The sequence below is a fragment of the Triplophysa rosa genome, linkage group LG2 (genome assembly GCF_024868665.1).
Source record: "Triplophysa rosa linkage group LG2, Trosa_1v2, whole genome shotgun sequence".
NCBI classification, from domain to species: domain Eukaryota; kingdom Metazoa; phylum Chordata; class Actinopteri; order Cypriniformes; family Nemacheilidae; genus Triplophysa; species Triplophysa rosa.
Window position 1 is genome coordinate 22443599 of NC_079891.1, and position 144179 is coordinate 22587777.

Genomic DNA, 144179 nt, shown 5'->3' on the forward strand with positions numbered 1-144179 from the left:
TAAGCGGGTTTCGAAGCAAAATTATTTAAGTAATGTTTGTGGGGGAGCACAACATTGTAATTTCGTTTTTGACGGCGATGGCTTTTAGGGGGTCTTGTATCTGAACTCTAAAATTATTTTTTTTGTTTTATTCTATGAAGTAATGACAACAATCCTCTCAAATAAAAAAATTAAACAGAAAAAACTAGTATAAAACGATGCCATGTTTGTAGATCTTGAATACTTCATAGTAGGGCTGGACCAGAATATTCGATTATTCGAATATTCGTTCGGTGGGTTGGCATTCGATTTTCAATTTTGAGATTCGAATATTCTTTTTTTTCTAACACCTGGCATCCCTCGACCACAACAGCACATCAAGTTTGAAAAATCAGATGAGTTCTGTAAGTAGTAAAAGCCTAAAAAAATGCTAGTTTGGGATTTATTATGTGTTCTTTATTATGTGTTCAAATGTATATGTGCATTGTGCAGATCTGCTTATGTTATCAAAACAACACAAGAGCAATTAATAAAAGATGCTTTGCGCTGTTCGGTCTGTGCAGCGCTGCATGATGTCCGACAAACCTAATATTTGGAGCAGTTTGGGACCCGGTAAGGACACAGGTTGCATGTCACTATGTCGCACGTATCCAAAGTTTTTTTTCTTACGGTGACAGTTGAAGCTGAATGAGGACTTTAAACAGTCTCATGCCCGTCATGCATTTATGGCGCGGTTGGTGTCTATGGCGCGGTTGGCAATTAAACTGCGTTCTGTGCCTGAGCAACATACAAGAAATACTCAAAACATTTTTCTAAACTAACGTAATAAAGAAAGGAAAGGAAATATATCTAATTTACCTTTGAAAACAAAACAAAACTATTTTAATGGCTGCAACAGTTTAAACAGCAGTTGGCAATCAAATTATGCTAGCATCTGAACTACAAACAAAAAATACTCTGTTATTAAAATACTGTAACTATTTTATTGTGAGTTTATTCATTCTGAACATGTTGCGTGTCCATATTTCACCAAAATGCGACACTGCACTCCCTTGGGCACGCAGCAACCATTCATTGGATGAATGGTTCTCGACATAATAAAAATGCAGACAGACAGACACAGAGAATCCTGCCTTTATTAGAGAGAAGAAAATGTTCAGCCCCCTCCCTTCGAAGCTTAGAATATTCGGTGTTGATTACTTGCGGAGCTTCGAAACTCCAAAAATGGTATTTGGACCAGCCCTACTGCAAAGAAAACAAGTTTATATTTATTTGTAAACAACACAATACTAATGTTTTTACTTGTATGTTAGGATCAGTTCAAAAAAAATAAATACATGATGGAATAAAGTCCTGTTCAGACCGCAAGCAATAAAGCAAGGTGGTGTCATTCACGTCAATGGTAGCTTTGCGACATCCAGCGACACGGGCAACAGTGACAGTTGGCGATAGGAAGTGGCCATGTCTAGCGACTCGACAAGTTCAGAGCCGTTGAGAGACAGAGTTGCGTCAACTCCGTTGACTCCAATAGAACAGTCACAACAATGGCGGTTTATGGAGCCTCTTAATAGTTCCTGGAAGTATAACGCATGGAGCTGCGGCTAAACAGACCAATTGAGGTAAACTTTTAAAGGGGTCATATTGGATGGCTAAAACAAACAAAATTGTGTGTATTTGGTGTAATACAGTGTGTTTACGTGGTTTGCGGTTAAAAAAACACATACCGTGCATTACTGTTGCTCCTCTGTACCCCGCTTTTCTGAAACGCCTTGATTTTTAACAAAGCTCATCTTTGTGAAAAGAGCTGTTTGCTCTGATTGGCCTACCCAGTGCGTTGTGATTGGCCGAATACCTCAAGCATGTGGTGGAAATATAACGCCCCTTACCATAATCGGAACATCAGCCTTCAAAGCATATTGTCATGGCTCTGCTTCATTTAGTCATGTTTTTCTTGGTCCTGTAGCAGAGCCATGACAAAGCCTTTGGTTATGTGTGGAGAGAAACATATTATTGTCCTTTTGACAATAATATACGTTCTCTCCAGTGTCTCGTCATTGGCCCCGCTCCTCTCGTTTCCTTGTTATCTTTCCCTGAGTGTTTTATTACCCACACCTGCCCTGTGTCATTATCCCTCTTTTGTCTTTCCTATATATACCCTCTTGTTTCTTTGTCTTGTGTTCGTGGATTGCTTGTATGTATCTGTACGCGTTTCTGCTTGTCATCCTAGTCAGTGAATTGTGAGTCTAGTTAAGTAAGTCTTTGTAGTGTTTAGTTATAGTTTGTCAAGTGTTTCTCAGTTTAGTCCAGTTTTAGTCAGTCTATGTTCTGTTTGAGTTGTTTCCTGTTTTCTTGATTTACCCCATCGTGGGTTTTTGTTTTGTCTATTGTTTAATAAATATATTTTGTTAACCCCTTCATCGCTGTCCTGCAATTGGGTTTTCCACGCCACCAACCGTGACACATATTGACAACTGATATTGTCACCGGGACCGTGTGAGTTCAAGCCCGAATATGATCTAGAAAATGCATTTGACCAAGCGGATTAAGCGTGACTTTGCCAGTAGAGCGGAACAGATAGGGAAGGTTTTATTTTAAAAAACTATTAGGTTTAACAATTAGCTAACTTCTTGAGCAGCCTTTGACGCTGTGTCTCGACGCAACGTGACAAAGTCAATAAAACATTTTATAAACGAGGCATTTGTTGCATCCAGTGGGGACATAGTTATTGAATATAATGACTTATATTGACTTTTTTTGTGTAGCATCACGCTGGTGAACAGCCAGACAGCCAGTAAATATAAAACCATTTCTGCATTTGTGATCGTAGGACCGACAAAAAGCTTACGTTTGAATAGTCAGCTGCAAATTCTTTAATAATGAAAACGTACTTGCAGGCTGTGAGTGAGAAGCGCCAAACTGTCCTTACAAAGTTGGATTTGCCCCACCTTTTAGAAACAGCCTTTGTGCACAACCAAGTGTTAATGTGCTGAACACGGATTTAGGAGTTGTGCTGTTTTGTAACGCCTACTTTCTTTGCGTACACATTTTGGGCGGTGTTCTTCAACGCTTCTCACGAACTGAAGTAGAAATGTGAGGATGAGCCTCCACTTTTAAATAAATCTCTTTTGGTTTGAGTCTTTAGTTTTTGCAATTTTTCGTGTTTAATATATGTGGGGCCAAACAAGGTTCATGGGGGGAAAAAAAAAGTTGGGGGGAAACAGTCTGTGGAGGGCGCGGAGTCCTGGGGGACTTAGGGGAAGTCCTGGGGGGGACAGTCTTTGGCCCTGGGAGTTTCCCAGGGACCGGCTGGAAGGACAGGGCTTGACGCCGGCTGGACAGGGCTTGACGCTGGCTGGAAGGCCGGCAGGGACGCCGGCTAGATCGCCGGCTGGGACACCGGCTGGATCTCCGGCAGGGACGCCGGCTGGATCCCCGGCAGGGACGCCGGCTGGATCCCCGGCAGGGACGCCGGCTGGATCCCGGCAGGGACGCCGGCTGGATCACCGGCAGGGATGCCGGCTGCACAGGACTGGACGCCGGCTGGATCACCGGACTGGACACCGGACTGGACGCCGGATCACCGGACTGGACACCGGCTGGATCACCGGACTGGATACCGGCTGGATCACCGGACTGGATGCCGGCTGCACCGGACTGGATGCCGGCTGGGCGGCACTCACTGGCGGCTGGGCAGGGTTCAGTATCCCCCTCCTCACCTTCTTTTTCTTGGGCAGGCCCACAGGACGTGTGGTCGGCTGGAAAGAAGCAATGGGGAGCCCGGTTAGCTCCGTACCGGAGGAGTCGGACGGGGAGTCCCACGACTCCCTTCGTCTGCGCCGGCCACGGATGCTGATGGGCGGAGGAGGAGCTGCCGGGGGAGAGATGGATGGAGCGGTCGTGCTGATAACCCCGATCTGTATAGCGTGACCCTCCGGGAACACGGGCAGTGGGGAAGAAAGACTGGGCTGGACTGAGACCCTGGGCTCCGGCCGATTCATGGCGTACCTGATCATGTCCGTGAAGCCCAGCGGTCTCAGCATCCCCATTTCTGCCCGTGACAGCGGTTCGTTCAGACCGCCGTTGAACATTGCCATCTGCTCCATCTCATCATGGACCATCTCCCCTGCAGTCTCGAAGAATTGGTCGGCAAACTCCAAGATGTCGGAGTAGCCCTGTCGCAGACCACAGAGGAGATGAGCCTGCCTGGATCGCCTTGCCTCCATTATGCCTGCTGGGTTCAATTCAGGTTCGTGGATTCTGTCACGGTTGGTGGCGTGGAAAACCCAATTGCAGGACAGCGATGAAGGGGTTAACAAAATATATTTATTAAACAATAGACAAAACAAAAACCCACGATGGGGTAAATCAAGAAAACAGGAAACAACTCAAACAGAACATAGACTGACTAAAACTGGACTAAACTGAGAAACACTTGACAAACTATAACTAAACACTACAAAGACTTACTTTACTAGACTCACAATTCACTGACTAGGATGACAAGCAGAAACGCGTACAGATACATACAAGCAATCCACGAACACAAGACAAAGAAACAAGTGGGTATATATAGGAAAGACAAATGAGGGTTAATGACACAGGGCAGGTGTGGGTAATAAAACACTCAGGGAAAGATAACAAGGAAACGTGAGGAGCGGGGCCAATGACGAGACACTGGAGAGAACGTATATTATTGTCAAAAGGACAATAATATGTTTCTCTCCACACATAACCATAGGCTTTGTCATGGCTCTGCTACAGGACCAAGAAAAACATGACTAAATGAAGCAGAGCCATGACAATATGCTTTGAAGGCTGATGTTCCGATTATGGTAAGGGGCGTTATATTTCCACCACATGCTTGAGGTATTCGGCCAATCACAACGCACTGGGTAGGCCAATCAGAGCATACAGCTCTTTTCACAATGATGAGCTTTGTTAAAAATCAAGGCGTTTCAGAAAAGCGGGGTACAGAGGAGCAACAGTAATGCACGGTATGTGTTTTTTTAACCGCAAACCACGTAAACACACTGTATTACACCAAATACACACAATTTTGTTTGTTTTAGCCATCCAATATGACCCCTTTAAAAGTTTACCTCAATTGGTCTGTTTAGCCGCAGCTCCATGCGTTATACTTCCAGGAACTATTAAGAGGCTCCATAAACCGCCATTGTTGTGACTGTTCTATTGGAGTCAACGGAGTTGACGCAACTCTGTCTCTCAACGGCTCTGAACTTGTCGAGTCGCTAGACATGGCCACTTCCTATCGCCAACTGTCACTGTTGCCCGTGTCGCTGGATGTCGCAAAGCTACCATTGACGTGAATGACACCACCTTGCTTTATTGCTTGCGGTCTGAACAGGACTTTATTCCATCATGTATTTATTTTTTTTGAACTGATCCTAACATACAAGTAAAAGCATTAGTATTGTGTTGTTTACAAATAAATATAAACTTGTTTTCTTTGCAGTAGGGCTGGTCCAAATACCATTTTTGGAGTTTCGAAGCTCCGCAAGTAATCAACACCGAATATTCTAAGCTTCGAAGGGAGGGGGCTGAACATTTTCTTCTCTCTAATAAAGGCAGGATTCTCTGTGTCTGTCTGTCTGCATTTTTATTATGTCGAGAACCATTCATCCAATGAATGGTTGCTGCGTGCCCAAGGGAGTGCAGTGTCGCATTTTGGTGAAATATGGACACGCAACATGTTCAGAATGAATAAACTCACAATAAAATAGTTACAGTATTTTAATAACAGAGTATTTTTTGTTTGTAGTTCAGATGCTAGCATAATTTGATTGCCAACTGCTGTTTAAACTGTTGCAGCCATTAAAATAGTTTTGTTTTGTTTTCAAAGGTAAATTAGATATATTTCCTTTCCTTTCTTTATTACGTTAGTTTAGAAAAATGTTTTGAGTATTTCTTGTATGTTGCTCAGGCACAGAACGCAGTTTAATTGCCAACCGCGCCATAGACACCAACCGCGCCATAAATGCATGACGGGCATGAGACTGTTTAAAGTCCTCATTCAGCTTCAACTGTCACCGTAAGAAAAAAAACTTTGGATACGTGCGACATAGTGACATGCAACCTGTGTCCTTACCGGGTCCCAAACTGCTCCAAATATTAGGTTTGTCGGACATCATGCAGCGCTGCACAGACCAAACAGCGCAAAGCATCTTTTATTAATTGCTCTTGTGTTGTTTTGATAACATAAGCAGATCTGCACAATGCACATATACATTTGAACACATAATAAAGAACACATAATAAATCCCAAACTAGCATTTTTTTAGGCTTTTACTACTTACAGAACTCATCTGATTTTTCAAACTTGATGTGCTGTTGTGGTCGAGGGATGCCAGGTGTTTGAAAAAAAAGAATATTCGAATCTCAAAATTGAAAATCGAATGCCAACCCACCGAACGAATATTCGAATAATCGAATATTCTGGTCCAGCCCTACTATGAAGTATTCAAGATCTACAAACATGGCATCGTTTTATACTAGTTTTTTCTGTTTAATTTTTTTATTTGAGAGGATTGTTGTCATTACTTCATAGAATAAAACAAAAAAAATAATTTTAGAGTTCAGATACAAGACCCCCTAAAAGCCATCGCCGTCAAAAACGAAATTACAATGTTGTGCTCCCCCACAGACATTACTTAAATAATTTTGCTTCGAAACCCGCTTAATACCACACTCTGCCCGGTCTGGAATATTTGGTATTGCTGAAAATAAATTTTGGAGCCTGATGAAAAATGCTAATTTAAACTAAAAGTTTTCTGATGGATTTAGAGGGTTTGCATTTGAACTCCATGGAAAGGTAGAGGAATATTCTATAGCCGCTACATTTGACAAATCTGTTACCATACCTTTCATTAAAACCTAAATGCTTTGTGTCACGCATACTGTCACATTTACATCTGTTTCCTTATTTAGTTTTCCCCGTTTTTGACATTGGACTTAATTTTGCCACGATCCATTACCTGTACCTCGTTTGTTTTACTCGCACCTGTTAGTTGTTATCGTCATCACTTGGACACTATTTAGCCACTGCCTTTTTCATTTGTTCTTGGTCTTGTCTAAAGTGTTGTAACTGCCCTTAGGACTAAAAGCCCTATGGACTACCTCCTGCCTTCTTCCCTTTGTCATCCCCTCGTCCACCGCCTGAGATCCCACCTCCCCTCCTCTGTTGTTCTACGGCGCGAGGTCGTGCCTTCCGGGGTGGGGGGGTGTTATGTCACATTTACGTCTGTTTCCTTGTTTAGTTTTTCCCGTTTTTGACATTTCGACTTAATTTTGCCACGATCCCTTACATGTACCTCTTTGTTTTACTTGCACCTGTTAGTTGTTATCGTCATCACTTGGACACTATTTAGTGTATAAAGTGTTGTAACTGCCTTCTTCGAGTTTTGTTCATTTGTTTGAAGTGCTTTCATTAAATATATTATCTCTGTGGATTACCTTCGCCTGCTTCGTCTATCGCCGCCGTTACAGAAGACAAGACCTCCAGAAATGGAAAGAAAAGGCTCTTCATAGGCTGCCCTGCTGGAGCTAAGGCAGGATGGCCAGCAAATGGAGAGCTATGTGGGGGAGTTTGTTGGATTGTGCTATCGGGTGAGTTGGAGCGATTCCTTTCTTAACCGCTTATTTTTGATGGGCCTGGATGACGATCTGCTCATCCTCATTTTGCTTCATTCATTTAGTCCTCCAAGCGATGGGCTCTGCATTCTGCATTGGGAGAGTTGATGAGGACTTGAGCGATCGTCATACAGAGCCAGTCAATAGCGGGAAATCGGCTGCGGCTCACTCCATAGCTATTCTGCACTCCTCCACAACGCCTCATCGCCGTGGGAAACGGCATGGGCGCCCCGAACAAGGGGCCAGCCAGCCACCATCCTCCAGCACGGAGAGCTCACTAGACGTCACCGCGGATGGAGAGCCTAAGCCCACTGCTACACCGAAGACAGGACGTGACCCTGCGACTGAGCCTGAGTTCGCCCTGGAGCATGAGCCTCGAGATGCGTCTGACCAGGTGCGTGAACCAGCTACACCTTGCATCTCCGTGGGAGTTCTGGTGGACTACGAGGGCTGTGAGGNCCCCCCTCCCTTGTTTGTTATTTTTATTATCCCACCCCAACCCTGTGGTCTTGTTGTCCTGTCTGCCCCTTGTCATGTTCACCATGTTTGTCTGGTTTCTGTCACTGTCTCAGTCGGTCTTGTCTCGTCCGTCTACCCCTTGGTGAGCACCTGGAGGTGCTCATTAAAGGGGGGGCTTCTGTCATGGCTCTGCTTCATTTAGTCATGTTTTTCTTGGTCCTGTAGCATAGCCATGACAAAGCCTTTGGTTATGTGTGGAGAGAAACATATTATTGTCCTTTTGACAATAATATACGTTCTCTCCAGTGTCTCGTCATTGGCCCCGCTCCTCACGTTTCCTTGTTATCTTTCCCTGAGTGTTTTATTACCCACACCTGCCCTGTGTCATTATCCCTCATTTGTCTTTCCTATATATACCCTCTTGTTTCTTTGTCTTGTGTTCGTGGATTGCTTGTATGTATCTGTACGCGTTTCTGCTTGTCATCCTAGTCAGTGAATTGTGAGTCTAGTTAAGTAAGTCTTTGTAGTGTTTAGTTATAGTTTGTCAAGTGTTTCTCAGTTTAGTCCAGTTTTAGTCAGTCTATGTTCTGTTTGAGTTGTTTCCTGTTTTCTTGATTTACCCCATCGTGGGTTTTTGTTTTGTCTATTGTTTAATAAATATATTTTGTTAACCCCTTCATCGCTGTCCTGCAATTGGGTTTTCCACGCCACCAACCGTGACACATATTGACAACTGATATTGTCACCGGGACCGTGTGAGTTCAAGCCTGAATATGATCTAGAAAATGCATTTGACCAAGCGGATTAAGCGTGACTTTGCCAGTAGAGCGGAACAGATAGGGAAGGTTTTATTTAAAAAAACTATTAGGTTTAACAATTAGCTAACTATAGCTAACTTCTTGAGCAGCCTTTGACGCTGTGTCTCGACGCAACGTGACAAAGTCAATAAAACATTTTATAAACGAGGCATTTGTTGCATCCAGTGGGGACATAGTTATTGAATATAATGACTTATATTGACTTTTTTTGTGTAGCATCACGCTGGTGAACAGCCAGACAGCCAGTAAATATAAAACCATTTCTGCATTTGTGATCGTAGGACCGACAAAAAGCTTACGTTTGAATAGTCAGCTGCAAATTCTTTAATAATGAAAACGTACTTGCAGGCTGTGAGTGAGAAGCGCCAAACTGTCCTTACAAAGTTGGATTTGCCCCACCTTTTAGAAACAGCCTTTGTGCACAACCAAGTGTTAATGTGCTGAACACGGATTTAGGAGTTGTGCTGTTTTGTAACGCCTACTTTCTTTGCGTACACATTTTGGGCGGTGTTCTTCAACGCTTCTCACGAACTGAAGTAGAAATGTGAGGATGAGCCTCCACTTTTAAATAAATCTCTTTTGGTTTGAGTCTTTAGTTTTTGCAATTTTTCGTGTTTAATATATTCATGAAGAACTTGTAACACACCAAAGATACAGGAAAACACGAAATTGCTTCATAAGACTCCTTTAATATATTTAAAGACGCAAGTCATTTAATGAATACAAAAATTAAGAATTAAAAGAAAAAACATAACTTCTGGAACTATCTGAAGGCTCCATTAATCACGTGACTAGGTATGTGACGGTGATGAAATTTTACCACCGGTTAATAGACGTGTAAAAAAAAACGATAGTACCGGTGAAACCGAGGGTGGAGGTTTGCTCTGGGATGGTCGAAGATGCAGCCGTGGGCACGACGCATTTTACTTTCAGTTTTGAATTAGCGGCATTTCGGGAACGTCAATTGCTTGAATTAATGGTGGGTTCTATATCTTTTTTAATAAAAACACACAAAGCTACAAAAAAATACAATGACATTTGCTTATATTAAACAAAGACCGTACAAAACGAATAATCACTGCACACACCATGCAAAAAATATATAAGAAACGAAAATTAAAAACCTTCACGTTAGATAAGTTACATTTATTAACAAAACAAGTAATCACGGCACACACTGCAAAAATATAAATAAGAAACGAATGAGAGGCATATGAAATGAAAAACGTTTATGTTAAATAAATACTTTTCTTATTTATTCATTTAACGTAAACGTTTTTTTTTTCATATTCCTTTCTCATTTGTTTAGCGAATAAGTTTTAGTTATGTTAACTGGCAAAGCACCAGCTTTTTAAAATTAGACAAAAAGGAAAATTAAAACTTAACTGGCTCTTTGTGACAGTGCTTACATATTCTACTGCATGTTCTTTGACAGCAAATAGCCTCCGCCATCGTCTTGTCAGTCAGCACTTCACTCTCCTCACATCATGAATAAAATCGGACTTCTGCTGCTAATGTTTGCTTCGACACTTGTTCCTCATATGCTTATTACAGCAGCCGCATTCAGGCACACACATTGTAGTCTGGTCTTTAACTAAACTAAGTGATTTTTACTATAAAAATTCTAAATGACGTGGGGGTCGGTGCCATGGTGGACAAGTGATGTAATCGGTAGGCAAGTGCCAGGTGGACACCGTGTATCACTGGTGACACCAACTATCGCAACAAGCCTACACGTGACACTTGAAAAATTTTAACTTCCGTTGTCGCGACTCTCTCTCAATGGCTCTGGACAAGTTGAGATATGCTCAACTTTATGCAAATGCTGAGCGACTACCAATGGGAGTACAGCAGCGGAGCTCACGTCATCTGTCTCTCTTCTGTTACTGCAGGGTTTATAAATGTTTCTAGGACAACCATAGCTAGGAAGGCCTTCTAACGACATCCTAGTGAGAGACTGGCGTCACACAGCGATATAGTCGCTGGCTGTCTGAGCGCAGCTTTAGCCAGATTTTCTTAACAACTTTCATGTGTTTTTGCATTCTCTCTGTCTTTCATCTTGCTGTTGAGTGACTTTGTGACTCCTGAAGTTTGTTTTCATTGGAATTAAACAGACAATATAATCTTATATAATTAAGGCAATATATATAAATTCAAAGATATCAAAACTAGATGCCGCATTCAAGCTCACCAGGCACGTAGACGCGGTCCACTGACGTCACTCACAGTTTGCTAGAATGCCACAACTTTTAATTCCCCTAAAATTGGATACCCTTTCGTTGTTGTCACGTATTATTGTAGGAAATATAATGTTTGAATTTACACAACAACAAATATGTTTTCATAATCATACACAGTCAGCTTGCTCTTGAGTGTTAACAGACCGGCTTGGCAGGGTTGCCAGATCTGTGAAACAATATCCTTCATCACGAGCCTAACCTCCCTAGTCCAAATAACAGAACTTAACATCCATAAATGAAATTATTTTAAGATTGACAGCTATATAACAAAATCCTTTCACTCCTAACCTGTGGATAAAACAAACCGGAGCAACAGTTAAAAAGAAATTCCGCTGGAAAGCAGCAGACTTGGCAACACAGACCTGCTCGCACCATTCCAATATGGCAGTCGACCTACATTTAGCGGCCCATAGAAACAGATGCTAATGTGGCATCTAGTTTTGATATCTAGAGCTTCTGCATAGAAATAAAGAGTTCAACAATAAACAAATCCAGAGCAGGAGGAGGAGCTTACTATCAAAAAATGTGCGACAGTTATGGTGTGGATGTAGTTATGGTTTACATGTAACTAATACTTTTTTCATTTTTTGTGTTCTATTTATGTATTTATTTAGTTAGTGTTTTATATTTTGTATGTTCTGTGCATATAACCAAAAGTTTTTAACTAACTTTAACCAAGTTGACTACTAATCACAAATTGATACTAATTTTCTTGTTAGTGTCCCTGCTTGTATTATTTGCTGCAATGGTTCAGTTTAGAGCTTTGTTTGTGTGTTGCTGTGCATGTGGCCTTTGCCTGGATCAGGCCTGTGTGTGATGCTGTCTTGCTGTTGAACATAGACAGTGAGCAGAGTAATTAGCCTTCTGGCCAGTGTGTGTGTGTGTGTGTGTGCACCAGAGGAAGTGTTACGGAGCACTAAAATATTTTCATTTCACACACACACACTCTCTCTCTGCTTCGGTCTTTCTCTCTTTCCCTGAAGCTGCATGTTTTACATGAGCTGAAGCCCATTTTACATGGTGTCTGCCTCTCATACAGACATGCGAAGGCTTCCACACATCAGGCAGTCATGCGTGTGTGTGTGTGTGCGGAAGCAGAAGTGTGAGTGATTGTGGCAGCAGCAGTCTTATTATCCCTCTGTCCACTATCCTTTCATCCAATACTTGTTCCACTGCCACACACAACCTCTCTCTCTCTCTCTTGTGTGTGTGTTTTCAGATTCAGATAAAGGGGTTCTACACTACAAATAAGGTAATAATAGAAAGAACATGGCAAAAAGACAATTTTTAACCACAAAACCACTCAAAGTACCCATAAAGCCGCCATTTAAAATTCTTCATTTTATTGATGGTATTACTGTTGCTCAGATACCGTGGGGTCCAGGACCATTAGAAATGTGAAATTTTGAATAAGGATGCTGATAAGACAATAGCTGCACATGCCAAAATTGAAATTCATGTTAGTTTAAATTTGTAACAATTTAACTTGTTACACTGATAATATAATTTGTCTTGTGAAATGTGGTAGTAATGTTATTTCAATAGTGTTCTCAAAATATTGGACCTCGCTCACTGTGTGTCTACCTAAACTATATTTCATACACAAAAAAGCCATTCATAATTTCTTATGCAGGTCCACATAAAGGAAGTTACATTGTATTTCCAAAAGGTTTACAGTTCCCAATGTTTAAGTCTTTGTTTGGGGTTGTAGCTGTGAGGATCCTTGTCGTGCACCCCCATCTTTCATTGACCGTCCCTGAATCAATGATTATATGTCTGCTGAATCGATCCAGAAATCCTAGATGGAGGAACCACTGTCAGAACCTCCAGTGTAAGACAATCTTTCTCTCTCTCTCTGGCTTTCTCTCTCGTCCCCCACACCCCTCACCTCATAAATTAGATAGAAAGCATTGGGTTTTTAGCCCCCAACACTCACGCACAACACGCACGCTCACACACACATATTTCTAATCGTCATTACCAGTAGACTCCACTTACTCAGTGCATGGCCATTGGAGACACTGGCTACAAGTGCCAGACAGCCTATCTGAATGTGTTTATATGTTTGTATGTGTTCACATGCATATGTGTATGCGCTCTTGTGCCCCCACCTGCTACCAATTCACTCAGCCAAAGAGTATGAGAGTGAGACAGACACAGAAAAAAAGAGGGTCTGTTCCCCTGCCTGGGTCATAGGGTCCTGTGGAAGGACAGCCGTCCTCTCTCATTCATATTCATTCACCCTGTTCCCTGTCCCCATCAGCTGCCATCTCTCCTGCAACACCCCCAACAACAACCAAGCACCCAACCACCCCCACCCTGAGCATTTCTTTGTGCCCACCGTGAGGCTCTCCTTTCCAGCCATGCTTGCCTTTTGTTCCCTTCTGGTCCTCCCCTCCCCTGGTTCTCTCTCCTTACCGAGCAGCAGACGGCTAGTTGTGTTTGGGACAACTGAACAAACACACCGGGTCCGGGCAGGATGAGGGAGGTGGAGGACACACCTGAAACCTCCATGGCTTCCTTGAAACCTTCTGTCTCCACACTTAACAGCATCCTCTTGTGCCGGGACGTGTCAGTTATTGTTTGAGAACTTGTAATTTTGGGATATATTTGACGTTTTTTTGATTACTATAAATCAAACTGCAGTTGGTTTGTTTTGATTTAAGCCATAATAACTAAAAAATACACCTAACTAACACAATAAAACACTTGATAACTTGATAAAAAACCAATGGGAAAAAAAAGTTGATTTATCTCATTTTGGTACCAAACTCTTCATATATGCTCATGCATTGCTTATAAAAATATAAAACCGCAGTATGTGCCAAAATGTTAAACTTTTGTTTCATCTCTCTATAGAATATTATTCCAGCAGTCTGGTGCGAAATCCTGGTGGGCTTTGTTATCAGACAGCAGTGGTTTCCTTTGCCGTAATGAGCACTGCACTCAGATTCTGTGTATTTCTTATGGTAGAATTATGAACACAGCTGTTATAAAGTAAAAGAGATGTCTGCAGATCATTAGCTGTTACCTTTAGCATTCGTTTGAGGATTTTACTGCCTGCCCTTATACTGATCTTCATAAGACGCCTACTGTTATTGCGAATAGCAACAGTGCAGATTTTTCTCTGCTTGTTAAGTATTCTACCTGATGATGGACAGATGGAGGACCAAGACTTCAAAAACCCTTTTGTTACCTATTCCAGTCTTCTTCAACAGCTCTTTGAGTTTTTCTGAAATCTTTATTGATCAGGTCACGTAGAATTCTGAACTGGCTTTTCACAAGGTCATTATAAATGAGGTTAACATATTTTTCATCAAATTATATTTAGTTTATACTAATTGACTAATTTAATAATAATAATGGCATAAGCAGTCATTGCTCATTGATTGACATATCTAAATCTTGAAGAAGGAGGAACATTAAACACTAACAAGTGTTTCTCTTTACTGAAAAACAAATAACATCTAATTTAAAAAAAAATCGCCTTTAAAGTTGTCCATCAGAGGCGCTGTAGCAGGCCGTTTCTAAGAAGAAACAGGTTTGTTTTAAAACTGTCTATTGGCTTACCTCTGTAATTATGTTGTGGAGAGGAGATGAACCTGAAAGCAGAAATTCTAAGATTTACATAGAGACCAGACTTGAGCGGACAGCAGAGAGTGAAGTTTGTAGGCTTGTTTCCCACCATTTTTGTTCGCGATGTTGCTGCATCCACTCACAAAAATAAAGTTTTGATATATTTACGGTAGGAAATTTACAAAATATCTTCGCGATAATGATCTTTACTTAATATCCTAATGATTTTTTGCATAAAAGAAAAATCTATAATTTTGACCCATATAATGTATACAAACATACCCGTGCTACTTATGACTGGTTTTGTGGTCCAGGGTCACATATTTTATATAAAATAATGTCATTATGTTTAAGCTTCATTATATGCTTCATTATAATTCATCTATCTAAATTCTAAAATACTTAACTCACTGTTTAGGTTAAAAAACAAAAAGTATCCCAATACATTCTTTACAGCCAATGCCATAGATTGTATGTATTAAACTGTCTAGGAGTCACTGCAATTTTATTTACAGTAAAATCCTCAGATAAAAGTGAAATCTTTCACCAAATTAGCGCTGCGAGATATTTGGTGTTGTTTGTCAGTATGAAAAAGACCCTGTTAACTGACCTTTTTGATGTTACAAAAATGCAATCAGCTCATAGTCTACATTTTCACTCTTCTTGTCAAAATGTGGACACACTAGACAATATTTTTTATAATCTTAAAAACATTTTTTATTAAAATTGAAAATGTATTTGTGTAATAACTGTAACCCTAAGGTGCCAATTACAGACATATGCGAAAACTGTGTTCAGAGAACGCATTGTGTTTGAAGTCTGTCATTGTGTACTTCTCACAGAGAATGCACACTTACATCCTAATGTCCTACTGCTCTCAGATCTGGTGCTTTATTTATAACTGACATTGTGTTGTGTCCTGTAGGAGAAGTAATGGTGGTGTACAAGGCCGTTTGGTGTCATTTCTCCCAGTGGTAAAAACCAGCAAGCAAACAGTCTGATTTAAGAGACGATACCTCTTCCTCATAAACTCCAGACCTGTAGAGATTTTAGACAAAAGAGCTCGCACCACAACATGAAATACAACCTTGAGCTGAGTGTCCTCAAAGCAACACAGACCGCTTGAGGAGGGGAGCAGAAGCACAGAGAAGATGAAACATGAAAGCAGAAACGGGGAAAGAGGAAAGCTGATGAGACCATATGGGTGGAAACACAGAACACAACAAACACTTATTTGATTTTCAAGTACAACCAGGACATACAAATACCTCAACCTATGTATGGGTTAGATATGATTAGAGCGTTCTGATTATGAAAGCCATTAAATGAACCTTTTAAATATAAAAGATTCATTTATAAAATCACATGATGCTGCTTGCATATGAAAAGAAACAGAATGCATATTTCAAAACATTGTATTTATAGTACGACATTTTAGTTTTTTTGTTTTTTAATAAATATATACTGTAACTTGGAGTTTTGAAATGCAATGGGCATGTTAAGTACCGATGAGCAAATAAGTGAGAGACTAACATAGAGCCACCTTTGTGTTGTCATTAAAGGGATAGTTCACCCAAAAATGAAGATTCTGTCATCATTTACTCACCCTCGGGTAATTTCAAACCTGTATACATTTCTTTGTTCTGCTAACAACACCACAAAGAAAGATATTTGGAAGAATGTAAGCAACCAAACAGATCTCACCCCCAATTTACTGCCATAGTATAGGGAAAAAATACTATGGGAGTCAATGGGAGATGAGATCTGTTTGGTTACTGACATTCTTCCAAATATCTTTCTTTGTGTTCAGCAGAACAGTGAAATTTTCACAGGTTTGGAACAATCTGAGGATGAGTACATTTTCATTTTTGGGTGAACTATCCCTTTAAGTATTACATGAGTAAGAGAGAATCTATTTGTTGAGAGAGAGAGAGAGAGAGAGAGAGAGAGGTGTCCACCTTAGACAAACAGGAACACCTAGTCGCTGGGCAGTGTGAGTAAACATACGCTCACACATTCAGACTGGAGAAAACAAGTCATGGAGCAAAGTGTCATTCTGACTTCATCATCCTTTACCTTGCTGCTCACAACTGTTCTTCATCTGCAATTACAAATACAGACACACTGGATGGTCAAGAATCTTACATAAACACACATACCCATGTAGCACTCATCATATGCATATTCGCATGACTTAAACTTGATGAGCTCAACCCAAACATCAATAAATCAGCATCTGACACGGGGTGTTTTGTGACATCATTAACACTCGGAGAGGCACAATATGTCTGTCAATGCTTACAAACTCTCTGCTTTAGAATGAATGGGCAATCCTTGGTCTGACCCCACCTCCCTATTGAGGCCTGTCATGCGGCCTTTCATTTACATGTCATGTTTAATATCCGAACAAGCGCCTTAGTCATAATAGATAAGTTCAGCTTAATGAGATTGATGTGTCTTTGATTGAGATCAAGATAAATGTTCAAACATTGAGTCTCATTCATATAACACGAGCAGAACGGATTTTTGTGGAAGTCATTTGTAAATTCATTCATAAATGAATTTAATGTGCTGCTCATGTTTCATGAAAGAGACCCATTGAAAACCTCAACTTGACACTAGGTACAACGGATATGATACACTTTGATGACCCATTACATTTTTAAAGAATTAGTGACATAAATCCTGTTTTATGGGGTAGTGCATGGTAGTATCAACTCCAAGGTTATGGATTTAATTTGTCAGGAAATAACACTGGTCATGTGTAAAATGTAGAATATTGAATACACTCAAAGTCTGTATGCATTTAAGCACACTTTCTTAAAGGAATATTTCACTAAACGGTAAACATTTTCTCATAATTGAATGCCCTCCTCGGTGAATATAACTTCCTTCAGCTCAACACAGAGTTGTATTAAATAATATGTATTTTTTTGCTATGCCAATTTCATTAATATGCAATGTACCGATCGCTAAATAAGTTCAAAATATGAGTTGTTTTCACTCACAAACTTATCTTTTTGCTTCAGAAGACATTTTTTAACCCGCTGCAGTATTACAGATTACTTTAATGGAGTTGCTTTTTTGGAGCTTGAAATGTTTATCTTTATTATAAGTGCTTCTATGAAATAGGTTATAAATAAATAAAAACAAAATTGGCAAGAAATACATTCTCTGAGAATTTATATGAAAATAATTATTATTTTATGAAAATGTCACATCCATAATGTTGAAATTGCCCATTTGTATTTTTTGCATGTATTGTCATTATTTTTTGGGAAAATATAACCAATTTAACAGGCCAACAAATAACAGATACTCAAAGAAGTTTAAGTGTCCCTGAAAATGTGTTTTAATGAAAAGGTGTATTATAAACCACCCTGTTTGGTTTTTAAAACCACATGCCTTAGCTGTTATAATCAATGCAGCCCCCAATAAGACTGAGCATTACATTGTGAGGACCTTACCAGTCAGTGAAGACATCTACCTTGAGTGCTTACCACCGTCCTTGGCCCAGAATTAAGTACCAATCAACAATATACATGAAGTAGAAAGAAGCTCTGTGAAGAAAGGATTCACATAATGGCTTATGATGTAGTTTTAATATAACTACTTCGAGAGCTAGATACTCTTTCTATTGAGCAAGAGACCCTGAAGAGTACGAATGAAGCAACGTTTATAGACGTCAACGTGTTAGCTGAGATGGAGTGGAAGTTGTTGCTTTCTCATTGTCATTGACCTTTGCCCAGTGACTCGTGCGGTGCTCTACAAAAGCCCCTTTTAGCATCAGCGTCATGCCTGTTGACATCCATTGCAATTGGTGTCGGTTGCCTCTTCCTGTCATGGCCAAGAAATGTCATCAGAGTGTGTGTTTGTTAGTGGAATACAAACTCAGCAGGTGGTTCCTTTGGCGCGTCTCAGTAACAGAAGAGAGGTCAAGGTTTCTTCTTGCCCTTGAAGTTGCATGTTCCCTATGTATATTTGGTAAGTGGCCCAAACAGCTGACAGAAACAAAATTTGGTAAAGGGGAGAGGAAAGTTAGACCTCTTCGCCCTGACAGAGTAAGAGACAAGCATTGAATACAAAGTTTTGGAGCTCAGCAACTGTGGAAAACGCTTTTGGTGTCCACTGTTTTGCAATATTGTAAAGCAATTATGCCAATACTTTGGATTTAAATTGAAATTTGAGTGTAAGAGAAAGTGAAAGGGTAGACAAATTTAAGATAGAAGGCTGAATGCAATGTCAAATCAATGAAATGGATGTAAGAAAAAATAAAAGATATGAGACAGGGGAGAAAAGGGAGGGAGGGAAGCCATGAAGGACACAGAGTGAGAGAGAGACGCTGTGGAGTGCAAAGTAACGAGAGAAGACACAAAAAAAAGTAATAGAAATACATACAGAGCAAAAGAGAGTGAGTGGGAGAAACAGGTAAAGTGAGAAAAAGAGTAAAAAAAGAACAACTAATAGAATTAAAGAGAAAGGACAGTGATAACCCTGGCTCCTCTTCCACGGCTGAGGAGGGAGCGGCCTCTGTGGGCTTCTGCTGTAACCATAGCAACGGTTATAAGAGGAAGAGGAAGTGGCAGAAAATAGAATGTGGCTTTGCTGAGCCCTGCAGTCCTGCAGCAGCGCTCTCCTCCCCGCACCAGAGAGAAAAAGAAACCAGGCATGTGGGAGAGGATAAATAATTGGAGTAAAAGTAGTGGAGTGGGAAAAGTCAGAATTTTAATAATATAAGTCATAAGAGGAGAGAAGAGAACGGAATGGAAGAGCGGAGACGGGATGAGATGAGGCGAGGCGATCAGCAGTAGTGTTCTGAGAAAGTGTAGAGACTTGGGGAAAAAATAAGGCAGTTAGTAAATCTTGAATGTTGATAAGAAAATGAGCGAATAAGAAATAGGAGAGAGAGGGAAGGAGAGAGGAGTAATTGCAATGACCCTGGAGAAAGCAGAGGAGAGAAATGGAGAGAAAGTAGAGGAGACAGAGAGAGTGAGGGAGGGTGGAATGTTCCAGAGGAAGGAGGAGAAGAGCGAGTACACAGTGCAACCAAGAGGGAAAGAAAGGAAGAAGATGCAAAAGTATTGAGAAATGGATGTTCAATTTGTTCTGAAACATGACATGGCACAGGCTCACCTTTAACCTGTGACCCAATAATTTGGTGTTATAGACATGTTAAAAATGATAATTGCACTAGTAATAATAATGCACAGTGTTTTTTTCTCTTAGGGTAGCTGTGATGAGGCTACCTCGTGATGATGATATAATAGTATAGAGATTATAAAAGCATGACACCTGTTTCTCTTAGGGTTAAATAAGGCCCAGGTCTTGTCTTGTACAAGGCACAGCATTTCCTCAGATTAACCCACCAGCCTTAGTAACTGATTTACAATGTCTTGAAACTTATGATTACATTACAGCGATAAACAATCAGTTGTTTTAAATGACCATTAAGTGGTATCATACAGAATTGAAAAGCTTTGTGTATTAGATCTTTAGCTATATGACCAGAAGCATACCACTTTATTTTAACATAATAAAGGAATTGAATTGCTCTTGTGTCTATTGGAACAAAACTTGTGTTGTAGTGCCAACAGGCGCCTACGGACCACCCACAATCCATTCACTGACTGTCTGATGCATATTGCATGCAAAAATAGCAATCACTGGCTGAAATCACAAGTTCCAGTTTGATTGGCAGGGTTTACACAAGTTTCAAGAATAAGAGCATGCACTTTTTATCAATCTACTTTTTTCTCAGTTTGACATAGTTGTGTTACAAGGTATCATGTACAATAATATGCCAATGATATTTATTTTAAATGTCCAATGTGTATTTTTTTGGAGAATCTATTGACAGAAATGCAATATAATATACATAACTATGTCTTCAGAGGTGTATAAAGAGCTTACATAAAGTGTTATGTTTTTATTATCTTAAAAAGAGCTATTTCTATCTGCATACACCACGGGTCCCCTTGCATGGAATTCACCATGTTATTTCTACAGAAGCCATAAACTGACAAACTGCTCTTTAGAGCATGTTTCGCAAATGCGTTATCTCCTTCGGCAAAGAAGTGAAAATGTGACGACGTCTTTGTCCTGTGTCAGCCCACCATAGTGCTTTGAAAAGGAGGGGTGGAGTGAGCCATTGGTTGCAATTCGCAACCTCACCGCTAGATGCCCAAATGTTACACACAGCGCTAAATGTTATACACCAGACCTTTAATACATTTTTATGTGGTATAATCTGTTTCAGATTATCCACCACTAAATGGCATGTAAATACAAAAATAATGTTAGCTTTATGTGTTTATGAAATGCTTATTTTAATACTTTGTGCGGCATGATTATAACCAGAAATGTTATGTCCACCTAGTCAGTTTTGTGTATCGTCACCTTTTAACCAGTGGTAAAGCACAGTGTTGGTACACAGGTAACACAGGTACAATGTTAGTGGACAAGGGGAGTGTGTGCGAGTCTGTGAAATCCAATAGGTCCATAGTATGCCATTGAGCTTCATGTATGTGCCTTGGGTGGGTGTTGGCAGACTGATGTCTGGTCAGCTGTCCAGACGCTTGGCCTGTACACAGACTTCAACACTGAGACACGTGGCTGTCAATGACTGCTTTATCTTTCTGAGACAGTGAGGGGTGGTGGCCACACCGGGGGTCTTATTGTGCGTCTGTGTATGCGCGCACGTGTGGGTGATTGAAATGGGGTGGATTAAACAGCTGTGGTCAAAAGATGGATAGAGGGAGGCACCACATTTAACAGAGCAGATGGATGGACTGATGACCGTTATTTCCTTCTACACTTTTACATTTCATTTTTGTTTATTTATTCTGTCTTTCTTTTGAAGTCCAAAACTCAGTTTAGGTTTAAGCATTAGTTTAAACTTATATGTGCATATTGAAGAAAGATGAACTGTTTCTTGTACATTTATTTACCTTTTATATAATATGCTGATCTGCTATTAGGGGTGTTACAATATACCAGTATTGACAAAAATTAAATGATTTTCAATAATTATCGATATCGTTTTAATACCAGACATACAATAATATTGTCAATTATTCAGCACCCATTTTAAATTTTGCCTTAAGAGCCACATTTGTTACACATACTCTCTCTGCCTCCCTACACTCATATTTTGAATGTGATTCATTGGCCAAAAAACAGAACACAAAATGAATAAAGTTAAATAAGAAATTGACTTATATTGTTATTTATTTATTTTAGAATCTAATAGATATCTTGATAATATTATTGTTCTATTGTGAATGCTTTTAGCTCTGATAATCGTGTTGTGCAAATCTAATATATTGTGACCTATAAGGCTCGATTCACATTTCGCGTCTAAAACCGCTCGCAAAACGTGAGACGCGCTGCTTTCTCCTTTTTTACAAAGCGCTCCGGCAGTTGCGCACGCAGAGCGTCTGCCGTTGCTAAGCAACCATGGGCCACGATAGCCGTTGAGACGAGGAGGTATAAACAAAGGATATATGGATTATATGCACTGAAAATACCTTGCAATAACTCTGCTACAAGATTTAGTTATGCTGTGATCATCTGTGTCTCCATCTTCATTGAGCTTGTCTATATTGGCTGGTTGGTTGGCTTGCGCCTTTCTGAAAAGTTGAGATTTTTTCATCTCGAGGCGCGCCGACGCGCCTGAAAAAAAGAACGCGTTGCACCGCATGCGCGTCGCGACCGCGTCGCCCCCTATTTCCGCGCGGCTGCCACACGTCTACATTTAAAATAACGAATATGCATGCGGAAAAGACGCGAAATAGGAATCCGGCCTAAAGTATACTAAAAAACGCATTACCAGTATAATGTAATTATTATAATTGTTCATATGATTGTGCTAATGAACACAGCAACAGCTGCTCAACTCACTTCTGCTGTCAGGGTTCTGGTAGACGGAGAGCACACCACGGAGGTAGATAAGAAAAAGGAGTGTATTTCAAAAACAGGAATATCCAAAAACAGGTAAGTATTTCAAAAACAGGAATATCCAAAAACAGGTAAGTATTTCAAAAACAGGAATATCCAAAAACAGGTAAGTATTTCAAAAACAGGAATATCCAAAAACAGGTAAGTATTTCAAAAACAGGAATATCCAAAAACAGGTAAGTATTTCAAAAACAGGAATATCCAAAAACAGGTAAGTATTTCAAAAACAGGAATATCCAAAAACAGGTAAGTATTTCAAAAACAGGAATATCCAAAAACAGGTAAGTATTTCAAAAACAGGAATATCCAAAAACAGGTAAGTATTTCAAAAACAGGAATATCCAAAAACAGGTAAGTATTTCAAAAACAGGAATATCCAAAAACAGGTAAGTATTTCAAAAACAGGAATATCCAAAAACAGGTAAGTATTTCAAAAACAGGAATATCCAAAAACAGGTAAGTATTTCAAAAACAGGAATATCCAAAAACAGGTAAGTATTTCAAAAACAGGAATATCCAAAAACAGGTAAGTATTTCAAAAACAGGAATATCCAAAAACAGGTAAGTATTTCAAAAACAGGAATATCCAAAAACAGGTAAGTATTTCAAAAACAGGAATATCCAAAAACAGGTAAGTATTTCAAAAACAGGAATATCCAAAAACAGGTAAGTATTTCAAAAACAGGAATATCCAAAAACAGGTAAGTATTTCAAAAACAGGAATATCCAAAAACAGGTAAGTATTTCAAAAACAGGAATATCCAAAAACAGGTAAGTATTTCAAAAACAGGAATATCCAAAAACAGGTAAGTATTTCAAAAACAGGAATATCCAAAAACAGGTAAGTATTTCAAAAACAGGAATATCCAAAAACAGGTAAGTATTTCAAAAACAGGAATATCCAAAAACAGGTAAGTATTTCAAAAACAGGAATATCCAAAAACAGGTAAGTATTTCAAAAACAGGAATATCCAAAAACAGGTAAGTATTTCAAAAACAGGAATATCCAAAAACAGGTAAGTATTTCAAAAACAGGAATATCCAAAAACAGGTAAGTATTTCAAAAACAGGAATATCCAAAAACAGGTAAGTATTTCAAAAACAGGAATATCCAAAAACAGGTAAGTATTTCAAAAACAGGAATATCCAAAAACAGGTAAGTATTTCAAAAACAGGAATATCCAAAAACAGGTAAGTATTTCAAAAACAGGAATATCCAAAAACAGGTAAGTATTTCAAAAACAGGAATATCCAAAAACAGGTAAGTATTTCAAAAACAGGAATATCCAAAAACAGGTAAGTATTTCAAAAACAGGAATATCCAAAAACAGGTAAGTATTTCAAAAACAGGAATATCCAAAAACAGGTAAGTATTTCAAAAACAGGAATATCCAAAAACAGGTAAGTATTTCAAAAACAGGAATATCCAAAAACAGGTAAGTATTTCAAAAACAGGAATATCCAAAAACAGGTAAGTATTTCAAAAACAGGAATATCCAAAAACAGGTAAGTATTTCAAAAACAGGAATATCCAAAAACAGGTAAGTATTTCAAAAACAGGAATATCCAAAAACAGGTAAGTATTTCAAAAACAGGAATATCCAAAAACAGGTAATTATTTCAAAAACAGGAATATCCAAAAACAGGTAAGTATTTCAAAAACAGGAATATCCAAAAACAGGTAAGTATTTCAAAAACAGGAATATCCAAAAACAGGTAAGTATTTCAAAAACAGGAATATCCAAAAACAGGTAAGTATTTCAAAAACAGGAATATCCAAAAACAGGTAAGTATTTCAAAAACAGGAATATCCAAAAACAGGTAAGTATTTCAAAAACAGGAATATCCAAAAACAGGTAAGTATTTCAAAAACAGGAATATCCAAAAACAGGTAAGTATTTCAAAAACAGGAATATCCAAAAACAGGTAAGTATTTCAAAAACAGGAATATCCAAAAACAGGTAAGTATTTCAAAAACAGGAATATCCAAAAACAGGTAAGTATTTCAAAAACAGGAATATCCAAAAACAGGTAAGTATTTCAAAAACAGGAATATCCAAAAACAGGTAAGTATTTCAAAAACAGGAATATCCAAAAACAGGTAAGTATTTCAAAAACAGGAATATCCAAAAACAGGTAAGTATTTCAAAAACAGGAATATCCAAAAACAGGTAAGTATTTCAAAAACAGGAATATCCAAAAACAGGTAAGTATTTCAAAAACAGGTAAGTATACTTATCGGGGTAAAGAATTGCAGTGAAGACAACAAGACTGAACAGGGAAGAACAAAAAGGTGCAAACTTAAATAGAATCCTGATGATGTGATGCAGGTGTGGACTAATCAAAAATGGTGGATGTGCGGTGCATGCTGGGAAACTGAGTTCAGAACTCCGGGGAGAGGGAATGGGTGAAGCGACCTGGCAGTGATGACATGGGGGGCGTGGCCGGTGGTGCTGAAACCGTTACATCTGCGAAAATTCTTTTTGCATCCATCAACCACCTTTACTTCACCTTGATTTCTGTTACAAAAGGGATAGGGATTTTTTCAGCCAAAAATGAAAATTCTGTCATCATTTACTCAACCTGAAGTTGTTCAAAACCTGTACAAATTTTGTTGTTCTGTTTAACACAAAAGAAAATATTTTGAAGAATCTGGGAAACCAAACAGTTCTGAGGCACTATTGACTACCATAGTAGTTTGTTCTGCTATAGTAGTCAATAGTGCCCCAGAACTTTCGTTACAAACATTCTTCCAAATATGTTATTTTGTGTTCAACAGAACATCAAAAATTATACAGGTTTGGAACAATTTGCGTATGAGTAAATGATGACTGAATTTTCATTTTTAGGCGAACCATCCCTTTAACTAGGTTTGGGAAAGTGGAACCTGGGATTCAAGTCAAGTCTTGTGTGGAGTGTAAGCCAAATGTTAAAACGTTATAGCCTTTCAAGACATTTGAATCTAAATATAATAAGTAGGAAAACAAAAACTCAACAGAACAGTGCAAAACGTTTGTAGGTCATCTATTTCCAGACTGTTTGCCTCATTTCTCTGCTGATTGACTACAAAACCAACACCAAAAAAATAATAAGCAGCAACATTTTCTAAAAAAAATTCACTAAGCAGAAATTTGTTATACATTTTGTTCACAAAAAATGTTTGACTTTGGTCCTTTATGATAGTGTTGTACATTAAAGGAAAAGTGAAATTGGCATGATACTTTCAGATTTAACCACAACCTCCTTTAAATTTACCTAATAACATCTGAAATGTCTCGTTCCATCGCAGGGCTCCACCTGTTCCACTCTGTGACCTTCCTGGAGTAAAACCAAATGTCTCCATCTCCGTCTATAGCTGTGGTTTCTTGCGCTGGGCCACAGGAACGAGTTGCTGGGAAACCATGCACACACAGCCAAATTGCTCAGTTTTGCCAGATGTCTTGTGGAGTGAATCATGTAGCCCTGGTGTCTGAACCAGCCCCCAAAACGCTCGAGCACGAACACATACAGAGTGTTATGGCTTGAACTGCATAAGGTTCTAAGGCCCTTTCATTGTCGGCCATTGAGTAGAGCCCCAGCTCTTGCCAGAGGCTGTCGTGGCACAATGAAGGGTCTGTATTAAAGCAGAAGAGCACAGGACACAGAATAAGTTCCCTCTTTTTATATGTACCTATTTCTCTCTTTTTCCCTCAGGAACACACATACTGTACACAATCAATGGTCTTTCCTCAGCTCCCAATAGACCTTCAAAGTGGATCCCCTCAGTCATGGAGGCCTCAAAGCAGGCTGCTTTTCATGTGTGTGACCTTGGCTGGTGTCGAAGAGCAACTGCTCCAACAGGGATACAGACAGAAAAAATGGTAATAGAAAAATTGTGTTATGCATGCTTTTTGAAATTACATATACATATAATATGAGTAGAGTTTTGCACCTTCTTACAAAGTAAAAATAACCCCCCGAAACACATAAAAAAGTAGATGCCAAAATTATATTTCCAAAAAATATAATTACTTTTGGTTACTTCTGGTTAACCTTTGTCTAAGACCTAGATTACCTATTACCTGCAAGCAGAAGGCCGGAGAGGAGAGCTATTGATTTGACCAGGAGGTCAGAGGGGGTGACAGCTACAACAGGATTGAAACACTGCAGATGTATTGGAGGAGGGGAAGCCTTCAGGTGAGCTTTCCCTAAACATTGTAAATGAACAGTTCATTATTCAGAACTCATTGGATATATGAGTAGGTGTGGTTGTAAAAAACACAAAATAGCTAACAAGCTTTGTGATTTTTTGTGATTTAAACAACACTCCAAAAGTCTATTGAAATAGTCTACACTGCAGGGTCTGCATCAAATATTCTACATAGGCAACAAAAAGCCCATTACAGCATAGCACTCTGAGCCATACGAGTGCCAGGTTGCCCAGGTCATGTGGCGAAACGGTGAGTGAGTAATACGTGGAGGGATGTCGTCTCAACCTTCAGCCAGCCCTTTTCTCCTAATTATTTGAATATTAATTCAGGGGAGCTGGAAAGAAGGGTGACGTCATGCGTGGCATCTGCGACGGCTGCCGGCGTCGTTCTGTGTGCTTTGCTGCGGATTCAGCTGTCATGGCTAACAGAACCATTTCTGTGATTAACGGTCTTGCCGACCCCATCAAACACCCAACCGCACTACTTCCTGCACAATATTCTGCCCTCCCCTTCTCTCTCGATCCCTTTTACTGAGTGTCCCAGCTGGCTGGTATGTCATTTTAGATAGGCAGTCTATGTGCAGAGGTGTGTGTGCGTGTCTGTCCGTGTGATTTGTATGGAAGAGAGTAGATGGTTGCGTGTGTGTTCGTCAAGGAGCATGATAGAGAACAAGAAAGGGAGAGAGAGCGTGCGTACGTGTGTTTTCGTGTGCGTATAGTGTGTCTGATTGGTGTTCGAGGAAGGTGCTATTCATTCTCTTGAGGTCTGTATGGAGAATCCTTACATTTCTATGGTTCGGGAAGTTGTCCTTGCCGAAGGCTATACAGTACAATGGCCTGCTTGCTTCCAGCAGTCAAAACTCTTCTGGAGACAATAAGGTGATTCCATATTCTTTTGTGTTTGGGGAAGACAGCAACACCAAGAAACAAATGTTCATTGACTGCTTAATACTTTCAAGATTAAATTAACAACAACACTGTTTGTGTGGGTTGCACTGATAGGACAGCTGCTCAAAATTTAAAGCAGTAAAGCTAATCTTTTAAAAGACTATAGCTACACTGCAAGCATCTAACAGAGATACAGCTACAGTAACAGCAATGCAGCTTTTTAAAGATGCAATGTTATTATTGCAAGTAGTTATCGGACATTGAAGTGAAAGTTCACCCAAAAATAAAAATTCTGTCATCATTTACTCACCTTCGAGCTGTTCCAAATCTGATGAACACAGAGAATTCCAGATATAACCAAACAGTTATTGTACCCATTGACTACCACATGGTAGGAAAATTGCTTTTTAAATATTTTTCTGTTGAACACAAAAAAATATATTTTGAAGAATGTAGGACACAATTGTAAGCAAACAATTCTGGGACACTTTTGACTACAATTGTCATTTTTCCAACTATGGTAGTCAATGGGGTGCAGTAACTGTTTGGTTACAAGCATTCGTCTAAATATCTTTCTCTGTGTTCAACCAAACAAAGAAATTGATATAGGTTTGGAAGACCTAGAGCAGGGCTAGTCAACTGGCTGCTCGCAGGCCATATGTGGCCCGCCAATCATCTTTACCTGGCCCTCCTTAACATTTCAAATAAGTGGGGAGACTTTAAGAACGGTGTGCTTTAAGAAATGCACGTCCTGAGACGCCACATCTTTGAAAGTCCCAAACGCTGCTACATTCATTACGAAAGTATTTCCCGCCATAACGAGTGACGTCTTATAAAGCAATGTGATCTGTCTGTCCAAGAAACAGAATTATTTACAAAATAAATTCCGCGTTCCAAAACGCGTCTTGTGCCCTTAAAAGTAACTGCAGGAAGGGTACACCACGTGAACTGTTGTCTCAGGTATGGGGAAAACTGAGTTGTTTTTATTACTGCATTCATTATGTATGATTTAAACAGCCAAATTTACGAAAAACAGCTGTTCATCTCCCTCCAGAACTCGCACTACAAAGGATCTGCCCTTCTAAGTGCGTGGGGCACATGAATACGATTGGAATTCACCCGAAGATGCGATAATAGTGTTCAGTTTTTGCACAGATCAAACGATTCGCTTTATAATACGCCAGTTTAACGTAAAGGGGCAGGTATTACTTTAGTGCAGGTATTAATGTAGTAGCGTTTTTGACTTTCATTAATTCAACCAAATATCTTCATAAAATATTTCTTCTTGAAAAAACAATGCCACCCATATCTTGGATGGACTGGTGGTGAATAAATTAACAGCAATTTTATTTTTGAGTAAACTAACGCTACAAGGAATATAAAATAAAAGTAAAAAGACAATATCCCTTATAATTAAATATATACATATATAAAGGCACACATGCCGGATGCAATATTTGTGTGCATGTTTTAATATATGACCTATAAGTAACGTATAAAATGAACAAAATGCAATAAATAACAGAAATAACAGAAGCAATGAAGATATGGTAAAAAACTGGCCCGCATCCTATTTATACTTTTGGAATCTGGGCCTCAAAGAAAAGTAGTTGAAGACCGCTGACCTAGAGCGTTGCTGCTTCCCAATTCGCCTACTTATACTACGCACTAAAAGTATGTACTGTTTTTGTTATGGAAAAATATATACATTTTAGTGTGCAGCAAAACAATATGCACACACTGGGACTTTCTAACAGGAAACGGACTTGGCCGTTGTTGCCTAGACAACATTGTGGCCATTAACTGTCACACACATCAAAATACAGCTCTTCTTTCCATTTAAGTATTTATTCATTCATTGTTTCATATGTAATGTTAACTCTGTGCTTATATTTATTAATTTAGTGATGCATCAGTTATTTAATTTTATTAATGCAGTGCAGCGTCACTTAACTCCGCCTACTCGCCATGAGTTGAGGGTAATATTAGCCGTTAGAGTGTGCATCTACCGGAAGTAGTAGACCATCCGGGAATCTTTGGAATACTCTTTAGAACATACTACGATTTGGGACATACTAATTCTGTTTTCGAATACTATTTAGGACGGATAGTATGCGAATTGGGACGCAGCAAGTGAGTGACAGAATTTTCATTTTTGGGGGAACTATTGCTTTATGGATGTCTGTTCTCCATTGGTACAAAAAGCTATTAAGATAGCTGTCGAAAAACTGGACGATTGCCCCCTAAAGGTAGGAGTGTGAACTGCAGAAGCATTTTACTTACTGGAACTTAAATTAGCAGCAACGTCTTAAAGATATAAATGGCAAAGACACTTAAGCAGTCCTAAAACAGAGTATAAAATATACTCTAATACTAACAGAGAAACCGAATACGTTGTCCTATTGAACATGTTGCCGTAAGCAGGGAGAGAGCCACTAACTGAATTTTCTCGAGAAGCATTAGCATAATGCTCATCATAGAAGTGCAAAGCAAACTAAATCGAATGTAAAACTCAGTGACCCAAACTTGACTGAGCTTAGACTGTCAGCATTCATCTGTGCCAGGCTCATTCTGTGTGATGGCTATAACATAGCTGAGGTGTAGATGCAAACAACGGTCTTTATCAACCATAACCATTTAGCATGTATTTTGTCGTTATCATTATTCATCTCTGAGGTGTTACGGTAAACTCATGCGTGGAAGAAAGATACTATTTTCATGAATTGATGACAGAGGAAGATTTTGGGTTGATTTTGCTCTAGAGATCCAACCAGCACTGCTTTGGCTTTAGTACCAACATGTTGTTCTTTAGTAGGGGTTTGGGCGACCATATAGAGGTCAACATTGAAAGGTCCTCAATTTTTTTTCCAGTTGATCTGTTTTCAGGCTATGTAATTCCAGTGCCTCTGCATCTGTCCTCTGTCTCTCTCTCACCCTCTTTTTGCGCTCTCCGTTCGTTATCTAACCAAACCCAACAGATTCTTCTCAGTTCTGCTAAGAGAAAATCAGTTTGATTTTTTCCTTCTCTGCTTTTTCTTGTCTAGGTCCCCACTGCCTCGCTCTACTGCTCACCAGTTCTCCCCCTCCCTCTCCCGTGCTCCCTTTCTCCTCCTCTCTCTGCTTTTGCTGGCTCCGCTTTCATTCTAACCTCCCCCTCCCCTTCCCTCAAGGGAATAAAGGTCATTGCGCAAATGATTACTCAGACCTCGGTAGCCATGGAAACGCGGTCATGTGACAGGGACAGGCATGCATCGAGCACAACAAAGGAGCCGATTAGTAAACCAGCGATGGAAAGCTAGCGCTCGCCTTTGTATGCCTGCGTTCTCTGTATTTCGCTCTATCTCTCCTTTTCTCTCCCTCTGTGTTCGACTTGCTGGAGGAGGGAGGGAAGGAGAGGGCGAAAGAAAGACTAGCGGGCTGCTTCTACCAGCGTTTCGCTTTGTTTAAACTAGCAGTTTGTCTTTGGGTTTTGTTCATTAGAGATTAACACGGACATTTTGGGGTGTTTGCACGTGTTTGACACATTCGTTACAGAAAAGAAGTGTGTCCTGATGTTTAGACATGACTTGAGAAGACGCTTACTTAGCTATAGCTTTAAAGGTATTAATAAACTATGTATTTTAATATTAACAATACAGCACACTAATGGTTAGAGAACTACTTTTAATGCATCTGGAAATTTCAACACAATCAATTTGTTACTATTTCCCAAGGTGGCTTATTCGTCTGAATTTGTACAATCTTATTTGTACGTGTAGTATGATCTGCTTTCGCGACAGTGAAGGTTATGTTTAGGGGTGGTGCTTTGTTTTTCCTAACAATCATATGCGTTTCTACCATTCATATTATACAAGTTAACATGAATTGACTACCTAATAAAATTCTTATGAAATTCCAACCTGATCTAATGGGAATTTGTAACTATTTTACTAAGTAGCTTATTCATATGAATTCGTACGTTGTGAATCGTACACAAACGTACGGTGACAAGAATAACGCAATACTGAAGCCTTATCCTAACTCCGCCCCTAAACCTAATGTCACTGGCACGAAAGCAAATTGTACTGAAATGAATGAATTAGATCGTACAAATTCATATGAGTTAGCCAAAATTAGCAACCTCAGAAAATAATTACTTTTTTGTTGGAATTTCTGTGAGATAGCACAGTAAAAATGACAATTTGTATAACTTATCAAAATAATTTAACTGATTCAACTTCATTTCATTACTTAAAGTAACTTATTACTTACTAAAGTAACTTATAATAAAAGTTATTGAGCACATAATTTTTACATTGTGGGAAATTCAGAGTACACTCTTAAAAAATGCTGGGTTATTTTTTAACCCATGGTTGGTTAAAAAAGGACAAACCCAACTGTTGGGTTAAATTAGTCTATAAAATGTACATATTGATTGAAAATAATCCAGCCATTTTTTCAGCTCTTAACCTAATGTGATTGTTAAAAAAGTACTGTTTGAAGGGATTGTTCACCCAAAAAGAAAAATTCTGTCATCATTTACTCACCTTCAAGTTGTTCCAAATCTGTATAAATTTCTTTGTTCTGATGAACACATAGAAAGATATTTGGAAGAATGCGTATAACCAAACAGTTCTTGGACACCATTGACTACCATAGTAGGAAAAATTACTTTTTTTTGTTCTGTTGAACACAAAATAATATATTTTAAAGAATATAGGACAGTAAACAATTCTGGGCCACTTTTGACTACCATTGTAATTTTTCCTACTATGGTAGTCAATGGTGTCCAAGAACTGTTTGGTTACAAGCATTCATCCAAATATCTTTCTCTGTGTTTAACCAAACAATGAAATTTATACAGGTTTGGAACAACTAGAGAGTGAGTAATTCATGACAGAATTTTCCTTTTTGGGTGAACTATCCCTTTAACTAGCTTCAGCTGATATTCACACAAAACCAAACTATTATCGTAATGACATTCCTCTGAAGTCTGAATGCACGCAATGATAGCAAAATCATTTTGAAGCACCATAAAGCACCTTTAACATTTGGACCAAATATATACTCATTTGACTATATTACTTTTGCTCTGAGGCATTGCTGAAATGTTGATCTATACCTGACTTATTTAAAATGCATTCTGTTAAAAAGGTCACACTGCTTGGAAAAAATATCTAGAGTTAATATGCTACACAGTCTCATTCAGTGCATTTTTTTCCTGATTTAAGGGACTCAATAACCATTTAGATTCACTATTTCATATCATCCTATTTTGTTAAACACACAGCAAGTTAACGTGTCAAAAACAATCTGTTTTACAGAAATACAGCAGGGTGCCTTCCTTCTGAAAGGAACGCCACATTTTCTATATCTTTTCTGGTGGGTTTGTTTGAACGAAACTGTCAATGCTTTGAAAGTCATCGCCTGCTTATCTAATAGGAGCTACTTGCAGGTAATGAACTTGAGCTAACATAAACCAATTAAACACATGTAAAATGAATGGAAGAACTCAGCTTGTAAGTCTATAAAAAGCAACAGTCAGTCGTTCAATGGGTACTTACAATTCACAAATTAATCTTGCCATTGCATGCAATTTTTCTATTAAAGTATTTAAAATAGTGTCATAAAGTATATAGCATAGTACAAAATTGTCATATGTCGACCTATAGTTTTTCTGTCCTATCAAACTATCTGCATATTCCAAAGATTGTCTTTAAATGTTTTCATTAGCAACATGGTCTTTATAGTAACATACGTTTGATTTGAGTCTGTACCTCAAACTAGTACATTATTCTGAGTTATGTAATTATGAAGTGCATTTCATTTTATTAGGGCATTTTACATTTTGGCAAGGTGCAACTGTGTACTGAACATTTTACCATATCACAGTTCGTGGACACTTGAAATATACATATGGGCATGCATGTGCGTGTCTGTCTCAGTGTTTCAGAAGGGATGGCGTATCAGATTGCCTTTGAAGCAACAAAAAACATGAGTTGAGTCTAGGCACACACTCTGTTATGACTGCACAGCTGTTTCCAAAACTCAGCAGCAGACAGAGAGGCCTGCTGGTTAGTCTGGGGGCGGATGTGGGTGGGGGCCGATGGGCACGGCTGCAGCCAACAGGCCCTCACATTTGACCTTCTCAGTTAAGAGCTTCAGCAGAGCTGGGACCACACTGTCCAAGGCTGAAGGGCCGGGTGGACAGTAAATGTGTATTGTGTGGATTTGTTCATTACAAAGTACAATTAAATGCAGGGCTGCAGGTGACTTGATTTAAAGATATTAAAAGTCTAACATGGTTCTCAACTAGAAAGAGACTCTTTGTGTGTGTGAGAGAGAGATTCATTATCAATCACAATCATACGATGTAACAAGGATACTAACTATAAATTGTATGTATAACTACAGTATATGTACTGTATATGTACAACAGTTTGGCTTTTGTTTCATTGTTAGTGATTTTTACTCAAAAGTGGCCTACTTGAGTCAAACACAGTGAAATGAAAAAGCTTTTCTATATGTCTGTTTGTGCCATGAGGCAAACAAAACAGACAGGCAGTGTCTCTTGGCGTCCCAGGTGGGTTCTCTGATTGACTGAGTGCTGTAGTGACCAGTCTGAGGCCGGGTTCTTTAGGGAGACAGGCAGGGGAGGCCCAGCTGGGGTACAATCCATCTAAAAGCCAATTTACAAATGAAGTCACTGTAATGGGGGACAACAGTGAAGGCCAACCGAATTTTGGCTGCGGAGTTCGGACCCCTGTTTTTCGGTCAGGGACTGGTGAGTGAGGTTATTAGAGTAAGGTTTGGCTGGATGATGGGTAATTGATTTTGAGGATGGGGTAAGGCCAGATGAGACTTGCTTTTGTGTCACCTCTGGCTTTATTTCTGGTTGTTGGGATATGTGTAATCACAATCCTTAAAGGTGCAGTGTGTGTATTTTTCAGCATCTATTGACAGAAATGCAATATAATATACCAGGGGTGTGACAAGACACTTATCCCACGAGACAAGACGAGACACAAGACTGGGTTCATGAGAACGAGATGAGATTTTTAGACTTTTTAAAAGAAATCCTCGATGAAATACATAGGGAAAATTTGTCTTTTATTCTCCTTAAAAACACTAAATGCAAAAAATGTATGCATCTGAAAATCAACTTGTACTTTATGAAACAAATTCAACTTCTATTTTAATGAATTACATTATGCAGTAATAAACAATATGTAAACACTGCTAAATGTTTTGTCACAAACTCAACTGACAGGCAGTAATTGCACAAAAAATTGCTTTGTTTTCTTAACAGGTGCAGCTTTTAGTAAAGAGCTGTGGTTGTTTTCTCTATATGATTTTGCATAATGCTGGTGTTAGAGGTGGCGATCAAATCACACTGTCGATCCTCCTTCCTCCACTGACTGAACACTCACAGCCTTCAGAGAAACAGTTAAAACTACATAAACACATCGGGCCCTATTGTACACCCGGCGCAACGTGGCGCAGCGCAAGTGTTTTTGCTAGTTTCTGCCCGACGCAGTTCTCATTTTCCCGTTCTGCGCCACGTTGTATAAATAGCAAATGCATTTGCGCTCATTTGTGCGCCCATGGGCGTGTTGGTCAAAAAAAGAGGTGTGCTCAGGCGCATTGTTGGCGTGTTGCTATTTTGAGGAACTGAAAATAGACTGCGCCATAGACCAACTCAAACCTGGTCTAAAGTCTAAAGTCAATGGCGCAATATTTCTTTTGTTTAAAAAAAGAGTGCATTAGTAGAAAATTCGCCTCTGGGCGGGTTCACATATAACGCTCTTTAACTTTACTTATTACACAGAGGTAAGCGCAGCGGCACGCTAACATGCCAAATATAAAAAATAAACGGATTACAATGTAAAATATTATTATTGTGTACATAAAGATAAAAATCTGGCTTGTCATGTAGATGATCTGCTCCCCTGAATGTTCAAACATGAACTCTGAATCTGTGCCATTTTGCTGTGTTTCTGTGTGTGCTGAGTTCATGTGATGTGTTTGTATGACGGCTACCAAAATGGTCAATCAGTACAGAGGGATTAGTGTGTATGTGTGTGTATGTGCACACGCAGCAGGCCGTTGAGTGTGGGCCTATTTTGTGAGCGGTTCAGAAGGTGATAGGGGCAAAGGGTTCAGATCAGTCGGCGAAAATGTTCCATTATGTTCCAATTACCGTTGCAGCCTGTGTGTGTGGCAGCATCATACCTCGTCCAGGCGATAAAGTGAACGGGAGGAGGTTGGGGGAGATGGGGGGGAAGCATGGAGTATTCATACTCATTTCTCAAGGGAACTCAGTCGATGTTTGGAGAGTAGGACACAGGGGTCGTCGTGTCCCCCAGAATTGCTGCAGTATGTGTGCTCAGCATTGGTCTGTGTTGGGATAGATAAAAAAGAGATGGAATGAGAGTGTGAGAGAGAGGAACAGAGTCAAAGAGGTGGGTTGTGGTAGTCAAAGTCATTTTTTGTTTGAGTCTTATGTCAAGTCGATCGCACCCAGGGAGTGTGAGAGGTTTCATTCAGTCGAAGCTTGTGGGGAATCCTTTTGGAGCGGTGAATCGCTGTCAATAAATTAAAATAACTAAACATAATTTTATTTTTATAATGAATTTCATTATGTATCATTTTAAGGATAAATTGAGTTTCTTGTACTGTAAAAATTAAGTTTAAAGAGTAAAAACAGCAACTCTACATTGTAAAAGAAATTAATTTTACAGAAATTTTGTGTTATTTTTTAATGATTTTCCAAGTATAATGTATACAGGTCATTTTTTCAGATTTTTCATGTATTTTTGAAATACTGTAAAATTACACAAAAAGGCGCCCCTGCTGCCAGAAAATGTTCGTTTTTTACGGGATTTTTTTACAGTGTAGGCCTTGTGACTTTCTATGGTGACCCAATCTCACAGCAAAAACGTAAGTATTTTACGAGGTGACTAATTTTTGCTAATTCGTACGAATTTGTTCGATCTCATTCGTACATTTCAGTACGATTTGCTTTCTCGCCAGTGATGTTAGTTTTAGGGCTGGGGTTAGGGGTGGGGGTTCAGTATAGCTTTTTTCTAACAATTGTATGTTTATGTACGATTCAAGACATAAACATTAATAAGAATTAGCCACTTAGTACAACATTTAAGAATGAGATCAGGTTGAAAAACCAAACTGATGAAAATAGAAATAAAAATTAGTGAATGAAAGTGACAAACACACTACTCGTGTGGGTACACTTATAGTCTGAAAGGACACCAGACGCCTATTTTTGTCTCTGTGCTATTCAATCATCTCATTTGCTTTTTATTATGAAGTAGGCTATTTAGTTTATTATGCAGTTTTAAAATAACGCAGATTCTGTATATTTTCCAAATATGCATGAAAAATACAACTAAATACAAATAAAACTCTGAATTTAAACTAAATTAGTTTGTTAAATGTAACAAAACATTATCTTCATTTTATGTACTCAAGTTTTTTATTGGCAATTTTCTTTTTGTAATGCTTTCAATAAGGTCAACAATAATACTGTACACTGTGAAGAATCCCGTAAAAAACAACTGGGGCGCCAGAAATATTCTGTAAAAATATAATTTTTCTGTAAAAGTACATGATTTTCTAGTCTTTTTCTGTAATTTGACAGATTTGATCTCCAAAATATGTGAAAACATCTGTTAATAAAACAGTCAAATTTAGTTAAATTACAGTTCTTTGGCCATTATATGTGAAATATCAGTAAAAAAATAACAGTAACATTTTGTAAAATTAAGTTTTCTACAGTGTAACGTGTTCAGTTAAATGAGCATATTTCTGGTTTGGTGTTGTCAATGGGGTACTTGAGCTTTACTGATGGGGCTGTGGGGTTGCCCCCCCAAAAAAGGTTAAGCAACAGTTTTAGAGTAAATAAGGGTGTGTTTGTATATTTGAGTGCATTGAGGACAAAAGTGAGAGTTTGTGTGTGTTTGAGAATGGTTAGAAATTATGTGTTTCGCAGTAAGCGAGTGAGGGATTATGGGAAAGAGAGTTTGATGAGGAGTGAAGGAACGCTTGAGTCAGTGGACGACTCTCAGACGATGGCTGTCATTTCTGCCTGTTTGCGTCCCATGACTAGACTGCTCATTAAGACCTGAAATAGATGGATTTAGTCTCGGGGCTATTTTTATCCAAATTTAAATGCTGACGAGCAATGGCAGGCCCTTGTGTCAGACTTTTAGACCTCTCTCGCTCTGCTTCTTTCTCTCTCTCCATACAATTTTCCAAAGACACACTCTAAAAAATCCATAAAAATAGGGCACAATATACTGTATTAATATGAAGGAATTTCCCGTATTCATTTTTACAGTCGTTTTACCTGTATTTTACATTTTCCACTGCATTAAATTGCATTTTAGCATTAACTTAAATGTCCGTAAAATAAAGGAAAGTGTACTGGTAATTTTCTGTCAGTACTTTATCCGTTTTTTACGGGATTTCTTTTTTACAGTGCAGATTTAGACCAGATTAGCTGGGTATAGAAAAATGAAACATTAGTCCAGGTTTAAAACATTTACCCAAGTTGTCTATGTTGTAATTCATTTTAAAAGGTCAATAAAACTAGCCCAAAAAATTTTCGCAAGGGAGGATTTTACAACATTGTCCAGTTAAGGCAGTGGAAACATCAAAGAGTGTACGCAACGGAGGGGAATGGAGTGAAAGAGAAAGATTAAAACAAAAAGAGAAATAGGAAGGGAGTGAAATAGAGGAAAAATATTTGGTTCTGAAAAGTCCACCCACAGCTGCCTCTTTAAAAAAACTTCATTCTGCTTTTCGGCCTATGCTGTGTATGTGTGTGTGTGTGGCTCCGTCGGCTTTGTCCCTCAAAGAGCTTTTTTTTCTTCCTTTGCTTTTTTCCCCACTCTCTTTTTTTTCCTGGAGAGAGAGGCTGGCGCCAGCAGTCTGGAACAGAGCTGACAGGATTTGAATTATAGAAGCTGAACGGGAGGGGTGGGGGACGGGGGAGTTGGTTTGGTGGATTGAAGAGAGAGAATGATCAAGAAATAGGGAGAGAGGGAGAGAAGGCGAGGAGGGGGAGCAGAGAGAGAGAGATTCAGTTTGTGTGTGTATGTGTGTGGGTGATTGAGTGTAGCAGAAAAAGGGTTGTTATTTCAAAAGCGACAGCCACACAGGCGAATCGGGCGGAGGTGTCGGGTGTTTGCTAAGCTAGCTATCTCGCTTTATGGTCGGCAACAAGAATTTATTTAATAAGTAAACAAAGCAGATAATTGTAGTTTTAATCATCACCGAGGCTAACATGATCGCTCTATGTGTAATAGTAATGAGATTTTGGATACCCCGGTCTAATCTCATTTTTATTTGATGCTATGTTGTTTTTTGTGTTATGCGGCTAAATGTCGACCAACACTGTTCTCTTAAAGCTCTATCCTTGAGCAAAATCTTTTTTTCTAACCTTTCAAATGTTTTAAAAAGTAAGAAATGCATACCACAAACAACAACAAGCTTTACCAATTAGATAATTTGTTATATTAGAAATGTTTAATCCACATTCCTTCACCCCCTCACATGTTCTTCTCAGGCCATTCGTTCCCCTCCACCCTAAAATTGTTTCAGGCTGCAGAAGACATTCCAGACCCAAGCATCTGCTTTTCCCCCTGTTCATTTCATCACCCATCATGCACTGATGGAACAAACATGAACACAGTGAACTCTGACTGCATAGGAGAGTCGCATCACTATCAACCCCCAGCTTCTCTCTTATAACTGCACTAGAACTAACATGCAGCTAGTTTAGAGAGTCTTTTGAGCGAGCAACATAAACAGAATATAAACAGAGCTATGTGTGCTTGTACGAATGTGTGTGAGAGAAATGGAGCGAGAGAACAGCCTGTTCTGGAGAAGGAAAAGCACAGAGTGTTTTAGTGTGAAACGCCCCAGAAGTGATTCCAAATGTTGGGCTCAGACTGAATTCTACCAGAAGAAAACAGCAGTGTAGAGACAGTGATTGAGACCAGAGGAGAAGTGGCAGGGTTCCCACGGTTATGGAAAACCTGGCAATGTTTAAGAATATTACATTTTAGATTTTCAGGCTTGGAAAGTTTTGGAATTTTATAACATTTAAAGAAAGCATGAAAACCTCTATTGTGAAAATGAAGTTCGCTAGTTGTGCTCTGCTCTAAAATATTTAAGCAAATATAAAATATTTGGGGGGGGGGGCGCTGAGAGGGGGTTTCGCCCAGGGCGCCTTGGAAGCTAGAACCGCCACTGAGTATGAGGCTACATGCAAGATGGGCCAAAAAACCTTTAAACTCATAAACCCGGATTCACAGACAAGGCTTAGCTTAAGCCAGGGCTATGCCTTAGTTAAATTAGGATATTTAAGTCTCTTATAATAAAATGTCTTAGATAAAAACATTTCTGGTGTGCATCTTGAGACAATGGCATTGACATATTTAAAGATATGGCAGGGCAATTTATTTTCAGTTATGATAGCTCAAACATTAATTTTAGTCTGGGACTTGTCTTAAGCCTTGTCTGTGAAACCGGGCAATAATATCTTACAAGCGCTTTCTTGTCGCTGAATGTGCTCTTATTTGCTTTTTGCACTGCTAAACCTCTGTTTTATTTAGCTTTCTCGTCTTTCACGAAGCGACCTCTAAAAGACATAAACAAACAACCACCTCGGTTACTTTTCTCTGTGTTATGTTTCTTTTATAATGAGGCGATCCTTCTCTCCTTTCTGACTAAACTTTTCTTTTGCTCACATGAGTAGGCGGGTTTGGGTGACTCAGTGTTGGGGAGTAGCTAAAGTAGCGACGCTACTAACTAACTTAACAATATTTTTCATTAGCTTGACGGTAGCTCAGCTACTTTTAAAAAAATTTAGCTTTTCCAGTAGTTAATTACACAAAGTAGCGGTGTAGCGCGACCAAAAGCTACATTCCGTTCTGCCTTCAGAGCAGCGCTGTCACTGTGTAACGTCTTCTTCTTACTGTATCACAAACTGAAATAGATAATTATCGCCATCTACTGCAGTAACTATGTATTATGGCTTTACGCTTCACTGAGAAGAGTCCGTAAAGGATAAACACGAGTGGGTAAAATATTTAAAGTTTGACACCCCCATCCTATTAAGTATAAATTATGAATCTTATGTAATGAAAACAATAAATAAACAATAAAATTATACTGGTATTGTATTACATTTTTTTTAACTTCTTAATTTAAAACATTATGCTGGGTTCACACCAAACGCAAACAATCGCGTTCCACGCTATTTATTACTCGCCGGAAAAGTTAGTTATTTTCGTGTGAGTGACACGATCAGACAAATATTTTCAACCTTCGCGGAAGATGAGATTTTGCGTCTATATGCGTCTTTGCATTGACTTTGTATGTAATTTACTCGCACAAAACTCTTAATTTGCGTTTGGTGTGAACCCAGTGTTAGACATTAGCACATACTCGGGTGCATCACATCACATAATATACTGTCGTATACTTTAGTATGTCCTATAGTAGATTGTAGTATATTACAGCTGTAGAATATTATGGTAACTAACTATCACACTCTATTAACATATATACTACAGTATTATTCTGTAGCATTAGCTATAGTTAATATATACACTTTGTAGTATACGTTAATATTTAATGTGGTAAAGTAAAAAAACGGTACAGGAAATTTACTATACATATAATAAATACTATGCATCTGTATTTTTGTGAGATTGTCATAAAAATTAAAGTAGTTTCAAAGAAGCTTTTTATAGTATGGCAGATGGCAGAACAAAGCCAAACACTGAGAAGACCCCAGAAGGAGAAAATAGAGGCTCTAGATGAGCTGGATAAGGAAATTAAGAAAAAGGCTTGTGACAAATATGATGTACCTATTTGAGATGTATCTGCTTTGATTCTTTCATTCTTCTGAGTAATTCTGAGTAAAAATTGGGACATACGTATGTTAAACGTGTGTTAAAGGCTGTTTGTTCAGCTGTATAAAAATGGTATTATTTTTTCTTTGTTCAGGTCTTAAACAGGACTTAAAAAGTCTTACATTTGATTTTGCAAAGTGTGCAGCAACCCTGCTAACAGTTCTTGGAAACCACTGACTACCTTAGTAGGAAAAATTGCTTTATAAATGTCTTAGTTCTGTTGAACACAAAAGAAGATATTTTGACGAATATAGGAAAGAAAAAACAATCAGATTGTATGGGGACTCCAAATGGACATAGAAAGAGCAATAAAAGCAGTTTGCAGTTCCAATGCAAACACACACACACACACAAATATAGATGTCTTGATCTAATTGAATCCTTTCTTTTATTCTTACATTTACATTTATGCATTTGGCAGACGCTTTTGTCCAATGCGTCTTACATTGCATTATACTACACATTTGTTGCTAAGTATGTGCAATCCCTCGGATCGTACCCATGACCTTGGCGTTGCTAACACCATGCTCTAACCACTGAGCTACAGGAAAGCTAGCTCAGCTTATTCTTACACTTTTGTGCACAGAGATGAAAATTGAAATAAATATCCTGGAATCAGGATGAAAAAGAAAGAATAAAAAGGATATAGAAGAAACTTGGTGTGCCCATATCTGCCAATAGACTTGCTGTGGGTTATATAGAGGCCTGGTGTTGTGTAAGCCACTGTGTCTTGTCATTGTTATATTTCACTGTAATGAGACAATAAGCGGTTACCTGAGAGCCCCCTGTTCAAATCAAGGGCTGATGTCAAATTATCACCATTACCAGTGTGAAACGGGGTTCAGCAGGTCAATGCTGTTTCCTGACACCAGGGTCATACTTAAAAGATGAAGGTAAAAGGTAAATTCAAGGTAAAATACGTATCTCCACCATTTCATTGTACGTGTAGGCCTCAAATGTATTTTTATGCTTAATATGTTTAATAGTTAATAGCATTTTTTTGTATTTGTCAGTTGGGTCAATGTCAAGATTTTATCCCGTGGTTGTTATACAGTGAGGAGAGCACAGTACAGTTACTAAGTTCGTATGATACCGTTCAAGTTCATACTAAGAGCAATTTTTTTTCTTCTAAATTACTCAATCACACTAAAGCTTCACATCAGGACTGAGACTAATGCAGAGATGAATCTCTTATAGTTTTACACCAGACATGGTTGAATGATGGATACGCAGAGATTCGTGATTTTGTGGTGGAAAAAATGTCAATATCCAAGTAAATTAAATACATTTTGTAGTGCATATTCAAAGTATGCATTTTAACATAGAATGTTTAAACATACGTAACACATTCACTGTGATGTTATAAAAAAATGCAATATACAAAAAAGATTTGGCATGAAATTGAATTTCCATTTTATTTACTGGAAGGTTAGAACATTACAAAGTCTGGGGGAGTGTTATATAATTTATGTTATAATTATTGTTTGTTGTCATTTGTCATATTGTGTAATGTCTGAAAAGTGTGTCTACTGCCATTGATCTGCAACATCTTCAGCTGAAAATGTTACCATCATTTCCCCTGTGACAATGTCGCACTGTGGTGCCAGAGAAATTGTTTGATCCTGTTTTGTGCTTGACTGTAATGAGAAGAATGACAAACTTGACTACATTCAAGTCTGAATCTATGGATAAAGACACTATAATGACAGCAGAATTGTCCTTCACCCCTGCTCTGCTCTCTGTGGGGTTAAAAGTCCTGAATCAAGAGACTACCCATAACCCCCTGCTGTAATGGCACAATCGCCCATGTGCACACACAGTTGGAGTTTGCAGATGAAACACAACACAGTCTCACACACAGACATGATTATGCTCTGGAGATCCAAATATTGTCCAATCGTTTAAAAATAACATACTGAACTAAGTGGTGGTGGCCTAGTGTTTAAAGAGCTGTTTTTCAGGCATCTTTGATACATTCAGCACACACTTTATCACACAATTTAAACTTACAGGAGATATTCTTAATATGCAAACAAGATGCATTGCCTGCAGCATTCTTTACAACATCAGAGAAATAAATGTTGGTACAATAAGTGATCAACCTTTTTTTACCACTGGGCCATCATTGATCCTCATTAATGACAGTGAACTGGCTTTTGGGCTCATGTCTTGAATTGCTGTTGAATAGGTTTTGGAGGCAGAAAAGCCAGGTCAGACAAGTTATCCTTGACTGTAGGCAGCAGAAGATCTGGCCAGGAGCAAAGCCACCATCCCATAATGATTGTGTTGAGTGGGTGAGAGAAGAATGAGAAGATGCTTAAAGGAATGCAGAGTCAGTGACACGGCAGACGTTTTAGACGATTAAATGTTCTCTAGAAGGCTTGTGTCCAAAAAATTTCAAGTGGTGCTCGATGTATGTTCAGGTTTTTACATTCTATATACTTAGTAAATAAGTTTGAGTACCAAGGTCCTTTGGATAAGTTGTTTCCTGATAGATCTTTATTTGTTAATAAGTAAGAGGAATCAGAACAATTTTTACTTAGCTTTAAGGATCTGTGGTGAAACCAGAAGCCTAGTTAGATAAGACATGTAGGGGTGAGTGGGGTGAGCTGTGCTGCTTCGTAGTTCTTCTCTAGGCAAGGAGAAATGAGATGAAGGTAAAACTAATACTCATAATTACGGAAATATTATTCATCGCAAAAAGTGGTACAGTGACAAAAACCGGCCCATGTTAGGGGGAAGGTGTGTCATGTCAAGGAGTCTAATCATTCAATTAAATTTTATTTATATAGCGCTTTTCACAATGTGCATTGTTCCAAAGCAGCTTTACAGGAGCAAATAAGAAAAACACAGAAAGGTAAAACACAGCACAGTGCATGGTGTTTATAGACCAAGCAAGATCATTCTAATAAATAATATCTAATAAATAAATGCAGTCTCCCGGTGAGCAAACCAACACTGCACTGCTGTGGCGAGGAACCCAAACTCCAATGATGAATAAATGAAGAAAAAAAAAAATCGGGAGAAACCAGGCTCAGCCGGGAGGGCCAGATCTCCTCTGACGTGTCATAGCTGCACGCAGTGACCCTGACCATAAGCCACCGAGCAAACGTCCACGGAGAACAGGGAGAGCCCACCAGCCGCGACCCAGGAAGCCCCTCCCACCGAAACCGTGCAGGTCCAACCCGGTCCCATTCCGCGATTGACAACAAACAACAACAGAGGAACAACCAGGGAAAAATAGTAATGGCATAATTAACTTTATTCCTCTGTTGTCCGACATCGACCACATTCATTGGGGAATACATTAATGTCACAGTCACAGTACCATTTTAAAGTCTTATTACATGCAATTTCTAAACCAGCTTTATTTAAACCAGGAGATATTTAAAATGTTTGGAAATCATTTTCAATATTTAGAATGTGTATTAGTTTATAATTGTATTTTTTATTTGGAGGCAAAACTAAAAATCACTTCAGTTGGACTGCTGACAAAATTTACACCAGAGCTACCACTTTTGGACAAATGTTATGCAAATAGCATTACGTCAACATATGGAATATTTCTAGTCCTTGATATGTGTTGATTTGACACAAGGTTATTTTAGTTTCCTTAAATTAAAACTTTGAAAAAGTTTCTGTTCATTGAAATCAAATAAAACATTGGCCTATTATTGGAAAAACTTAAACTTCTAAACTTTTATATATTGGTCATTATTTTAGCTAGTGTTCCTGTAGCAAAATTGGTAGAGCATTGAGCGTTACCAGTGCTAAAGTCATTGATGCGATTCCCACCGAACACACACTGATAAAATGTATACCATTAAATGGACTGTAAGTCGATTTGGATAAAAGGGTAACACTTTATAATACTGTTTCATACTTAATAGGAAGTTATGCAGAACAAATGGTTAGTGCTGCATTAACACTGTAGTCATACAGATAACTAATAAGGAAGAAAGATTAACTAACCAGTAGGTAACAGCATACTGATGTTTAAGGTAAGTAACAATTAGTTACTTATTACTTATTTAATACTCACTAATGACAACTAAATGCTGTATGTCTCCCGCAGAACTATACAATAACTAAGACTCATTTAAAATAACTATCTACTAACTACTTATTAACAGCTGCTAAAAATTATGTCAATTAAACTATTTATATATAATCTTGATTACTATTAAAAATACAGTTTTAACATATTTTGTTTACTTTCAGTTAACTTCATTATTTTATATCTCTAAACTATTGTCCAATATTGTCCTCATCAAGATTTTATTTTTCATAAAATATAAATGAAATAAATCGAATGAATCTTTCTCCTTTTTTCTATTTTATTTATTTTAAAAGAAAGAAACTTAAGAAATACACCTCCTAATCACGGCATCATTAGCCAACTTACCTCACAAACATATCTGACATATCTTTCCTTGTTGCTTATTATGAGTCTTGTGGACAATAGCTGAATAGTTGTGTTTTCATTATTAACTATTAAGAAATTCTCTGTAACCCATTAGTAAAATCATAGTGACTTTTTAGTAATTACTCAGGTCTTATCACATCATTTAATAACTATATGATCATAATTACTTATGATCCGGAACCGTATTATAAAGTGAAAAACATGATAACATTTGAATAATTACTCAGGTCTTACCATATTAGTATTAGGTAATTACTTATGATGGATTATAACAATTATAAAGTGAAAATCATGATAACCCGGTAATAAAAAAAGTAGTTCTGGGGTATATTCCAAGTATTACCAATAAATAAAACAGTACTGTTGAAACAAAAGCTAGTGACTCAATTTACCACCCACACATACACACACACCTGAATAGAGCTGACTTTTATGGACACAATAGATACATTTTAATAAATACTAACAAAAACTTTACAGTTACACAATAGTCAATGCAATATATGAAATTGAATATGGTTTTATCGCAGAACTTAACATATCTGACACAAAATATTAACTGTAAATGCAGGTATCGGTTATTAGTTTCCAGTTGTTTCTGTGAATCACAGCGCCTTGTTTGCTTCTCTGTTCTGTAGCTTTAATCTGTTTGCATAAAGACATTAGCGATTGCATGTTGAATATATATCAATAAAGTAAACTGCACAACAGGTCTTTTTCATTTTAGATGCGCTTTAGCGTTTTAGCAGCATTCAATCTGAACACGCTGCTGCTTTGACTTCCGCATACGGTGATGTCATTTTCATGCCCCTCCCCCTTAAAGTAACAGTGCATTATTTGTAGTATTTTAGTACTGTAACGATTGATTGACAAGAAAAACTCAGTTTTACCACATAAACATTAGAGACAATACAGTGATTAAGAGGGGGATTCTTTTTTTTACTATTTTTGGTTGAAAGGCACAATAGATTGATTTGTTTTAAATCAATTAAAATTAAAATATCACAGTATTGAGATTTCTACGAAATTCCCAAAAGAATTTGTTAAAATTAATTTCAACTATTCATATAATTAATTCTAATACCAAATATCTATCTTTAATAGGCTGCTTACTGGCAAAATTATGTTTATCAACTCTTAATGAGTAGTTAATGGATAGTTATTTTAAATGAGTCTTAGTTATTGTATAGTTCTGCGGGAGACATACAACATTTAGTTGTCATTAATGACTATTAAATAAGTAATAAGTAACTAATTGTTACTTACTTTAAACTTCGGTATGCTGTTACCTACTGGTTAGTTAATCTTTCTTCCTTATTAGTTATCTGTATGACTACAGTGTTAATGCAGCACTAACCATTTGTTCTGCATTAGTTCCTGCATAACTACCTATTAAGTATGAAACAGTATTATAAAGTGTTACCGATAAAAGTGTATGGCAACTTTATAAATGCAAATAATGTAAATGGTCTATGTATGTATGTGAGTGTGTGTATATGCATTTTTTCTTTCTTCACTCCTTAATCTTCCAGTGTGTGTGCATGTGTGTTTGAGGGCAGAGGCTCTGTGAAAAGGAGGGAGTCCGAGAACGAGCAGAAGGAGAGAGCATTCTTTCCCGCTGAAGTCACTCTGTCTGTGGTGATGGGAGAGCAATGTTGTCCACACACACACACACACACAACCGTCTTTGCGTGTCAGTGTCTGAGTGTGTGGGAGGGAGTACACCACTGCAGGGGTTTGGGTAGAGATAGAGAGGAATGATAGAGAGAGAGAACCACAACTAAGAGCAAAATGAGAGATAGTGGCAGAGAGAGGCTAAAACAAGTACAGGTGAGAAGACTGGAAATAGAGGTGGACGAGGAAGAGCTGGGGACAGACCACAGAGTGAAAGAGTGAGAATGTGTTTTTGTTTTACAACAAGAAAAAGGTGATAAGACAGTCAACATAAATGAGGGTGATAGTGAGAAAATGAGAAATAACTAGACGTGATATTTAGAAAGTTGAAATAAATTCAGAGATTTCATTTTGTGGCACTAATTTTTCTTTCTGCAGGGATCTGAGTTCTTAAACTAAATATTAGATCCAAAAATCATATTTTAATACTTGGGTGAAAAGTTTAACTTCATACAAATTGTATAGATTTGGTTACAGTACATCGTTTTGGTATTTTATGTGTTTCACTGTTTGGGTTTTTGTAATAGTATAATATGATTTGATATGGCTAGAAATATTAAATGGACAAATTATGCATATTTTAACAACGCATTATATTCCAAAACACCTCCATAAAGATAATTTCACTTCTGAAATAAAAATGTTATCTCTATCTTGCTTTAGGAGTGCATGCACATGAACGTTCAAATCTGAAGTCTCCACTGCATTTTCTTTTGTGTTTGTAATTAAGACCTTATCTTCCTGAAGCCCCATAATGCATTCAAAATCTAACACGTCCCATAATGAGATGCTCATGATTAAATATTTATGTTACTTTTTTCAATCTCACAGCTTCATATTTAGATTCAACCCATCTCTGTACAGCAGGGAATTTCCAGGGTATGAAATTTCTCTTTTAGCTTCTAGCATAAATCTTGGCACAGAGACTAGACACATTGAGCCGGTTCAACAAAACCAGCACTTTTTTTATCCTGGACCCCTTCATTCTTATTTCTCATTGACTCCAAAAGTTTAGCATGTCTTCACCTTCCAAGTACATGATTTAGAGACTAGAAGAACAATGAAAAGCTGTTCTTCCAAGCATACAAGAGAAATGAGAGGTTTGGGTGATAAGGCCTTCCAGGAAACCGCCTCACCTCTCCCTCTCTCTCTTCCTACTGTCCACTGCCAGGACGTCCCTGGGCCTTCAAACGTCAGGCCGCGGCAAGGCGCTCAAGCGCTGTCTATAATTGCTTTGGTCTAGACACTGTCTGGTATGGGAAACAGACACGCACATTGAGCATGGGGGGAGAGTTGGTCGGAGGGGACCAAGATAGAATGCAATGGGATTAAAATGCATTGCAAACGCCTTGATCCCTCTAGTGAAATAAAGGATGTCAGAGCCTGATTGCAGTGGGTGGATGATTTACAGTATGGTAGCTGTATTAGATGGACATGTTTCGGCCTGCTTTGATTCTAATGTGGTCTGGGAAGCAGATGAAATCCATTTTCTGGCTTGTTGACCTTAAACCAGCATTGTTTTCACCCTTATAATATTGGTGTGGGAATTGAGTGGAGAATAATGGCTTTTGATCAGTCTACTGCAGTATTTTTATGGCTTCACAGTGTTTATTTCCACTAGTCATGGTAACTCTTATTAATGACTCTCTGTTCTATTCTCAGATGTACACCAACATTATGGGTTTTGACTTACAAAACTTCTAATTGATGACATTTAACGTAATCAGCAATTGTTTAGATATACCAACTTTTCCCTATGCCACTTTTTGGTCAAATAATATGACCAACCAACAAAACAATCCAAGAACCGACCAATCAATAGCCGTCTTTTAAAATATATTGATCATAAATAGTAAAATACAGTCGTTGACTCGTTGTATAATATACTGTATGTATGTTGTAAGATGTATAAATAATACATTTCTTCAGTTTTTTTTACAAGTACAACATACACACATACGTTCTACCCTAAAAAACCTAGCATCTTTACAAATTTGAAAATATTTAATATAATTTTTGTGTTTGTTTGTCTGTTTTTACAAATGAGGAATGAGTAAGTGGGTTTGTACACGGATTTGTCCGGATTTGCTCACTTTTCGGTACAAATTTGGGTACATATAAAGCTTCAGAAAAAAAAATTGAGATGCACCGATTGCAATTTTCTTTGCCGATTCCGATTTCTGATTTTATTACAAGTGAAACCTGCCGATTCCGATTTTTGCCGATTCCGATTTTCTATCCACAAACTATAATTGACAGTATATAAAACCATATTAACTTTTCTTCAATACACATTTTTTTTATTTTCATTGAATAAATGATTGAACATTACAATTTCCCCAAATTTCCCTATATGCAGTTCTCCAAGCTGCATTAAATTACAGAATCTTTTCTTTCCCAAACAACTCTTAAATTGAATAACTCTGTGACTGAAAAGAAGTACAAATAATAAAATATAACTAAACATGTCACTTAATTTACCTTTTTCATTTTTGTACTCATCTCACAAAAGTCTAAGATAACAATAAAATACTTCAACTTTATTCTCGTCTGTTTCCGTTTATGAAACTAACATTGCTTTATTTCATTTTTTCTGAAATGTAAAATAAATTGTCTTTATCTTGTGTCTGTATAGATTAAAAGAAGTGGGTTGATTTTTGCTGCAACTTTAATAAAAAAGTAACAAAATCTTATGAGTGAATTCTACTCTAAAGATTTATATGTATTTGCAGTTTTTTGTGTTAGTAAAGAACTCAATCAGATATATATCACATATATTGGTTGATTTATTCGTTTTTTTATATTTTGGATTTTTAAAAACAAGTAGAAGTCGTGTTGAATGTCATTTTACCTAGGTGTAATGATCACAGTTTTAATGTAAGACAAGGAATCAGGTTGAATGGAATTTACGTTTGTTTTACACAGAGTGAACGACTTCAATATGAGTTTAGCATGTGTCAGAGTTTAGCATGATGCTAATAGCATCACTGTTAGCATACATACCCCATGTAGACGGAGCAGCGAGAGATGAACTACAGTCTGTACAGTACATGATGCGTGTGCACGCGCGTGCAGTCAGCGGATATGAGAGATGCGCGTCAGACAGCAGAGACTCGCGGTCCGGTGGACCCACATGCGAGTATAAACGAGCCGTGAAAGACAGGCTGTGCGCGCGCACGTTTACATGTTTACTTGCGGCTAAAGTGTACTGACGGCTGTGACGTTCTTGCCCGTATCACGGGAAACAGAAGATCGGCTTGGAATCGGCGAGACGTGAGACTGACCGGCCGGTCACCGGTCGGGCCGATCATACGCAAAACCGGCCGATTCCGATCTCTTGCCGGTCAATCGTTGCACCTCTACTATATAGAAACAAATATTTTTATTAGAAAATTGAAATGGGACAAACAGGAATGTTTGCAGATTTTGAATAAAATATCATTTTACACAATACATGCATTTTACACAAATTTAAGGATCACTTCAAAAATGAAAATATGATGGAATAAGCTTGATTTGGGGGGGGGGTGTTGGGGGATTTTTGCTTCTTCTCTTTTCGTAGTGTATTCCCCTTTCTCTCTTTTTCTAGAAAGGAAGAAAGTCAGAATCGAGCATTGTTCAAGAAGCCCATCTATTCCATATTAAGTTCAAAATGTTTACACTGTCACTGCATTTCCCCATGAGTGCACACTGTTTATTTTTGGTTGTGCAAGTCCTTTGAAATTTGCGAGTCCCACCAGAATGTAACAGCGTTCTTGAACTACTGAGTGGGCAGGAGTGGGAAGGGTGTGGTGAAGTCATAGTGCATAGTGTGTGTTGTGCAGTTTAGAACTGAATTAAGAATGCCTTTTAAGTTTCTAATTCAGTTAAGAATTAGAATTAAAGTAGCGATAAACTGTAGAATGAACACTACTTTGCAGAATGCCATTATCTGTTGCATTTCACTGAATTATAATTCAGTATGGTCTACATAATGTCATTCAAATTACAGTTTATTTTCTTACCGAGTGCGACTGATTCTTAAATTCTGGTGTGACGTGTGGTATTAAAGATTGTGTTCTGGTGTGAAGTGTACCTGTATTTATAAATGTCATTACCAAGACCAACTGAACCAAATGGTCAGTTTATTTATTTGTGGTGGTCTATTATTTGCACAGATGTTGATTATGTAATGGAAGGATGTGAGAATGTCAGAGCATAAATAAGTCTGGTCCACATTGCAACTTATTCTGGCCAAGAACCACCCACTTACACCACCGTACCATTTAGGGATGGGAAAATATCACAGTGTATCAATTATAGCAAAATAATAGACCAGTTCTGAAAATTTAATTCAAAATATGCAGTCTCTACAAGAAGAACCATTACAACTTGACATTTGACCAAAAATAAGTATTATTTTACATTTGGGAAATTTGACAAAGGCATTATCCAAAGCAACATAAAGTGCTATTACATACATTTTATAAACACGTGCACTCTCTGGAAATCAAACCCATGACCTTGCCATTGCAGGTTCTATTCTTCACCAGTAAAACTAGAGGAAAGGTAGTTAAGGCCTTAGTAAAAACCTAAAAACTATTATTTGGTCAAGGCATGCGGGTCTGTTTATATGGCATTTCATACACAAAAGTAATTCAAAGTCCAAATAAAAAAGAATGCAAAATGAAAAAAATCTGTATTAAATTAATTCATGAAAATAATTGGCTTTTCAGAACAGTTTGGGGTTTTTTGTAATAAAAACCTGAGCACTCCTGTAAGTTATGTTTCAACGAGACAATCCGATTGGAGCTTGCCATTTTTACAAGCTCCTATTAGTTTTATTTGTAATACTGTGTGCATCAGACGCTCAGTAAATAGATTGTGGGCAGATCATCTGAGACTGAGACTAGGTGTGTGGTTAATAAAATATAATTTATTCACCACTGAATCATCAATCACAAATAACCAATGAAATATGTCTAACCGCGGTGTATGTAGAGTTTCGTGTGTGCCTAACTTAGTCTTTTGACATAATAACTGGCTTTGCAGACACTACTTTCTTTATTCTTATTTCGATCTTTCTTTTTCTCCCTTCTTTCCCGTTGCCATAATCATAATGCCATAATTGTTTCTCTACAATCGACTACACACGTGAACCGAAACAACCGCACTCCTCCATGCCCAAAACCAGCCAGGCAACTTCTGTTGCTCGCACCTCACCAAATGGACTCATGCTGAAGATGCACGTACACACCTATACGCGGCGACTTTAAATAGGCCAGATTCAAACAAGCTCCCGTGGCCCTCAGCTAGCCTCCCAGAACGCTTTTTATTTCATAGACGCAGGGATGGGAGAAAAAGGAGGGAAAAATGAAGCTGGCAAGGAGGAGGGGGCCGTTGCGGGGGAGGGACAGAGGGGGCGTGGGGAGGATGGGGTGTTAGGCAGCATTGTAATGATGGAGAGCAACTCGATACTCTTGCATGCTGAATATTCCCCTGGAGGGCTTTTTCCATTACCCGAGCACAGCAGAATGGTGGTGTCGTTTAGTTTAGCCCAAGCTGCCTAACGCTCTCTCAAGCTCCCCCCTCCCGTTCTCTCACCCTATCTGTTCCCCTGCCGCCCCTCCTCTCTCTGCTTGCTCCCTCTCTCGCGCTCTCTCGCCGCTCTGTGTTTTTCCATAGGCACATTGTGCAAATGTAACCTTTCAGTAAGCCCCTCCCCTCCAGGAAGTTGGCTGGCCCCTTTGCTGCCAGGAAATATGAAAACCTGGCAGGATGCCCATTTAATCTCCACACAGAGAGAGAGACGGCAAAACAGAGTTGAGAGGGAAATGTTACTGTTTGACTCACCACAATGGAGAAGGGAGGGGGAGAGAGGACAATTTCACTTTCGGAGATTCACATTAACTAGATAACTTAAATGAGAACGCTAAATCAGTATAAACAGATTTAGGAAACATTATCAGGAACCATTTCCGACACAAACACGCTGGCCTTGCTACACCCTTAAGAGTCAATCAACAGAATTAGCGTGTCTCACCCTGCACGGAAGGTGATCTGGTTTGCCGGTGTAGCCTAGTTGACTTATGACAAGTAGATCGCTCCATACCACTTTTTGTGAAAGGTAGAATGAATCTTATGTAATGGCCTACGTCATTCTGTTTCTGGTAAACAAGAGCTGCGCTGCTGTAGAGCTAAAGATGTTTTCACAGCACACGATAATGCGAACTCTAACAGAAACTGTTTTGCCTACAGTACACAACCGTCTGGTTGTTCCTTATGACTTTGTTGCCTTTAGGAGTTCATCTTCGAAAACAGAGAAACATGGAGTGAGGGTTGAGCTGACATTCTATTTTAAGGCTTGTGCTCATAAAGTTCCTCGGTTTAATGGAGGAGAAAATACTTGTGACCCCTGTTTTTGAACCAAACAGTGTCCTTGAGTAGGTCAAAAACTCTTTACATTTATACAGAATTAATCAAAGTTTAATGGAACTAGCTGTACCCCTACCCAAACGGTGGAGCGTTTCAGCTGGTTAATTGGAAAAGTTCAAGGTTGTCCACAACGTGGTGAGACAATGAATGCGATAGCGATCTACTCTGTGATAAAAGCGTGAGTAGGCTCCAGAGTCCTGCTGAGGCAGATGAGCTTGACTCACCTCCGCTCTCTGCCCTATCTCCTCTGCGATTTCCAGTCAGTGAACTCAGCCCCATGTACTTTTTATGGGCCAAATAATCCACTTCATCTCTTCCTGTGCTAGCAGCATTGAGGACCTTGCTAGGGCTGGGTCAAGCATACTGGGAAGTGCCCTAACTAACAGTGCCACCTGATGGGTGATGGTTGCTACTGCGACGATCACATGTCAGTCTGTTGGAACTGGAGCACCACCAGAGGCTAATTGCCACAAGAACACAATTGAGATTTCACTAGACTTAACCTTTATACTTCACAGTAGGCAACTACATGTCATCAAATGTATTCAACTTTTTTGTCTTTTTGACGTTTGGTTTTTTATAATTTTTTAGAATAGCAGCAGTATTTTGTGATTCACAGACTGTGGAGATTTTTGTATTCTAAAACGGATCAGCCAAATAGATGGCAAGCCAATTTTAAGGAAACAAGAGCCCGTTTACTCATTTTCTGACACAAATAGACAAAGGCAATTGTTAGATATATATTCTTTACTGTATTTATCTTATTTTCTGCATTTGGTCAACTTCCTGGAAGTATTTCCTTAGTTATGACGCACTTTCCTCTTTATTGCTGTCGAATAGGGGGAAATGGTGGGTGGAGGAGAGAACTCATGGAAGGAGATGACTGTTTTCCTGGCTCACATTTCCAGATTCCATGACTATTATGTGGCGGGAGAGAAGGTTAGTCTCAGAACAATAGGTGACATGAACGTATGCTTGCAAAATAAAGCAGCTATGTCCTTATCACTAAACCTTCTGTCGACTTAGTAAATCTCTGCATTAAGATCAGACATAGAAAGCTACACATGGCTATATTATTATATTTAGAATGCTTTCATATATTTCTGTACCAGTTATGATGGTTAATTTTGGTCTCTATTTAGTCTTCTTGAGAGATCATTGTTTTTGTGCTAAAGAGCTCAGGCACATTTTCAAATGATTATACCTTATGCAATACAGAATCAAACAGCAAGACTAGCAAAGTGAATTTGCTATTGATATAATATTGCCGTGAATGGTTATTTCCTGTAGTGTAGAAAAAGATGCTTTCATTGAATTCTTGAGGTCATTTCTTTCGTGGAATAGAGTGAAGACCTCCTTTTTCCTATATATCTCCAGTCATCTCATTTGTAGAATACGATAAATACCATGTCTCTCGTAAAACAAGGTGATTTCTTCTGCAGCCTTATGTGCCTGTAAGACATTTGTTTTATAGAGGTAGATGTCAGAAGTTGTTAATCTTTATTCTTAGTTAGCCATGAGATCAACTCCCCTCCTTGGAATTTGGTTATTGGATTACCATATTGGAATTTAAGGGTCTAATGGACACACAGGATTTCACTACATTGGTGAGGACATTTCGTAAATTTCCAAGCAAAACAAAAATGTTGTTTTCAAACTAGTTGGTTTTAGTTGTTGGTTTTTTACTAGGTCTTAAAGGGACAGTTCACCCAAAAATAAAAATGGTTTCCAAGAAGTGTTTGGTTACAGGCATTCATCCAAATATCTTTCTATGTGTTCATCAGAACAAAGACATTTATACAGATTTGTAACAACTTAAGGGTGAGTAAATGATGACACAATTGTCAATTTTGGGTGATAGTAATAGTGTAGTATGTTCATTTGTAGTTAAGGGACAGTTCAAATGTCCTTGTAGGATGTTGGGTTTCCGTGTTTTCAGGGACTTTGTATAGACATAATGCTTTTATATCGTATCCTCTAACCCTACCTTACCCTCACACAACCCTTTATGCATTTTTACATTTTCAAATAAACGCCATTTATTTAGAGTTAAATGTTTTTTCTCATGGGGACAAAACATTTCTCCACAAGGTCAAAAATGACTTGTATCCCTTTTTTTGAGATATTTTGTTCCCACTTTGGAGGGTATACCAGGACCACACGCACACACACACACACACACACACACGCACACGCGCACACGCGCACACGCACACACGCACACACGCACACATGCACACACACACACACACACACACACAGATGGCTAAAACAAACCCAGGTGCTATGAGGTAGGTTCCAGTAAGTTTTTTTTTCTCCATTTGGGAGAGCAAGCGGGGATCCCCTTTTGCGAGTGGTATAGTGTAAACATCCCCTTCACCTCACCATGTCGCTCTTGTCATCATGACCCTAAAACACCCTCATACCACATCCCACAGCCACACATGCCTGGTGAAGACCCTTATCTTACCACACCCCCACTAAAGCAAGGATATATAGCAACCCCCGCAGTGCCCTGACAGCCACCTTAAAAGGCGGAGGCTGGGAGGCCCTGTGGCTGGTGCGAAGGAGGTTCCGAGGGGAGAGAGAGAGAAAGAGAAAGAGGGGGGTTGAGAGTTTCCATTTAAATTCCTGCTTTGTTCCCGTGCTCCCACCAACCCCCTTTACTAGTCCTGCTCCTTCTGTTTCTCTTTCTGAAACTGCTTTTCCCAGCCGGGTGAGATTTGGACAGAAACTGGCAAGTTGGGAAGTAAGAGTGTGTGAAGAGGTGCGAAGGCTTCGGCTTCATTGAGGTTACTGCTTCCTGTTTGACTCCAAAATATAACCACTGTTTCTGTGTTTTTTCTCTGTGGGTTTTCCCTTAAATAGTGATGCTGCCCAGGGGCCACAGTTGGACAGGACCACCTATTTAAAAAGTATGGGACAGCCTCGTGCCCTCAAACCATTATGAGCCAATTATATTATTGTTAAATTTGGTTATCTACAGCGTTTGCTGAATAAAAGCTGCATTAAATGGCAAATACATCAATTGTTTACAGAGACCTTTAATTCCCCACATTGGGAAATATATTGTGCTGAGATGTTGATTATTTTGTGTATGTTAATTGACATAACAGAGCTCCAGTGTAAAGATGTATAGGATCCTTTGGCCAAGTGTTTACAACTTGGTTAAAATATCAGCTTACTTTTCATTAGTTGGCTGTAGTCCCAAATTTGCACTTTTTAATTGATAGAAATCTGGAAGAACATAAAATATTTAAGCACAAAGAGGAAAGTTAAGTTTTAATCTTCTGTTTCCATTAACAATATCATATACAGTACACTGAATTAACACACACTTATGTATGACATTCATTTTTAACGCTATATATATTTTATGCTCTATAATTTCCACATACAATATAAGACTATATTTTAACATTAAATTATTAAATAATGGAATCTCTACAGTTTCATTACAAAGAAACACTGATAAACATGCAGTTATAATTGGAGAGCAAGGTACTTTGCTGATTTAGTTTAGATTTGTGGGTCTTCTACTGATTTCAATCCAGTGTAAAAAAATGAAAAACAATTGGTAACTTTATAATAAGGTTCCATCTGTAAACATCAGTTAATTATATTAATTATCAATTGACAGTACTTCTACAGTTTGTTAATAATGTTAGAATTAATTAGATTTACCATAGTGTGTATTAGCATGCTAGCCTGTTAGCAAGCCTTTCAAATAGTCACTTCTCTTCGAGTTAGCAACATTCAAGCCTCTGAGGGTACCTCAACCACATGCAGCTCCTCAGTGTTTCTCATGGGCATTTTAAAATCTTTGAGTGTCACTTCATTGTTTACCACCTCAGAGACTGTTATACATTGAAGATCACTGTGAGGAGTCATGACGTGAACAGAAACAAGCAATCAAATCCAACAGATTAAAATGTTCAACTATGTAGTTTGTCGAAATTCATGAGTGTTTTTAACTCTCAGAGACAGATGTCATGTCACATGAATTGTGACACATGTCTATTGGATCTCTTCAAAAACAGTGATGGAGGAATTTATTTCTTAGCATTAGATGTAGCATTAGAAGAGGCTGTCTGTTTCTGAAATGTACACATACAATAGACTGTATAAAATATGACGTCACCCGTAGGTGATGAGCTGTTTTGAAGCTTAAAGTGGGCGGAGCCAGCCATCGCCATCTTAGCAGTGCGTCACTCCCGGATAATCGGAAATGGGCAAAGAAGCGGGACGTGGTTGGAGCTAAGGCGCCTGGTTGCTGAAACCACTTGTCACTCAAGTGACCACGCACCCAATTTGCAGAATTTACATAAGTTACTTAATATAAGTTGGGCATTTTAACATGGGGCTCATGAGATTCTGCTCTGTTTTGGAGCCAGCGGCCAGTCGATTAATTGCAGTTTAAGTCACTTCCGTGTTGGCTTCACGAGAGAGATCGGAAGGTTGCCGCTTGACACATACACAGCTGAGTTGTGCAATCCAACTTTTCCTCTTCCATTTGCTCGACTTCATTTTGAACCCTGACAAGCTTGAACAGACTGTTGTTTTCCCAGAGCATTATGGGTTTGGTAGCCAAATGGCAGTAGGAGGATAAATGAGCCAACTTGCACTACATCAATGCCATTCTCTTACTGAATCACCTCAATGTTCATTTTTTGTCATTTAATTGCAATTTAACCATTAGTCAATGACAATTCAATTAATGACCCAATCAGAGTCCAAGTTCTTTCAAACTTATTTGTGGTGTGGAGATCTGAAAGCAGTCTGGGAACGTGAATCAGAAACTTTGCCCTGACCTAAAGTTTCGCGGATGTGGTCTTTGGAATGGTCGCTGGTTCGATGGTGACGTTCATGTGACTAAAAGAAAATTCATGTGGGTGCTTTTCCCTGTCCTACGAAGGGAAATAAAAGTTAACAATGGCACATTACTAAAAAAACTTTTGTCATTTGTATGTGAGGTAAACTTTGTTTTGTTTTAAATGAAAAATCTGTCATCATTAACTCATCCTCTTGTCATTTCAAACTGTATGACTTTCTTTCTTTCATCCTCAGAACACAAAAGAAGATACTTTGAAGAATGTTGTTAACCGGCACCCCTTCACTTACATTGGTTTTGTGACCACAATAAAAGTGAAAGGGTGTCGGCGCTGTTCAGTTTCCAACTTTCTTCGAAATATCTTTGTGTTCTGTGGTAAGTTTGAAATGACAAGAGGGTGAGTAAATGACAGAATTTTCATTCTTGGGTGAACTATCCCTTTAACATGTGCTACTCAAAATAAGATTTACTTTCACATTAATATGGTTAAACTAAAAGCCGTAAAACTGATTTTTACAATGACTTTCAACCCACTTGTACTATAAGAAACAGATGATAAATCTTACCATAACTCAGGAAACACAATGAAATTATGTTGGTCTTCCTTACTTGCATCTATTTATCTCTTCATAATGTCTTCACACTGCAAAGTCGAGTGTCGTTTTACATGTTGATGCTCTTACACAGCCAAAATAAAACATAACACATGTGTCTACACTATTAGAAATGCGACTGAGACAGCATTTCATTTTTACAGAACCGAAGGGCAAACCCTACAGTTGTAACGGCGGCAATAGATGAATGAGGCGAAGGTAATCCACAGTGAATAGATATTTAATGAAAGCTCTTCATACAAATAAACAGAACACGATAAGGGCAGTAACAACACTTTAGACAAGACAAAGAACAAATGAAAAAGGCAGTGGCTAAATAGTGTACAAGTGATGACGATAACAACTAACAGGTGCGAGTAACACAAACGAGGTACAGGTAAGGGATTGTGGTAAAATTAAGTCCAATGGCAAAAATGGGGAAAACTAAATAGGGAAACAGACGTAAATATGACATAACACCACCCCCCCGGAAGGTGCGAACAACAGAGGAGGGGGGTGGGATCTCAGGCGGTGGACGAGGGGATAACAAAGGCAAGAAAGCAGGAGGTAGTCCATAGGACTGGTGAGGTGTCCAGAGCGGAGTTAGCAGGAGGATGATCCAGATGCCAGCCAGGAGGAGGTCCCAGGGTGGCGTCGAGGGTGGGAGGAGTCATGGTGGACAACAGACTGACGAAACCCTGGTGACGAGCGTCAGAGACGACACCGGAGGAGTCCAGGGTGTAGCCAAGCAGAGGGAGAGCCCAGGTGACACCGAAGGTCAGATAGGTCTGAAGGCGAAGCCGATAGCTAAGGCAACCAAGGCGAAGGCATGGCCAAGGCAGACCATGGCGGAGCCAGTGCGACTGAGGACTGAGGAGGAGCCGAGGGGAAGGAGGAGCCTGACAACGCAGAAGGGGCGGAGAGATGAGGCGTAGCCAGAGGATCGGAGCCCCGAGGCGGCGAATGGTCGACGACTGACCAAGGCGGAGCCAGAGGGACGAGGGAGCCTGGTGAAGCCAGAGAGATGCCGGGACACAGTGGAGACGAGGGAGCTATGAGCAGAGGTGTAGCCGCTGTGTCGAAAAACCGAGGTGGAGTTTGGGTCTCGGAGGCTGAGGGCAGAGACATGGAGGAGTCCAGTTCAGGCGTTAACAGGACCAGGGTTGACTCACATGCTGACAAAGGCAGAGGAGGCAGAAGAGGCAAAAGAGGCAAAGGGAGGCAAAGGGAGGGCGGGAGCTTGGAGACTGGCACAGGAGAGTCGGCTGCTGAGGAAGAACTGGGCGGGACCAGCGGGGCTTGGAACGGCTGGGAAGAACCAGCGGGGAAGGGAGCAGCCAACAGTCAAAGTCATTAGCCCAGTCCAAAAGTTCAGAGGCACCTTGCCGCTCACCCTCAGCAGCGGGAGCATGGACGGGGCTTCCCTCGCAGCCCTCGTAGTCCACCAGAACACCCACGGCGATGCACGGTGTAGCCGGCTCACCCACCTGGTCAGACGCGTCTCGGGGCTAATGCTCCAGGGCGAACTCAGGCTCAGTCGCGTGCTGGCTTTGGTGTCGCGGTGGGCTTAGGCTCTCCGTCCGCAGTGACGTCTGGTGAGGTCTTCCCACAGCGATGAGGCGTTGTGGAGAAGTGCGGAATGGCTATGGGGTGATCCGGAGCCGATTCCCCGCTATTGACTGGCTCTGTATGACGATCGCTCAAGTCCTCATCCGCTCTCCCGACACAGAATGCAGAGCCCATCGCTTGAAGGACCAAATTAATGAAGTCCTCCGGTGGAAACTCATCCACGTCGAGAAGCAAAAGGAGGACGAGCAGATCGTCATCCAGGCCCGTCAAAAATAAGCGGTTCAGAAAGGAATCGCTCCAACTCACCCGATAGCACAATCCAACAAACTTTTCCACATAGCTCTCTATTGGCTGGCCATCCTGCCTTAGCTCCAGCAGGGCAGCCTCTGAAGAGGCTTTTCTTTCCATTTCTGGAGGTCTTGTCTTCTGTAACGGAGGCGATAGATGAATGAGGCAAAGGTAATCCACAGTGAACAGATATTTAATGAAAGCACTTCAAACAAATGAACAGAACTCGATAAGGGCAGTTACAACACTTTAGACAAGACAAAGAACAAATGAAAAAGGCAGTGGCTAAATAGTGTACAAGTGATGACGATAACAACTAACAGGTGCGAGTAAAATAAACGAGGTACAGGTAAGGGATCGTGGCAAAATTAAGTCCAATGGCAAAAACGGGGAAAACTAAATAGGGAAACAGACGTAAATGTGATAACAGTTATCTTAAAATAAACAAGATTAGTAGTGCAATGTAAACTGGTGTTTTCCAAATATCTAATTTTGGCTTAATCTTGGCCTTGTATTTGTTTACATGGTCTGACACAGAACTGTCACACTGGCATCATGCGCTGGCTGCAAATCCAAATTTTCCTGTTGTGTATTGGTAACAGAATGCAGATTTCTTTGTGTGAAATGTGTTTATTTTCAGTTTCAGAATAATGCTGTGACCATTACGGCACATTCTGGCATTCTTTTTCACCTCACTGCGCCAATTACATCTGCATTTATTCATCTTTCTCTCTCTCGCTCGCTCGATCTTTCCTTTAAATTATAACCAGTGTGTGCGGCTGACTGCAGAATTGATGCATCTGCGCAAATGGAGACTAGGTTGAGGAATAAAAGAGAAAGAGTCACTCGCAGATGAGAAAATAACAACCAGAGAGGTAAAAATAGGGCGAGGGTGGAAGGACGGCATGGTCAAGACATTTTTTTCTTTTTTAAGTGATGGGTAAGCAAAGGAAGAGCAGACGTTTAGATATAAGAAGAGAAAGAAAGACAGAGAGAGAAAGGAGTGCAAGGTTAACCAATCAAGGAGCCACTGACAAGAGAGAGAGAGAATGATCAGAAACCCAGAAGGCTGGTTCTAGGGAACAAAGGACTGTCACCGTAAAACGTGGATGAATGTTTGGAAAGAAAAGAGGTGTGTGGTGAAAGAGAGCCGGGGAACGAACGAGAGAGGTGAAAAAGAGCAGGAATCAGCAGAAGAGGGGTTTGCGGTCCCAAAGCGGAGGGTGGGGGAGGGCGGTCGAGGATGGGGAGGCAAGATCAATAACTAATTTCAGTGCTGAGCTTCAGTTGGACTGTTTTCCAATAAGCCCGGGACATAACGAGTTAGCTTGAATAGCACTGCTGCTGCTGCTGTTGCTGCTCTCTCTCTCTCTTCTTCCTCCATCCCCCTCTCTCTCTTACCGCCTCATGTCTCACAGGGTTCTGGTGCTGGTGCGATGACTGGATCAATCCTTTACACACACACTACATACACACAGGTCCGTGTTCTACAACAGGATGTCAATGCATGTCAGTACCACTGCTATAACCTTTGCTTTATGTTTTTGTATGATCGTGTGTGAGCCTGTGTGTTATTATCTTAAAAATGTTTCTGTAATTATGATTAATTTCGTATTTGTGTAGGATGGTCGGATGACTTTAAAGTAGCTCTGGTTTAAAAAACGTTTTTTAATCCTACGTGATACCGATTTGAGACACTCTATATAAATGAGGCGGAAACTTCACTAACAGTCATTCATGCGAACTAACTTGAAAAGCTGCTTGCGCTGACAGGACAGCAGGGAGCAGCTGCAAGCGTGTGAGGTTATCGTTATGGCAACCAGATACATTGCTAGGTGATTGGCTGGAATACATGTATCACACATCTTTTATGGAAAATAAACAGCTTTTTATTTACTGTAATTGTTTTAGGAACCACAAATGATATTTCTTGGTGAAGTATTTCTCTTAATTTAAAAAAAATTCTAATAAGAAATAAAATGGACACAAATTACATGATATTTACTTGCGGTTACAGTTTTTAACTGTAATAACACTAATTATTGTATTTTTTTGTTCTGTTGAGCACAATTTTTTTCAGAATTTAGGAAAACAAGTTCTGGGGCACCTTTGTCAACCATGTTAATGGTAGTCAGTGGTGCCCCAGAAATCTCAGTTGCTAACATTCTTCCAAATATCTTTCTTTGTGTTCAACAGAACAAATAAATTTATACAGGTTTGGAACATGACAGCATTTTCATTTTGGGGTGAACTTTCCCTTTAATATTGACATTTCTGACTTTTGATTACAGACTTTGATTGCAGTATCTTGGCAAAGAGGTTGAGCATAGTTTGAGACATTGTTGAAATCTTTTTTAAAACTCTAGAGGAAACATGTGAGGTAGGGTTTCAAGAAAGAAACGTGATACGCTGGAGACCTAAGCAGTGGGTCACCTGTTCTCTATTTAATATTGCTGTCCATGAATAGTTGAGATATTAAAGCGATGACATGTACATTTTCTTTTCTATTACTCATAAATCTAGAACGTATATTATTTATTATATTTAATACAATTTGGCTGTTGACCACTAGATGGTGCTATGTACATCAAGCTGACAGTGGTCATTGAATCAGACCTAGACCCAGACCCAAATGTGAGCGTATATACACATAAATACACACATTTTCCTTCCCAAAACTGTTTGTGTGTGTATGAGAGTAAACATGCAACCACTAGACAACTAGCCTACCGCTGCCATTAATAGCTGTAATGCAATGATGCAATACAATACAAAGAATAGGATGAAAAGTTAAGACTCTGCTATAGATCTAATAATTAACTATTTACTTGTTACAGCAAATATATTGTAATACAGTAAATGGAATTCTTTACAGTTTCCGAGCCAGAATAACAATTCAGAATTTTGTGATTATATATTATACATTATATTTATGATTACAATGATGTTACAGGATTGTTTATAATACTATGATATGACACACATACATATCATTTTTCTCGCTCTCTCTGTAGCCCTGTTACAGCTGCACTGGTGATAGGATGCTTGCTTGTGTGAAATATTAATAAGAAAATGGCTTATGCATTTTTAATGATTTGCCAGCCATAGTCTGGCAGTCAAACTAGTGCACGGTAAAATCGCCAGTGTTAAAAAAAGTCAAATTAACACTCACAGTGTATATATAATCCACACTCTCAAAGTGTGGAGTATATAAATACTGTGAGAGTTAATTCGACTTTTTTTTTAACACTGGCGATTTTGCTGTGTGTGTATATTCTCCTCCTGACCAGATGTGGCACTATAACCAACTCATGGTAACTCTTAACTTGTATTATAATTACTCAGAATCACAATCAGGTTTTTTCTTACACTCATATATCATCCCAAACTCCACCTCCACCATCTTACTTGATTTATCAAAATACATAATAAAGATGCAAACAGAGACCAACACAAAAGCTTTTCATAATATAAAGGACAGAAAATAAGAATAAAATGAATTTAAAATGCGGTGGCTACCTCTCTCTCACTCTCTGTTTTTAGGTCAGGGATTAGGCAGAGAGGCAGAGAGCGTGTGCTCTGCGCTGCTGTCCACTCCAATCTACCCAGCCAGGGCTGATCTCACAAAATATAGATACGGCAAGAGAGAGAGAGTTGTTGTTGGTGTCAGGAAGGAACAGTGTAGCAGAGAAGCTCACACGGGGGGAAACGGAGAGATCAGTGGGAAAATACAACCAGAAAGGAGAGAGAATTTGGGTTTAAGGTGGGGTAGAGCAGTAGGATTGTGGAACATTCTAGCCTGTTTTGTTCCGTAAACACACGCAACATTCCAGCGCACACACTCATGCACACACACCCTGTGTTCTCAACATGCAAGGCACTGCTGCACTGTGGAACCAGAAACCACATCAGACCTTCAAAGACTGAACTAATCCTGCTCTCACCCAAACCTGATTGTAATTCTGTCATTAACCATTCAGCTTGACGCCCTGCAGTGCTCTGGCTTCAATTAAGAGCCTGGTGTGGACCGAAGCCTTATACAGTTGAAGTTTGCTGCTGCGTCTTACTGCATAGATTACGATGCATTAAAGACCAGTTTTCAAAACAATGCACGGGATATTGCTCACTGAAATATGCCAAACATCTTATGATCAGTTTAAAGGAATAGTTCACCTTCGTAATGAAAAAAACCGTTGGTCCCCATTGACTGAATTCGTATTGACACAAAATCAATGGGGACCAATTGTTTTCTGTTACCAACATTTTTCAAAATATCTTCTTTTGTGTTCTGCAGAAGAAAGAAAGTCATACGGGTTTAAAATGTCCAGAGGGTGTGTAAATAATGACAGAATTTTCATTTGAAGCTGAACTATTCCTTTTGAAGGTGTGAAGATCGGAATGCTTACATGTTATGCAGCAGCAGCAAAAAAGATAACTTCATGCCTTTACAGCCTCCTGATGGCCTCTGGGGGGACCCCTGTACTGTAGCATTTCTTTTCTATCACAATACAGGTGCTCCTATTCAGAGTACCATGATGTAATTCAACTGTAATCCCAAACATCAAAGAACCATACAGCTGTCATGTGTCACAAACACATACACACAGATTCCCTTCAAAGACTTTTGCATTGTGATTTGTTTCAGTGGGGCTAAAGGTTGCCCATGAGTTTTTCAGAATAATGTCAATCTTTTTAAACTCATAGGCCCGGTTTCACAGACAAGGTTTAAGGCTAGTCCCTGACTAAAATTAATGTGTGACCTGTTTTAGCTGAATATAACTTGCCCAGAAATATCTTAAAATATATTAGTGCCATTGTTTGTAGAAATACAGAAATGTATTCTTTCTAAGGCATTTTTATAATAGCAGCATAAATATCTTTATTCAATTAAGGCATAGTCCTGGTTTAAGCTAATCCGTGTCTGTGAAACTGGGCCTTATTGTTTTATTTATTTATAAGCATTTGTTAGTTAGCTTGTTTATGTTTGCCTTTTGGCTCTGTGATACAACCATTCTGACCATATGGACTGTCTTAATAAGGCATTATTCTTTTGACCTTTCTAAGTGTAGACACACAAATGTTTGCATACACATATACTCAAACCACAACCATATGAATGCATAGCGCATCATGATTGAAATATGAAAGTGTGTTTTTATTTTTACTGTAACACACAGATGCAATAAACACTGATACATATATAGCCACAAATGTAGTAACAATGCTTGTTTCAAATAATTATGAAGCCCATACTCTCAGACACAACCATCAGAATGATCAAATTCTGAATGGAAACCAACAGTAGCTAAAATAGAACATTTTATCATTTAATGCTTCTAATAAATGTTATTAATATATAAAAATTCAGTGTTGCTTGAATTATTTGTGTTAAATAAAAAATCCATCCGCTTAAATGGTTTATAAGGTGTACCGATATAGACCTTAACTTGCATTGTAGGGATGCCACAATGTCAGATTTTTACTACAGTTATTATGGCCGAAAGAATTCACAATTTTGTGGTATCTATAGAAATGTGTTTTTTTAAATAAATGAGGATGTCAGTTAAATTCATCTTTCATTTTGTTTATTTAATTAATGAATCACACTCGAAATACATATGTACAGAGTCAGGGATAGAGTTTATAACCATTGTGGCTCAAAATTTTAAATGGGTGCCGAATAGTTTACCATGTTGTGATATGTGTACGATTAACACAATGTCGATATTCGTGGCTTTTAAAATATCATCACACATTAACATGTTTTATATAGACATGCTCTGTTTGACAGAAACATGGCTAAAACCAGATGATTATATTGCTTTAAATGAATCTGTCCCCCAAGATTATTATTATAAACACGAGCCTCGTCTAAAAGGCAGAGGGGGAGGTGTCGCAGCACTTTACAATAACTCTCTTAGCATTTCCCAGAAGTCGAACTCTAAATATAATTCTTTTGAAGTCATGGTTCTTCATGTTTCAACACCTAATACTAAAGATAAAACACTTTTTAAATTGATTCTAGCTATTGTATATAGGCCTCCAGGGCACCACACAGATTTTATTAAAGAATTTGGTGGGTTCTTATCAGAACTAGTACTGGCCGCAGATAGACTCCTTGTCGTTGGTGACTTTAACATCCACGTAGATAACGTTACAGATGCCTTAGGAATGGCTTTCAAAGACACTCTTAACTCCATGGGCATTAGTCAACATGTGTCAGGACCCACTCACCTTCGTAATCATACTTTAGATTTAATACTGTCTTACGGTATAAATGTGGACGACGTTAAAATCCTTCAGCAGAGTGAAGACATTTCGGATCATTATCTGGTATTATGTTTGCTTCACTGGCCTACGGCTGCAAATAAAACTCATTGTTACAAATATGGTAGAACAATAACTTCAACTACCAAAGATGCGTTTCTCGATAATCTGCCCGAATTGTCTCAAATCATGAGAAATAACGTTGAAGATCTTGACATTACCACTGAAAATTTTAATTCCACCTTCTCGGTAACGCTAGACAAAGTTGCTCCACTACGTTTAAAGAAGATTAAAAATGGCAGCCCCACACCGTGGTATAATGAACACACTCAGGCTCTAAAGAAAGCGGCCCGAAAAATGGAGCGCAACTTTAAGAAAACTAAATTAGAGGTATTTCGTACAGCATGGAAGGATAGTATTCGAAAATACAGGAAAGCCCTAATAACTTCTAGATCCGCCTACTTTTCATCACTAATAGAAGAAAACCAGCACAACCCTAGGTTTTTATTTAACACGGTGGCTAAATTAACAAAAAATAAATCGTCAGTGACTTCTGATCCTGTATATCAGCATAGCAGTGATGAATTTATGAACTACTTCACATATAAAATCCAAGATATTAGAGAAAAAATTATAACAATGCAATCAGAAGTGAAACCCGCTGAACAAACTAACTACAGCGCCCTTAAGGAGAAAATGCAATTATTTTATACCGTAGATCAAGATGAGCTGTCTAAAATTATTAGATCATCTAAATCAACAACATGCATACTAGACCCTATACCTACAAATCTACTGAAAGAGATGCTCCCAGAAATTATAGATCCTCTTCTTGGTATTATTAACTCATCTCTGACATTAGGACATGTGCCTAAAGCATATAAGGTGGCTGTTATAAGGCCCCTTGTCAAAAAACCCCAACTCGACCCTAGAGAACTAAGGAACTACAGGCCTATATCGAATCTACCTTTCATATCTAAAGTTCTGGAAAAAGTAGTTTCAACTCAATTATGCTCCTTCCTCCAAAGGAATGACATCAATGAAGAATTCCAGTCTGGATTTAGAGCATGTCACAGTACAGAGACTGCTTTGATCAGAGTTACAAATGATCTGCTATTGGCGTCTGACCGAGGTTGTATCTCGTTATTGGTGCTGCTAGACCTTAGTGCTGCATTCGATACCATTGACCACAGCACACTCCTACATAGACTCGAAAATTATGTCGGCATTAAGGGAATAGCTTTGAAATGGTTTAAATCTTATTTATCCGACCGTTTTCAATTTGTAGCAATAAACAATGAGGTGTCACGCAAATCGCAAGTCCAGTACGGTGTACCACAGGGCTCAGTCTTAGGGCCTCTGCTCTTCGCATTATACATGCTACCTCTAGGAGATATAATAAAGCGACACGGAGTTAGCTTTCACTGTTATGCTGATGATACTCAACTTTATATTTCCTCGAAGCCTCATGAAACACAGCAGTTCCATCGAATAATGGAATGCATAGTCGATATAAAAAACTGGATGAGTAACAACTTTTTATTACTGAACTCGGACAAAACGGAAGTGTTACTTATTGGACCGAAAACTGCTATAAGTAACAACCAAGAATACTGTTTAACTATTGACGGATGTTCCATAAAACCCTCGTCGTCAGCAAAGAATCTTGGCGTTCTATTCGATAGTAATCTGTCATTTGAGAGCCACGTCGCCAACACCTGTAAAATTGCGTTTTTCCATTTTAAGAATATATCTAAACTACGTCATATGCTGTCAATCTCAGATGCAGAGAAGTTAATTCATGCATTCATGACATCAAGACTAGATTACTGTAATGCACTGTTAGGTGGTTGCCCTGCAGGCTTATTACAAAAACTCCAATTGGTCCAAAACGCGGCAGCTCGAGTTCTTACACGTACAAAAAAGTATGAACATATTAGCCCGGTTCTGTCAACCTTGCACTGGTTACCTATAAAGCATCGCGTTAACTTTAAAATCTTGCTTATTACCTATAAAGCCTTACATGGTTTAGCTCCTCAGTACTTGAATGAACTCCTTTTGTATTACAGTCCTTCACGTGCATTACGCTCTCAGGCGTCCTGTCAGTTGGTAATACCTAGAATTTCAAAATCAAGTGCAGGTGGTAGATCCTTTTCCTATCTAGCGCCTAAACTTTGGAATAGTCTTCCCTGCACTGTCCGGGAGGCAGACACACTCTGTCAGTTTAAATCTAGACTAAAGACGCATCTTTTTAATCTTGCATACACTACTCTTCCATAATATAAATCTTCAGAGGGTTTAGGCTGCATTAGTTAGATCAACCGGAACCAAAAACACAACTGATGTACTTGTTGCATCAAAGAGTACAGAACAGTACTCTACTCTCAGCCAGTCTTGTCTCATTGTTCCAAGGTTACCACAGCGAGCAGGATGCAGTTCATGGCCTGACCTGATGGTAGAGCGGAGAATGGGAAGTGGGGACCTGACAAGAGCTGAGATGATAGAGCTGGATAAAGAAGGACGCGGTCTCTTGACATGTCTTCACCACAAAATTTCAAATGCTATTAGATTATTAATGATAATCTTAAACTATAATTTATTTTATTATTAAGTTTATTTATTTTATTTAGCCTTGTTGTGCAAGTTCTCTGGAGCTTGTGCAGAGGCAGCAGCTTTTGCCAGAGGGGAACTGGAATCCCCTGGTTGGGCCTGGGTTCTCCTGAGGTTTTTTTTCTCGATTAGAGTTTTGGGTTCCTCGCCACCGTTTGCATACTGTTTTTGCACTATCTGCCTGACCGGGGGGGCTGCTTTAGAATCTTAAAGTTTTACTTAATTAATATTGCATATAGGAATTTATTATCTGTTATATTTGACCTGTGCTTCTCTCTCCTTTATCCTAAATGTGTGCTCTCACTGCGTGTGTGTGTGTGTGCGTACTTGTCTGTGTACGTACGTGTGTGTGTGTGTGTTGTGTGTGTGTGCGTGCGCATCCGTGTGTGTGTGTCTCTGTGTCTGTGTGTGTTGGTGCGTGTGCGTGTTGTGTGTGTGGAGTGTTTTGTGTGTGGGTGTGTCTGTCTTCTGTGTTTTCAACCTTTTCTTGTTTTTTCAGGTATAATTTTAATTGTTTTGCTTGTAGTCAATGTGTCTCATGTGCAGCTGCTTTGTAACAATGAAAATTGTAAAAGCGCTATATAAATAAAGTTGAGTTGAGTTGAGTTATATTTACTTTGATGTATTAATGTTAATTACGACTAGTACAGGAAACAGAACTCTTTAAATCTGAAATTTTGCACTGTTAGTCAGTGTCATCCACTGTGTTGTGCAACTCTGACCACTGTGTGGCATTGTGTTTATTACTAGTGGTAGTTGGCAGCATTTGCTTGAGAAGACTGCAAGATTCCCTGATGCATGTGAAAGCTATCTGGAGAGGTGAATGATTGAATGAACGAACGATTGAACAAATGAATGAATTAATGAATCAATTCATGAATGTCATCTTATAACTTAAGCCTCACATACTTGAACGCTCATGCAGTACAACAGTGCCATCATGTGGCTACTTAAATTAATGCACAAGTGTTCACTGATTCCATTTTTAGTGAATGATTTTGAAATAGTCAACAGTACAACATTAACGAACATGTATGGACATATTAAGAAACAGTTAATGTTCTTTTATGTTCATTTTGTACAAAACAACGTCACACAGGGCAATTGTCACAAGGGCTGCACATGTAATATATAATAATAAACTTATTTGGGGAATATTCAGACTGAATTGGAGTGAATTTGAAAAGCTATAGGACCAGGATATTTTAGAAGGGTGTAAAACATGGTATCCTGCCACGTCTGTGATTTGTTTTCAACTAAATTATCAACTCAATATTTTGTGTGTGTGTGTGTGTGTGTGTGTGTGTATACTCCCTTTCTAGTTCCTGACACCTTATATATATGTGTGTATATTATATCATAGGCAATGTATATATGTGTGTGTTATCATTGTAGTGTATTTTATAGTAAAATTCAGTCGGTATTGAAGCTGATAATCATACAGAAGACCCGTTACATACAGTTGCATGAGTGAAAGGTTATTCCAAAAGGAGACAGAGGACCCCAGGAGGTGACAGGGAGAAGAGCTGACCAACTCTGCTGACTCACGACTGTTCAGAAGTGTTGATTTCCGCTCCGTTTCTTCAGCCTCTTTGTAATTCTAATGAGAGAGCGTAAAAGGTGTCTGGAGCCAGAAAGGGAGTAAGACAGAAGAAGATAGGGTGAAGGAGAGCAGATCAGATTGAATATCGACTGACTTCACGCTGTCCAATGCAGACAGACAGTATACTGAGTCATCATCTGTATACCCTGCCAGCCTGGCTCAGAATGAGTCTGAAGAAAAAGAGAGGAGGTACCCCGGGGGAGCGTGAGGAGAAGAGTGAATGTTGAAGTTGTGGGGGAGGAGACGTGATCCTAAACAGGCGAGATGACAGCATGAGTAAAAATAAGAAACAGACAAGGAGAAAGCTGTAAAACAAGAGTCCAGACAGAATACAGAATAAATAGGGCTACTGCGTTAAAACAGATTTCCATGATGAAAGTTTAATGAAGATACTGATAATTTCAAGAAAATGTGATTAGATTGTGAAAATAATAGGTGCAGAGGACCTGTTTGTAGACCAACCCTGATAGGAACAATAAGACTTAATGAATTCTTATATCCGTGCCTGAAATATAAAAAGCCCTTTTGGTGTCTTCAACAAATAAAGAGCAATACCAATAACATATTTTGCCATCAAAGTCATTTTGAAACATCAAAAAGAAACACACAAAGTGCAATTGACTAAAATGCAGTCAGAAAACGACCCCATTTAAAGGGATACTTCACCCAAAAATGAAAATTATGTCATCATTTACTCACCTTCGAGTTGTTCCCAATGTGTATACCTTTCTTTATTCTGATGAACACAGAGAAAGATATTTGGAAGAATGCTTATAACCAAACAGATCTCAAGCCCCATTGACTACTATAGTAGGAAAAAAATAATGGCAGTCAAAAGTGCCCCAGAACTGTTTGCTGTCCTACATTCTTCAAAATGTCTTCTTTTGTGTTCAACAGAACAAAACAAATGATAAAGTAACTTTTCCTACTATGGTAGTCAATGGGGGTTGAGATCTGTTTGGTTATAAGCATTCTTCCAAATATCTTTCTCTCTGTTTATCAGCACAAAGACATTTAGACACATTTGTAACAACTCGAATGTGAGTAAATGATGACAGACTTTTCATTTTTGGGTGAAGTACCACTTTAATGTTTAAAGACAGTGAACATTTATATGCAAGTTTAAATTCGGCCGACAGGTGGCGACAAAACCAACAAAACTCGCTGAAAGGACACGGCACTCAAAAAAGGAAATGACGTATAGTTGGTAGCACGTATGCTGTGGGCAAGTAAAGTGATCTAGAATTGCTTGGAACAGTTGTTTAGTCGTGATATGACCGATTTTAAAACACGACCGTCAGCCAGGGCACGAAAGCAAAGGTAAATCAATGGCGTGTTGTGTAAAGCAGAAAGTGTGATGGTAATATATAGAGACTCATTGAGAGCGTGTGATTTAGAGCTGACCGTCTGTCAACACGTGTAACTTGTCATAACCAAATATAGTTAAACAACGACAGGACAACTTTAACGACAGCACTTAAATAACTCGGTGGAAGGACCACATTTTAGTCCACGGCAAACCAATTTCAGTAATTAATGCGAAAGGTTAAAGCGTCTCTTCCTTTTTTTAAATGGGGATTACACTTGCTTAAAATATACTTTAAGATCGTAAATGGTTGCAGTGTGTCTATAGATAAATGTTGTTTGATTTTGTTAGAACAGTATATTTGTTTGGCTTTTAAATCTCTTTAGATCTACTGAGAGGTGCTTCATTAGTTTTTTTGACAGCTGAGTTTACACTAAGCAGAGCTACATTTGGATCCAGGTGTCACACAATGCTGTTTGTGCTTTAGCCCTTTGGTTTTCTGTCAAGAGTTAGGGTTACATTTAAGTGCCTTTTTAGATTTCATTGCTATTTTATGCGCCATATTACCATTAGATTTGTATTGTTGAATGATTATTGTATAACACTCGGTGTGGAGTATGCAACTGATTCATTTATGTATTTAAGTGAACATTACCACATGTAAGTCAATTGACATGTGAAGCTGTGTGGCGTGCTTTGTTTTCTCCCAGCTTTGTTTGTAAAACTTTGTGTTATTATTATACGTGTTGTTTGTATGAATTCGTTTAGATTTATAATAGGGATGTAACGATTCACTCAGCTCACGATGCGATGCGATTCACGATTCTGATCTCACGATGCGATTTATTCACGATTTACTCACGATTTATTTTGAAAAAATGAGTTTGAAATGAACAACGTCCCTTGCATTATTTCTTAAATGCTTCACGTTTCTTTGTATGATAAAATAATGTTTTATTTCAAATAACAAAACTAAACTGCAATTTTATAACAAATTAATAATAGAAAAAGTCTCTTTAATATAAACAAACTAATACTGTCTGTGCTTTTCTTGGATTTTTTTGCATTTAAGAAATATCAGCATCCACGTTTAGGTTTGCAGTGAAAATAGCGGCCCCTTCTGTTCAAAAAATGTATTGCGATTCAGTTCAAGCCTCAACCGATTTGAATCGTCGCTCATTATAACCGATTTGAATCGTCGCTCATTATAACCGATTTTCAACCGGCTCACGGTGAATCGTTACATCCCTAATTTATAATATAGAAACTGCATGGAAAACAAATACTTAAAATTAATTTACATTCGCCTTATGGTACTTTCTAGACTTCTTGGATTTAGGATATTTCCCACCACAACCTGGAAATCATTTTTGGAACTGCTCTTTTTGATGTTCATAAATACATTTAATGTTGTTCTGTTACTAAATCATTAGCAACATTAATGTTTTCATGTTACTAAATACTTTTAATATCACTAAATCCACACGTTATGTCGGGGCTTGAGTTGGGAATTAGCTTAAATCTGAGGTGTTGCAGCATTGTTTACCTTAATTGATTACATTGCATGTGTCAGGCCTCCAGTCAAAACCCTATTATGTGTTTTCTTGGAGAACTAACTGATCTTTGGTCATGTTTAGGAATTTCACAAAGATGGAAGACCATGTAATGCAGAGCGAGACGGCCTTTTACTCAAAGGCAGAGCACTACTGGAAGGAAGTCCCACCCACTGTGGACGGAATGCTGGGGGGTTATGGCAGTATTTCAAACACTGATATTAATGGTTCCAAAAAGTTTCTCCAGAAATTCCTTGGGGTGAGAACCCATTTTGTATTAACCTCCTATGACATATGACATTCTATATTTTCACATGCAATAGGGATGGGTACTGATGTGACGGCAACGATCGATGATGAAAACGATGATCGTTTGGTCTATACATTTTTTTTTAAAGGGGTGGTGCAACGGTGTGTCATGCATTCTGACTTCTTTACAATGTTAAACGTGGTGTCTTCTCCTGCTTAACATGGTCAACTTGTCAAAAAACGAGTTGGGCGTATTACGTAGTATTTCTGTGCTTCGAACATATAAAACTGTTTCGTAACAAATTTTTTTAGTCCCTTACTGGATAATTATCCCGGAAAAGCACGCGGCAGCAAGGAGAGCAGGAGAAGGAGCATGCGCAGACGTCACTTTCACTTGTGTGCAGGAGAGAGATAGAGAGCATACGTTTGCGAAGTTCAGGTGTTTGTTTGTTCACTGCATTTGGGTGATGAATGTTATATAAATGGTGATTATAACCATAAGTCTATAGCTATGGTTAGACCTGGGCAGTCATGTCCTTGCGCTGCGTGCGCTTGGAAAACCACATCATTTTAGGACCAGAAAGGAGTAAGTGGTTGTTGCACAAATGCACGTGTATTTCCTGGTGACTTTAGAAATTGGTTGCCAGCCAAAAGTTCACAAACTTGTGAAGTTGCATTCATTTCATATTCGTATTCCTGACCCTGTTTTAAATGACAGTTAATGGAGTCAAAGTGTCGATCCAAAAGTGGGAGTCGAGAATCGGAGTCGACTCCAAAAACCCAGAATCGAACACACCTAAAACGAGCATAAGAGACTTCACCGTCAGACACTAGCTGCGTTTACACGGACACATCAGATTGAATTTAATCATATATCAACATTAACGGTAAAAAGAGACGGGCGTGGTGGACGCGGGTATCATTATAATATTCACAAAACGGCTACTCAAACAATGTTGTAAGCACAGATGTATTTATTTTATGTCACAGACACCAGCATAATAATGTACAATTCATAAACGCAAAATAAAGGTCCTTACAGCGATTTACCATGGTAAAAACAGTTAATCCTTCCAAATCACATGTAAGTAAACGATAAATAAAATAAATGTTTGGTAGCCTACTATGAATATAAATTAAATTTTATCATTAGATATTTTAGCCTACAGTATGTTTGTACATCTGCAAATGTATCATGTTTTAAAAAGGAACTTAGAAAATGCGTTTAAAAACTCACTCCAAGGAAACAGTTAAGACATTTTAAATGCGTAGAAACACTAATATGTTCATTTAGAGATGACAAGCATATGGGAATTTCTACTGCTTTGTCAGATTTATGGTTTTTGGTTTCTTTAATCTGACCAAGTGTTTACATGCCCTATCAAGCAGATTACAAACGGCATAAACCACCCCTTACAAGCCGACTGAAATCGTCTTGGGCATTTTTAATCTGATCCACGTGTTTATATGGAGCGTTTTCATTCGGATTGGATTTTTAACCGGATTACATTGGTCCATGTAAACGCAGCTACTGACAGACAGAAATGCGACAGGCCAGATTTGATTCTTCACCTCACGCTGATATTTCTTTTAAATGTTTACTGTATTTTCAAAAACATTGACAGTGATTTTTTAATAATCTAACAGTGTTCATTTATTATATACTCAATGTTGTCGTAGTTTTAACAACATACATTTTTGTATCGGTATTGTAATTAAAATCCTTTTATTGTCACCATGAGGGACACGCCCTGCCCCCAATTAATCGAGCACTCGTTTCTCAAATGAAATATTATCAAAAATGCCCAACCCTAACATGCAGTCTAATCAATCAAGTTCATTTCATTTTTATATTTTTCTGTCATAAGGAAGGTAAAGGTAAGACTGGGACAGGCTTTGCTCTGGACTGTGGAGCTGGAATCGGCCGTATCACCAAACGACTGCTTTTACCACTCTTCCGAACAGTGGATTTAGTGGATGTGACGCAGGACTTCCTGGATCAAGCTCGTATGTATCTGGGTGAAGAGGGCAAGCGGGTAGAGAACTATTTCTGCTGTGGTCTTCAGGACTTTAATCCCCAGCCAGAGTGCTATGATGTCATATGGATCCAGTGGGTTATTGGTAAGGCATTTTATCTGTTCTTTTATTTGACTATACAATCAAACCTTTGATAACAGTTTTGCTGAACTTTGAAATTGCCAAATGAATTTTTTATTTGTTTTGCAAACACAAACTCTCCGTATCGCTAGGTCACTTGACTGATGATCACCTGGTTGAATTTTTGAGGCGTTGCCGGAGTGGTCTGCGTCCAAATGGTCTCATCGTAGTAAAAGACAACGTCGCTTATGAAGGCGTAATACCTGATGTTGTGGACAGCAGCGTGTGTCGGGACCTGAATTTACTACGAAGCATAGTGTCCAGGGCTGGACTTAACATCATCTATGAAGAACAGCAGCAGAACTTCCCTGAGGAGATCTATCAGGTTCACACGCTGGCTCTCAGATAACTGCAAGCATGCCTGTGTTTGTATCAGAGTGATTGTTCAGGAGGATCAATGTTAGCCACACAAAGCTACTTGGAACTGCCAAAGTTTTAAAATGCACAAGACTGGAACCTTTGGGCGTTGAGATTTTAAGATAATGAATTTGTTAAGGCTACCCTTGACCTTTACGCTTTGTTATGTTACCGCTAAGGTTCGCAGCTGTCATGAATGTGAATACTTAAGTGGCTCATGGTTTTCATATTCATACACTCCGGAGAATTTCATCAGGAGAAAAAGTGGAAACAGTCAAGTGCAAGCATAAACCACCTAACTACCTTTGTTTATCAGTGGCTGTACTGAAGACTATTTCAAGCATGTGTCTGTGGGACTGGGCGGTGTGGCTAGGGAACCTTTTAATAAGTTATTTGATCATTTGAGTGTATACCAGTTCATGTTACATTTTAGCATGTAAGTTGTTGACACACTGTGTTGTATCTTTCCTTGAATAAACTAATATTTTGGAGCACTACTTGTCTGAAAATGTAATTGTGTAGATCCTTATAAAATATGCCAGTGTAGGTTGGCTTTTTTCTTTATTGTTGCCCTAAATAAGGACTTCAATCTGTCTGAATTGTTAATACTAAATCTTGCATACTGTGAGGAGCCAAAATGTTGTCTTGACAAAGTAAACAGTTCACAAATTCTTATGTCATTCAGTTAAAATAAGAAAATGTGAGAGAGCAATACGCATGTTCAGTTGTGTTTTTCTATTAATGATAAATCAAGTCTTGGTAAGTCACACGGGTTATAATCTTAGGCAGTAGGGTAACTCTAAAATAGAGTACAGAGTATCCTTCAAGCTTTCTTCCAGACTTGCTGTGCTAGTTATTAGGCCAATGAAGGAGTTTTAAAAGAAGGATCAGGACCATGTTTCACTCTGAAAGCGCCTGACTTTCTCTATGGCGTCCAGCATCTCCTGTGCCTGACTTTCAGACATGCCACCCTCTTTCTGAAAGGCTTCCTTCAGGGCATCACATACACTGGTGGGCATCTGCTTGGCATTCCTGGAGGGAAAAACATTATGTTACTTGAAATATTTATACAAGGTTTGTTTAAAGTTTGCATGTTTAAAAACTTGAGTGACTTGACTTCAGCAATAATACAGACTTACCCTGCAATGTAGAAGTTGGCATTCTTATTTGCTATCAAGTCCCATAAAAGTTTGCTTTGTTGCCTCACACGATGCTGAACATAGATTTTATCCTCCTGCAAATAAATTATGTAAATCTGTGCCTTGCTGTATTCCACAGCCTAAAGGAACCATGATCCAATCCAAGCAACCAAAATATTATTAGTACTTTCTACATAGTAAATAATACTACTTAAAATGTTTTGGAATTAAAATAATACGACGTTAATACTGAATGTAAAGATAGAGATGGGAAGGGAGAAGGACACATGAAGGGTTGTCATGGTAGCGAGACAGGCAGCATCTTATATACACCTACGCTTGTGATTGTAAAAATATCTATAGCCAACTATATGATGATAGACTTTGGAGAACTATAAATGACAAAGCGACAGACAAGCACACAGACCCCATCTGTACAGTTCTCTTGAGGTAGGAAAAGATGAGTGGTGTTGTCTGACCTGGTCTCTAGAGAAAGCTGTGAAAAGGGTCATCTGGCCAGCTTGCACTTTCTCTTCCCATTCTGACTGACAGTAGAAGTCTTTTGTCTCAGATCGGCAGCCAAAGAACAGCACGTTATCTGAAATAGGATATATTTTATTATGACAAACAACTCTGACTTAGCAACAGCATTACACATTATGTCATACGGTCAATGACTACTATTCAAGTTATTGACCATTAAAGTACAGCAAGGACTCAAAACTGCACATCAATATATACTATATCTTCTTTTTCAATCTTTTAATTCTCTTTACCATTCATAAAGTGGAAAATAACAAATCAAGCCCTTATTTATTCTGAAGGTCACTTTTGAAAAAACATTCACATTTATTAAACTAAAACTCACCCATCTTCCCCTGAGCAACCCTCTCCTGTATGGCAGATCTGAATGGAGCCACACCTGTCCCTGGTCCCACCATTATCACAGGGGTGTCTTGGTCCTCAGGGAAACTCAAACTGCCTTTCTTGACCCACAAGGGTACGTAAATCTCTCCTACAAAGTATTAAGGGAACCATCAGTTGTTGTTCTGTATTATATGATTCAATTATTATATTATAACTATATTATTGACTGTTTTGACTTTAATTTAACTTGGTAATTTCTATAGGTAGATCAGACCCACCTTTAGAGGGGTCTAGGGAAGCCAGCCAGGATGAGCAGAAACCCATACGTGGCTTAAAAAGCATGGTTTTATACTTCACCACTGCAAGTAAGATTTGAATGCGGTTGGGGTGTGCCTTTGAATCAGAGGAATTCATTTTTTTTGTTGTTAAAACGCGTGTTAAGAAAACTTTTAAAAAGTTGCAGAAATTATGCTGCAGTACTTTGACCTTACCAAGAGCGAAGAGGCAATAGAGAAGGATCGAGGCTGGATTTCAGGAAAAAGATCCAAAAGGTAGTCAACACTCAGCTCAGCTGTGGTATGAGGGAAGTCTGCCAGTACCTACAAAAACAAGAATTAAGGTTAAATAGCATGGAAATGGTACATTAACCTGTTTTTAATGCTGGAAGAATTAAAGAGAGCTATATCCGATAATCACTAGTACTAACAGAAGCTACCGACAGTGTTTTAAACTGACATTCAAAGCACAACAGAAATTTTGATCAAGGAGGCAGCCGTCAGCAGCACAACAGGGCATTACATGGCACAGATTTCCATCTTATGACATTAAAAATAAACACATTCCACGTTGACAGTAGCAGCATTCTCTCACCTCCAGAGCTGTTCGACGGGGTCGGTTGCAGTAAGCGTGAAGAGCGTCCTGACCCACAGCTGAGCTAAACTCCAGCAGTTTTTCACACTCCAGCTCATCAGTGGCAAAAGTGCCCAGCACCTCGAAGAAGGAACGACGTGGAACAGCAGAAATGTCTAGGAACTGTTCCACCAGAAAGTGAACAGAGCAGGGCTGCGGGAGCCGTGCAGGAACAACTGCTACAGAAAGAACAACCATTTTATTTAGAAACTTTAGCTCCTTGTGTTCTTTCTATTAACCTAAATCTCTAATACACATGAATAATCTTGTGTCCTCTCTATATTCAGGTGTTATATACATCACCTGTGCTACTGTCAGTGGGGGTTAACGTAAAGTAGCACTCAGGATCAAGTCTCAAGAGTTGACAGAACTGCTTGATGTCCTCTGCAGCGTTACGGGGCCTCATCATTACAACATCACCTGCATTGTACCTGTCAGATATTGACATAATCTGTTACGCTTTTCTGTAATGACATCGCTACTTATAAACTGAAATGTTCATACTGCTCACTGGATGTTAGAGTCTGTGATGTCAAACTCAATATGCCTCACATCCTGGAAGTGTGAGGGATGAGTCACTCTCTGATTGAACACTACTCGAGCTGGGAAAGGATGCAATGAGGTGGGAGGGGCTTCATTGATAAGTCTCTGGAGATGCTCAACCTGGTGGTTTGGGACTTCATCTAGTAAACTGAAAACGAATCGAGGTGGAAGCCTGGAGAGATTTTTTGAAAAATATACAATTGAACATATAGTCTCTGCACAGTCATTTTAAACACTTCAGATAAACTTAATGACATTACGATTACATTTATGCTTTTATATCCAAAACAATTTACATAGAAAGTGTATTCAATCTAAACATTTATGTATCACTTATGAGTGTTAGATTAATAGACGGACTTGTCTTCATCACGGAGTGGAGCGAGGCCAGCAGGGGGTGGGTAGAGAGATAGAGTTTTCTGCCAAAACGAAAGCAACCATGGGTCGATCACACCATCGGGCCTGAGTAATAAGATAAGAGATTATAGAACATATACGCAAATGGATGGACGCAGAGATATTTTGTTTGTGCATGTCTTTGCTTTTCACATTTCAACGCTATGCATCACAAGAGAAGAGTAAAACGAATCTGTGGTCAGTATCTAAGGGATTTTTCTCCTGAAATCTCACCCTAGATCATGTTGATCATCAGCCAGTCCAACAGGCAGCAGCATATTAGCTCCAAGCTGAAGCAAACGCTTATGGAGCTTCTTAGCAACAAAGTTGAACCTGAGAAGTGGCAAAACGAGTTGTTTTACTTGTAAGTCGCTTTGGATTAAAGCGTCTTCCAATTGAATAATTGTATATGTAGTCACGCATGTAGTATGTATGTAATATGACATCATATTTAAATGGCACAGCAGGCACTTTCAAACACAGTGAAGTGAACTTAACATTGTGTTCTCAGTACTAAGGACTAATAAATATGCTGAAGCCGAACAACAGATAAAATCAAAAATACTCTGTAAACAAAGATCTGTTGACTCGTCTTACTTTGGATAGGAGGAGTCTCCAAGACCCAGAACAGCACAGTCAAGACGACTAAGAGAATCAGCAGGCAAAGACTTTCTGAACAGGAATCTCCAAAATTTCTGTATGAATAATACGAATATTTTACATTTTCATGTGTTAAATGGGTTAACGTTGGCAACAAAGGAAGAATACTGTTGCTTGTTATCTGACCTTCATGTTGTCTGGTGGATCACCCTGTCCAGTTGTGGCACAGACAAACACAACCGGGGACTCTGAGATCAGGTTGCCCTAATGAGAATACATAAAGAGAATATTGCAATTACTAAGAGACCTTGTACATAATGTAACTCACATAACCTGCCACCCAACACAATGTATATCTATATAACCATCATGCACTGACCACATTGTAAGTGTCCAGGGCTTCCACTCGGACTCTCATCCGCTTCCTCTGTGCTTGACGGCCGATCCGCTCAGCTGTATCTTGCGCTGTTCCTGTCTGGCTCCCGTAGAGAACCAGGAGGTTGTGGCCGTTCATTTTGTCACTGTAAAGATAGAAGCTATTGAATTAAATACCATTTGTTGTTGAAAAACAAGGTGTATTAATGCACGAATTCAAGACAGTGTTGTCTGACTCGTAAAGTCGATTTACAACCATAATTACAGGTTTCATGATTCACAGTTAACGTGACACTTCTCGTGTCCTTATTTTTTTAAATGTACAATTATCATATAAAGTCAAACATCTTACCTAAAAATGTAAAAACTCCCACGTAATCCACACATAACCTAATAACAATGACAATGAAACTACGACAGAATTTTAAGACGCATGTTTTCACAGAACACTTTACAACCTAATTCAGTCGATTGATTTCAACGTCACTTTACGACGTCTCGCGTCTGGGAAATGTAGTTTTCAAGGCAGATAAGCGTGTTGCCCTGTCCAATATGGCGGCAGCGTTGACGTAACATGCGTCTAGCAGTGCGGGTTCATGCGTTTTAAGGAGATAACATAAGGACTTAGTGAGGTTTAATTGAATTTATTTATACAAAATATTAATTTGATACAAAAATATAGTGCGAATATTGTACAAACCAAACAATTCTATCTTTCCGCCACTAGATGGCTTCGTTTATTACTCACATGAACCGGAAATAATAGTACGATTGACCTGCTATTATTTTCGAAGCGGTTTTAAATATGGCGTCCGGGAAAATATGTATGTTTACAGTTATTAATACGATTATTACAGTTTTTATCATAGAAAGTCACTGTCGACTACATCATCTTATACTTAAGGTGAGTATGCGTGAAAGGTTTTTACTGCTTATAGAACGGATTGGCCCTGTTATGGATATAACACCAGTTATTAATTCCTTGTCTTGTGATCTATTAACCAAATCGTTGTTTGGATAATACAAACATTATAAACCAAACTCATAAAATAGGCCTGCCTCTTTTAACACATGTTATGTTGTCTCAGGATGACATCCGTCAGCGGGTCCATCTGAATACATTCGGTTTTTATAAAGATGGTTCCATGAGTATAAGCATGAACAGCCTAAGCTTCACAAATGGAAATACGAACGATATTGACAGCTCCACGGTAACAATCTCTTGGTTTCTGTTGTTCATTCAGTGCATTTCTCTTACCGTATTGATGTCTTGCAGTAACGTTATCTTTCTCACCTTATGCAAAACGAAATTCCTCGTATTTAATCAATACGTCAATGTTGACTCGCTATATGGTACTTTCATGATGATATATTGTAACCATCAACGTCTTCCTAATTTATTCATTTTGTTTTTTACAGATTGGTTTCAGCTTAGATCGTTCAAGCAATAATGGTTTCTCCACATATCTGGTTAGCATCTGCCGTTTTATGTCCGTCTGAATATTACTGTTTTCTGGTTTAGTTTAGTTTAGTTCACTTGTTTGATGATAGATTCGAAATGACATGTTGTTGCTGTGTGTGTCATCTTTTAGCATTCTTACAGTGTGAGAATAAAATAAAGCCAATATAAGTAATTTATTGGAAAATCTTTCAGCCAAACTATGTTGAATAGTTTGATCTTTTTTAAAATACAGGATGAAGGTCTTGACTACTGTCCTTTGAAAAAAGATCCAAGCAGTAATTTTGCAGGAGTGCTTCTTTTGTTGGACTTCCAAAATAAACTGTGAGTGAGCTTTCTTTAAACTCTATATTCTGCTGGGAATAGTTTGGTGTAATTGTTGCTTCTAGTTGACTTCTTTATTAAAAGTTAATCTAAAAGTATTATTTTGTTTTCAAACGCTTTGCCGTGGTTTGCAAAATCCAGAGTGAGAAAGAAGACCTCAGCAGAAGCTGATGTGTTTCCTAAAATCTTACCTGTGTTGCATCAAAATACTGAGAAGTAAGTGCCTGCTGAAAAGGGGAAAGATCTCCAAGACAATAAGCCAGATGATGAAAGTCAACCGGGTAAGTCTTTCATATTTTATAAATGTAATGGGTTATTTCTTCAGACCAAGATACGAGACCCTTTCAAAACACAACATGATATGAACATTACTGCCAAAATACTAGTACTACTACAGCTGTAGTAGCTCACTGTTATTTATTTTATTTACATTGTTATATTATTTTATTATTTACAGCTTATTCATCTTATATTAGTCACATTTTATTTAAAGATCGGGTAACACATGCAGTTTCTGCCAATCTCATATTAATCTTGAGTACCTATACAGTAGTATTGCATACGTCGTGTCTTCGATGAGTATTTAGTTTGATCAAATTGATAAAAGAGACGAGCTGCTGGAGGCAGGCAGGGGGACGGAACTACAGCACGACTCACGAGCACACAAAAGATCATCGCATTAATCCCTTTGTGTTTTTAACATTATGCCGAAACGAAATGCTGTGAACAAACAAACACACAACTTCTCACTATTGCAAGAGTAACGAGCTGCTGCTGCAGGCCCACAGTGCAGCCAATCTTGACACAGCGGAGCCAATCTTGATAAGCGGGTCTTCCTATCGCTCGTTGGTTGGCCGTGGACGGGCTTTTCCGGGAGAATTGCCCAATAAAAGGAATAGGATCCCTGTTTCGACTTATTAAAAATGTTCCGAAACAAGTTGGAGTGCTGGGGGAGTGGATCAAGCACAGAAATACTACGTCATACGTCCAACTCGTTTTTTAACACGTTGACCATGTTAAGCATGAGAAGCCAGCACGTTTAACAGTGTAAAGAAGTCAGAATGCATGAAATAGCATGTTACCTGATCTTTAAAATGGCAACAAAACACAAACCAGTATGTAGTGTTAAAGGGGCGGTTTCCCGGACAGGGTTTAAGCCTAGTCCCAGACTAACTTAAATGTTACAAGTTTCTTGATCAAAAACAACTTGCAATGACATCTTAAAATATATCAGTGTGATTGTTTTTTTGTAAATTATGTTTTTAAAAATGACTTAAATATTTTTAACTAAGGCGTAGTTCTGATTTAAAATAATCCCTGTCCGGGAAACTGCCCCAAAATGTATTAGTGTGACCTGATCTTTTTTACGTAATGAATACATTTTGTTATTTAAGCATTTACATTGATATTTTTTGTATCAGTATAGTTTCAGTTAGGTTTGTGTATTTTTCAATTTATTTACAGTGGCTCCCAAAATCAAGAGAGACGTTGAGGTGAGATCTGCCTAGAATGCCTAAAACCTTTTTGCTACTGTATGGATCCTATACCTGCATATAGTTTTATAGTTTTTAAAGTTGAATCTTATTTTGGTATTATCTTGATTATGATTTTATTATTCACCTCCAGAACAAGGCAGAAGATACCTATCCTCTACTTTACAAAGGCCAGATCTACTCCTTTCAGGTGGGCCATAGATTTATTGTTTTGAAGTGCATTTATAAAACTCATATCTGTACATGTTTAGAATTTCTAGGATTTTTAAGGCTACCTCTTTAAACAGTTTCCAGTTGTTAGCTCTACTGATTGACTTGTTTTTGTGTGTTTTTAGTTTTACTTAAATATCACAACAGACGAGCAGCAAGGCCTTTACAACTTTTATTTCTACAACTGCTACTCCATGGCAATAAATCAGCACAGCTCTATGTCAGACCTGCTGACTTTCAGCATTGATGTGAGTGTTTTCTCAGTTCTAAAATACTGTGACTATCAAAGTAATGCGAGTAACTAGTCTGTGCTTGATAAGGTGCAAGAATCTCCGCTATGTTGTGAATGTAGACAATAATAAATAACGTTGGGCACATTGGGTAGAAAAATATATTGACCTTATAGCGCCTCTTAAACCATATAATATAAAAATATTAGGGACAGAATGAGTAACACGTTGTATTAGTAACTAAATGAGTTTCTGTTCTTTTGAACAGAAGTCCCTGATAGGGCAATTTACACAATAGCTGTTACCATATTATTGAAATTACTTGAAATTGTCTAAATTTTATTTTAAATGGAACATAGTGCTAATAAGCATGGTGAGTATACATACTGTAAACTAATTATTTGTAAAATTGTTATTAATTTACATGTTGAAAGTTGATAGCAAGTACATCAAATTTCAACCTAATGAAATGGACAGGTATCACCTTTATTTTTTACTTTTCAGCATAGTTTATCAAAATAATGTAGTTTAAATGCTTTTTAACAAGTGGAATTGTGGAAAAATCATTCTAATGTTTTTGTGGTAATATTGTGAAATTATTCCAGGTTGTTCGATGAAGTGATGAAACATGATGTGATTTCAGATCGATATAAAGGAGAAGAATCCAGACAGCTACCTCTCTGCAGGAGAGATTCCATTACCTAAACTATACATCTGCATGTCCACTTTCTTCTTTGTCATTGGCATACTGTGGGTTCATGTTTTGTTTACCCATAGGTAAGTGGTAATATTACAGACCTGTTTTTAGCAGTAAAGTTTTGGTAATTTAGATCATTTTTAACGGTACATTTCATGTTTGGTTGTTATGCCTGCGTTTTTCGTGTTTGACAAAAATTACCAGTGAAGAGCAGCAGAAGTAGACCTTGTATTGTGTACTGTTAAATTTCTAATTCTGAGCATTATTTTTACTTTTTGCCATCTATCTTTTTTTTAGTGCTGATGTTTACAAGATTCATTGGCTGATGGCGGCTCTTCCATTCACAAAGTCACTTTCTCTTATTTTCCATGCGGTGAGTTTTGCCTCTTGATCTTTTGTATGTTCTTATTTTAAATGTACATTTAAAAGAAATGTTTTTGTTAACAATGCTGAAAATACCAATGTTCCTGTTGCAGCTGACAGAGCTAGATACCCAAGCCAAAAAGTGGTATAGCTTATTGTATGGTACATTTTCTATTTTTAATAAATGATATTTCTGTTACAGATTGACTACTACTACATTTCAAATCAGGGCTTTCCCATCGAAGGCTGGGCTGTGGTCTACTACATTACTCACCTGTACGTTTTAATGCTTTTAATATGTGATGCATAACTACAGTATGTAATTCGGCAGCAGGTGAATATTTTAAATTTTGAATGTTTTTTGTAAACAGACTGAAGGGGGCGCTGTTGTTCATTACTATAGCATTAATAGGAACCGGCTGGGCCTTTGTCAAACATATTCTCTCTGATAAAGACAAGAAGATCTTCATGATCGTCATTCCTTTGCAGGTACTTCAAAGCACCGTGCCTGTCACAGATGTTTTCTTTTAGCAGTTCTTTAGGTCTTTTTATACCTGCTATGCTTATTTGACCCGTTCATGTCTCTTTTATTAGTAAGGGGCTATTATTAGTCGTATTTGATGCAAACCATCAGTTAGGTTGCATTTTCTAACAAAGTGTTTTTTGGCAACAGCCAAGTAACTGAATTGTTTTTGTCATCAAATTAATACTTGCATGTGGCTCTTTAACAGTTTTAATATCGGTTTTAATAATATGTTTTGTTCCAAAAGCAAATGCGATTAATGTATAGATTGCTTTAAGCTATCCTTTGTAATGAATGTTATGTTATAACAATAGTTTTGTAATATCAGGTTCTGGCCAATGTGGCGTACATCATTATTGAGTCCACAGAGGAAGGCTCAAGTGAGTACGGTCTTTGGATGGAGATCCTGTTCTTGGTGGATCTGCTGTGCTGTGGGGCTATTCTCTTCCCTGTTGTCTGGTAAGTGCTCTACATGTCTTTCCTTTTGATGTTGTCCGGATAATGTCAGTAGGACAAATTAGATCATTTAGTAAATGGTAGCTTGCAATGGAAATTTCTTGTTGATTTTTTGCTTTTTAGGTCTAATGTTGTCTGATGTTTGTTCTTTATTGGTAGGTCTATTAGACATTTACAAGAGGCGTCAGCAACAGATGGGAAAGGTAGGTTGATATAACATTGTTTTTTCGGCTAGCATTTCCAGTGAGATCAAAATTTAAAAAGATGTCACTGATATCTCCCAATATGCCTACATATATTTATTTATTATATGAATAATAATTCATTATGTTTAATATTTTGTATCTTTAAACATTTTAAATTCTTTACCTTCAACTTTATTTTGCATAGTTTCTCTGACTGTAGCTATTCTCTACAGCACATACATTATTCATAAGATTGCAGTGTTTACAGCATGAAATTGATTTGGGCTGTCTCCCAGAATGGAGCAGCTAGACAACAAGTTAGTAAAGCCTGGCTCAGATTACAGGATTCTCGGCCAGAATTTACCCCGATTTCCCCTCCCGAGAATCTTTGAAAAAATCGGGTCCAGAACCTCGATCGGGTCCGAGATTCGGCCCAGATTATCACGTAATGTGAGGCGTTCACAGATCGAATCTTACACCTCCCGATCTGCTCCGAGAGAGATCGGGGCCGCCCCGATCATATCAAACATGTTTGATATTTAGGATTTTAAATCGGGGTGATGACGTTGGTACTTTCGCAACAGCCAATGAGAGGCACATCTGCAAGGTGACTGACAGACCTTTAAAAATGTCGACCGCGAAAGCTCCTGCAAGGGTACGTTGGACAGCGGAGATGGAGGAACAACTTGTGGCAACAACATGATTGTCTATATAATGTATCCTCCAAAACATACCACAACCGCACAGATAAGGAAAAGAGCTGGGGAGAAGTCGCGTCGGTTTTAAATGTACCGGGTAAGTTAACTGCTAACGCGCAGCTTGTAGTTTCGTTCAACAGATTGTTATTTGGCTATAGGCATACAGATAACATGCGTTTATGTGTTTGTTTTTATGCTGTATCTTATAATCACATTGGCATTCATCTTTATTCTCGGCAGCAACTATTTTTTTTCTTCCGTTATTTATTAACATTAAACTTAAGCGGCTCGCCCAAAGCACAGTCATAACTTCAGCCCTAGCAAAAAGCATTATAGCACCCCCTGCTCAAAATACGTTCCCGCGGCTTTGGACAGACAGACAGAGAATCATTCAGAGAGCGACAAAGACGTTACACAACCGTTGCCAGGTGAGATCACGTGAAATTAACTTTGCGATGTCCCTTTGTTTACTTCTGTTTCCCGGTGAGATGACGTAAGAGGCGTCCTCTGGTATGATAATCTTAATATTATCCTGTAGTTTGGGTGTTTTAGGATGTCTTTTGATGTGCAATTATGAAATAAAAAAACTTCCAATCAAACTTTCTAAATTTTTATTTTTGCACTTGCTACCTTTAGGCTTATTTATAAACACAACTTTACGCCCCAACGTTTTCTTATCTGGACATTTCACATTCATAAATGCAAGTTTACAAAGGGCAAACCTATTTTTGTAGTGCTTGAAAAAGAGATTCAAATGTAGATGTGATGTCAACATCTAAAAATAGTAAACCCATTAAAACGGTTACTATTAGCTCCTTTTACAAAACTGCATATCCTATGGATATGTAAAATATGTGTAATTTAGTTGTACACTGATGAGTGTGAGCTTGTTTAAGATTTTAAATAAGAGAATCTGTCAAGATTCTCCTTATGTGTGTGCTGCAACCAGAATTTTTAATCTTTCCGAATTTTAAAACTCCTGTAGTCTGAGCCAGGTTTAAGATTTTAAATAAGAGAATCTGTTAAGATTCTCCTTATGTGTGTGCTGCAACCAGAATTTTTAATCTTTCCGAATTTTAAAACTCCTGTAGTCTGAGCCAGGTTTAAGATTTTAAATAAGAGAATCTGTTAAGATTCTCCTTATGTGTGTGCTGCAGACAGAATTTGAAATCTGTCAGGATTTTAAAACTCCTGTAGTCTGAGCCAGGCTTTAGTTAGTAAAATGTGCCTTGTATTTGCTAAAAAAAAGTTCTCGCTTACAGTTGTAGTCTCTGAGTTTGTGATGAAGATTATTGTCTAAAATGATATCCACATTCTAAAAGTCCAGAGGCACCTTTATCATTTTAAATGGAAGTCTATTCCGAAAACCTGCTTATTTTAAGCACCAGTAAAATAGTTTGTTTATTTGGGGTATTTTGAAGTAATTAAATGATCAACCCTGGGCCTTTCGTCTGCAAACATTTGTTACTAATATCAAACAAGAAGTGGATATAATATTTCTCCATTGTGGCTTGATGATTTTGGAATGGAAAAACTGATTATGCTAGGAATGAACTGTCTGGCATGGGCTTTGCCACCTTCCACCGTTGCCTGTTGTGAGAGCAGATGCCAGGCAGCTTTTAAATGTCATAGCTCAGAGAAATCAGCCTGAGCTATGACTTTATTCTACCCACCAATCCAGAGAATGGACGGGTAGATATTACCCCGCAGTGAGGGATCTGTGCAAATTCCATCATCTGGGAAGAAATTGCCAAAACTTAGCCCTGACACATGTGCACATATAACCTTATATAGTCCATAACTGTGCTCAATGTTCTGATATACAGTCTTCATTGCATTCAGCAGGTCTCTCACTTGGCCTGGGAATGACTGTACTTTAATATCTCAAACTGTCCCGCTGTGCCTGAATGGGAAAAAATTACCTTTTAACTGTATATTTGTAGTATCCTTGGCCTTAAAAGTAATACTTTAATGCTTTTTTTTAAACAAAATGTAGTCTTATGTAATCATTCCAGTGTACCACATATAAAAACCTTTAACCTACTGTAAAGTAAAGATAGGGCACTATATTGAATATACACTCACCTAAAGGATTATTAGGAACACCATACTAATACGGTGTTTGACCCCCTTTCGCCTTCAGAACTGCCTTAATTCTACGTGGCATTGATTCAACAAGGTGCTGAAAGCATTCTTTAAAATGTTGGCCCATATTGATAGGATAGCATCTTGCAGTTGATGGAGATTTGTGGGATGCACATCCAGGGCACGAAGCTCCCGTTCCACCACATCCCAAAGATGTTCTATCGGGTTGAGATCTGGTGACTGTGGGGGCCATTCTAGTACAGTGAACTCATTGTCATGTTCAAGAAACCAATTTGAAATGATTCGAGCTTTGTGACATGGTGCATTATCCTGCTGGAAGTAGCCATTAGAGGATGGGTACATGGTGGTCATAAAGGGATGGACATGGTCAGAAACAATGCTCAGGTAGGCCGTGGCATTTAAACGATGCCCAATTGGCACTAAGGGGCCTAAAGTGTGCCAAGAAAACATTCCCCACACCATTACACCACCACCACCAGCCTGCACAGTGGTAACAAGGCATGATGGATCCATGTTCTCATTCTGTTTACGCCAAATTCTGACTCTACCATTTGAATGTCTCAACAGAAATCGAGACTCATCAGACCAGGCAACATTTTTCCAGTCTTCAACTGTCCAATTTTGGTGAGCTCGTGCAAATTGTAGCCTCTTTTTCCTATTTGTAGTGGAGATGAGTGGTACCCGGTGGGGTCTTCTGCTGTTGTAGCCCATCTGCCTCAAGGTTGTGCGTGTTGTGGCTTCACAAATGCTTTGCTGCATACCTCGGTTGTAACGAGTGGTTATTTCAGTCAAAGTTGCTCTTCTATCAGCTTGAATCAGTCGGCCCATTCTCCTCTGACCTCTAGCATCAACAAGGCATTTTCGCCCACAGGACTGCCGCATACTGGATGTTTTTCCCTTTTCACACCATTCTTTGTAAACCCTAGAAATGGTTGTGCGTGAAAATCCCAGTAACTGAGCAGATTGTGAAATACTCAGACCGGCCCGTCTGGCACCAACAACCATGCCACGCTCAAAATTGCTTAAATCACCTTTCTTTCCCATTCTGACATTCAGTTTGGAGTTCAGGAGATTGTCTTGACCAGGACCACACCCCTAAATGCATTGAAGCAACTGCCATGTGATTGGTTGATTAGATAATTGCATTAATGAGAAATTGAACAGGTGTTCCTAATAATCCTTTAGGTGAGTGTATAGAGAGTTTTGTAGGTTTTGACCACTTCCTGCTGTGTTTTTTTCTTAGAGATGTTTTGTGGTTGGGCTTTTTGGGTTGGTGGCCTAAAATAAGTGTGCACCGTCTTTATTTCTTTGATGTCCCTGATGACGTCTATTTACAACATGCTAATGTGCTTACATTGCGTTTTTCCACCAAGATGGCAGGGTGTATGAACAGGGAGCGTGTGAGTGTAGAGAAGAGAGAGAGAGAGAGAGAAAGAGAAAGAGAAAGAGAAAGAGAAAGAGAAAGAGAAAGATTAGCACTCAGAATGAAGCAGGTTATTCCCACAGCCCCTCTGTTTGTGTCCCAATTCTATCACTGCAGAAGAATGATGCTCTTTCTGAAACATTTATAGAAATGGACAAAAAAAATCACATTTAGATACTAATGAAAATTTTAGTTACAATATTATAGGGGCAGTTTCCCGGATAGGGATTGGCTTAAACCAGGACTAGGCCTTAGTTAAATCAGGATATTTCAGTTGTTTTTAAAAACATACTTTACAAAAAAATTACTGGTGTGCATCTTGACACAAAACAATCACACTGATATATTTTAACATATGTCAGTGCAAGTTGTTTTCGATCAAGCCACCTCTAACATTTAAGTAAATCTGGAACTAGGCTTAAACCCTGTCTGGGAAACTGCCCCATAGTGTTTAGAGCAAAAACTATATTATGTTTGGTGTGATATTTCTTAAAAGAAAAGATACAAAAAAAGTCCCAGACAGTTTGTGTTTTAGTGCTGCCTTTCCTGCTTTCATTTCAGGCATTTCTCTCGCAGTGCACAAAGATTTCAACTTTGATTGCCTTCTGATTTGAACAGTTTTCACAACACGAGCGAGATATAAGAGGTATAAGGACAGCCCGTCCACGCGCTCTCTCTCAATGTTTAATGCTTTGTCTTTGTCTTTATTTTACAGCTGCTATCAATCTGGCTCAGCTGAAACTTTTTAGGCACTATTATGTGATGGTATGTATTCACTTGCCTATTCACATTCAGACACACTATAGGTGGAAACGTGTCCCTCAGTACCCATTAGACTTGGGCCTATAACTTTTGCTTGACTAGAACAGTATCCATCTCTTTTAAAACTCATTCATTCATAAGAGGTTGCACAACTGCTTATTACATTTTTATTCCCACTAAGAATGTTTGAAAACACATTAACACTGTTAGAAAACATTTTGTATTTTATAATAAGCATTTCAAACATTTCTGTTATAAATGATGGGTTTAGAATGTTTTATTTATATTGAATAAAATTAACCTGAATTTTGTGTTTAGATAAGTTTTTTTCTAAAACTTAGTGTTCATTAGTGTCAAACCATTAATTTCAAACCATTAAACATTTACCATTCATTTAAAATATATATATTTTTATTTTAAATTTAACAAAACTTTGTTTAAATAATGTTTTAATTTATTTATAAGGCACCTTTCCCAACCTCAAGGTCGCTGTACAAAGGTAGTGGATAACATCAAGTCAGACACAGATACAAGTATCATACAGACAATAAGATTTGACATAGGCATGAGTATAAACAAAAACAATAACAAGTAAACAGTTAACACATACAAGAACAGAAACATAAAAAACTAGACTGAGGAGGAGTGGAAATGCTTGCTGAAAAGATTTAAAGAAGAGTAAGTGGGAGGGAGTTCCAAAGTTTTGGCGCAACAGTACTGAATGATCTATCACCCATAGAAGAAAGACGGAAACATGGTGTAGTAAGCAATTTAGCGTCAGTAGACCTAAGGGACCGAGGAGGAGAGTAATGGTGCAGGACTTGATCACAAGGAGTGATCATGGCGTTAATTCAAGTTTCAGTGTCTTTAGTGGTGTGGGCTGGCCGGAGTCGGGCAATATTACGAAGGTGATAAAATGCTGTCTTAGTAATGGAGCTTATGTGTTATTGAAATGTAAGTGAGGAGTTGAATAGTACACCAAGATTTTTGATAGTGTGGGATAGAGTTGAGTCAGCACCATCAATGGATAGTCTTAGTTCTGCAGTTTTTAAGAAAGGAAAGGTGGACCAAATACGATAACTTCAGTTTTGTCATTATTTAGTTTTAGAAAGTTGCTGTGTAAACCAGGTTTTGATGTCAGTAATTCAGGCATTTAAGGAGCCAAGTGGGAGAAAAGAGGTTGAACGTGCTGATACGTAGATTTGCACGTCGTCGACATAACAATGGTAATTGAAACCGTGACTACGGATAAGGGGTAGCAGATATGAGAACAATGCCAATTTGTATGTGATCTCAGGCATTTGGAATACTGTATGATGTGCTGGTATTGTATTCTGTCTTCCTTGGATTGCAATGTCTTGTCAAGTATAGACGGTTTCAAAGTAACAACATAAACAAACGTTACTGCCCAGGCACAATGTTACACGACCCATTCAACAAATAGTTTATTTAATCAAATTAATATACGATAAAATTAAACAAATTGTTTGATTAATACAATTATTATACAATAAAATATTATTTATATAGGTTGATTAAGATATAAACAGTTATATTATTAGCCACTAGCCAGGCCGAAAAACAAACACAGACTGAAAGTTAACTTCGGGCCAGGCATGTGCGTCCAATGAAACCGTCTATAATGTAAACATGAATCGAATCATTTGGATAAGTGTATCACTCTTCTGTCTCTTGCTCTTTTGCTCTGTCACAGATTGTTTGCTATATTTATTTCACTCGTATCATCGCCAGTCTCATCAAGGTCATTGTCCCCTTTCAGTGGAAGTGGCTCTACCAGGTGAGTGACAGCCGAGAAATATTATCATGCTGCTAAATATACACATACAAGTGCAGGCTCATTCAAACCAAACCTGAACATAGAAAGCAATAACGCAATTTTACATTTGAGATTAGGATCAGTGAATTTTTAACTAAAGTTCAATCATTTGCAATTTTAGCATACAATGAGCCTTTTTTCTATACTTTTTTTCTCTCAGCTATTGGATGAGCTGGCCACCCTGACCTTCTTCTTCTTAACTGGACACAAGTTCCGGCCGGCCTCCTACAACCCGTATCTGCTGCTATCTGTGGAGGAAGAAGACATGGAGATGGATGACGTGTAAGGATTGACAATCATATGTAAATCCACAGCTATGCATATGCAATTGCCCTATGATAGTAATCCATCTGTCAAATGAATATGTAAAGTATATGACACCGAGAAGTCTTTCTCACCACTGCCTTTCTGTTTCCTTCTACTTGTGCTATTTATTCAAAACCATAAAAAGCCATTGAGACGAGTTTTTTAGTCTATTGATACATTTTGTAATTCCACTTATAATGTCAGGAACTGTTAGTAGCACTTACCAACATTTCCCTCATAGAGAACAGGTGATATCAGGTGACCGTAACTACACACAATAGATGATGGAAGGGGTGTGATTTGAGCATTTTGAAAAAAGTCTTCTATTATGCAAGCATCCTTGTCTACGTGCATGCACACAGCTCTTTCAAGTACCACGACACTGTTTCGCTCCTTCACCGGCTGCGACCTGGTAACACACACAGACTTCCAATGATCCGGCCACCTGTCATGGCTCTAGGAGGAGCCCAGAGGGGTTTCTTCTGATTGGAAGACCTGGTGGCCATCCTCATTACATGCCCTAGCTGAGAGCACCTGTCATACCCCTGTTTTACTCACACACACTCTCATCCATGCTGCTCATTGACTTGCTCACCTCGAGCCGCTTCATCAGATTAGGTCAAATCTTTTAGTGGCTTCATTTCTACTATCGATTATCCAGCTCTTGTGAATTGCATTTCGCTCCATATCTTTTTCTTGACAACCCGACCCCTCCTCCCTCATGTCCCCATCTCCCGTTCACCCCGCATTCAGCATCCCCTCAGGCAACGTGTGCTCTGTCCAACCCCCACATTCCCCCACCCCAGCAGCACTTCCCAAAATAGCCCTGTGACTCCATATGTCCTTGTTCCTTGCTTGGTTTTTCCCTTTGTCTCCTCCCTCTCACCGAATCTCTTCCACCTGCCTCAGACTGTTCTCCCAGGCCAGAGTGCTATCTTGTGGCCTATTTTCCCCAAACTTTTTTGGGTGACTTGGCTTTGGCCTGATTTATCTGTCCTCATTGAGTCTTGCAGAGAACACAGACAAGATGGATGAGAGAAACCACAAAAATAGAGAGCACTGTTCTCATGAGCATTCAGAGTTTAGGTCCGAGCTATTCTGTGTGGTTTTATTTAGATGTATTTTTAGGGCTGTCAGAAATGTGTTTGACACCATTTAACAATTTGCACAATTTTATAATCCTGCCCTTTTCAACTGCAAAATGTTATATCAAAGCGCAACTTTAACTGCTTACATGATCTGAATGTAAATCAGACCTTTTAGGGGCACCTGTTAACAGAACCTGACTTTTGTAGATTCCTGGCATTTGCTTCCATTTCACACAGCCTGTGTTTTGTGCCTTAGTGGTCTAGATTGCAGCTCTGGGGTGATCTTTATTGGTCCGTGATTCTATCTGATCATTTGTTAGATGTCTTTTATCAATTGGGATGCGGTAATGCAGCATCATTTTTTGGGTCAGTAAAATTGCAGTTTTTCTTTAAATTGGAAAAGAAAAATGCCGGCTGCCACAGAAATTGTGTCTGATTGAAATTTTTCTGTCCTGTATTTGAACTCTCTGTGACCTGTTTTAATCAATGTAATTCGTCTTTTTGGCATTTTAGGGCTTCTTTGGGGATTCATATCAATTTATGAATCAGATGCATTTGTAATGTTTGGGCAGGCGTGATGTTTCTTCTCCATTATAGAATACATGTTTTAATGACCTAAATTAAAATGGATCTTGATAGGGTGAAGCCTGTGTTGCTTCACGACAGTAGGTCCAGATCAGGGCTGCATTTCCCAAAAGTATCGTAAGGCTAAGTGCATCGTAAAACCAATCGTACGAATCATCTTAGGCTTACGTACCATTTCCCAAAAGCTTTGTAACTTAAGTAGCACTTGAAAATCGTCGTAGATCTACGGGTGTGCATCGTAAGAAGACAGATTTATGAAGTCACCTGCAGGACTACCGGAGAATTGCGCCTAAACTTCAACACTCCTATATGTGACTTATCATGTTTTTATTTAGTTTCGTTTTTTAAATTACTAAACTGAATGAATAAACAATGCAGTACAATAAAAATTAAATAACTGGACATACGTTAATAAAGAATAAAAAATATTTTTTATATTATGGGCAAGTTATTGGTTCTAACAAGGGATGCATGTTTGTTGCTGGATTGCTGGATTAAAGTTACTCCACATTTTATGCAAAGTAAAAATGTTGTGTTTAAAAGAGAAATGATCAAAATGCTTACTTGGTGGTTGGCATGTCTTTGTCTTTCTCCTGCTGCTGTAGTGCAGACATGATTTCCTCTTTGAGACTATTGTGAACTATCCTAGTATTTAGAAGAACTATGTGATTAAAGGTTTTCAAGCTGTTACAAAGCTGAAATATATCACACACTGCCTATCATATGTGCCAACAACTGCAGAAGGCAATACTTATAGAAACTGAATGCCTGATTTGCTGAGAAATTGGATTGATTTTCTCCACCCTTTATCGTTCTCTAAATGAAAGGTTCATATTCATAATGAACACACTTTGTGCTTATTGTTAATAAGTGCTGATAATGTATGTGTACAATAAACATTATGTTTGGACCTAGACATGTGTAAGCTATAGATTAAACATAGGCCCTAATAAAAACTTTACTTGAAGTTGCCACCTCCACACCACCCAAAAGTTTAATAAAATGTGGTTCAACAAACACAGACAGCATTTTTACTTTTGCAGATTTTAACTTTTTATTTTCCTTAGAACTTGCAAAATGTCTATTTAGAAGCGTTAAATTGGGTCCTGCATGTTGTCTTTCTCCTGATGTCTTTCTTCTCTTTTCGTTCCAGTGTAACTACCTCAACAGCCATGGGTGAGGGTGTTAAGAAAGTGAAGAAGTTATCAAACGGCCCTTCTGGTGAGAGGGAGAGCATGGCATGATGGGAGATCAAATTCTGTGTGTGTGTCTCTGGACTTTGTGGCCAGCTACTGACATGTCAGACATTCTTAACAGCTTTGATGTGCAGAATTCCCAGTGGACCTACTTTATGATCACATGTGAAGACAGTGTTCCAGATCCATATATATCTATCTCTGTAAATGTTGCACCAATGGCATAGAGACCTCACACTACACCGCTCCATTCCTTTTGCCGCTGTGTTTTATTGCTTGGTGCTGTGCTTTATTCTCATTTTATAATGTGTGTGTGTTAATTTTTTCAATTTGTTTGTTTGTTTTTATTTATTTATGACCTTCCTAAGCATTGCTTGTTGTTAGTCACCCTGTGGCACTTTAATAGGAACACTCCAGTCGCGTGAAAGCGTACGTGTGGTCACTGGAATCTGTGGAACACTGCTGTCTCCAAGATGTCTCTTCATAAGCTATTATTTAAGTGATTGTTTCCTACTCAAAATTTTCCAAATGAATTTTTTTCATTTATGTAAATGCAGGGCCCAGAAAACATGCATAACCCTGATTAAAGCATTACGAAGAATAAAATGTACCGTACCCAAGATTAGTCAGGGTCTGATGACAGCTTCATGTTTTCTCAGTATTTGTGAATTGTGAACACAGATCACGATGGACAATAATATCACCGGGTTGTCCAGAACCTTGCATTTTTAAATGTATCAAAATGTGGATTCAAATGATTTCAGGGATCTTGTAAATTATGGTTGCTGGTAATGCGATGGAGGATTTTAATTTGAAGTTCAATGTTTTGCTTTTTCTCATATCTTTTGAGCAGCTTTATGAAATTGTGTTTCAGTATTAAATTGTGCAATGGTTTCATATGTATGGCTTCATATTTGATTAAAAGTGTGTATATAATGGGGAAATACATGTAGATTCTGTATGATAAAGAACTAACTGTGTAAAGTCCAGTCAGAACGCAACCCAAGATTCTTATTGTTTAGAGTATTCTGTTCTTCAACAGCTATAGAAGTCCATTCTTAAATTATGCCATAACCAATGTAAATTTCTTACTGAACATTATTTGAGATAAAAAAGTTTTATGACAAAATCGTGATCCTTTAGGACAAAATCATGATGTAGTATCTTATCATTCCTGAACACAACAAACATTTGGCAGCATTGAGGCAAATGGATGGTTTATAATTAATTCAGTGAGGGACTAATGATGAGCAAACGAAAGAATTACAAATGATAATTCTGTCTTATCATTTTTTTACCTTCAGTAAAACATTTTCACTAATTTATCATCTCTAATGGGGACAATTACATTTTTAAGAGATGGGGTGAAGCACAAAATGTTAACATTTATTGAATGTTCTGACTTTGCCAAACAGACAAAATAGATGAGCTAATATTTTGCTGATGATGTGTCACTTGTTTGGAACCTGTGATTTTCAATTACTTGTACAAGCTTAAAATTGTGCTTTTTAAAATTATATTCATTTGCCTTACGTTTATCTTTTGTTTTGTAGCACTCTTCTTTGGAAACCCTAGATAGTGTGGTGGTAAGACTTGCTATTTATTAAAGTTATTATTTACGACAATTAAATATTCAATCTGTTTGCACAAAACAATGCACTGTTAAGTATTTGATCCATATTAACAAGCTACAAACGTTTTGTATTATTAATTGTTTGATAAATGTTTATCAATAAAGTGCAATTGTCATTTTATAACACTCGATATAAAAGAAGGCGTTATTCACTTTCTTAAAGTATCATGTTTGTTATATTCACAACTGTTTACTCCCACCGTTTTATGGTCGGGCTTCATTCTTGTACTATTTAGACTACATGATACCAAAAGTGTTGTCATCATATTAACAGGCATTACACTTCATTACAATGAGGGAGATCAGTGGTTAGCCAGTTTTATGATGGTGCTTGCACTACACACACTCGAAAAAATGATTTGTTGGATTTACATAAAAAAGTAGTGTCAAGTGGTTCCACACAAATATGTTGAGTAGTTACTACAATTAACAATTTAGTTTTTTAGTAAAATTAAGTAAAGTTGACAAAACTTTTTTGAGTAAATCCAAACCATTCAGATTGTACCAGTAATTTTAGGTTAATTAAACTCAATATTTATCCTTCTCAATGAATCAGAATCAGAAGAGCTTTATTGCCAAGTGTGCTTGCACACACAAGGAATTTTCTTTGGTGTTGGAAGCTTCTAGTACAGACATTCAACAATGGTACTTTTTGTTGTCATACATAAATTATATACAGACTTACTGCATGCAAGTCAAAACACATTGAGCAAATCAGATGAGAGGCATGTCAGTACTGGCATTAGCACAAGTAATGCTCATTGAATGATGCAATAAACAACATGGCACATTAACCTCTCACAGCCTGCACATGTACCACTCTTCTAAACAATGGGAACCCTAAAACTCAAATCTACAACATCTGCTAAATGTATCCTTCATCTTAGATTTTGTCCACGTCAAGGACAAATGACATTAAATAAGATATGTCTTGGATGTGACAATCCCATATACTGTAAGCTTTATAAGTAATGCTTGAAATCTTTGATTTAGAGGACATGAAGTGTTCTCATTCCTCACATCTTGGGAAGTGCACTGACATTATTGTAGGTTGTGCCGAGAAAGCTTTTGCCATGTCCCTCTTGTAACCTTTAGTTAAAAGGAAAGAATCATGCATTGTTTCTTAAGCTGTTACCAAATATAGTATAACTCATTTTAAAATGTGGTACAAGCAATATCAGAGGCTTGCCACAGTAGGTCATCTTGTAAGCTGCAGATACAAACTTTCTGTCCAAAGTTTGCAAAATACTCAAAAGTGTCATGGCAAATTTCCAGCCTGTTTCCCTTCTGCGCATTACCCAATGAGTCAAACCGTAAAAATCTCTCTCTCTCTCTCTCTCTCTCTCTCTCTCTCTCTCTCTCTCTCTCTCTCTCTCTCTCTCTCTCTCCACGTACTATTTATAAACCTCTTTCACCTTCAAAATGATTTTTGTCTCCATTGGGTAATGTTTCCAGAATGTTCTTGTTGTGGGTGATTGTTTGCTCTAGAACTTTGTTAATCATGGTCTGTTGAAAATAAATTCAGCTCACTACTTGGCAATACAGTCTTAGTTTTCATATCCTATTATATTTATATTTATGAAGCAAGTATTTATAGCACAATGTTAAAAATAACCATGATACAAACTCTATACTTAAAATAAGAATAACTGCAAGATTCCTAGAGCACAGAGTTTACAAGATGGAACAAATTTAATTGGCTACAACCTAGTTTTGAAACTGCCTGCAAGACCGCTGTTCCTGATGTCTTTATTATTATTTTGTTTCTTGTAGTTAGGTCAAAATGTTGTCTAGCAGGTGATGCTGTTGTAAAGGCCTTTGGGTGTTTATGGAGCACACTGAAGCTGACTCAACAGGATGCTCTTCTGTTTCTGCCTTCTTTATTTGGAGGCCAAAAGCAAACATTTGCTCCTGTGTCTGAACTGTTTAGCATTGCTCGAATCAAACTTCCCCCGAGGAGTGAACTGGCCTGAACTGGGCCAGCGGATTATAACCATGGCTATGTCAGTAGCCTCTAGTCACTTTGCTTTTACTCTAAAGAGCTACGATAATGTCATCCACAATCCTATTCTGCAATTATCCATTTATAAATATACAGTAGTGGCCAAAAGTGATGTCCAGCTTTTGACAGTTGACATCTTCATTATTTAAATGTATTATTAAAGATGCATTAAATTTTTTGTATGTATTTTGCATTGGTGTGTTTGAAGTATAAACTGAAGCTTTGCTTTGAGAAGAATTCAAGAAATCTTAGCAAAAAAAAGTATAGCTTAAAAAACTTTGGATAAAAGCGTCTGCTAAATGCATTAATGTACATAGTCAATACATACTTATTTCCTGTGAACTTATTCTATGCTATTTTTATGTTAGAACAAAACTCAAATTCCCTGATATATATATATATATAGCCAAATAATCTTCTTCCATAAATACCTTAAAGGTTTAGTATTTTGTCCATTTTGAACCAAATCATATTTTGATGGTTTCATCTAACCTGAGGTGACTAAAGCAAATATCGGCTAAATATTGTACGTCATTATCAATTAATACAAAAAACTGGGATTTTATACTTATACATATTCATACATTTATTTAATACTTGTTGTTCCCCTTAAAAACTTAAAAATTGCTTAAAAAAAAGATTTTAACTATTAATTTTTCTGGAAATTATAACAGACATTTCTAAAACTGAGGGTTAGGTTCAATCACTTTTTTAATCCAAATAATTAAGAAAAGCCAGAATTGTTAGGGATAGATTTAGAGGCAAGTGGATATTTCCATACAGTAGAAGCAAAAGCACTGGAGGTGTGGCTTCTGTTGTCAAGGACGACAGCATAGCGTGGTGACAACACACACCCGCACCCTCCCACACATACGCTCTCACAGTGAGAGCCAACGAATGCGCCTGCATGTCTCACTCGCTCAGAGAATCAATTCCTCTTCCAGCAGATCAAGCTACAGCAGCGAGCACCTGGATGAACGGGTCTCTCCTTGACTTGAACGCTGATCACAGCCCCTGAATCTCTGAGAGAAACGCATCAACTGACCGGAGTACTGAAGGAGAGATGAGGAGGGACACCGGTTAACAGATCAAAGGACAACTCTGTGATCACATTGCTTCTGTGTCATTTCCTCCGCTCAGTTACTTGTTTCTTCTGTCGGACACTGCTGTGGTTTGGGGAGAAGGCAGAACGGGTGTGTTGGTCCCCCTCTCTTCTCTTCTTTCTCTCTCTGTCAGTCTCTCTGTCTTTAAATGTAAGTGGAAGGTGGGTTTGTGGGGAGTGATTAAAGGAGTGGGGATAAACGTTGCGGCCAGCTGGAGAGATGGGAAAATCCAACAGCAAACTAAAGCCGGAGGTCGTGGAAGATCTGTGCAGAAAGACCTACTGTGAGTACTGATGCTCTTTGACTAGTTATAGTTTAAATAACTTGGTTAATTGCATGTTATAAATAACTATTATAAATGATTGTTTCTTCTTCCAGTATTTAGAAACAGACCTGTTACTGTATTTATTTACCCTGTTTTCTGAAATACACATATTCATTAATTTTATAAATTCTACATAGTTATAGCTCAATAGAAATGTGAGACCGCACTATTCTGTGTGTTTGTTGTGTTATTCATGCAATGTTTGTTTGCTGGGTCTCTCTGTTTCAACCGATTGGAAGCATTTCTTGTCTGGCTTCATTGTTCTCCATTACCAATCATATAATAATCATTAAGTGTGTTCTGACTTGTATCTCTATTGTTAGAAGGACAGCTGCCAGCAACTGTCAGTCAAGTAAATAAGGTGGGGGCCAAATGCTAATTGTGTAAATGCTAAACGTCCCCCAAGGTGGAGAAAATCTATTAGTATTATCAATATGACACAGGCTTTAAATTAGATTGCAGAAATGAGAATAGGCATTGAAACCTATTGCTGAATATTAATCGGGTATGAAATAGGTGGAGCTTAATTTAGAGATGGAGAAAAATGGTCTTTGTTTCATTTTACAAGTGCAGGAATGCACACTGACAGATTGTTCGTGTCAGGAATTGTAACAAATTTGTAAATATAAATAGTTGCTTTTGTAATACTAATTATCCCATTGCTTGTGAACCTAATATAAAACACTTTAGATCTGTCATTTGATTTATCAAATATTTATTGTCAACCACCCATGCGAATGCAAAACTTGGTTAACATTCAACCAAGTTCACCACTAAACATGGATTTCAGGCACGCCCACAGCGGCAGTCGACCGTTCATGTTTAATGAGCATCTTCAGAGGTTAGGCTCTGTTCTCAGCAGGGGGTAAAGCAGGCCTGTCATTTTCAGCTTCTTCTAGCTTGACGCGTAGTTTACATAGACAATGGCTGCTATCAATATAATACAAGCTCATGTAGGTTACCATCCACATTTGTTATCACTTTGAAATTGATTGAAGGTACTCGGTCCATTTTAATTTCTTTCAATGCTTTAGGCTAGTATGGTCAAGCCGAATTCTGTCTCTCATCTGTTAAAAAAGTTTTGCATAAATGTTTTACACTGAAGAATTTCATGCTATATATGAGTTAACATCATGTTACAGGATTCATGTAGAGAATCGAAGAACCGAGTTTTTAGTAATGCAGCCTATAGGCATATCAGGGTAACTTAAAATTCTGTCATTATTTACTCACCCTTATGTTGTTACATTTAAAGGGGTCATATGACACGGCTAAAACAAATATTATCTTTTGTTTTAGATGTAATGCAATTTGTATACACGATTTCAGGTTAAAAAACGCTGTATTTTCCACATACCGTGCATGTTTGTATCTCCTCTTTGCCCCTCCTCTCTGAAACGCACAGATTTTTATAAAGCTCATCGCTCTGAAAAGCGAGGTGTGCTATGATTGGCCAGTTAACCAGTGCGTAGTGGTCGAATACTGCAAGCGTGTGATGGAAATATAACGCCTCTTACCATATTTGGAACATCAGGTTCCAAAGCAATTGTACTGACAGGTACGCTCACCTTACTTGCGTATACATTTGGGCGGTTTTAGTCAAATCATACCACAAACTGATGTAGATTTGTGGGGGTGTGGTTACACTAGGTGTTTCAGGCAGGTCTGGGTGAGCATTTGCTTTTAGATAGAATGCATCTTTTGTTCCCACATTTTAATTTTTGCAATTTTACGTGTCTAATACATGCATGGGTAACTTATAACACACCAAAGACACAGAAAAACACGTATTCACGCCATATGATCCCTTTAATCTCAGTCTTCAGTCAATTAGAAACAAAAAAAGCTGTCTCCACATTGTTCAAAATTTCTCTTTTGGTTTTCCACAGATTCGTCATGGCTCATGGCATGATTTTGCCAAGTGGTTGATGTCCTTAGGGCAACATCATGTTGACCCTGGGACAACATTTAAATCAACCAATCAGATTTCAGAAATAAGTTTACAGTTTATTTTAATTTTATTCTTACAACCAGGATTAGGTGCTTCTAGACCATTGTTTTTCAATTATCATTTCCCTCTGATTTTAGGGGTAAGTTATGGTTAGGGTTGGGGTTTGGTGTGGGTTTAGGTTTTAGTTATAAAAATGTTGTCCTTAGGTCAACAAAATTTGTTGCCCTGAGGACATCATCCACTTGGCAAAATCAGGTCGAGCGATTAGGCATATGGGTATAAAACGACGTAAGGGTGAGTAAATGATGACAGAAGTTTCTTTCTTGCGTAAATGGACCATTTGAGTAGTCTAATGAGTAACAAAGTATTGATTGTGTTTTGTTGTATAATAAAGCGACTTTATTAATGGTAATGAGAGTGCTAAATTGCATCCTGTGTCAGAAGTCAAAAGGAACACAGTTTGACTTTGGTGCTGATGAAGGGATGCTTGAGTCTATTGATGAATGGGCTTACTGTATGTAAGACAAAACAGCTGTGAAACACTAATCTAGCGATTCTTTTTCATTCCATTGCTCAGTGTTCTGTCTTTGATTCCTCCCACGATGAGGCAGTAAACATTTGCTTCCTAGTTTTCACAATAAGCAGCATTCAAACACACAGATGGACCTGTACTCATGTAGCAAGTCTTCCATTCAGAGAGAATGTACCTACACACCCAAGTACACATATATTTTTAAATGCAAAGAATGAGAAAGCACTGACATATTTGTATTGCAGTAATAGCTTTATGTACACACATTAACAACCAAGCTGTCAAGCTGCCAAACCTTGTTTCCTTTTTTTTCTGCCAAGATGCTCCAATTTCTTACTTTTGGTTCAAATCTTTCTCAAGCAACTAATTGTAATTCTCCCCTAACGTCTGGTGCACCTGCTGTGAGATTTTGATTAAGGTGCTATTTATGGTGGACATAAATCTCAACGTGAAATGGGAAAGAGGAGGTATTGTGGTCGAGGTCACGAGGTACGAGGAGATGGACTGTTATGTAGGATGATGTTCAGACAGACTCATTTTTGTAGATCCCAGTAATGTAGTATTAACAATCTATTCCAGGCAATTAAAAAAAAGGATAATAAATAATATAAGTATAATTAATGACTAAATCAGATTGAATAATTTCGTTTGGCAGGATTTACTGTACAATTTACTGTTACTGTACCCTTCACTACAGGGAATCTAACTAGAGGGCCAGAGGATATGTAATAGCAGTGTGACTGACCATTTGTGTTTAGATGTTGACACACACACCTATTGTATATGCAGACTCAATGTAAAGTACACAACCAGGGGCAGTGAGGGAATCACATTTGTTGTGCTGGTGATTTCTAGGGTTTCTAGTGCAAAACAGCTACTTCTGAATTCTAAATCAGTGGCTTACAGAGATGTCAATGACTTTAGTACAAAGATAAACACAATGCTTGACCCTCTGCAGAAAAAAAAAACATAACAGACAGCCTGTGGGTATGTGAGACCACATTGTGAAAAATGGATGTCAGACTGCCCACACATGCCTCTGAGGTAGACATTTGATGGTCACCCACTAGATAAATGAATTTATTGAAAGTGCAAGGTTAAATTTCTGGACGTGAGAAGAGGGATGAGATACATCTGAGGGGTAGAGAGAGAGAGAGAGAGAGAGAGAGAGAGAGAGAGAGAGAGAATGTTGAGGCATGGTAGAACTTAAGGAGATAAAAAAAAAGGAAACAAGGTTTGGCAGCTTGACAGCTTGGTTGTTAATGTGTGTACATAAAGCTATTACTGCAATACAAATATGTCAGTGCTTTCTCATTCTTTGCATTTAAAAATATATGTGTACTTGGGTGTGTAGGTACATTCTCTCTGAATGGAAGACTTGCTACATGAGTACAGGTCCATCTGTGTGTTTGAATGCTGTTTATTGTGATAACTAGGAAGCAAATGTTTACTGCCTCATCGTGGGAGGAATCAAAGACAGAACACTGAGCAATGGAATGAAAAAGAATCGCTAGATTAGTGTTTCACAGCTGTTTTGTCTTACATACAGTAAGCCCATTCATCAATAGACTCAAGCATCCCTTCATCAGCACCAAAGTCAAACTGTGTTCCTTTTGACTTCTGACACAGGATGCAATTTAGCACTCTCATTACCATTAATAAAGTCGCTTTATTATACAACAAAACACAATCAATACTTTGTTACTCATTAGACTACTCAAATGGTCCATTTACGCAAGAAAGAAACTTCTGTCATCATTTACTCACCCTTACGTCGTTTTATACCCATATGCCTAATCGCTCGACCTGATTTTGCCAAGTGGATGATGTCCTCAGGGCAACAAATTTTGTTGACCTAAGGACAACATTTTTATAACTAAAACCTAAACCCACACCGAAAGCACCCTAACATGGAGACTTACCTAAATTAGAGGGAAATGATAGATTTTGAAAAACAAATGGTCGTAGAGCACCTTGTCAAGCGATGGCAGGAAGAACCCAAGCGCAGGCAGGCAGTGAAGGGGTTAACAAAACAGATTTTAATAGTACAAAACAAAGAAACAAAACAAAGACCCACGATGGGGATAACAGATTAACAGAATAACAGGATAAACAGGACGAAGACTAACTGACACTAAACTAAGATAACCACACTTGACATAAACTAAACTGGACACTTACTAGACTCACGAAAACAGCAGGAACAGGCAATAACAGCAAGCTAGGAAGGCAAACAAGAACAGGGATACACTGAACGCAAGGACACCACACACATATGTAATACACGAGCAACAAGACAAAGAAACATGAGGGTATATATAGGGATTGACAAACGAGGGATAACGACATGGGGCAGGTGTGGGACATTAAACACTCAGGGAAAGATAACGAGGAAACGAGAGGAATGGGGCCAAAGACAAGACACTGGAGAGAACGTATATTATTGTCAAACGGACAATAATATGTTTCTCTCCACACATAACCAAAAGCTTTGCTCATGGCTCTGCTACAGGACCAAGAAAAACATGACTAAGGAAGCAGAGCCATGACAGAAGCCCCCCCTTTAATGAGCACCTCCAGGTGCTCACCAAGGGGTAGACGGACAAGACAAGGCAGACGAGACAAAGACAAAAACCAGACAAACATGGTGAACATGACAAGGGGTAGACAGGACAACAAGACTACAGGACTGGGGTGGGATAACAAGATAACAAACATGGGAGGGGGGTGGGGCAAAACAAGAGTTCAGGGGGCAATCCAAAAGGGTTAGGGGGGAACAGTCCCAGTCCGGCTGCGCTCGAGGGCGCTGAGTCCTGGGGGACTTAGGAGGAGTCCCGGGAGGGACAGTCCTTGCCCTGGGAGTCTCCCAGATGGCGGAACCGGCTGGACAGGGCTTGACGCCGGCTGGAAAGGCCGGCTGGACAGGGCTTGACGCCCTGGAATGGACAGTGGCTTGACGCCGGCTGGAAGGCCGGCTGGACATGGCTTGACGCCGGCTGGAAGGCCGGCTGGACATGGCTTGACGCCGGCTGGAAGGCCGGCTGGAGGCCGGCTGGACGGCCGGCTGGACAGTCCGGCTGGATGCCTGGCTGGATGGCCGGCTGGACCCGACTGGACGGCCGGCTGGACACCGCTGGACGCCGGCTGGATCACCGGACTGGACACAATGACTGGACACAAGACTGGACGCAAGGACTGGACACTGGACTGGACCGCGACACGAGGACTGGACACACTGGACGCGGCACAAGGACTGGACACGCACACCGACTGGACAGCGGCGATACGACTGGACGGCGACAGGACTGGACAGGCTGGACACAACTGAAGCCTGGACGCCGGCTGCACCGGACTGGACGCCGGCTGCACCGGACTGGACGCCGGCTGACCGGACTGGACGCCGGCTCGGACGACGGGCCGCCAGGACTATGCGGGGGACTGCCGGCCGGTGCCGCCGCACCGGACTGGAGCCGGCTGCACCGGCCGGGAAGGAGACCACGCTGCCCGCCGTTGCCTCTTCTTCTTACGCCTAGCCACCCGGCTGGTGGTCGGGTGATGGAAGGAGGTATATGGCACGGCTGGCTCCGGCTGGGACTCCTCGGAGGTAGTTCCCCAGGACTCCCTCCTTCCTCGCCTACCTCGTAGGCTGACTGGTGGGGAGGTCTGCAGGAAGTGAGGAGACGGTGAGGTGATGCCCACGACTCCGAGCTGCAGGGTCTGGCCCTCCGGGATCGTCGCCAGCCCAGTAGAAGACACCCGCCAACGGACAGTCCCCTGGACTCCTCGCGATCCATCGCGATCTGGAGCTGGTCTACGAAGCCCAGGGGCCTCAACCTGCCATCTCCGCAGGCTCAAAGGGTTCGTCGAGGCAGCTGTTGAAGATAAACTTCAACTCCGCCTCGTCGAACCCTGAGTGGCACGCAGTGGAGAGGAAGTCCATGGCGAAGGTCTACACGGGGATGCCTTTCTGGCGAAAGCCGAACAAGGTGTGAGCCTGGCGGCTCCTAAACGCCTCGTCGTCTCCTCCATGCTGCACGCTGGGTTCGTGTGTGGCTCGTGTTATTCTTCAGAATGGCAGAGAAGAACCCAATGCAGGCAGGCGGGTGAAGGGGTTAACAAAACAGATTTTAATAGTACAAAACAAAGAAACAAAACAAAGACCCACGATGGGGATAACAGATTACAGAATAACAGGATAAACAGGACGAAGACTAACTGACACTAAACTAAGATAACCACACTTGACATAAACTAAACTGGACACTTACTAGACTCACGAAAACAGAGGAACAGGCAATAACAGCAGGCTAGGGAGGCAAACAAGAACAGGGATAACTGACGCAAGGACACCACACACATAGCAATCACGAGCACAAGACAAAGAAACAAGAGGGTATATTATAGGGATGCACAAACGAGGGATAACGACATGGGGCAGGTGTGGAGACATTAAACACTCAGGGAAAGATACGAGGAAACGAGAGGAATGGGGCCAATGACAAGACACTGGAGAGAACGAATATTATTGTCAAACGGACAACAATATGTTTCTCTCCACACATAACCAAAGACTTGTCATGGCTCTGCTACAGGACCAAGAAAAACATGACTAAGGAATTTCGATAGAGCCAACACCATATATCCTGTTGCAAAGATATGTAAATTTAAAATAAACTGTAAACTTATTTTTGAAATCTGATTGGTTGATTTAAATGTTGTCCCAGGGTCAACATGATGTTGCCCTAAGGACATCAACCACTTGGCAAAATCATGCCATGAGCCATGACGAATCTGTGGAAAACCAAAAGAGAAATTTTGAACAATGTGGAGACAGCTTTTTTTGTTTCTAATTGACTGAAGACTGAGATTAAAGGGTTCATATGGCGTGAATACGTGTTTTTCTGTGTCTTTGGTGTGTTATAAGTTTCCCATGCATGTATTAGACACGTAAATTTGCAAAAATTAAATTGTGGGAACAAAAGATGCATTCTATCTATAAGCTAATGCTCACCCAGACCTGCCTGAAACTCCTTGTGTAACCACACCCCCACAAATCTACTTCAGTTTGTGGTATGATTTGACTATAACCGCCCAAATGTATTCGCAAGTAAGGTGAGCGTACCTGTCAGTACAATTGCTTTGGAACCTGATGTTCCAAATATGGTAAGAGGCGTTATATTTCCATCACACGCTTGCAGTATTCGACCAATCACTACGCACTGGTTAACTGGCCAATCATAGCACACCTCGCTTTTCAGAGCGATGAGCTTTATAAAAATCTGTGCGTTTCAGAGAGGTGGGGCAAAGAGGAGATACAAACATGCACGGTATGTGGAAAATACAGCGTTTTTTAACCTGAAATCGTGTATACAAATTGCATTACATCTAAAACAAAAGATAATATTTGTTTTAGCCGTGTCATATGACCCCTTTAAATGTAACAACATAAGGGTGAGTAAATAATGACAGAATTTTAAGTTACCCTGATATGCCTATAGGCTGCATTACTAAATACTCGGTTCTTCGATTCTCTACATGAATCCTGTAACATGATGTTAACTCATATATAGCATGAAATTCTTCAGTGTAAAACTTTTATGCAAAACTTTTTTAACAGATGAGAGACAGAATTCGGCTTGACCATACTAGCCTAAAGCATTGAAAGAAATTAAAATGGACCGAGTACCTTCAATCAATTTCAAAGTGATAACAAATGTGGATGGTAACCTACATGAGCTTGTATTATATTGATAGCAGCCATTGTCTATGTAAACTACGCGTCAAGCTAGAAGAAGCTGAAAATGACAGGCCTGCTTTACCCCCTGCTGAGAACAGAGCCTAACCTCTGAAGATGCTCATTAAACATGAACGGTCGACTGCCGCTGTGGGCGTGCCTGAAATCCATGTTTAGTGGTGAACTTGGTTGAATGTTAACCAAGTTTTGCATTCGCATGGGTGGTTGACAATAAATATTTGATAAATCAAATGACAGATCTAAAGTGTTTTATATTAGGTTCACAAGCAATGGGATAATTAGTATTACAAAAGCAACTATTTATATTTACAAATTTGTTACAATTCCTGACACGAACAATCTGTCAGTGTGCATTCCTGCACTTGTAAAATGAAACAAAGACCATTTTTCTCCATCTCTAAATTAAGCTCCACCTATTTCATACCTGATTAATATTCAGCAATAGGTTTCAATGCCTATTCTCATTTCTGCAATCTAATTTAAAGCCTGTGTCATATTGATAATACTAATAGATTTTCTCCACCTTGGGGGACGTTTAGCATTTACACAATTAGCATTTGGCCCCCACCTTATTTACTTGACTGACAGTTGCTGGCAGCTGTCCTTCTAACAATAGAGATACAAGTCAGAACACACTTAATGATTATTATATGATTGGTAATGGAGAACAATGAAGCCAGACAAGAAATGCTTCCAATCGGTTGAAACAGAGTGACCCAGCAAACAAACATTGCATGAATAACACAACAAACACACAGAATAGTGCGGTCTCACATTTCTATTGAGCTATAACTATGTAGATTTTATAAAATTAATGAATATGTGTATTTCAGAAAACAGGGTAAATAAATACAGTAACAGGTCTGTTTCTAAATACTGGAAGAAGATACAATCATTTATAATAGTTATTTATAATATGCAATTAACCAAGTTATTTAAACTATAACTAGTCAAAGAGCATCAGTACTCACAGTAGGTCTTTCTGCACAGATCTTCCACGACCTCCGGCTTTAGTTTGCTGTTGGATTTTCCCATCTCTCCAGCTGGCCGCAACGTTTATCCCCACTCCTTTAATCACTCCCCTCAAACCCACCTTCCACTTACATTTAAAGACAGAGAGACTGACAGAGAGAGAAAGAAGAGAAGAGAGGGGGACCAACACACCCGTTCTGCCTTCTCCCCAAACCACAGCAGTGTCCGACAGAAGTAACAAGTAACTGAGCGGAGGAAATGACACAGAAGCAATGTGATCACAGAGTTGTCCTTTGATCTGTTAACCGGTGTCCCTCCTCTTCTCTCCTTCAGTACTCCGGTCAGTTGATGCGTTTCTCTCAGAGATTCAGGGGCTGTGATCAGCGTTCAAGTCAAGGAGAGACCCGTTCATCCAGGTGCTCGCTGCTGTAGCTTGATCTGCTGGAAGAGGAATTGATTCTCTGAGCGAGTGAGACATGCAGGCGCATTCGTTGGCTCTCTCTGTGAGAGCGTTTGTGTGGGAGGGTGCGGGTGTGTGTTGTCACCACGCTATGCTGTCGTCCTTGACAACAGAAGCCACACCTCCAGTGCTTTTGCTTCNCACCTGGCAGGGTATGCCCACTTATTCAAGCAATCACCGGTGTACTGGAGTTTGATGAGGTGTTTCTATTGATGGATTGACTGAACTTCTTTTACTTTAATCTTAATAAATTAGGCCTTATAAAATGAGATGTAGATGTAAAGATTAGGTCTGAGAAACATGGCGTGCCTCCAAGATATTCCTTACGTGAAGAAAATATATTCCTATATATTCACTTTCAGTATATGAAATCAGTTAATAGTTGATAATATATTGAATAACAGGAATTAACGCTATAAAAACTAGAAGCACTTGGTTATATGGAAATGTATTATTTAATTGTGATGAGGGAGGCGGGACGGGAGCCGTGAGGGAAGGACGCGAGACCGGTGTAACGCACAGCTGACACTCATTATCACTCGCGCCACCGGCCTCGCGTTGTTCCCTCACGGCTCTCGTCCCGCCTCCCTCGTCACATTAATATATTGCATTATATTTTCCAGTATATCCCCATATATTCATTTCTAGACATTGTGTTCTGTTGTTGTGGTGTATGGGATTTACTGTAGTTAGCCTATTTTACCGCTGCATGTACTTCAGCTTTAGTTCCATTGGTAGGCTTATGGCAGCTTGATAGCTGTCGCAAAAGTTGAACAATCTTTTGTTTGATATTTTTGCGGGTGTCAGTATCAGTCAGTGGAGCAGTTGTCTTGGGGGAACGTAAAGGAGAGCTGCCAAGTTGTCTGGTGCGTTTGCTGTGCCAGCAGGATTCAGTGCACAAATATGGTACATGGTAGCTTCAGTTGTCCGGAGTTGGAAGTTTTTCATAACGTATTTATTTGCATCACATGTTTCTCTAATGTACCTGAGGCTCTGTGTTAGACAGTGAGGAGAAGGAAGGAATTTTAAGTATAATTCAACAGCGTATATTTATGACATAAAATGTCTCTGACAGGTGTTGGGTGGATCACCCAGAGTGCAATTGTACACATTACTGGTTTATTCGGTTTTATTTTCCTGTCTGTCTGCTGGCTCCCTCTTCACTTATCTGCTCCTTTGCTGTGTTATTTGCTGCCACGGCCCACAGTGAGATACTGATTGTAGAATGTGTGGAAAGTTCCCTGCAGGGTTATGGGCAGATTAGATGAGATGTTTGGGGGTTTGTTGTTGGGTTATTGTGCTCTGTGAGGTTGGAACAAAGGTTGTGTACTATATTCATTTTCTTTTTGACATAAGAGGATGTTTATCTTACTGTGCTTTTTCTCTTTTGTTCATTGTAGCAGATCGGAATGGATGTAGTGGATGGAGTCGTGTTGGGTCATCAGCAGCATTGTTGGGATGTACCTGTGTTACAGCGTGTGCATTCACTCACTCCTATTTCTATGCATCATTTTCTTATATTTATTAGTTTTTCCAATGTTAAATACTTCAATATCCTTTATTTTATTTTATGATGATTATTTTATTTTAATGATAATCATAATGTTTATAGACACACACACATACACAGATTACACATGCAATGGTTATACAGATGACATGTCTTTCCCTCAGTTAGTATATTTACTTGTCATGACTCTGCCTCATCATGTCTTGTCTAGTCTTGGTCTTGTGGCAGAGTCATGGCAAAGCCTTAGGTTTTATGTGGAGAGAGAGATCTTGACCCTTTCGGCCTTCCACATCCTCTCTCTCTCCGGTGTCGCGTTTCTGTTCCCGCCCTCTCGTTCCTCGTTAGCTTCTCCTTAGTGTTTGATCCTTGTCACCTGCCCGTCACCCTCCCTGTGTTATCATCCCTCGTTTGTATTCCCCTTCATATACAGTAGTCCTCATGTTTCTTTATCCTGTGCTCGGTCATTGTTTTCAGTGTGCCACTAATGTGCTTACCTGTTTGTAGAAGTCACCGTGTTTGCTCGTGTTCCGCCTTGCCTTGCCCTTGCCCTTGCCCTTGCCCTGCCCTGCCCTGCCCTTGCCCCTGCCCTTGCCCTGCCCTTGCCCCTGCCCCTGCCCTTGCCCCTGCCCCTGCCCCACCTTGCCTTGCGTTGCAGTTAGTTTATTTGTTGATCCTGTCTTTATGTTTTGCCCCCACGTGGGAAGTCTTTGTTTTGTGTATATATTCTTAGTTTAGTTTTCCCCCATCGTGGGTGTTTTGTTTTATAATAAAGTCTTGTGTTANGTTACATGTGTGTGCAGGCCCAGTCATTTGGTTTGCCCCTTAGTTCGGGGTTAATCCTCTTTATAGTTCTCTTGCTCTCAAGTTCTGTTTCCCCTTAGTCCCCATTGGCATCCCGGATCTCCCTGCGTTCTTCACTCTGGCATCTCTTCACCAGCGGCCATCTCTCTCTGCAAGAATCAGGCGGCGGGTTGAGGCTTCTCCCGGTTGCGCGCACTCCCTTCGTGGGTCAGAATCTCCCTGACTGGGTCTACTTCCGTATCTTCCGTGAGTGCCGTCGGGTCGAGTCCTCTCCCCGCGGACTCACGTGGTTCCTGTGGGCTGTTCTGGTCAGATTCTCCCGAAGTGGTTTCTCTCTCCCGTGGTTCCCGTGGCCGAGACTGTTGTCCCGTGGTGGATTATATTGTTGAACTTTCAATAGAAGGCTTTAATTATTCCCGCAATTGAGTCTCCGCATTCTCTGTTCCCGCACAGTCATGAGTGTGTGAGTTACTGCCAAGCATGTCTACGCTTGCCGCCTACCGATCTGATCAGCACAATGCTGTGCTCTAGGGACACCACTTTCAACACAGCAGTACAGTAGTGTCTTTAACAGAGCTGTCTCCAATGACAAACCAATCAGACTTCCACATGCAGCAGAATCTCGTGCGAGATACCAGTGAATGGTTTCTACAAAGTACAGTGCAGAATGTCAGCTGTCTGTGTAAGAATCAGACATGTGGGAGTCTATTGGCCCCTGCAGTCAGATTGAACTGTCAAACAAGATTCATACGGGTCAGTGACTGGCGTACCTTAGTAAATGTCACTAAAGTAGACATCTCTCTTTTCCACACATCCACATTTCTCTTGCGTTCGATTGCCTCCAAATTTCATCTGAATCAATAATATAATTTCTCCGTTATTTTATTATTCTACTTCGTTTCTGATTTTCTTATTTACTTTTACATTGTGGTTCACTTTCTTTTTTTTCTGTCCTTTTGTTGCTCTATCTCTCTACTCATCTTTCTCTTTTTCCTTACTGGGCACCCTGCCTAGAGTCAACCATTCCCCATCTGCCATGGGAGACATGGAGCAGCCAGGAGGAGAATAGCTGTTGCCGTGTGGAGTTAAGAATGTAGAACAGTGAACGGTGGAGAATGAGGAACATAACTAAAAATTTATCTGTAAACATGCAGTGAAATTCCACTATGATGTAGCTGAAAAACATCTAAAAAATGAACATCACAAAATAAGTCAGTCAGTGTGGTTGAGTGGTTCTGCCAGAGTTTGTGGCGGAAAGCTGCCCATAACAAGCAAAATAAGCAGGTTGTAAACATGAAAAAGTGTACAAACTGTACCACTCAAACCACAACCCCATTTATTTATATTTATCTACTGAAGCAGATAGTCTTTGCCAGAACAATGCACTCGAATGGATAAAAATACAGCGTACGCTGTGTCCATAGTAACAGAGAAGGATGGCAATGAAAATTATCTGGTTCTGCCGTATTTTTTGTTTTAATAAGGAGGTCATTGTTGGGATTTCATGACTATGAGATTGTAGCGAGGAAGGCGGGGCGAGAGCCGTGGGGCGAGTAAGGTGCTGTGCGACCGCCGGTCCCCGCATGCCTCACGGGGGAGCTCGGGAGCATAAGAGGACGAGCGACCGGACCATCGAGAGAGAGGACCCGGGCCCGGAAACTGTTAAGTTTGTTTATGTTTGTGTGGCCGGCAGTCGACCGTGAGGTGGCTGCCGGCCTTTTATTCTTGGATTATTGTTTGTTTATTTTTGAATTAAAGTTTGTTAATGTTCGCCGGTTCGCGCCTCCTTCCTTCCCTTCTATTGAACTGTATTACAGAGATGATTTGATGAAATATGAAAATTGGGGATGCACAACTGATCTTACCTCACGGATATTTATTTAATTGTTCAAATTCATTCAGTTTCAATGAGAGTTGACAATTTCTGCATTTATGCAAGTGAACTCTGACTTTCAATAGGATTGCAGGTGGTCCAACATGTGACACAGTTGGACGTTGCAGTCAAGAATGAATGAAATGTATTGTGTATGTATTTTGTATGTAAACACGTCTTTACATTAAACTCATTAGCCAAGCAACGCAAAGCTCATAAAATATGTTTCCTAAAAGTAATAAGCCAAAATTTCCTGAAAAGGTAAGATGAAGAGAAGAAAATAAAGAGCAAACTTACCACTGCTGAACTTCTTTTTCCGTGACTGCAGAACAAGACAAAAAACAGCAGTTAGACTCTGGACAAGCTACAGATGTTAGATTAAAGTGTCTGAAAATGAGGAGAGACAGTGAACATCTAATCTCCCTTGAGAACAGTTTTAAATTCCACTCTTAGATAACCAACGTCATTGTTCTGCTGAATGAGCCAAGTGGAGAAAGAAAAACCGCGGAAGGCTGACAGGAGAGCTGCTGTACTAGCGGTCTCTCGCAGCTTAGAGGCAGACAGCCATGTCAACACAGCTAACATCAGGCCTGTCACTGCATTGTCATTACATTTGACAGCCTCTGAACATCACAGACAGCTTTTTGACAAACATTTATTCCTTACACATTTTATTCTGGTACAGTGGATGAATACTGTAACATTTCTACTTACAGTATATATTCATTTTGCACACACTCTTTATAAAAGCGATTAACAAAGGAGAAATATACAAGCTGCAGTAGTTATTCCAAAGGAGAACACAATGTATATATAGCATTAGCATATTCTGTTTCTTTACAGTATGTGTTGAATGGGTCTAAATTTTCTGACCCAATATTATCTGAATTCAGCCTAGGCTCTGCCACTGCATTTTGTGTTCACATTCTATTCACAGTTTACATCTTAACACTATGCTGTTGAGTATTGTTCAGCTGTGTTCCCTGCATTTCTCTCTCTCTCTCTCTCTCTCTCTCTCTCTCTCTCTCTCTCCCCCTCTCACACACAGAGAGAGAAGGCTCTTTGTCTGGGGCAGAGGTGTACTCATTACTAAGGTCAGCCGTGTGCATCCATGTACAGCGAAAGGTAGAGCTGAACGAAATGGGGAAGGACGATATGAAGAGATCGACAAAAATAAAATGAACGGTGTAAATCAAAGATCAGCATTTCTCTGATTTTGATTTAGGCGAAAGAGAATTATTAAACACTGTGTGTGGAGCATGTATAAGCAGGTTTGGTTATATTTTTGGAGAAAAAATATGTTGAACATGTTTCATGTGAATTAAAAAGGCATTACGCTCTAAAAATGTTGGGTTATTTCAACCCAGCTTTGGGTCAAAGATGGACAAACCCATCAGTTATAAATTAACCTATGCTGGGTTGTTAAGACATTGTTGGATAAAATTTATCCCAGAAGTTGGGTTTGTCTGTTTTTGACCCAATGATGGGTAGAAGTAATCCAACATGCGAGTGTACAATGTCAAAAATGTAATGTGTAATAATTATTTGAAGTGCTCACAAATCCACCAAAATATGTTTTGCTATTATAATGTCAACACATTTCTCTGAGAGTTTGGTTTAGTAAATGTCAGGGTTTGGGGTGGGGGAAGAACCCAAGCACAGGCAACAGTGGTGAAGGGGTAGGTGCTTCTAGACCATTGTTTTTCAATTATCATTTCCCTCTGATTTTAGGGGTAAGTTATGGTTAGGGTTGGGGTTTGGTGTGGGTTTAGGTTTTAGTTATAAAAATGTTGTCCTTAGGTCAACAAAATTTGTTGCCCTGAGGACATCATCCACTTGGCAAAATCAGGTCGAGCGATTAGGCATATGGGTATAAAACGACGTAAGGGTGAGTAAATGATGACAGAAGTTTCTTTCTTGCGTAAATGGACCATTTGAGTAGTCTAATGAGTTACAAAGTATTGATTGTGTTTTGTTGTATAATAAAGCGACTTTATTAATGGTAATGAGAGTGCTAAATTGCATCCTGTGTCAGAAGTCAAAAGGAACACAGTTTGACTTTGGTGCTGATGAAGGGATGCTTGAGTCTATTGATGAATGGGCTTACTGTATGTAAGACAAAACAGCTGTGAAACACTAATCTAGCGATTCTTTTTCATTCCATTGCTCAGTGTTCTGTCTTTGATTCCTCCCACGATGAGGCAGTAAACATTTGCTTCCTAGTTATCACAATAAACAGCATTCAAACACACAGATGGACCTGTACTCATGTAGCAAGTCTTCCATTCAGAGAGAATGTACCTACACACCCAAGTACACATATATTTTTAAATGCAAAGAATGAGAAAGCACTGACATATTTGTATTGCAGTAATAGCTTTATGTACACACATTAACAACCAAGCTGTCAAGCTGCCAAACCTTGTTTCCTTTTTTTTTATCTCCTTAAGTTCTACCATGCCTCAACATTCTCTCTCTCTCTCTCTCTCTCTCTCTCTCTCTCTCTCTCTCTACCCCTCAGATGTATCTCATCCCTCTTCTCACGTCCAGAAATTTAACCTTGCACTTTCAATAAATTCATTTATCTAGTGGGTGACCGTCAAATGTCTACCTCAGAGGCATGTGTGGGCAGTCTGACATCCATTTTTCACAATGTGGTCTCACATACCCACAGGCTGTCTGTTATGTTTTTTTTTTCTGCAGAGGGTCAAGCATTGTGTTTATCTTTGTACTAAAGTCATTGACATCTCTGTAAGCCACTGATTTAGAATTCAGAAGTAGCTGTTTTGCACTAGAAACCCTAGAAATCACCATCACAACAAATGTGATTCCCTCACTGCCCCTGGTTGTGTACTTTACATTGAGTCTGCATATACAATAGGTGTGTGTGTCAACATCTAAACACAAATGGTCAGTCACACTGCTATTACATATCCTCTGGCCCTCTAGTTAGATTCCCTGTAGTGAAGGGTACAGTAACAGTAAATTGTACAGTAAATCCTGCCAAACGAAATTATTCAATCTGATTTAGTCATTAATTATACTTATATTATTTATTATCCTTTTTTTTAAATTGCCTGGAATAGATGTTAATACTACATTACTGGGATCTAAAAATGAGTCTGTCTGAATTCTCCTACATAAAGTCATCTCCTCTCACCTGTGACTCGACCACATACTCCTTTGCCATCACGTTGAGTTTATGTCCACAAATAGCCTTAATCAAATCTCACAGCAGGTGCACCAGAGTTAGGGAGCAATACAATAGTTGTTGAGAAAGATTGACCAAAAGTCAGAATGTGGGCCACCTGGCAGGGTATGCCCACTTATTCAAGCAATCACCGGTGTACTGGAGTTTGATGAGGTGTTTCTATTGATGGATTGACTGAACTTCTTTTACTTTAATCTTAATAAATTTGGCCTTATAAAATGAGATGTAGATGTAAAGATTAGGTCTGAGAAACATGGCGTGCCTCCAAGATATTCCTTACGTGAAGAAAATATATTCCTATATATTCACTTTCAGTATATGAAATCAGTTAATAGTTGATAATATATTGAATAACAGGAATTAACGCTATAAAAACTAGAAGCACTTGGTTATATGGAAATGTATTATTTAATTGTGATGAGGGAGGCGGGACGGGAGCCGTGAGGGAAGGACGCGAGACCGGTGTAACGCACAGCTGACACTCATTATCACTCGCGCCACCGGCCTCGCGTTGTTCCCTCGCGGCTCTTGCCCCCACGTGGGAAGTCTTTGTTTTGTGTATATATTCTTAGTTTAGTTTTCCCCCATCGTGGGTGTTTTGTTTTATAATAAAGTCTTGTGTTAACCCCTTCACCACTGTTGCCTGTGCTTGGGTTCTTCCCCCACCCCAAACCCTGACATTTACTAAACCAAACTCTCAGAGAAATGTGTTGACATTATAATAGCAAAACATATTTTGGTGGATTTGTGAGCACTTCAAATAATTATTACTCATTACATTTTTGACATTGTACACTCGCATGTTGGATTACTTCTACCCATCATTGGGTCAAAAACAGACAAACCCAACTTCTGGGATAAATTTTATCCAACAATGTCTTAACAACCCAGCATAGGTTAATTTATAACTGATGGGTTTGTCCATCTTTGACCCAAAGCTGGGTTGAAATAACCCAACATTTTTAGAGCGTAATGCCTTTTTATTTCACATGAAACATGTTCAACATATTTTTTCTCCAAAAATATAACCAAACCTGCTTATACATGCTCCACACACAGTGTTTAATAATTCTCTTTCGCCTAAATCAAAATCAGAGAAATGCTGATCTTTGATTTACACCGTTCATTTTATTTTTGTCGATCTCTTCATATCGTCCTTCCCCATTTCGTTCAGCTCTACCTTTCGCTGTACATGGATGCACACGGCTGACCTTAGTAATGAGTACACCTCTGCCCCAGACAAAGAGCCTTCTCTCTCTGTGTGTGAGAGGGGGAGAGAGAGAGAGAGAGAGAGAGAGAGAGAGAGAGAGAGAGAAATGCAGGGAACACAGCTGAACAATACTCAACAGCATAGTGTTAAGATGTAAACTGTGAATAGAATGTGAACACAAAATGCAGTGGCAGAGCCTAGGCTGAATTCAGATAATATTGGGTCAGAAAATTTAGACCCATTCAACACATACTGTAAAGAAACTGAATATGCTAATGCTATATATACATTGTGTTCTCCTTTGGAATAACTACTGCAGCTTGTATATTTCTCCTTTGTTAATCGCTTTTATAAAGAGTGTGTGCAAAATGAATATATACTGTAAGTAGAAATGTTACAGTTTTCATCCACTGTACCAGAATAAAATGTGTAAGGAATAAATGTTTGTCAAAAAGCTGTCTGTGATGTTCAGAGGCTGTCAAATGTAATGACAATGCAGTGACAGGCCTGATGTTAGCTGTGTTGACATGGCTGTCTGCCTCTAAGCTGCGAGAGACCGCTAGTACAGCAGCTCTCCTGTCAGCCTTCCGCGGTTTTTCTTTCTCCACTTGGCTCATTCAGCAGAACAATGACGTTGGTTATCTAAGAGTGGAATTTAAAACTGTTCTCAAGGGAGATTAGATGTTCACTGTCTCTCCTCATTTTCAGACACTTTAATCTAACATCTGTAGCTTGTCCAGAGTCTAACTGCTGTTTTTTGTCTTGTTCTGCAGTCACGGAAAAAGAAGTTCAGCAGTGGTAAGTTTGCTCTTTATTTTCTTCTCTTCATCTTACCTTTTCAGGAAATTTTGGCTTATTACTTTTAGGAAACATATTTTATGAGCTTTGCGTTGCTTGGCTAATGAGTTTAATGTAAAGACGTGTTTACATACAAAATACATACACAATACATTTCATTCATTCTTGACTGCAACGTCCAACTGTGTCACATGTTGGACCACCTGCAATCCTATTGAAAGTCAGAGTTCACTTGCATAAATGCAGAAATTGTCAACTCTCATTGAAACTGAATGAATTTGAACAATTAAATAAATATCCGTGAGGTAAGATCAGTTGTGCATCCCCAATTTTCATATTTCATCAAATCATCTCTGTAATACAGTTCAATAGAAGGGAAGGAAGGAGGCGCGAACCGGCGAACATTAACAAACTTTAATTCAAAAATAAACAAACAATAATCCAAGAATAAAAGGCCGGCAGCCACCTCACGGTCGACTGCCGGCCACACAAACATAAACAAACTTAACAGTTTCCGGGTTCTACATTCTTAACTCCACACGGCAACAGCTATTCTCCTCCTGGCTGCTCCATGTCTCCCATGGCAGATGGGGAATGGTTGACTCTAGGCAGGGTGCCCAGTAAGGAAAAAGAGAAAGATGAGTAGAGAGATAGAGCAACAAAAGGACAGAAAAAAAAGAAAGTGAACCACAATGTAAAAGTAAATAAGAAAATCAGATACGAAGTAGAATAATAAAATAACGGAGAAATTATATTATTGATTCAGATGAAATTTGGAGGCAATCGAACGCAAGAGAAATGTGGATGTGTGGAAAAGAGAGATGTCTACTTTAGTGACATTTACTAAGGTACGCCAGTCACTGACCCGTATGAATCTTGTTTGACAGTTCAATCTGACTGCAGGGGCCAATAGACTCCCACATGTCTGATTCTTACACTGACAGCTGACATTCTGCACTGTACTTTGTAGAAACCATTCACTGGTATCTCGCACGAGATTCTGCTGCATGTGGAAGTCTGATTGGTTTGTCATTGGAGACAGCTCTGTTAAAGACACTACTGTACTGCTGTGTTGAAAGTGGTGTCCCTAGAGCACAGCATTGTGCTGATCAGATCGGTAGGCGGCAAGCGTAGACATGCTTGGCAGTAACTCACACACTCATGACTGTGCGGGAACAGAGAATGCGGAGACTCAATTGCGGGAATAATTAAAGCCTTCTATTGAAAGTTCAACAATATAATCCACCACGGGACAACAGTCTCGGCCACGGGAACCACGGGAGAGAGAAACCACTTCGGGAGAATCTGACCAGAACAGCCCACAGGAACCACGTGAGTCCGCGGGGAGAGGACTCGACCCGACGGCACTCACGGAAGATACGGAAGTAGACCCAGTCTGGGAGATTCTGACCCACGAAGGGAGTGCGCGCAACCGGGAGAAGCCTCAACCCGCCGCCTGATTCTTGCAGAGAGAGATGGCCGCTGGTGAAGAGATGCCAGAGTGAAGAACGCAGGGAGATCCGGGATGCCAATGGGGACTAAGGGGAAACAGAACTTGAGAGCAAGAGAACTATAAAGAGGATTAACCCCGAACTAAGGGGCAAACCAAATGACTGGGCCTGCACACACATGTAACCTACAACGATCTGACACAGGACAGTAGAACAGAAGGGAATATAAAGGGAAGGAAATCAAAACCCAAACTAGAAACAGGAGGGGAGAGAGAAGACAACGAGTAGAGCAGGTGAAAGTCGTAAAGTAAACGAGAGACAGGAGTGGAGAGAGAAGAGACATTGATTAGAACAGGTGAGAAGACTGAAACAATAACGAGGCGGTAACGAGGGGGCGGGGTCACACCACATTAACAAGAAAACGCATGGCAGACTGTAACCGCACCATGTGATCAAAAGAAACAAAACATCAACACAAGAGAAGAAACAAAGCCACAAGAAACAAAAACATCAACACAAGAGAGGAAACTAAGACACACTAAACAGGAACCCTCACACACACGCAGAGAGAGAGTTAGGTACATGCCACTTTTCTGTTTCTCTGATGATTCACGTTGTTTGCTGATACAAAAAGTAGACTTGCTTTTGAGTTATCTGTATCAAGCACCCATAAAGGGCTCAGCATAGTCCAGGCGAATTGCGCTTTCGTTCTGCGTTTTGAGGTCAAATGAAGGTCGAAAACGTTGAGATACGGTATAGTGTTTTCGAACAATCCAACACCCCTTTGTTTCTGGAGGCGGGGTTTACATGACGTATGCAAATAGCCTCTGCGCACGTGGCCACACAAACAACACACCCACCTATTACGTAATGGCCATGGACCAATGGTGGCTCGAGGGTTTTACCGGCCAACACGAACTTTCCCGGAAAGTTCTGTTTGGTTTGCTGCGGCGAACTAGTGAAACGAATTGTCGTTTGGACAGACAATTCAGGTCACAGACGGTCGTTTTTCGATTTCGAATGTAGTATGCAGAGCCCTTTAGAGAAAGCCTAAATAGAATTTCAATATCTTTTTTTACAAAGAGGAAACAGTGTATCAAATACATAATGGAGGAGCCATGTTTCTTTTTTTGTAGAAGATACGCTAACTATGTACTAAGGGACAGATTTACTAACAGCTTGCAGCGCAATCGCGCCTCTTTTGGTGAAAAAAACTACTGTCTGTATTTACTAAAGACACGGTGTGAAAATTTCACAACTGTTTTTGCGACTCTCCTTACTGCATATAGGAGTTTCCTCTTCAGATGCATTGATTTACTAAAGTTTGCGCTTTATTTAATGCCCAAAACAGCGTGTCTTAAACCCTGCACTAATAATGGGAATGAGATATTGCGCCTGTGTTTTTTAATGTGCACCTTGTTAGTAAATCACCCACAGAAATTTCCAATCCCATCTGTGCTGTTTTGTAAATTGAAATTGTGCGATTTTGCACTGTTTAGTAAATCTGGCCCGAAGTTTCTTAGACAAAGTAAAGTTTATTCTTTCTAAAGTTGTTCTTAAATCTTGTTCTAAACTTTATTGAATACATTGTTTTTGACTTTTGAAACTATTAAAGTTTCTTACACAAAGTGGAATGATATGCAGTGGCTTAGTAATTGTCCAATGAATTTACAAATCATAGTCAAAAACGAGATTAAGTGCCTGGAGTTTAGCTGCAGTGCTGATTTGTTTTTATTTCTGACCAACTAGTGTCACAAAATGGAAAAAGGGCTTTCCAGAACACTACCACATCTGCCACTGGATAGAAAAACAGACAGGGCTCCCCCAAACCTACACTGTAAAAAAAACATATTTTACAGTTTTTTAACGTATAATGCCAAAAAAATACTAGTTTTTTTTACTAGAATTTCACTGTTATTTTACAAATATATATATTTGAAAATACGGTGAAAAATGTTAAATTAAACAATATCTTTTTTTTATTTTACGGTTTATTTCTGGCACCCCAGCTGCCAGAAAATTTCATTTTTTTACGGGATTTTTTTACAGTGTACCAAATTGCAATCAGTGTTGTTCTTTTGGCCCCATGAAGAGGCTTAAACAAATGTTGCTTTGTTAACCCTCTGAATTTTTGATAAATCAATTTGATAATTATTCGGTATGACCATGGTACTCTTTGTGATATGTCTCCAAAAAATGTGAAGCATAAGTTAAAATATTTCCTGATAACAGCCAGTTAGATTTATAATTTATTTTGCACATATGGCCGTGGCAAATTCTGTCACCAAGCTGTCGTGCATTAGCATGTCTTGAAAAAAAACTTACTTTGTTTGCACAGCAGGCCCTTTTGAGGAGCCAATGAACAATTAGCTAATGAAGTGTTTTTAACAGCAACATATGCTGCAGATGTGTTATGATAGAACAGTATCATCAGTGATAACTATCTCTGATAAAACAAAGCAAAACTAGTATGCTTCAGAACTGGGGTCATAAATGCTAAATGAAAATTCAAACTGATGTGCCTAGAAAATAATTTGCAATTGAGGATTGACATGCACTATAATATCCTGTGCACCCATTTTACCCTTTGTCCCGAATTGCTCGGAAATGCTCCACAATGATAGTCTTCAGATGTGTCAGGGATCAATTTGTATACAGAAAACAATTGAAGTGCTGTTTTTGAAAATTGCTAGATAGGGTGACAGAATATTTTTTTCCTTGAATACCCAGACCACATGTTCTACACTGTTGGCAGTGCATTTTTGTGCTTGCAGTGTGCATCAGACTCCAGGACGTTATCTACTGGAGGAAACATTTTCACATTTCTCTTTTTGATGGGAAATTAGTGGACTATTTGGTGTTGGAATGTGTGTATTTGCATATTTATACCATAATGAACTTGTTTCCACTGTCCCACCCCTATACTTTTTAAATGAAAGTTTATAAATTGTTTAATTATTAATTGGATTTATTCATAATGATATGGAATCTTGCTATTTATTTTTTATGCTTTATTTTGTTTTGTGAAAAACTTTGAGCTACATTTAATGTATGAAAAGTGCTATACACATATGTTTAATATTATTATTATGAAATACTCCCTCTGTCTTCTCTAACTGTTATCTTGTTTCATTTTTCCTCTCTGTGTGGCAGGTATAAAGGTTTTATTAAAGACTGCCCCAGCGGTCAGCTGGACGCAGCTGGATTTCAAAAGATCTACAAGCAGTTCTTCCCCTTTGGAGACCCCACGAAATTTGCCACCTTTGTTTTTAATGTCTTTGATGAGAACAAGGTAACAAGAGACAGAAAGAGTGAAGTCAATAAACAATAAGAACTGATGTATTGGCCTACTCAAGATTTTTAAAGTTGCATTCCACCAAGAAATGTAATATTTTTATTTGTTAACTTCTTACTGAGTTCGTAAATATCTGCGCCACTAATCTCTCTCAGACGGGCTCTTTGTCTGGATGGCAGAAAACTGTGTGTAACACTGTGTACCTCTATTTACAATAGCATTATGTTGCTTGTTTCTATTAAAAAAATTCATCAGGTCTTCATTTTTGGTTGATCAATGTAATGCCCTATAACTACATTAGATGTTTCTATGTTCTCAGCGGGACTGTCTAGTCACATCTTTCCACACACTTACGCAGCAATGTCAAAATGACATTTTCAATACATAAAACCTTCTGTAAGGTGTCAAACGTAGACATGATAACAGCATTGCCTCCCTCATTGTCATTCTGCAGTCCTTGGCCATCTTTGATGTCTCTTCAATGTCAATCTGAAGCTGAAACAATATAAAATCAAGTCCTTATATTACGATTTTGTCTAAAGCAAAACTGCATATAAGCTATACGTCTTATATGTGCATTCACTGGGAATGATCTTAACAATGTTTCTGTCCTTTATTTTCAGGATGGACGCATAGAGTTCTCTGAGTTCATTCAAGCACTGTCTGTCACATCAAGAGGGACGCTGGATGAGAAACTCAGATGTAAGGCATGGATTTTTTTTACAATTTCGTTATATCAATAGAACCACAAAACTTATCTGCAGCATTCTTTTATCAGTTACATCTACATAAGTAATAATACCCTACAAGAGAATCCTACAAGATCTTCTGAATAAATCTGCTGCTCCATCAATTGATTTGATCTTGAATAATGAAAAGATACGCATATTATAATAAACAGGGAAACAGTTTTCAGAATGAGAATGCACAGAGAGAGAATTTTCTTAATGTAGTTGCTTGTCGTTGCTGTCGCAGGGGCTTTTAAACTTTATGATCTTGATAATGATGGATACATAACCCGAGATGAGATGCTGAACATCGTGGATGCCATCTACCAGATGGTGGTGAGTCAATTGTTTCTTGGTGAACCGTAACTGTCTTGAGTTAATGAAAGTGCTTTCATGGATGGCTAAAGTGGACTGCAAGCATAAACCCTGAAAATTGATTATGAGGGTCCATCAGACTGATAAAGAAATTGCGGTGACTGGACTGAAATATGAACAAAAACAACCGTCGAGTTAAAGGGATGGTTCACCCAAAAATGAAAATTCTGTCATTTACTCACCCTCAGGTTGTTTTAAACCTGTATACATTTCTGTTAAACACAAAAATATATATTTGGAAGAATGTTAGCAATTTTCAGTTCTGGGAAATCATCCACTACCATTGTAGAAAAAAATATTGTATATTTTTTGTTCTGTTGGACACAAAATTAGATATTTTGAAGAATGTAGGAAAACAAACAGTTCTGGGGCACCTTTGACTACCATTAAAATTTCTTACTATGATATCTCAGAACTGAAAATTGCTGACATTCTTCCAATGTCCTTCTCTTTGTTCATCAGAACAAAGTATTTTATACAGGCATGAAATTACATGAGGGTGAGTAAATGATGACAGAATTTTTGTTTTTTGGTGAACTATTCCTTTAAATGAACTTAGACCATGGGTTAAAAGAACCCAGCATTTTGGGCTAAAACAACCCAGCTTAAGTTAACCTATAACCCAAAGGTAGTGTTTGTCTTTATTTAACATTAATATTGAAAACAACATATGTAGCATTTTAAGTGTCTCGTTGTATCTACGTCTCAGGAATTAATGTCTTGTACACCTTTTGCAGGGAAACACAGTGGAACTTCCTGAGGAGGAAAACACGCCAGAGAAAAGAGTCGACCGCATCTTTGCTATGATGGATAAGGTGAAGTCTCCAACTGCATTAATTTTCTGTTTATATATTTATTTATTGTCTTCAACTACCATTTGTCTTGTTTTGTATGCACTCAACAGTAATTTATATGGTAAAATAAATTTGACTGCCATAGTAGAGCGGGTGTACTTTCCCCCATCCTACTCACACAAGAGCTTAGTTTTGCTGTCTATTTAAAAATCAAAGCAAAATTTGCACGGGGAATAGGATAAGGTCCTATTCATCACAAAAGCTTTGCTGACTGTGTTTTTAAGCCATCCATTTCTCCGCACCTCTCAGTCGCGCCTTTCAGTGAATCTGTAATAACTCGCATAGAAATTTCTGTTATGATTTTACAACAATCTCCCGTGAGTTCCTTTTTAGCATGACTATTCTTATCTGAATACGATCTGCTGTGATTTTCAGAAAAGCTGTCTTTCAAAAGGCACTAGAAACAGAAGGCACGTCACATCAAAGACGTAAAATTGAAGCTCTTTTGCAGTAGTCTAGTGGCCTTCGGAAAGCTTTGATAAAAAGAGCCTTTGAAAGGAAACGCAGCTCTAAAGAGAAACAAGACGTCTTTATTCATCAACCGCATTGCGCTTCTACCTTATTCCCCATCGTGTCGACAGAATTCTGTGTGCGGTTGAAAACAGTGGTTGTGAGTAATCATCTTTCATTGTTGTTAGCAGAATGCAGATGGAATGCTGACCCTCCAGGAGTTTCAGGAGGGCTCAAAAGCAGACCCCTCTATTGTACAGGCACTCTCCCTTTATGACGGCCTTGTGTAGACACATCTCAAAGTGAATATATTCTGCTTTTTCAACTGGAATGCAAGAGCAGAATAACTGTATCGCACATCTTTTTGTTTTTCAATGGAAAATTGATCTTTCTAATTAAAGATCTAGTACGGATTATACATTATTATTATAATTAAATTATTATAATTATAATTATCGGATTATATTTAGTAATGTTGTCTCATTTAGTAAATAGTCTTCGAACAAAGTGATGAAAATGTTTCACATTTATTTATGTAACTGTTTGAAAGTGTAAATCTGATTGGCTGTTTTTGTTTGTTTAAATGTCCTGATAGAAGTTTATGCTATATGACATCATGCAATTCATTATTCAACAACCTTTCAATCCTTACCTTATTTAGGTAATTACAACAATCCATTTATGTCATTCTGCTGGCACTGTGAGAGGAAAGTGGACCTGTCATGTAGAATCCTGCAAACTCTTGGAGTTGCCACAACAGAAGTGCATTGTCGGTGCTGTCTTGAGAGTGGATCAGCTGTCAATCCCTCATCTCCACTGTCACTGGAAATCAGACTTTTTTGGAAATCAAAAAGACAATGTGAACACTGAACACTCCTTTCGAAAAGAGTGTAAGACCCTAATGAGATGGATTTGGTCTTTTGTTGAAGTAATGAAGGACAATTTTAAAAGACAGAGACTGACAAAATGTATTAAAGGGCACATATGTCAGTGTTAAGAAAATGTTCAACTAAAAGATTTTAAGCACCAGTGAACAAGCTCCATATATTGCTTTGGTCTTTGTCATGATAGGATGGACCCACCGCAGCTGGATTTTGGTCTGGCTTTCACTACATGATGAACAAAAATAAAGCGCTACATCATTTGACTGTTGTTGGCATTGGAGTTGCCATTAAAGGGACAGTTCACCCAAAAATGAAAATTCTGTCATCATTTACTCACCCTTATGTAATTTCATACCTGTATAAATTACTTTGTTCCGATGAACACAGAGAAATATATTTGGAAGAATGTTAGTCATTTTCAGTTCCGGGACATCATTGACTACCATAGTAGGAAGAATTAAATGGTAGTCAAAGGTGCCCCAGAACTCTTTGTTTTCCTAAATTCTTCAAAATATCTCATTATGTGTTCAACCGAACAAAAAACAAAGCATTTTTCCCTACTATAGTATAGTATGCTAACATTCTTCCAAATATCTTTCTCTGTGTTCATTGGAACAAAAAAATGTATACAGGTTTGAAACAACCTGAGGGTGAGTAAATGATGACAGATTTTAAATTTTTGGATGAACTATCCCTTAAGCAACATGCTAGGGTTGTATTAATTTATATATTTTTATGTAAGCTAACAAACTTCAACAATAAACAAAACGATCTTTAGGTCTTATGACATACATGCTTATGTTGAGAATAGATGATTTCAGAGTCATTAAACTGTATTAAACCTAGAGTTAAGACTGTATCTATACCCCATGTGATGTAAAATGCATTTTTTTACAGTATTGCATATGACAGTGCTGTCATCATGGTGTGCGCCTATATGTGTATAGTGAATTCAACACATGCAAACACATAGCTATTGTTTGTGTTGAACCTTTGGCTTGCTTATTTGAATGAATGTGATTGGCTTCATTCCAATAGCAGCTCCATTCAGCAGCACTGTACATGGACACAGTCATCGATGTTTCATGCAGTTCTGGTATGTATATTTTTAATTTTTTATGTTTATGGTTAAACTCACACTGCTTGAAAATGAACAAACTTTTTTAAGTGCGACATTTCATAGATTATTCTTTCTAATATGGTCATCTGGATATGTTACAAGCTCGGTCTACTCTCATTTATAAAATTCACTGCTGCCGAGTTTGTTTTAATGTCACACAGACGCTGCCAGTGGATGAAATACTGTGCATAAAATTCTACAGTACATCATGCAGTAATGTACTGTATTATGGACATGTTAATGGGGCCTCTAGATAGACAAATAAAAGCATTTTTAAGAAAATGTCTTTGGGTCTGGTTAGGGTGTGTGGGGGATAGTTGTCAAGTTTAAGGATCTGGATATTCAGTGTAAAAAAGTCACCTTTTGTGATAAAAAAATACAGATAATTTAATATTTGTGTGTAGACATAAATGTGTTGTATTAGGCCTACCTCTGATGGAACTAAACATATACATTTTTGAGCAACAACATGTTTCAAAGCAGCTCTTTTGTGTTTGTGTAGAAACTCAATTTACACTCAGTCAAATGTTTGTTCAATTTAAATTGTCTTCAATTTCCTGCTTATTAATTCTAATCATTAATGCCGTCACACCACCCATTCCAACAAAACCAGAGAAATGGGTATGCAGCATGAAAGGATTCCAGTTAAAAAGAACCAAAAATGGAGATGGAAAGGTTTAGTGGCTGGCGGACAGACCCTCACTGCTTGCATAACACAATGGAACATTTAGTATTATTCAATAATGAGTTAAACAGCATATTTTATTCATGGAAAATATCAGTCTCCTGAAAAATACGAGCTGGGGCATAAAATGAAAGACACCAGAAGAGATCAAATAAATGTTGCCCTTAAAATCAATATATGACATATTTTAGAAAGTGTGTGAATATGGATTTGGACTGACTGCTTTTATACTATTATGCTTAATAGATACTCAATAGGATTTAAATAAATCTGGCACAATGTATTAAATCAAGAGTTTTGAAACAATTTAGATAAGATCCCAATTCTTTTCACATGGTTCCTTCATGGTGAAATGTATCAGGTTAACTTATCAAGACTCCTAGCCATAAAATCTTCTGTATGCTGACTGAGATATCTACACTTTCTTCCTAACAGCAAATAGCCCATCAATTTTAACAGACAGGCCCTATTAAGTGCTAGACAGGCCCAGATATCCATCAGCCTTTAAAATGTAGCGTCATCTCACTCCTGTCATGTCACGCCTCACTGACCATGTGCTTAACAGCAGGTTGTAGGTATCAGTATGGCAGAGTGAGACATACAGCAGAGACTGTTTTAATTATAGGTTGAATTGCACTAACATGTGATTTCTTTTGCATCCATGTGACATATTGCAATGTGTATCCAAAGCATTGATGGGATATTTTTTGCATCTATGTGACATATTGCAATGTGTATTCAAAGCATTTAATTCATACCCAATACCATTAAAAAAACCCAGGACTGATCACATGACACCACAGCTTTGGGTAGCCCATAGTTTCACTGGCATTCGTGCATTTATATGGGACCTACAAACACTCGACCTCATGTGTCCCACTTTAGGGCAATTCACCCTATATGTATCCTAAAATATACAATTTTATATTATGCCCTATTCGTTTTTCTTACCGTCGTAAATTTGTTGTGGTCAGACTTTGTCTACCATGCAATTACAATGAACGTGGTCTAAACGTTTCGATCTTAAAAGTTACAAAATATCGCTCTTCTGTTAACCATACCCTGAATTTCTCAGTTAGTTGGAACAGTGTGCCCCCTACTGGCCATGATACCACATGCAACGCATAAGCACCTTATTAAAAATAACATATTTAAGTTTAAGCATCAAATTGGGTTGATGCCTTTTGACCACAGTACTTCTGCAAGCGACATTAATTAAAAGTGCAAAAATATGTTTCAGATCACCTTAAGCTTTGAAAAGTGACAGCGTGCGGACACTCCCCCTGACTTCCTCCCGCTCGTGTCCAATAGCTCATCCCGCAACTTCCTGTTGCTCTAATTCCTCTTGCTAACGGAGGCACCTTATTTTAGCCTAGCCAGCTAACTGCATAAACAGAAAAAACCGCACGCTATCTTTAAAATAACGTATGATCATACGTTTCAATAACACAGCCATTAAAATTTAAGCGAATACGTGGATTTTCCGAGCCTGATCTGTTTCCGTTAGATTTCAATGAAGGTACTGTTATCATGCTAACCCTGGACTCTAGAGATTTGCTTGAAGGTAGCTAGCAGGGAGTTTCGCAAGTTGTTAGAATTAGACTGTTATCGAAAAAGGTCGGTTTTCGAATCAGTTGTAAAACGAAAGTTTTCCTTTTGTACAGTAATATCGATTTGTGTTGACACCTGTAAGCTAGCAGCTAGCTAGCGCCTTACATACACTGATTCTACTAGAAATGGTGAGTTTTTTTAGCCCTAGCTTTATTTTTTACGCGTGGGGTTATCACAAATATTATTGTTAAAATAGCCTCGGCGGGGGGTGGGGGGGGGTTGGGGGTTGTATAGGAGTCCAACAGTGTAACCTGGATTAGCAAACTTTGAAGTTTGTTTTGGCAATTTGGTTTTTCGGAGAGCATTTCGGAGACTGACAGCTTTTTGTGCAGCTGTTTTAGCATGAGCTGTTTGTATTTATTGAAATCGTTACACATGACATGACAGGCACATTCCTTACTTGACAGTCAAAATATGTCTAGACGCATGCAGATTACATTACCGAGGAGTGCTCTTTGTTTCACTGACAGGTCATCGGGTTTTTCTGTGTTTTCTAGATTAGTTTATCAATATTTATCCCATGCAGGTCCAGCTGATAAATGTACCTGTTCATTTGATCTGTCAACAGGTAGACGCCCTCATGTGCCCATGGAGAAGGCGGCTTTCGAGGGGTGGCTGGAGTCAGTATCCACCTCCTTCCTGGCGCTAAGCGACCAACAGCGCAACCAATCTCTGGACCACCTTATCTCGCTGAGTGGTGCCGTCCAGCTGCGACATCTGTCCAATGGACTGGAAGCTCTTCTGAAGCGTGATTTCCTGCGCCTGTTGCCGTTAGAGCTGGCCTTCTACCTTCTCCGTTGGCTAGACCCACAGACCCTGCTCACCTGCTGCCTGGTGTGCAAACAGTGGAATAAAGTCATCAATGCCTGTACTGAGGTTTGGCAGGGCGTGTGTCGAGACCTTGGCTGGCGCATTGATGAGTCTATCCAGGATGCTGTGCACTGGAAGGGTGTTTATCTGAAGGCCAAGCTACGCATGAAGCAGCTAAGGGAGGAGGATGCTTTTGAGACGAGCTCTCTCATTGGACACAGTGCTCGTGTATATGCTCTCTACTACCGGGATGGGCTGCTTTGTACAGGTTTCGTTTTTTGTTTAACCTGCTTATCTTTTATCACAAAGTGTGGAAAAAAAATCAGGTGTTGTGTTATTATTGATTGACTAATCGCAGAGGCATTCTCCTTCAGGTTCTGACGACCTGTCAGCCAAACTATGGGATGTTCGCACAGGGCAATGCATCTATGGCATCCAAACACACACTTGTGCCACCGTCAAATTTGATGAGCAGAAACTAGTGACCGGGTCTTTTGACAACACCATAGCATGCTGGGAATGGAGCACTGGTGCCAAAATCCAGCAATTTCGAGGGCACACAGGGGCAGGTGGGTGGAAAGCTCTTAAAGTTCTTCTAGAAAGTTCTGTCACAAAGTTTCCCATTAAAAGTTCTAAGTAACATTTCTTTTTCTAAAGATGTAAAATATATAAAATATGTGCTGTTGTTGCAGTATTCAGTATAGATTACAACGATGAACTGGACACCCTGGTCAGCGGTTCAGCAGACTTTACTGTAAAAGTCTGGTCCCTCTCTGCAGGGACTTGTGTAAACACTTTTACCGGGCATACAGAGTGGGTCACCAAGGTATGACTATATAGACATTTTATTGATTCCTGAAAGGCTATAGGTCATTCTCACGAAACCATTGAAACATGTCATTAGAGATTTGTAATATAAAACATAATGTAATGTACACAACAATTCCCATAATTAAGATTGAGTTCTTTGCCTTATATAAAGCATAATTTTAACATAGGAATGAATTATATTTGTATTTTATTGCATTTCTGCTATAAATCGAATTACCGCTATGTTTCCAGGTATGTCCGAGTGCATGATATGCTGTAATTTAAACTGATTAAAATATTAAGATATTCTAATAAAATATAAAAGAGAACGTCAATTAATCAAATATTGATTATAAAAATAAAGAAATACATTAAGGTGGTTTTGATTGAAATGACACGTGGCACTATATACGTATGGCCAATAAAGCAAATTCTGATTCTGATATATACAGGTGCTGGTCATATAATTAGAATATCATCAAAACGTTGATTTATTTCACTGATTCCATTCAAAAAGTGAAACTTGAATGAATATAATATACATTACACACAGACTGATTAGAAATATATGTTTATTTCTTTTAATTTGATTAGTTGTCAGTTATAATCATGAAAATCCCAAATTCAGTATCTCAGAAAATTAGAATATTACTTAAGACCAATACAAAGAAAGGATTTTTAGAAATCTTGGCCAACTGAAAAGTATGAACATGAAAAGTATGAGCATGTACAGCACTCAATACTTAGTTGGGGCTCCTTTTGCCTGAATTACTGCAGCAATGCGGCGTGGCATGGAGTGGATCAGTCTGTGGCACTGCTCAGGTGTTATGAGAGCCCAGGTTGCTCTGATAGTGGCCTTCAGCTCTTCTGCATTGTTGGGTCTGGCATATCGCATCTTCCTCTTCACAATACCCCATAGATTTTCTATGGGGTTAAGGTCAGGCGAGTTTGCTGGCCAATTAAGAACAGGGATACCATGGTCCTTAAACCAGGTACTGGTAGCTTTGGCACTGTGTGCAGGTGCCAAGTCCTGTTGGAAAATGAAATCTGCATCTCCATAAAGTTGGTCAGCAGCAGGAAGCATGAAGTGCTCTAAAACTTCCTGGTATACGGCTGCGTTGACCTTGGACCTCAGAAAACACAGTGGACCAACACCAGCAGATGACATGGCACCCCAAACCATCACTGACTGTGGAAACTTTACACTGGACCTCAAGCAACGTGGATTCTGTGCCTCTCCTCTCTTCCTCCAGACTCTGGGACCCTGATTTCCAAAGGAAATGCAAAATTTACTTTCATCAGAGAACATAACTTTGGACCACTCAGCAGCAGTCCAGTCCTTTTTGTCTTTAGCCCAGGCGAGACGCTTCTGACGCTGTCTGTTGTTCAAGAGTGGCTTGACACAAGGAATGCGACAGCTGAAACCCATGTCTTGCATACGTCTGTGCGTAGTGGTTCTTGAAGCACTGACTCCAGCTGCAGTCCACTCTTTGTGAATCTCCCCCACATTTTTGAATGGGTTTTGTTTCACAATCCTCTCCAGGGTGCGGTTATCCCTATTGCTTGTACACTTTTTTCTACCACATCTTTTCCTTCCCTTCGCCTCTCTATTAATGTGCTTGGACACAGAGCTCTGTGAACAGCCAGCCTCTTTTGCAATGACCTTTTGTGTCTTGCCCTCCTTGTGCAAGGTGTCAATGGTCGTCTTTTGGACAACTGTCAAGTCAGCAGTCTTCCCCATGATTGTGTAGCCTACAGAACTAGACTGAGAGACCATTTAAAGGCCTTTGCAGGTGTTTTGAGTTAATTAGCTGATTACAGTGTGGCACCAGGTGACTTCAATATTGAACCTTTTCACAATATTCTCATTTTCTGAGATACTGAATTTGGGGTTTTCATTAGTTGTCAGTTATAATCATCAAAATTAAAAGAAATAAACATTTGAAATATATCAGTCTGTGTGTAATGAATGAATATAATATGCAAGTTTCACTTTTTGAATGGAATTAGTGAAATAAATCAACTTTTTGATGATATTCTAATTATATGACCAGCACCTGTACCAGAAGTTAAGTTTGGGCCACATAATGTTATATTGTTGCCACTGAAACCATCTATATTTCTCTAAATAAAAGTTTAATATTCTCTTGTCATATTGTATAAATGACCATGTTGATTCTCGTTCCCGATCTATGTAGTTTTCTAAATTTTATAAAGTTTTTTGAATAAAAATATTATTGCCCTTGTGTACGATGAATATAAACTTTCTTAAGCATCATGGCTTCTCTTTTTTTTAGCAAAACATGCTATGCTATTGACATTATCAGAGGGTCATGGTAATGATGATTTTTAGATCTTGTTTTAAACATGTTTAAAATATTTTAAATTATTAGTGAAAGTTCGGAAATTAATGCTAGAAGGGAAACCTTTTCATGTTTGACATCAAGATTTCATGAGTCACCCACTATGTTCTTTTTAAATTTGCTTTTAAATTTGTTTTGGCAATCATTTGTTAGCACATTGTCCCTTACACATTGTGTGTTTGTTCCCTGCTTTAGGTACACCTTCAGAAAAGCCAAGTGGAGTCCATGATGCACAGTCCTGGGGACTATATACTACTGAGCGCTGATAAATATGAAATCAAGGTAATGTTTCTTATATCAACTATTCCTGATTTTAAATGTATGCAAAAGACCAAGTTTATTTTGCAAAATGCTGGCCTTTTTTAATTAGTAATTAGTTTTAATTAGTAAATAAATAAGTCTCTAAACCAATAAAGTTCAAACTTATTTTAAATCTATATTGTGGCATTGACCACCACCCCAATGATTGTATTAAAGGTGGTTAGTCAAAATTTTGTTTTGTAAACATCTGTTAACGTTATATAGGAGCAATGTAAAGGTCTGTGTCTTTTCTGCTAGGTGTGGCCAATAGGGCGTGAGATCAACTGTAAATGTTTAAAGACCCTATTTGTGTCAGAAGACCGCAGTGTCTGCTTGCAGCCACGATTACAGTTTGATGGCCGCTACGTTGTGTGTAGTTCAGACCTGGGCATCTACCAGTGGGACTTTTCAAGTTTTGATGTTGTCAGGTACATTTATCATTTATGTATTTATTTATAGACCTTAAATGAACCTTAAATGATTGTTATGTTGATAATATTATTCACTAATGGTCTAAGATTTTTGATCCCCATTGTATATTTTATATATGTGTTACAAGAGAGAATGTGTTTTAATGTACGTACTGATGTTTCTATATTCACACAGAATCATCAAACCACAGCAGGACCCCTCCAGCATCTCTCTGCTTAGTTTTGGCGAGGTCTTTGCTCTCCTATTTGACAACAACTATCTTTATGTCATGGACTTGAGGACAGAGGCCATCGTGGGCCGCTGGCCACTACCAGCCTACCGCAAATCCAAACGTGGCTCTAGTTTCTTACCAGGCGTCACCTCTTGGCTCAATGGACTGGATGGCAAGAACGACGCGGGCCTGGTGTTTGCCACCAGTATGCCTGATCATAGCATTCATCTGGTTCTTTGGAAAGAGAATGGGTAGAAACTCTGAGGTTAATACAAAGCCCTGCGGACAAGTCAAATTGAGAAAAGGGTGCTCTAAATTTGGGAAAAAAGCGTTAAAAGCCAACTAAGTTAGATAATGCATGGACCAAAGTGTGTTCCTCCTCCTTGCTTTTGTTGCCATTTGCGTTGAGGTTGATGCTTCACTCTTTTTAGTCACTTGCAGACTGCACATTCGACGCTTATTCACTTTACCATTCAATGTTTTTAAAAGCCGATGTAGAAGATTTGTAGAACAGAGCATAGCTTCTACCATGATTTGAACGATCAGAGGTTTTTGTTCTTCAGATTTGAAAAAGATCATTCTTAGTTTAATGTTTGCCTCTCTTTGAGAAAGCTAGTAAAATGCAACTGCATCACCAGAGAGGAGATCGCTCCACAGCAAGCACGATGAGTAGAGTTAGCGACTTTTCTACGGCACAATCACGCATGAAGTACTTTTTGTTTGAGTGTTATACTTTCAACTCATTTGCATTTAGAGGTCAAACATTTTGGACACACAGAAATGTTGCCTTAAAGCCTTTATTTTTTCCCTTGAAGAAGCTGATTTTGAAGACCTCAGCGTTTAAAGGTGCTGACTTGTGCACCTAATGTGAATGTCTGTGGTTATCATTTTCTTGAGTCTTGAAAAGACTGATAAAAATGCTGTGCGATCTAATCAAGCGGGTTTTGTTTGAAAGTCATTCAGAGGAGGCTTCTTGCTGTTACTGAACCCTTTTTCATTTTTCATTCAGTTTATTGGTCATGTGCCTTTCTGTTTTAACACTTTAAACCAATTGCGATTACAGTACATCACAAATGATGAAATCTAATGTTGCAAACCTCCCTCAGTAAAAGAAAAAGTTTTTTTTTTTTTTTTTAACCTAATGTAATCAACACTGTAAGTAGTCTTACCACTTTTAGCCAGACATAGATCACTTGAAAGTGTTTCTCGTGAATCTCATGAATGTTCATTTTTAATCCTTATTTTTAACGGCATATTTTATTTTGTATAATCCAGGGCAAACCAGCCATTGTTACTTTGCACACCAGTGCTATAGCTGAGTCTGTAGTTCTGTATATCCCTCTGGAACAAAGTTGTTTCTTTTTCCTAAACCATTAAACATAAGCTGAGTTTTTACTTTAATGATTTTTCACTTTTGCTCATGAATAATGTAAACAAGTATAATTGTCTGAACTAAATTCAGCATTGGGAGGGGTAACAATGTCTGTATGCACTGGTCATGTGTTACTTCACTGAAATGCAAACCTCACTGCTGCGTTCACTCATGCTCACACAAGCTAAAATGGCATCCATTCATGTTTAGCAGAATTCAGGTCTGTTGTTTGTTTAACAAAATAATATGCTGTCTTTCAATTAAATGACAGTAGTTAATGGTGGATGATGACTGTATATGATTCATGAATTTTGCTCTTTGTCCTTAATTTTGTAACTTTTCCTGTGTGGCTTTTTAGTTCCATACAGTTCTGCATCAGCAAAACCAACAGTTTGCTCAAACTGGCGAAGTGTTGCAGGGGCCTTTTTTTACTTAGAGGGGCGTGTTTTTACCTTTTTGCTCACTAGAGGGCAGCACCATTACAACCATTTGAGAATAGCTTTGTAAACATTATTTCTAGAATGAAGTAATTGGCAGATACAAAAAATAAGAGCTTTCAAATAAGAAATTGAGGGTATACAAGTGTGTTTAGAATTCATTTTGTGTGAATCAAATGTTGAGAAATAGAACTTGAAAAGTGAGTTATGAAAAGTTGGTGCCATTTTTTGGTTGGTCAGTATTTCACTGTGTCACCTTTGTCAAGTCTTTTTGAGTTGCCAAACACAGAGCATCTAATGTACTTTTGAGTTTAGTTCAGCCTTCCTTTTAGTGGAAAATAAAAATGCACCAAAAAGCAAATATAAAAAAACTAAAGGCGGTGAAGAAAGAGATATCAAGGCATACTTTTTTGGACAAATTTGGTGCAGTTTAGGCATTGATTTTAGCCGTTCCTAGGTCACGCTGTACTTTCAATCAATCCGCTCTCATTTTTTCCCTTTGCACCGTTGTCTCTCAGCTAATTTATATTCTCTCTCTTTCCTTTCTTTTCCCTCGGGCTCCCCATCATGCTCCTCCCTCAGCTCTTACAAATCCCATTGGATGGAAGTAAATCCAAAAGAATAACATTGCATGTCTCTCTCTTATACCCTCTTTCTCTTCCTCTCAGTCTCAGTGCCAGAGCGGCCCATTTGGGCTAAGCGCTGTGGAACAATCCCAAAACCTTTCGCGTTACGGTTTACACAGGGAGTCCCAATTATTCCATTTTGCCATACAATAGAGCTTTTCTGTTTCGGAGTAGAAAATGCTTTTTATGAAACTTTAATAGGAAATAGGAAACTTGGCTATATTCTAGGTAATGTATAAGTAAAGAATTGAATATCCCTGACAACAATTTTAAAGTTCCTTACGCGTTTTCACTGGAATGATCAACAAATGTTGCCATTTACTGAAGGAGAATCTACAATATAAACGATAAAGATACAATTTAGAAAAGCCAACATAGCTTGCCCTCGAAGGGAAATGTTTCTTGTTGTTTCAGTGCAGAAGGACTTTGCTTTCCAAGACCACCCACGTTAAAAGATTTATGTCATTATGTGATGAAACCACAAGTAATTGCAATGCAAAGGAGCCCTTTGATTAACTCCATATGCTCAGAATCACACAATTTCAATGCCAAGCGCGTAGCGTATTCGTTCTGATGAGAGAAGTCTTTGCTAATCCCTTTAAAGATTTGTTCGTGTTTAATTACGAAAGCTCTAAACACTGAACACCCATGTCTGCATTTATACAAAGTTTCTATCATGGGATGAGAAAACGCACACAAACATACACACGCTGGTGTTTATTTTCACCCTACCCGCAAACCAAACATGATTACAAGTTGTACAGTCAATATTTAGATATTGTGGTCAGGCCCTCAGCCACACTCCCTATTCTCCTCCCCTCTGTGTTTGTGTGTGTACGAGCGCCTGTTTGGCTTTTAACAGATTCACCCCTTTCATCAGAAAGGATGTTGTGTTCCTTGCACTGCCTTGATGTCAGAACTCTCTGTTTTCTTTACTCCGCTGCACAGTTTTGTAGCAGTCATTATTAGAAATTTCAACATTCGTTGGCATCTCGTGGTTGGCACATGTTGTGCTCTGCTGCACATGTGGGCCACACATGTTTGAGTCTGCTCATGATGTTTCCCAGACTTCTCTGCATTATTTCCCATCCTACGTCTTACTTTCTTCTACAAATGATCAATACTTTTTTTATTAATGTGTCTGCTCTCTCTGTTTAAATTTTTTGCAGTAACATGACGTTCTTGTGTTGACACAAATGGTGAAGGTTACAAGTAAATATATATTCTGACAAGTAATACTTGACTGAAATATATAATATAATATATGTAAGCATCATCCAGTCTTGTACAGCCTCTGTTATCTATTCCAAAACTCTTCGTCGTCTGTGAATGGTGAGCTCAGGACCCAAACAATTCTCTCCTCCCCTCTCTCCAGTCCCTCATCGAGTAGACAATAGATCATTCACACTAGCCAGCCTTCATGACTGGCTTACGGTAAAAAACACACTCGGGCCTCGTGGGAACTTTCCAGCCTAGATGATAATCAGAAGGGGGAGGGAGACATACGGGGTACAATGGGCAACAGAGACCTTATTTACATCACATATCCCCCCTCAAACAAATCAACAACAACATGGTCCTAATGAGAAAGACGGGGTGTCATTACACGTAATACTGTGCTCATATTAAGCTCTTCAGGAACTGCATTACTTGTTTTGGTCCACATGGTAGTTTGTGAGAGGTTTGCTCCTAAAAAAAACAACTTTTTTTTTAAGGGGCTGTAATGGCTGTGTATAGACGGATTCAGCAATATACTCAAACATTATGCGGCCCAAACTTACAGTAGACCTCCGCAAAGAATCAATAACTTGAATAGTTTTAACTTAATTTAGTACAATTCATATACAATAAAATATTCATATAAATTAATATGAATATGAATTAAATAAAAAATAAATAGTTATATATCCGAACCAAACACAGATGCAAGTTAACTTTGGGCCAGGCGAGTGTGTCTATAGATAAATTTAGGAAATAATGGTAAAAATCTGATCTGAAGTCCTAGACATGCACGGGAAGGGAAAAGGAACAAAATAACACCTTTATGTAAATTTATTTTAAAAACGCACCTTTTTACAAGATTATAAATTATAATTAAGATGTGCTTTGAAATGTGAAGCTATGTTCAATGTGTACTGTAATTTACACATCACATGAGGGTACAGTTCATATTTAGCGAGATTCGCCTTAGATTCTTGAGAGGATTTGATTGATCAGAAAATTTTGATTAGAGGCTGATAGTAGGAAATAGTAGGAAGGAATACAATGGCATAGTGAAAAGTGCCCCAGAACTGTTTGCTGTCCTATACATTCTTCAAAATGTCTTCTTTAGAAAATTTTCCATGGTAGTCAATGGTTGGCAAAATCTGTCTGGTTATAAGCTTTCTTCCAAATATCTTCCTCTGTGTCCATCAGAACAAAGAAATGTATACAGATTTGGAACAACTCGAAGGAGAGTAAATGATGACAGAATTTTCATTTTTGGGTGAAGTATCCCTTTAAATATTCAATGTGGTCTCCTCAGTCAACCTATATCCACCCAATTCAGTGATCAATTCTGTTTCACAGATTCTTCATAACTGACTTTACTGTATTAATATTACCAGACCATTACTACTTGATTGATTCATATATGATACGTTCTGATAACCAAGATGGCATAAGCATCACATCACAGTCTTTGAACTTTAAATCTATGCTGTATAGAGTTCAACAGATGGTTCTTATATTGAGAACTTTTTAGATGGTCTTTTCAATACAAGTCCTTTGAAAGAGCTGCAACACCTCATTCTGAAACATTTGCTTAAAGTCAGGGTGGGTGATCCTGTCCAGAATTTTTTTTGTCATGTTGGTTGGAAATCTCTTTACATCCTGATGGCAATCAAGAA

General features: G+C 38.9%; 5 protein-coding genes across 11 annotated transcripts; 4 read left to right on the top strand and 1 right to left on the bottom strand.

Annotated features, from left to right (window-relative positions):
- Positions 1-27470: 27470 nt before the first annotated feature.
- Positions 27471-77566, top strand: ntmt1 (N-terminal Xaa-Pro-Lys N-methyltransferase 1). 3 transcript variants are annotated; one of them, XM_057355944.1, is made up of 5 exons: positions 27471-27743; positions 55029-55127; positions 74893-75067; positions 76926-77178; positions 77307-77566. In XM_057355944.1, the coding sequence occupies exons 2-5, from the start codon at positions 55102-55104 to the stop codon at positions 77561-77563; spliced, it is 711 nt and encodes a 236-aa protein (XP_057211927.1). In that variant the 5' UTR covers positions 27471-27743; positions 55029-55101; the 3' UTR covers positions 77564-77566. The 3 variants fall into 3 exon arrangements, with proteins under 3 accessions (XP_057211927.1, XP_057211919.1, XP_057211913.1); XM_057355936.1 differs by lacking the exon at positions 27471-27743 and adding an exon at positions 47887-47992; XM_057355930.1 differs by lacking the exons at positions 27471-27743; positions 55029-55127 and adding an exon at positions 73032-73269.
- Positions 77567-78454: 888 nt separating this feature from the next.
- Positions 78455-82886, bottom strand: ndor1 (NADPH dependent diflavin oxidoreductase 1). 2 transcript variants are annotated; one of them, XM_057355919.1, is made up of 15 exons: positions 82753-82886; positions 82405-82546; positions 82212-82289; positions 82023-82120; positions 81660-81758; positions 81390-81491; positions 80998-81201; positions 80790-80917; positions 80448-80662; positions 80069-80176; positions 79856-79970; positions 79579-79725; positions 79190-79308; positions 78711-78805; positions 78455-78603 (listed from the first exon to the last, which is right to left on the bottom strand). In XM_057355919.1, the coding sequence occupies exons 1-15, from the start codon at positions 82785-82787 to the stop codon at positions 78459-78461; spliced, it is 1830 nt and encodes a 609-aa protein (XP_057211902.1). In that variant the 5' UTR covers positions 82788-82886; the 3' UTR covers positions 78455-78458. The 2 variants fall into 2 exon arrangements, with proteins under 2 accessions (XP_057211902.1, XP_057211893.1); XM_057355910.1 differs by having other exon boundaries at positions 80448-80665.
- Positions 82887-83173: 287 nt separating this feature from the next.
- Positions 83174-100099, top strand: gpr107 (G protein-coupled receptor 107). Its single transcript, XM_057321502.1, is given in 18 exon segments — positions 83174-83304; positions 83489-83611; positions 83820-83870; positions 84095-84183; positions 84325-84464; positions 85648-85676; positions 85810-85866; positions 86012-86134; positions 86760-86893; positions 87111-87186; positions 87379-87452; positions 87548-87665; positions 88028-88158; positions 88315-88358; positions 93283-93332; positions 95044-95127; positions 95327-95448; positions 98299-100099. Coding segments are annotated over 18 exon segments (1635 nt in total). The 5' UTR covers positions 83174-83205; the 3' UTR covers positions 98390-100099.
- A 2744-nt stretch (positions 100100-102843) lies between these two features.
- ncs1a (neuronal calcium sensor 1a) lies at positions 102844-131303 on the top strand. 2 transcript variants are annotated; one of them, XM_057354110.1, is made up of 8 exons: positions 102845-103362; positions 122453-122477; positions 127082-127220; positions 127847-127925; positions 128199-128287; positions 129064-129141; positions 129822-129932; positions 130292-131303. In XM_057354110.1, exons 1-7 carry the CDS (start codon positions 103299-103301, stop codon positions 129918-129920), a joined length of 573 nt encoding a protein of 190 aa, XP_057210093.1. In that variant the 5' UTR covers positions 102845-103298; the 3' UTR covers positions 129921-129932; positions 130292-131303. The 2 variants fall into 2 exon arrangements, with proteins under 2 accessions (XP_057210083.1, XP_057210093.1); XM_057354100.1 differs by having other exon boundaries at positions 102844-103362; positions 129064-131303.
- Positions 131304-131413: 110 nt separating this feature from the next.
- On the top strand, positions 131414-140511 carry fbxw2 (F-box and WD repeat domain containing 2). Of its 3 annotated transcripts, none has more exons than XM_057354069.1 (7): positions 131414-131610; positions 134499-135008; positions 135115-135309; positions 135433-135566; positions 138109-138195; positions 138472-138641; positions 138820-140511. In XM_057354069.1, the coding sequence occupies exons 1-7, from the start codon at positions 131577-131579 to the stop codon at positions 139109-139111; spliced, it is 1422 nt and encodes a 473-aa protein (XP_057210052.1). In that variant the 5' UTR covers positions 131414-131576; the 3' UTR covers positions 139112-140511. The 3 variants fall into 3 exon arrangements, with proteins under 3 accessions (XP_057210052.1, XP_057210073.1, XP_057210062.1); XM_057354090.1 differs by lacking the exon at positions 131414-131610 and adding an exon at positions 133617-133838; XM_057354079.1 differs by lacking the exon at positions 131414-131610 and adding an exon at positions 133618-134058.
- Positions 140512-144179: the final 3668 nt, after the last annotated feature.

Excerpts from the sequence above, each read along its gene's own strand:
- ndor1 (XM_057355910.1), bottom strand. The coding sequence starts at position 82,787 with ATGTGTGGATTACGTGGGAGTTTTTACATTTTTAG. Across the intron at positions 79,309-79,578 it reads GGTTGCTCAGGGGAAGATGG|ATAACGTGCTGTTCTTTGGC; the intron begins GTGAGTTTTAGT and ends ATCCTATTTCAG. Across the intron at positions 78,604-78,710 it reads GCCAACTTCTACATTGCAGG|GAATGCCAAGCAGATGCCCA; the intron begins GTAAGTCTGTAT and ends TTTTCCCTCCAG.
- fbxw2 (XM_057354069.1), top strand. The coding sequence starts at position 131,577 with ATGGACACAGTCATCGATGTTTCATGCAGTTCTG. Across the intron at positions 131,611-134,498 it reads CGATGTTTCATGCAGTTCTG|GTAGACGCCCTCATGTGCCC; the intron begins GTATGTATATTT and ends ATCTGTCAACAG. Across the intron at positions 135,310-135,432 it reads TCGAGGGCACACAGGGGCAG|TATTCAGTATAGATTACAAC; the intron begins GTGGGTGGAAAG and ends CTGTTGTTGCAG.
- ncs1a (XM_057354100.1), top strand. The coding sequence starts at position 103,299 with ATGGGAAAATCCAACAGCAAACTAAAGCCGGAGGTCGTGGAAGATCTG. Across the intron at positions 103,363-122,452 it reads TCTGTGCAGAAAGACCTACT|TCACGGAAAAAGAAGTTCAG; the intron begins GTGAGTACTGAT and ends CTTGTTCTGCAG. Across the intron at positions 128,288-129,063 it reads ATGCCATCTACCAGATGGTG|GGAAACACAGTGGAACTTCC; the intron begins GTGAGTCAATTG and ends CACCTTTTGCAG.
- ntmt1 (XM_057355930.1), top strand. The coding sequence starts at position 73,223 with ATGACCGATTTTAAAACACGACCGTCAGCCAGGGCACGAAAGCAAAG. Across the intron at positions 73,270-74,892 it reads GCCAGGGCACGAAAGCAAAG|GAATTTCACAAAGATGGAAG; the intron begins GTAAATCAATGG and ends GGTCATGTTTAG. Across the intron at positions 75,068-76,925 it reads TTCTCCAGAAATTCCTTGGG|GAAGGTAAAGGTAAGACTGG; the intron begins GTGAGAACCCAT and ends TTCTGTCATAAG.